General features: G+C 42.9%; 6 protein-coding genes and 1 non-coding gene across 9 annotated transcripts in view; 5 read left to right on the top strand and 2 right to left on the bottom strand.

Moving 5' to 3' along the window:
* The window catches only part of FBXO32 (F-box protein 32), a 24618-nt gene extending 4646 nt beyond the window's left edge, over positions 1 to 19972 (top strand). Inside the window, exons 3-9 of the mRNA XM_027726921.2 lie at positions 443 to 492; positions 1153 to 1245; positions 8081 to 8174; positions 9039 to 9223; positions 12707 to 12889; positions 13996 to 14139; positions 14838 to 19972. Of these exons, the coding sequence (XP_027582722.1) occupies positions 443 to 492; positions 1153 to 1245; positions 8081 to 8174; positions 9039 to 9223; positions 12707 to 12889; positions 13996 to 14139; positions 14838 to 14927 (839 nt within the window). The 3' untranslated portion in view covers positions 14928 to 19972. The remainder of the gene's footprint in view (positions 1 to 442; positions 493 to 1152; positions 1246 to 8080; positions 8175 to 9038; positions 9224 to 12706; positions 12890 to 13995; positions 14140 to 14837) is intronic.
* Positions 19973 to 32927: 12955 nt separating this feature from the next.
* NTAQ1 (N-terminal glutamine amidase 1) lies at positions 32928 to 45260 on the bottom strand. The gene is made up of 6 exons (XM_027726973.2): positions 45040 to 45260; positions 44755 to 44854; positions 44017 to 44067; positions 41884 to 42032; positions 41440 to 41564; positions 32928 to 33234 (listed from the first exon to the last, which is right to left on the bottom strand). The coding sequence occupies exons 1-6, from the start codon at positions 45111 to 45113 to the stop codon at positions 33101 to 33103; spliced, it is 633 nt and encodes a 210-aa protein (XP_027582774.1). The 5' UTR covers positions 45114 to 45260; the 3' UTR covers positions 32928 to 33100.
* A 163-nt stretch (positions 45261 to 45423) lies between these two features.
* ATAD2 (ATPase family AAA domain containing 2) lies at positions 45424 to 75767 on the top strand. The gene is made up of 28 exons (XM_027726972.2): positions 45424 to 45702; positions 48973 to 49112; positions 49632 to 49681; positions 51071 to 51224; positions 52269 to 52365; positions 53141 to 53189; positions 53524 to 53634; positions 54116 to 54197; positions 54931 to 55023; positions 55938 to 56046; positions 56264 to 56379; positions 57125 to 57299; positions 57924 to 58012; positions 58274 to 58433; positions 59849 to 59939; positions 60351 to 60665; positions 61753 to 61858; positions 63210 to 63393; positions 64903 to 65088; positions 66311 to 66446; positions 66561 to 66757; positions 68501 to 68660; positions 68878 to 69000; positions 69097 to 69237; positions 70388 to 70738; positions 71428 to 71552; positions 73274 to 73402; positions 74865 to 75767. The coding sequence occupies exons 1-28, from the start codon at positions 45505 to 45507 to the stop codon at positions 74901 to 74903; spliced, it is 3906 nt and encodes a 1301-aa protein (XP_027582773.1). The 5' UTR covers positions 45424 to 45504; the 3' UTR covers positions 74904 to 75767.
* Positions 75768 to 77552: 1785 nt separating this feature from the next.
* On the top strand, positions 77553 to 105140 carry ZHX1 (zinc fingers and homeoboxes 1). Of its 3 annotated transcripts, none has more exons than XM_027726929.2 (4): positions 77553 to 77902; positions 78002 to 78107; positions 94563 to 96910; positions 104279 to 105140. In XM_027726929.2, exons 3-4 carry the CDS (start codon positions 94790 to 94792, stop codon positions 104333 to 104335), a joined length of 2178 nt encoding a protein of 725 aa, XP_027582730.1. In that variant the 5' UTR covers positions 77553 to 77902; positions 78002 to 78107; positions 94563 to 94789; the 3' UTR covers positions 104336 to 105140. The 3 variants fall into 3 exon arrangements, 2 of the variants coding, with proteins under 2 accessions (XP_027582730.1, XP_039238081.1); XR_005563834.1 differs by having other exon boundaries at positions 77554 to 77902; positions 94563 to 97946; XM_039382147.1 differs by having other exon boundaries at positions 77554 to 77902; positions 94563 to 105140.
* A 7144-nt stretch (positions 105141 to 112284) lies between these two features.
* On the top strand, positions 112285 to 121104 carry CUNH8orf76 (chromosome unknown C8orf76 homolog). Its single transcript, XM_027727003.2, has 6 exons — positions 112285 to 112702; positions 112795 to 112893; positions 115225 to 115368; positions 116157 to 116674; positions 119573 to 119705; positions 120822 to 121104. Exons 1-6 carry the CDS (start codon positions 112595 to 112597, stop codon positions 120972 to 120974), a joined length of 1155 nt encoding a protein of 384 aa, XP_027582804.1. The 5' UTR covers positions 112285 to 112594; the 3' UTR covers positions 120975 to 121104.
* Positions 121105 to 126673: 5569 nt separating this feature from the next.
* FAM83A (family with sequence similarity 83 member A) lies at positions 126674 to 139709 on the bottom strand. Its single transcript, XM_027727000.2, has 6 exons — positions 139448 to 139709; positions 138599 to 138783; positions 137907 to 138513; positions 134842 to 135009; positions 133246 to 133370; positions 126674 to 128751 (listed from the first exon to the last, which is right to left on the bottom strand). The coding sequence occupies exons 3-6, from the start codon at positions 138480 to 138482 to the stop codon at positions 128205 to 128207; spliced, it is 1416 nt and encodes a 471-aa protein (XP_027582801.1). The 5' UTR covers positions 138483 to 138513; positions 138599 to 138783; positions 139448 to 139709; the 3' UTR covers positions 126674 to 128204.
* A 701-nt stretch (positions 139710 to 140410) lies between these two features.
* Positions 140411 to 140483, top strand: TRNAM-CAU. Its single transcript has one exon. It is a non-coding gene; the product is annotated as a tRNA-Met (tRNA).
* The last annotated feature ends 850 nt before the right edge of the window (positions 140484 to 141333 follow it).

The raw sequence follows: 141333 nt of genomic DNA, 5'->3' as shown, positions 1-141333 counted from the left end.
CTAAAAGCTCTCTCCTACATGCCTGGTGTCTCATGACATTTTTGCTCAACTTCAAATTTGACATACAATCCCAAGCCTGTAACCAAGGTAATGAATAGTTAATAAAATCAATAACAACAAAACCTGGCTGTCAGCCACACTTACTGTCTGGGACTAAAGAAGAGGAGGTGCCATGGTATATCTGTGGCTGGCAGATTAAACATTTACAGTCCTGAACTGTGTCAATGAAACAGAAGCCCTTTCCAAGGCTCAGGGCCTCTGTCTCAAATGAAGCTATATGGAAACAAAGCAGCTCAGCAAGTTGCTAGATTTGGTTTCAAGTGTGGTGGTGTAAACAAAATAACTTCATTTGTACTAAAAGATAGTGAATATTATGAGCAGAACAGAGATCCAGCCCTCTGATGTGGAAGATTAACTGAGCAAAATGTCTTTGTCCAAACAGATTTCCACCAGGAGAAGTGGATCTATGTTCACAAGGGAAGCACAAAAGAGGTGAGTACCTTCATAGGTTCTTTGTTCTCTTTTCTACTGGTTTTTACAAGCAGTGGAAGATCCTGTGCTGATATAAATCAGCAGAAGCTCTTAAGAGATAAGTGGAAGATCTGGCTTGTGGTTGGAATTTCAGTAATGATTTTAAGCCCCTATCAGGGGATCCAGGGCTTGCTGTACAAGGCTTTGTACATGTGTTTAAAATATGACTTGTTTGCTTCCCTCAGTTAAAAAACCCAGCCATTTGCAGGCCAAGCCATAATACTGTTCTTGGCTTTCACCCAGTACAGTCCTAACATGGAAAATCATTGGAATTCATCACAATGGCTCACTTGCACTCATGGAGAGAAGCAGCTGTAGGAGACTGCTCTGAACTCACACTATATATTGAACCCTAGGAATGTGTGGCTCATTCTCACCCATAAATTCATGGGTCATGAGCAGAGCTTGGGTCACTCTTGGGAAACTACCATAGTCTCCATTGAGCCTTGCTCACTCTTGATGTCAGTAAGTGCGGCTCAGTGGGAGACAGGCCTGGCTCCTCTGGCTGTCAGCTGCTCCCATGTTTGTGCAGCTCAATTTGAGTTGCCCTGGGTCGTGTCTACCTGGTTCTGTCTCGACTCAAGTCTGCCAAAACATGACCCAGGCTTTTTTCCTTCTCAGCGCCATGGTTACTGCACCTTGGGAGAAGCCTTCAACCGTCTTGACTTCTCCAGTGCTATCCTGGACTCCAGGCGATTCAACTATGTTGTGAGGGTGAGTGAAAGGCCAGGGTTTCTTTTGCTGTGAGGGTGGTGGAGGCTCTGAGCTGAGCACCAGTTGGATAATGGGAAGCACTGGCAAAGAAGAGATGTCTGAACATGCAAGTGCATGTGTTGGGCTTTGCTGCATGAAATAACTCATGGAAGTTGAATGGATAGGTGCCTAAAACCTTGTCTTTGATCTGTTAAAATGAAGATGAGGGGAAGTGGTGATAACATAGATGAGCTGTCTAGCATTCCTACTACTTTTCAATTGTAATAGTAATTCATTTCTAAAACCCAGAAAGCTTGGCTTCTGATTATGATTCTGTAGCCCCAAAAGGGCTGTCTGCAGAGGCCATAGGGCACTGGAGACTTCTTTGCACAGGAAGCTTCAGTCAGAGGGCTGTGGGGTTTTGTTTCTGTCATAGTGACACAAGAGAGACTCAGGGGAGCTGAGCATTTTGGGAATGAGGGAATGGGCTGAACATCTTGGAGGCACTGATCTAAATTTCTTTGTTAAGGATCATGGTTGCTCTTAATCCTGTGTGACTGTCAGTGGTTTCAGTGGGTGAAGCTTTTGGTTAGCCCTGACACCATTAGTTGGTAGGAAGGAGTCATCAGCCTCAGATTCCCCATGCTTGGCTTTGCATAACAGGTCAGGGCTTCTGTTTTGGCCTGGGGTGGCCAAGGAGGAGGTCATGGTTGGGGGAGCTACTGTCCCGAGGGCTGTGGGTGCTTGTATGTTTATCTGCATGTGATCTGCAAATTGATCTTGAGTTTCAGAATGTGTAGCAAGATTTGGAATTCAATAAGCTTTAAAAAAATCTGTTATTAACTTGAGGCTGTTTATAAACAGCTCCTTTTCACATCTCATGAGCAGCTGATCACTGGTGAGGCAACAGCTGTTCAGGTTTTAGGTTCTGGAGCAGGCAGCATTGGTATTGCTTTCCCTTTGAGTCAAATGTCATGAAAAGTGTCTTAGGAAGAAGTGATCTGAGCAGGTTCACCTCGGTTTGTTCACTTGTTGTCTAGGTGACGAGTCACCTGTGAAAACTTCTGTCACCCTGGGAAAGAGTACAGGCATTGGGGGTGATGACCCACCTGCTGTGCAGGAATGGCAGTCATTAGATATTCCACTGCAGGGGTGGTGGCAGGGAGTGGGGATGCTGAGGGAGGTAAAGCATGATCTAAGTCCATGTGAACTCAGGCTGCCATAGCTCTGCTGATCTTGGGACAACTTGTTTTCCTGCACCTTATGCAGAGGTGATCAACAGTGCTGAGGTACTCGGTGTTTCCTCATACTGGAGATATTTATATATATATATATAAAACTTGCTTTTGGTGCTGCAGGTATCTTTTTGGCAGACTTTGTCTTATGGCAGTGAAGAACTCCAAAGACTCTACTAAGCCTGGCCTCAGGTCATGCTGTGCCACATGACCTCTTCTGCTGCTCAGCCCAATGTGATGGGTGTCTCCTATGGGACTGCAATGGCTGAGCAGAAGTCCCATTATTTTTTGGAAGAAAAAACTCAGATTTCAGTGAGGCCAGTGTGGTTTGGTAGGGGAGCTCAGGCTGATCTTGATATGAGGATTTCATACACAGCAGATCTGGGATCCTTTTATCCAAAATAAGTGTTCTGTTATGGAAATTGACATGTCCTTGTTTCTACAAACCGCCTTTCTTCTGAGCTTTTAAGAGTAGCTTCCCCCCCCCAGTAGTTCTACAGGTACAGCACTACTGAGAAGTACGAAACTTTCTAATTGAGGCTGACTTGTGGTTTGGCGGTTTAAAGAACATATTAAACCTGGTACAATGGATCAAATATAAAACTGACTTCTTAAAATGAAAGGCTTGTATCAGCCAATTCTCCGGTAGATAGTAGCTCATAAAACGCCTTATGCCAGATTTACTCATGAAAAGCTCTGCCTAGATGTGGATCATGTTTATGGTCCTCTGCAAGTCACAGGCCTCCTAGATCACACAGATGAGCAATCTGTCACATGGAAAATGCCTTGAACGTTGGCAGGCAAAACATTTTTCCCTTCCCTCCCTCTCCTTGTTCTCTCTGGTTCCACCCATTGCTCGGTGTATCTGATTAATGTCACACTACTTAATTCATCAAGCAAATGCTTTTCAAGGAGGGAAGTTCAGAGTTAGAGGCTCAGAAAGAATATGGGGATGTCTGTAGGGAAAGAAAGGAGAGAAACAGCTGCAGGCTTCAGGTTCTGCTGGCTACACCCAAGCTTGTCCTATAGAGCTTCATCACTTGCTGATAGCAAAATGGGCTTTCAGGCTTAACATCAACTTGCCTTTCTCAAACCATTCTTTTCGGAATTTCTCTGAACTTAAGTGCTACAGTGTCTTCAGTGCTGACTTCCTTGTCACAGAAGTGTCTGCTTCAGATACAATCAAAGTGCTTGGAGTTTCTGATAGTGCACTTATAAAATGGGCACCTCCTTCGAGTGAGGTGGAGTTGTGAGCTGCAAGAAGCTTGGCAGGTATGTTTCATGGGCAAATACCATCAGCTGGAGCCAGTGAGTTCACTTAATTGAAGCAAAAGAAATTTTCCTCCAACATTAATCTTGTCTTAATTGTCTGCTGATATAGTGCTGGAAGTGCCAAGAATTGGTGCCATAACTTGGTCCTTGCTGATCTTTCAAACTTGTGCATCTGCCTACGTGTTACAGGACAATCAGTGTTCCCTTTTCAGGGCTAGTAAGGAAGTGTGTGGTTGACCCAGAGGACCCAAACTGTTGTTCGTCTTTGAAGCAGCCCTGGTTTCTCTGGTCTTACAGATTTAATGAAAAGACTGGAAGCATTCTGTAAGCATAATTAATGGGAGCAGAGACAAATTGCCTGCAGCCCAGAAGTTGTTGGTTCTCCTTCAGGAACACTCTGTTCAGATGGCAGGTTTTGCAGGCTGTTTCCTTCAGAAAGACTTCTCATGTGGTGGTTGTATAGTCTCAAGGGAAGGTGCTGCTTCTGATCATAAAAGCTTAGGTCAGGTTAAGCTGCATGGGCACAGCTCTTCTGGAATAACATGATCTAGGTTGTGCGCAGCCTTCTAGAGTAGTCTCTTAAATTTGTTTCTTAAGTTTTAATAGCAGTCAGCTCCAGGTGTTCTGGATTTATGCTGCCCTGAAAGAATATCGGCTGGATGCTATCTCATGGAGATCTGTCAGCACTTGCACTGTAAATCGTTATAACTCGCCTTGCTCTTGCTCTACCTCTCAGTTGATGGTCAATGTGACATTTCAGCTACAGAAAGTGAAGGGCTGGGAGAGTAAGGTGGGGCTGGAGAAGGAATTTTTCATTGTGATACTTTTCTCTAAGCAGTCCAGATGTGAGGAGCCACATCCCCAATCATTGGGACCTTATGGATCCCCACAGGGTGCAGTCCAGCTTCCCTATAGCTGGTTTGGGGTATTCAAAGGGGGATTTACACTTCAGTAGTTTGAGACTTATGATTTTAATCACTACAGAGCATTTCCCTTTTTGAGTCAAGGTTGCACCCTGCTCAGTGCAGCAGGACTGCTGAGAATTTTTTGGCTCTATGTGCTATAAACCTCCAGCAGTGGTTATTTGGGGTGTGAATTGCCTGCACACCCCTGTGTTGAACCAAGACAGTGGCCAAAGTGCCATCTGGCTGTAGCAGATCTAAGCAATGCTGCACACACTAGTCATGGGTGCACAGCAGTGTGCTTTCATGGCCCTGAAATGGGGACCTTTGTTCCCTGCCACATGCATGGCACTGTTCTGTTTGCTGTTTTCTTCCTTGTGCTTATGGGAGAAGGACAACATGCTCTGCTCCTGAAGCTGAGAGGCTCGTTGTACCAACTGCTCCAGACCAACTGCTGGTGGGGTTTGAGCAGGAGCCTCATCACACTCATGGGGAAGTGAGTGAGTTATTGCCCTGCTGTGGAAGATGCTGCCTCCTGCCAGCTCTTCAGGGGCTCTGGGATAGCCCACTGCATCTCTTGCCTTTTCTCTGTAGTTCTGGCACACCTCTGATGGCAAACAAAATAGGGGCAAGGGTGTTGGAAGATTTTTTTTTCTTCTTCTTTTTAAGGAAACTACCAGGTCATCTTTTTTTTCAGCTTCTGAGGAGTTGAAAGAATGAATTGGGATCTAATGCCCTGTTTTCCAGAGGTGTTGCAGACTTCCCAGCTCCAGTTAAAATCAGTTGGAATGCAATTACTTTGTGTTTTTGAAAAGCAGACCTTTTAAAATTGCTCTCAACCTTTCCCTGTGCACTCTCTCCTACCATCTGTCCTTCTCAGTTGAGCGTGGGCTGGACTTAATGCAACTGCATCATAACACATGCTTGCAGCTCTCCAGCCTTTTTACCCTACTCAGCATTAATCTGAATTCATCAGTCTGCTTTTAGTCTGTATTATGCAAGTGGCAGCACTGATTTAGTTTTTTTTATAATGCTATAGACCCCAATTTGGCAGTCCATTAACTGAGACCATACTCCAGGCCTGTACCAACACTAAAAGACCCCCAGTGCACTGGAGCATGTGTTGCACAGATGGACTGAATTGCTTACCTGTTTTTTGTATACGAGTACAGAAGAATAAAGAATGTCTTTTGCTGTGGAGGGCTAGCTAGTTGCTTCAGCCAGCGGTCCCTGGGGAGTGGAGTAGTCCTAGAAGTATTCACAACATAGTTTTCATATGGAATTTCATCCTGTGTTTATTGCTGCAGGAGAAGGGAGGTGACACATGATATCTGAGCTGGTTCACTGAACATAAATTGAACCTTGATAAACACAGACAAGGCAAATTTGAATCTGTTCCTTTGGCTAAATTAATTTTGTACCAATTTAGCACTCTTCAAGGAACTGAGATTTTTATCCTCATTCTTGAGAGGAATGGCCCTGGAGTCTAACCCTTATGGTATTACATTACATGATGCTTATCATTGCATGCATTTTGGTGTTTTTAGTAATGGGCACAATATTGCTAACACTCAGCCTGGAGAAAGCTGTCTCTCTGCCAGTTCCAGAACAGTGCAATCTGGAGACAGCAGTTGTTTGTGCACAGAAGAGCTGATCTGGGTGCATGTGTGGCTAATGTACAGATGGAGTCTGGCAAATTGATCACTATAATCAAAGGTCTGAAGGCTAAACAGTTTAGTGTAAGCAGAGTATTACAGACTATTATGGGACACTGGTGGTTTTTTTTTCCTACTTATTCATCCAGTATTTCAAAGAATGAAGACGTTTTATAAACTTTTCAAACATCTTCCAAGCTGCCTTGTTTTAATTTAAAGAGTATTTAGTTATTGTGGTCTCATTTAGCTGATATAGCAAGAAGATCCACTGATGCCTGTGCACCAAATATTACCCAACTCTCCTGCATCTCTTGTTTCCTCCAAAACAAGCAGCCTGCCCTTCACAGGAGTTAGCACAGGTCTTTTTTCATCTTGGGATTTTTTTTGATCATGTGAGGTGCAAGATATTAATAGAATGTAAACTCAAAGCCATCTGATGATGGTGTTGGCCTGGATATTAAACAGAAGAAGAGATCGGTCACTCTAGGCGACTTTACTGCTCCTAAGTGGCAGTCACATGCCAGTGCCCCAGATGAGCAGAGCAGGCGAGTGGCTGCAGTGATACCTCTCCCTGAGCTCCCCGCTTCGTGGCAAGCTGCCGGTGACTTTTTGGATACGTTCCTGTCATTCTTGCAGCAGGGCAAACAGTTCAGCTCATGACTTATCAAGTCTTGTCAAAAGCCATCTTAGTTACTTGACACAAGTAGTTGCACCTTCTCTGGACTCTCTGCGGTGCCAGCAGTGGGATACTGGAGCTGCGGATGATAAAGGATTAATAAGCCAGTCATGCGGTAATGTGTTGATTGATTTGTAGCATAAAAGGTTTTTCCTTTCCTTTCTAAATTAAAACAGAAGGCTGTGTACATCCAAAACAAATGGACTGACACGTGGACAGTCTGTGCATTTATATAATGCTGGGGGGAAGGGAGGAGGGCTTCTAAGATCCCAGGCCACATGTTTTGCAGAGCATGATCCATAGGAAACTTCCACAGCTGTTCTTGAGGCAGAGGGATGGGGAGGAGAGGGCATCCTTTCCCATGGGAATGCTTCCTTTAGCAACTGCAGCCCAAATTCAGTATTCAGCTTGTACATGAGTCAGGAGGTCAATGAGTCAATCCTAATCAAAAGTAAAAGCAAGATTTCCATTAGAGGGAGGTTAACAAGTAAATAGGACACACAGGGAAAGGTGGTTTGGTGTTGCAGCTGTAATAGCTGAATAGGGGAGGAAATGTTGGGGGAGTAGGGGCTTGTTGCAGGGAGAGTTTGGTTTTCCTACAGTACTTAACCTTTCTGTCGTGGTGACAGCATTCTGACAAAACCCATGCAACCCTGGAGTTGACGTAAATTGTGGAGTCTGATTCTCATTAATGCTCCATCAATAATATCCCCATCCAAACAGGCATTTGCTCGTGTTCCCTTATGACACTGCTTGTTTATGCCCCAGTGAAAGATGGTGACGTTGGCTGTTTGTTCCCTTGGTGTGAATAGCAGCTGTCAGTCTGACCACTGCTCTGTGGTTTCTCTGCATCTCTGAACCATGAAATCAAGTTTCCCCACCTGCCCCCCAAGATAATTAAAATGCCTCTTCTTTTCCCCCACCTCTTTTGATGTGAGTTTAATTATTTGACCTCTGCTCTCCTCCCGCTTTGTGTTACTTTGCTCTGTGGTTGTGTCTTTATATTCAAGCAGCAAACAAGTCTCTGGACTGTTTTGCTGTGTCATGTGACCAGGAGTCAAGATTAGAAAGGTATCTCTGTGCTCTAAGGCTTGCAACTTCTATTTTTATCCACAGCTGTTGGAGCTGATAGCAAAGTCTCAGCTGACGTCACTGAGTGGCATTGCCCAGAAAAACTACATGAACATTTTGGAAAAAGTGGTGCAGAAAGGTAAGAAACGGAAACAGTGAGGGAGAGTCTGATTTAATCTGATGTATTTTGTGTGAACCACATCCTTGAGAATAGTCAGGCAATGCAAGATGGGTGTAGAAGGGCACCACTGCTTATTTCTGTAGTGCAGCTCTGCTTTCTTCTCCCTCAATGAAGGACTTGAGGGGAGTGAAAAAAATGTCTGTAGGTATCTGAGAGGTGATTCCTCCTTCTCCAGCTTTCCTCGCTACCACCCCTTCTGCATCCTACTGAGTCCTATTTCTGTCTGCAGAAGAGCTGGCTGCTCCTGCCCCCGGCTGGGCATATCTGCAGTCTCTGCTGCCGCCTTGTTACCAGCTTGCTGTCTCTAGTGCTCCCACTGCTGTGGAGGAAAGGACAGCTTGAGGTGTATCCTCACCTGTTTGGGGGAATGAATTGTGGCTGAGATGTGGCACTTCCCTCATGGAATTTTAGCTCTGGCTGAGGTCTGGGAGTTGAGTGCACCCTGTTAGTACACATAATGAGAGAGAAGGTTCTGAGCTGTCTCCCGGCACATCAGCTGGGGTCGATGGGGAAGAGGTGCACATAGATAACCTCTCGCACAATGTTGGAGGGGAAGATTGGCTGTTTGCCAGTGGCTGGAAATGGGAAGTGCTGCAGAAATGGCAGATCTCATCTGCTTATCCTGGGAGGATCTCTTTCCATCTGCTGTCTAACCTGCTATGCCTGGCTAATGTTTAACTGCTTTCCTCTAAAAAGAAAAGCACAGGCTGGCTCTCTTGGCCTGTGAGGTTAAAGCAAATAACTTGGCTTGCCTGAGAAACATGTAGATTCAGGGAAGGATTTTCACAGTTCCCAATTTTAACCTTTCCTGTTCTTCCAAAGTCCTTGAGGATCAACAGAACATCAGGCTAATACGGGAATTGCTGCAGACCCTCTACACATCCCTCTGCACGTTAGTTCAACGGGTTGGCAAGTCTGTCCTGGTTGGAAACATCAACATGTGGGTACACAGGATGGAGAGCATTCTCCACTGGCAGCAGCAACTGAACAACATTCAGATCACCAGGGTAAGCACAAATCCTGAAAGCTAAAAATATTGTGGCTCCTTCATGAAACCTTCTGGTGTAGCAGTTCTTGTTTGGGTGACTGCTTCCCACTGTACTCCCAGTGCAAGCACAGAGTGGAAGGACCTTGAGTTGCCAAAATAACTAAATGCATTCCTAGCATTATTTGAGTCTCTTAATTCAAACTCAATGTACATAACCCGGGATCATGCTCGAGGTTACTGGTCACAGACTGTGGCTTGACTCTGTACTGGCCGTGAAGTGCTGTGTGAACAGAGCTGGGCAGGAAACCACCTCCCCCTCTTCTGTCTTCAGAGACAGGGCCTCAGTATGAGAAGTCAACTCAGTCTTTTTCAAATTGAGAAATTGACTTCAAAACTTGTTTATCAGATAGTTGAGGTTTTTAGATTTGTTTAATCTGTAAATTAAATGCAAATTTCTAAATAGCTGCATAACTTCATGCTTCCTGGCTGAAAATATCAATTATTCTTCCAATAGTCTGGAGCTACCTGTTCCAACTGGATGAGTCCTGCTTTCACATGTGTTTTTTCAGCAGCATCTATGGGGATGGGAAGGATGTGTTAGATAAATTCCTAACCTGGCTTTGCATGGGAATCAAATTTGAACTTGCTCCATATCACAGAAGGTTTGATCTTGGGATAGACCATCTGGTCCAACCTCCTTTCTGAGGCAGGGACACCAACAACATGTTGCCCAGGACTACATCTAGACTTTTTTTTTCCACCTCAAATGGATGCCTGGTGAGCACTGAAATGCTAAAGCTTTTCCTCAGTGCTGATACCTGTGTTGGTGTTCCCTTTTGTAGGACTCTTCTGCAGTGAACTGAACTGTGAAATTCCCATTTAGGGAGACCAAGGCATAGCCTGAGGGAATATAAAAATCACCTCTTTCCCTGGTGCCTCAACCAGAAAGGCATTCGCAAAGGAGTAAGCAAAGGGCCTGCTTTCATAATTTTACATGATTGTGTTCTCTGGGAACACCAGGAAACAATCTTCAGTCCTTCAGTTAGAGTAATGCAGGGAATAAGGTGTAGAAGGTGAACTGTGAGACGTCCCCAGGGAGTTTGAGGAGCTGCAAAAGTAGCAGTGCATTATCTGATGGTGGTCTCTGCCCCACCTCTGCTGTGTCTCCTGGAGTCCCTCTCTTGAGAAGGGCTGCAGCTCCTTTGTCTTGCAGGGGAACCACTGGCCTGTGGTGGGGTGGCCCCTAGGGCTGTGAGCTGGGGAGCCATGCAGTGCCTGGGCACTGCCAGGGGCATTTCCACCCAGGTATCTGCTGCCCTGAGGGCAGCAGAGGTCAGGACCTACCTCCTGCTGCTCAGCTCAGTAGTACAATGTGGGGTTTTCCCTCTTGGGATTCGAAACACAGACAAGCACACCAAAGAACTCTGCCTATCCAGACAAAAGTGTGTCAAAATATTGCTTGTGAAAGAAACAGCCTTTTATGCATACTTACTTATATATAGGTTTACAGACACTCTTCAAAAATAAAATAGATGTAGAGCTTGGAAAAAAAAAAATTCACGTGTCTGAAGATAACTTCAGGTCAAGCTAGAACAAAACCAGCTGCGTTCAGAGAAAGGAAGAACAAACTCAGCTCTGTGCAACCAGTTACTTACAGTGCACTGAGTGCTTGTGGTGTTTCTGGATGGGGGAAATGTCTTGCAACACCCAAGACCTAAACCATTTTAAAAAAGAAAAATTTGCAAAATATTGTGTGTGCTAGAGCTGCTTTAAAAAAAAAAAAAGACAAACCTCTGTCCAGAAAGTGACAGCATACCAGTCTGTTCTGATCTAATCTGTGTTCTTTCTCCAAAAAAAATAATGTTTGAAAAGTTCTGCAATGGAACTGTGAGAGAAAAGAAGTAGCAGATAAGTTTTTGGCCCTGACTCAGAAAACCTGTAAGGATTTTTTTGAATGACACAGGTTTCCTCAGAAAAAAGGCAGAAGCACGAGCTTTGGGGTTTTTCTGACCCAAGAGTTCCTGAGGTTATTCTTGCCTGTTGTGCCCTAATAAGCTTATATGTGGAGGGAGTGCAGGAGAATGCAAAATACAGGCTGGCAAGGAAGATTAATGGGAGGTGGACATCAAGGATCCAGCGCATTCTTCCCACCCCAAAAAATGACCCAGGCTGTCATGGGAGGAAGTGTCCTCTGGAGATGGTGAAGACAGTTCACTCCTTCTGGAAGGGTTGTTTCAGATCTGCCTTGCTGGTGGAGATGGCCAGAATTGATGTCTTGGTTGAAAAGCTGTGGTCCTTGCAGGCACTGGGCCGTGCTGTGTGGTCCAGGCAGGAGGGAGCTGCTGGTGTGCAGGCATACTTGTTGTTCCTATGGAGTCTCACATGCAGTGGGATGGCTGGAGACAGAACTGTATGATTAAAAGCAGCCTCATGCAGCGTTCTCCTGATGATGGCAGTCTGTGTGCTGCTTGTTTGAAACAGTTAATAGCTCTGCCGAAGGCGAGGTGGGTGCTGTGACTCTGCAACTTAAAATAGCAGCATTTCTGTGCAGGGTAGATGATGAACTTGGCACATCTATCTAACATTGTTTCTTCGTTGGGGCCCAATCCTAGAAGCTGCTGTTTGCCTTAATAAGGCTGGAGCTGGTTTTGAAGCAGCTGGAGCCTGTGTTATGGTCCTTGCTGATGCCTTACTCCTCTGTATGTCTTGGATTTTCGCTGAGTGCAGGACCTGCAGATCCATTTTGGTCAATTTTTCCTGGAACTGTGCCCCATGTGGGCTTGTAAAACAATCCTGTGTAGACCAAGTGAAGGTGGATGGGAGTGGCTTTTGTCTCTTAAGGCTAGGATGTGCTTTCGTGTGGCTGAACAGCATGGAAAACCAGGGCTGCAGCTGATGGGAAGGGGGCAGGTCCTTCAAGTGTTCCCAGAGGAAAAGTTAGCCTTGCCAGCAGTGACCTGGGAAGCCATGCAGGGAAAAATCCTGCTGTGGGTACTCACCAGCCACTGCTGAGGTTACAGCAGGATCCTGTGATGACACAAGCTAAAACACGTCAGAAAAGCATGAGATTGCCAGCAATGTGTGTAACTGGAGCTGGACTTGAGAAGTAATTCCCATCTCCCTCACAGTGGAGAGATCTGGATGGTCAGTAGCTGATACCATGGTGTCCTGCTGCAGTGGAAGCTGATGGTGGCGCTTCTGGGAGCAGAATTTCACGAGTATGGAGGTGGGGTGGACAAAAAGGAGTGAAGGAGGCTTGGACTGTAACTCTGCTTCTAACTATTGTAATACAATTATGTGTCCTATTCCTTAAAGATCTCAAACTGTTCTGGGGCAGAAGGTCAAATGTTTTTGTATAAAATGCCTTCTATATTCAGAAAAAGGAACTGCTGCTTTGTTCTTTGTGTGAAGAATAGTGCTTAAAAAGCAGTAACTCTACTGCAAGCTAGGATTTCTTGGTTTTTCAGCTTCCTGGGAGCTCAATTTTGTCTGTCTCTTCCAGCCTGCCTTTAAAGGAACCACTTTCACCGACCTGCCATTGTGTTTACAATTGAACATCATGCAGCGACTGAGTGATGGGAGGGACCTGGTTAGCCTTGGTCAGGTGGCTCCTGACCTGCAAGTCCTCAGTGAAGACCGGCTGCTATGGAAGAAACTCTGCCAGTACCACTTCACGGACAGACAGGTACAAGGAGGGATGCATCAGGTCCTTGTTGTACCCCACTAGCAACCAAACACACAGGGGAAGGACACTCTTACTTGACTATCTCTTGGATCTAAGGACTGTGTTGATAATACAAGCTGGTGTGGGAATGGCTGTGAAGATGATTTATATAGAGGATTTTACATGCCACAACAATGATTCCTGAAATAGGACCTTGAGGAATTAATCTTACAGGAACTTCACCTAATCCAGGTGGCAAAAACTGCAAGTCATGCAGTGGCTCCTCACCCCATGTGTGCAGGGAAAACATGCAGGCAAGCTCCAGCAATCACCCTGATGTCCCAGGGACTGACACCTCACAGAGGGTGGGTGAGGTCCATGAGCTCTTTTGCCCTTTAGAGCAAGAAATCCCCTCTGAGCTGTTTTGTGAGTGATGGAATGGTATGTGGAAAACAGCCCTACTGCTACCCACGTTGTACCTGTGTAAACATCTCTGGCCCTTTGCAGGCTGGTAATCGTGTGGGTTTGTCTAAACTTAAAAACAAACAAAAATCTCTGTTTATGGGTGAATGTCTGGGGTGTTTATGGGAGATCTCTGCACTTCAGGGGCCATGTGCCAGATTTCTTTACTGACTCGGCTTTATTTACTCACTCTGGATCTGACTTTGACTTTGGGGAAGTTATTCCTATTAACAAGCAAATCCAGCCTCTGCAACTAATGAACCCTAAAAGAAAGATGGGTATCTCCCAAGCTAATGTAATAAATCACTGACTCTTAGAGGCAATGAAGAAGCAAAATACTTCAACTTCTGAAACTGTTAAATGCAACTGTATTTGCTGTCCTGCCAGCCAAAAACAGTGGCCAAAGTAGTATGAAATAGCTCCCAGGGTTTCAGGCTTCCTACAGTAAAGTTCATGAAATGGGAACAGACCCTCATAATGGTATGTTCCCATCAGGAAGGTGCTTATAGCTGGATATTCAAAGTAAGAGCTTTCTTGGTGTTGCAAGGGAACTGTTATGGGACTGGTGAGGATGACATGTGAGGGAAAGGGGAATGTCATGAGCTGGAAAGAACAAATCATTATTTTTTTTGACCTGCTACAGTTATGATTATCTTTGCTTTAAGATTCGCAAACGGCTGATCTTGTCTGACAAAGGACAGCTGGATTGGAAAAAGATGTACTTCAAGCTTATAAGGTGTTACCCACGGAAGGAGCAGTATGGTGACACACTGCAGCTGTGCAGGCACTGCCACATCCTCTCATGGAAGGTACGAGGTGCTCGTGGGACAGACTCAACTGCGATAGGAGCCATGGGGCACCCAGTGCTTCCTCTGATTGCAGCTGATTTAGGGTCCTGCAGTTCCTTTGCCTGCATAGCCTAGTGAATTGTAACATCTTAGTCCTCCCTCAGCTATTAAGACCCTTTCTCCTTTGTGCCTCACAGGGATCCCATCTCTATCTTGAACAAGAGTAGTGTCCATTGGGGCTGGAGGGGAGGGAGTTGGGCATGCTGTGGGGCTGCCTGCAAGAAATCATTTTGGCATTGCTAGCAGCTTTCTCCACCCATTACATGGAGGTGGAGGTCTTGGCAACAGGATCAGCTGGAGTGAAAGCTGATGGCTACAAAATGGCCCAGGACAAAAATCTGCTGGCCTCTGTGGTAATATCCAAGGCATGTCTCTAGAGTTAAACTCCTGTAGCTGATGGCAAGCTCTAGCCTCTCTTCCCTCAGAAGAGAGGAAAAGAATTAATTGGATCTTTGCTGATTTCTTTTTTTTTTTTTTTTTTTTCCCCACGACTTGCCAGTAGCCCCTAAAATATGAAGCCCAGTTCTGAGCTGTCTGTTATTCTGGGCTCTGCTCTGTTTGCACATGGGATGTCTGGCAGAGGGGCAGTGCTAAGCTGGCTGATCCTTTGGCACCCTTTCTGCAGTCTCTCTAAACGGAATTGTTTTCTCCTTTCCCAGGGTACTGATCACCCCTGCACAGCCAACAACCCAGAAACCTGCTCCACCTCTCTTTCACCACAGGAGTTTATCAACTTGTTCAGGTTCTGAACTTGGGTCACTGCAGCTTATGTGATTCTTACAGGACACTTTATGCCACTGAGCTTGGACACTCCATTTGTAAATAGTGTAAATATTCGTGTTTGTTGGAAGCTCCTGAGACAAGGAACAAGAAGATCTTGGAGGTGAAAGGTGAAATTGCTCACTGACATGCAGCACTTAAGGAATACAGACTTCCATAGGACTGGTGTATAAATACGGTGTGTTGTACAGAGTCCCTTTTTTATCATCAGAGTACAATATACAGGGCAAAAAACTTCATTTTTTGTCTTTTAGAAGTTAAAAATGAATTTGCCCCACAACCATTTGAGAACTCTTGGTTTGTTTCTAATAGAGAGAAAGCAATATGAGGCTAGGACTGTTGAACTGTTCCTCCATCTGGTTTTATTTAGCATACATATTTATAAATATGACGTTTTAAAAATATTTATGAAAAATATCCCTGTGACAAGTTTAATAATACTTTTATGCTTTTAAAAGGACACATTCTGAAATACTTAGGATAGAACTCTAGCCTACTTGCAAGACAGAATCGCAACATACCACTTTCTACCTCTAACAGATTGAGTACCTTTCAAACAAAAATCCAGTGTACAATGTGAACTTTTGTATTTTGTACAATGATTTAAAGGGAAATGTTTGTGATAGTAAGCATCTTTTCTTGTACTAGTGCTTACCTCTTTACATTAGTTTTCTCGCTCTACTCAGTGCTTGAATGCCTAGATGATAGGCACCATATAAATACCTAAGACTTTACTCCCATCCTCTTTAAATTTGTTGGCTTTATGAAAGACTAAGCAAAAGGGAAAGGAGAAACCACAAGGATGACTATTATCTATAAGAGAGGAAGTTCTATTATAGGGGAAACAAAGGACTGGATTTAATCTCACAAGGTAAATTTGTATCAGCTCCACTGGGCTAATTGCACTGGTTTAAATCCCAAGTAAAGTTAGAATCTGGTTTTTTTCAAGCCTGTGTTTTCCAGCATAAACACTGCTCTGTATTCCCACTGCTGTCAAGTGAATTCAGTCATCTTGGAGCTGGTAAAATATAGGGAGAACTGGGCCATTAAATCTTGTGAAATGATGCGGTTTTTAGTCACTGGAAGACTGGCAGCAACATGTTTATTTTCAGACTATTGGAGTTTAGGGAGTGATTATTTAGTAGTCAGGACTGGGGTCAGCAAGGGATTTCCAACAGGGCGCTTGACACATCTTTGGTTACTTCTCCATGCTAGTGGTGAAGACCCAAAGACCCTAATCCCTTCTGCTTCCAGTGCTGAGCTGCTTTATGGGGTCTTCTAACCCTAAACTAGAGCTAAATTTTCAGTCCTACGGAGTAAGTGGCCACTTTGCTGTGGCTGTGATCTGGCTCACTGTCTCCTCTGCATACGATGCTTCACTTTTCCCTACAGTGGAGCTTGAAGCATCCAGCTCAGAGAGAGCAATTTGAAAACCTGCAGTGGAAAGTTTTTGCTGTTTGCCAGTAGATTTCCTGTATAGCACTTTCTCTGTGCATGATGTAAGCAGGATACCTCAGAAGGGTAAATATTTAGTGGGTTGTGTGTGACTATGTACAAAGAATTGTGAGGAAGAGGAGTACTCAGGACAATTCAGGAAGAACTACTTGAGTTAATTACTGTTAAATATTCTGTTCCTTTTTTTACATTTTTATAACTGACTTTCAACACTTTTCTGCAGCTGTTTGTATTTAAAAATTATAGTATTTGCATTTTTGCAAACTAAATCACTTTGCATACTCTTGGAAGAGACACAGAAAGGGAAAAAAAGCTGCCTCTAGATGGAGCAGTGGGGAACAGGGGAGGAAAACAAGGAAAACGCTGTCAAGAACTTCCCTTCTCCTGCCACCTAACAGCAAATCCAAGTTTTTGCTCTTCCAGAGAGCTCTGTGAGCCTGTGCCACCCTTAGCCATGGCCCAGAGCTCAGCAGTCTCCAGAGATAAGGAGAAAACATGTGCAGGATAGGGAGCTTTATCTTAGTGTTGATGCCCCCTCCATCAGTTTGACTGCTGGTAGAAAGTATAAGCCTGCTGATCATACTCATGTCAACTGAAAGTGATTTAAAAGCTGTTACCTTGGAAAAATAAACTTGTGCTTGTCTGGGGGGATGTTTGTGAGTGAAGGAGGCCAATTTCTGTTTTCATTACTGCATTGATGGCGGGTAGACAAGGCTGAAATCTGGCTTGCTGAGTGAGGACACTAAGAAAAGAAACTTGCAAGTGGAGTGAAGCATTGCCACTGAATTGAGTTTGAAGGGTCCTGTAGCTCCTTTTTCCAGCAGTGAGAGGATCTGTCCCTCTTGGCATCTTCTGTTTCCAGCTCTGACTTGGGGTTGGGTTGTTTCATAGTTTTGTGTCTGCCACCCATCGTGAGCCAACCTGTTGTGATGGGGAGGCAGGAGTATTTTGGTATGAAATGCTGGGGGGTTATGCCCAGTCTGCACCTGTGCTTAGCAGATGACACCCACTGTGAGATGGTGACACTGAGTGAATGTTAAGCTCATGTTTGAGTCTGGCCTAGTGCATTCCCTGTACAGCAAGACAGAAAATCTCAGCGTTGAGCTGCGATTGGGGAATGTCTCAGGTGTAGCCATCGTCTCTATCAACTCTTCACTTGCCTTGAGCAAAGAGTTTATTCTGTCTTCTGCCCAGAGAGTGTGGGTCGTGCTGACATGTGCAACTGAGGCTCCTATTTATAAAACTTACTTCAATTAGTGTGTTTTTTACTTGTTAACACTGGAAGGGTCAGAGTGCTGAAGATGATTTGTTAATACATAGACACTTGTGTGTTGCTTGTGTGAGGTCTTAAGATATTGCTGTCAGTGTCCAAACCAGCAGAACACCAAGCAACTACTGTACTGGAGAACAAAACAGGCTAAACAAAAAGAAACAGAATAAGCCTTATTCAGTTACTGCTTCAGTCATTACCCTTCTGCTGCAGTAACTGTCAAAGAAGACCTTGGTCTCTTTGGGAGACTCATTGTTTCTCAAGTGGCTGGTACAGGGAGATGTTGTGGTGAATTCAGTCCTCTTAGTTTGTATTTAAAACAAAATGCTGTTGCATCCAAATACCTTACTATAACCATTTATAAACAAAGCAATCAATATTTTAGCAGTGCAAAGGCATCTGCTTGGCTGAGGATGGCAGAGTAACAAAACTGACAGTGATAACAGGGGCTTCCAGGCAGAATGGTTTTAAGGCTGCTCTCATGCAAAAAGGACCTCTTTATTTTAAGACAATTGTGGCAAGACTGTTGTTGAAGGGAAAACAGACTTTTTCTTGTATTTTGGAAATAATAGAATGTTCTTTACAAATGACATTTCACCTTCCAGTTAGTTGATGCATTCCCATTAGACATGCATCAGTTCTTATACTAGAAAAGGAGAGTTTTTCCTCTCTTTGGGGTTTTCTCTTGCCAGCATATCCAGAGAAATCTTATTGTCCTCAGAGGATGTGTTAACTAGTACAACAGCATAGAACATGGTGCTGTGAAGAGAAAAAAATAGATCCATGCAAGGGAGGAGGCTTAGGAAGAGAGAGATCCCAGGGATCTGTTTCAGCTTTCTAGAGGAGGCAGGTGTTTGGAGTTTGTTTTGGTGTGATGGCTATTTCAAGAGGCACAATTTCAGCTGTACATACCTTAAGCCATTTATACTAACTATGGTATGCTAAAGTTTGATCATAAAACGTGTGTACCTCCTCTTATGTTTTTTGGGTTCTTTTTTTTTTTTAACTGTGGGAGTTTCTAGATCCTTTTATTATGTAAAGTGATTAGGAAAATATGTATTGCTCTGGAGAGATTGCTTTGTATGTAAACATTTAATTGCACCCTGCCACTTTCTGTATATGGGAATATATTTTTTATTATATTTCTTTGCCCCTGGGTTTTAAACTCTTTGTATTCCCATATCTGTTTGACTTCAGTTACTCTTGTGAATCTGTCACCTTCTAGAACATATGCAGGTACTAAACCAGCTTTTCTTGCCCAGAAAATTCCTTGGCCTTCAGTAGCTCAAATTTCATTTAGAGCAGGAACATTTCAAATTCTGTTGTGTAGCAAACAAATCAGGTATGCTGTTTCACACTGATCTCCTGGTCAGTACAGCAAACCAGCATTGTCCTCCTTTGTTTTTACAAACCTGTTGCACGGCTTCCCTGTAGATCAGCACCTTGCCAAAAAGACATAGCTTTAAATTAAAATGCCCCTCTTTCTAGCTGGCCTGTTTGCACAAGCCCTGTGGAGCTGATGGCTGATCAGGTTGGTATAGACTGCCTTGTACAAGGTTTGGGACTCTGGTGTTCTGCTTGTACTGCTTTTCTCAGCTCACTGGTTATAATGATGCTGGTTAAAGGCTCCGAAGCCATGGTCAGCCATTCACACAGCTGTCAGCACGTGGCTGCTGGGCTCTGTGAGTGTCTTACCAGCACCTAATTTCTATTCTGTATCTTCCTCCAGTGATTTCACTGATGACAAATTGGCTTTGCAGGATCTGGCCCTAGGGAGAACAAATCCATCTTGTCCTTGACACATGCAGTCTCTATTACATAAATAGCCTGAACCCCCTCTATTGACCAAGTGCTACTGCTTCTCCTCCCGGGAGGGCAACTGAGGGTAGAACTTGCATTTGTTTAGCCATCATGTGCTGCACAGAATGCTAACAGCTCTGCTACCAAGAGAGCATTTTAATTCAAAATAGTAAATACGCTCATCTTTAGGAACTAATCTACAGTAATTATAAATATGTACTTATATATGGAAGAGAGCGTGTGTTGTTGTTTTTTTTTCTTAAAGTTGTAACTAGAGATGATATGAAGTGAAAGGCATCCCTTATATAAGACTTCTGTTTAATATTATTGTGTGGTTAAATCCTTCCATTATAAATTTGCACACTTTTTTCCTCTTCCCTTGCATGTTCAACTCTGATTTTTACAGCTGTTCTGTGCAGACAGTAATGTATTTTTGTAAAACATTTTTGACACTGAATTGCAATAAATGTTCAAACAATGTGAACCACAGAATTTGTTGTCTCATTGCTTCCAAGTTGGTGACCTTATCAGCCTTGAGCTTTTGGTGACTGTAAGCAAAGACTTCTGCAGGAACATCCAGAACTTGGCTTGTTGTCGCAGCAGATAGAGCTGTTGCTTCATCATGCCTCAAAGGGAAATGAACCTTCGAGTCTTAACAAAAACTATGCTCACATGGAGCTTGTCCTTGTGAGTCTGTACTCGCCCAAAGCACAGGAGTGATTGCTGGTCCAGAAGAGATTGCCAGTGCTCACACCAATCTGAGACCTTCAGCTCCAACTTCTGGCTTACAAAATGTTTTTTTATGGACATGTTATTCAAGTAACTTTGTTTTTTATTTTCCTTTAATCTTTTTTTTTTTTCCAGGTACAATTGCATCTCGTTAGTGTCAGGACTGCAAACAGTCTGACCCAGGCTCTTGCTCAGAAGGAATGTGAGTAGGAGCCCACTGAAGCAACTGCTAGTAAATTGTGGAAAAGCAGTTGAAAAGGCAAATGATGCATGTCTCTATTTGAAACAGGAGAATTTATGATGGTAAAACAGGATTACTTGCCTTGTGAAAGCTATGCCAGCTATGAAAATAAGTACAAAATGCAGATGTTTTGTTTTCAATCTCATTTGCACTGTCAAGTAAGGTATGCTTGAGTGCTTCCCTAAGTCTTTCTGCAGTTATGCTGTGACTCGGGTCTACAGTTGCCCTCCCCAGTCAAAAGTCTCTGGAAACATGGGATGGCACAGTTGACAAGATCACCAGAGCCTTTTAAACAAGGGGACAAGAAAGCTGTTGTCAAGATACTCAAACTTTCTTGAAAATATTGAATTCTACTTATTTTAATAGACTAAATGTACAAAGACTAAATCCTTTATGGGGAATATGGGATCTTAGGAATATGTTGGGTCACAGAGGTCTGGTTATAATTCTTCCCATTTTCATATTAGTGCTGCTAACACCTCCACCCTTTTAAGAATACTAAGGGATAGATGGAGAGGCAGCCTGAAGCATGGATGAGGTCCTGCCCTGATCAATGGTAACAAGTCACCCTGTATAATTCCTTGGAGTGCCCTCACTTTCTGGCTTAGAGCCTAACAAAGAAGTACAGTTTGGGCAAAAAGCATTTTGAAAACTACACAATGAATATTAAAATTATGACTTTGCTTTGCCCTACCTTTCCCTCATCTTCATTTCTGTTTCTGTGCTTTACAAGGTGGGTGGAGTGAACCCCAGTGAACCATGTAGGGGGTTGATTTATTTATTTTTGACAAAACCAGAGCTGCTTCTGTGATCCAAATTGCAGACATTGGAGAGAGCTGTTTTCTAAAAGGCTCTATAAATAACTCATGTGGGTTCAAAGGCCTTCCCTAAGCTGGAAGGACACCAGTTCACCCCTCACCATGCTTGATGTGTAGTATACTGCACTTTTAGTTGAAAACAAACTAATGTCTTTTTAATATGTTTTCCTTGGATAGTTTCAGTCGTGGTCAGAACAGGCCTTGAATGCAGAAGGCAGCATCCACAGGTTTGTGACCAAGGTGGCAGGTCCATCCCAGCCCCCCACAGAGGTGCTGCTGCTTCCATGCAACAGCTGGAAGTGGGTGGCAGGACGGAAAGACACCCACTCCAAGCTTCAGGGGATAAATAAACAAACCCACAGGGTTTGCGTTCATAGACAGAGAAACGCAGTCAGCACAGGAAATGTGAGTTCTTCCTCGTTACAGCACACCAGGAATTTGGACTTATTTTAACAGGGCTTTTGAGGATTGGGTTAAGCTAATTCTTACCAGCATTTATTTTTGTTCTTGAAGTGCATAAAAAATTATGTCTCTGTGGGTAATCTCTGATGTGAATGGTGTGTGTGGCAAACTGTCAGTCGAGGAGGTGCCTCACTCCCTGTCTGTGCCCTGCACCAGACCAGGGTGGGCTGCAGTTTTGTTTTCTGCTTGCTTTGCCTCCACAGGCAAAACTCACACTTTTGTGAGGCGTTTAGCTCATGTTCCAAATCAGAAATCTCTTTCTCTCCTTCCTCCCACTTGCTGTGGCAGCCCAGCTGGCGAGAAGTGTCAGAGGAGGATACACACCCACAGGGGGCAATTGCCTGGCTTAACCTGGGGCCAGCCTCCAGCCCAACCATGACCCAGCCTAAGCTGATGGGAGCCCCTTTGGGTCTGGTTATGACTGTACAAGCATTTAAATGCTGTGCTAGGCTGGGACCCAACATGCTGTGGCCTTGCCTTCCCAGCATGAGGTGCTTCTTGGTATCACAGCCATGGCTTTTTCCTTTGGGGCACATTTTGTCCATGGGTCTCCCACCAGTATCTGACCATGGTTTTCAACATGGGTTCTCTCCTAAGTGACTTTCTCTCAATCTTTTTATAGCTCTCTCACTGAAGTGGAATTTATTCTTTCTTTTTTTAATATAGCAGGAGGTGTAAATCCAGATAAATATAACTCCTGAGGGGGGATCAACCTGTCCATGCCGTGGCTCAGCAGTGCCTGTGTTGCTGCTGGTGTATATAAAGCAACCAGCAGCCTTTTTAAACTTCTGAAATTGAAGTAATTTTTATTTTTTTACTTATAGAAAATTAAATGGTTCTCATTTAAAAGAGCTGGCTCCTGGTGGTAGGTAGAAACCTACAATCTTACTCTTACCACACACTTTTATATTTAAAGCCTCTATTTTTAACCCAATGGTGGGATTCAGGGTTAATGCTTGTTAGATCTGTGTCTAGACAGTTGTGAAAAACAGGAAATGAATTACATTATAGTAGGAAAGGAGAATTTAACCTTTTCTCTCCTCGCTAACACATGTGACTGGGGAAAATATGTTACAGCAGAGTATTTTGGAAAGTTTAAGGAAGTAGAAAAATGAGAAGGAAAAAAAAAAGCTGTGTTTCCACAAGGCCTCATGGGGATTATTTCACAGAAAATAATGCGCCAGACTCTGCCCTCATCTACACTTGGGCAGTAATTTGTTTCCTCTGGTCCCTGTGGAAAAATTGCATTTTATTATTCCCTTCTTATGCTAAGCATTCAGAAGGAGGAAAAGCCAAGTGAGCCAGTTTCACACACATGCATGAGCATGTGAGGCAGCTGCCAGAGAGCAGCCACCACACACCACCCGTCCTGGGCACAGGGAGCCAGGCTGAGAGCTTTATAACACCTCTGGTCATAACAGCACCTTGCACCCATTCTCCTCAGGCTGCCTAAGGCCTCAAGGCTCTTTAAAAATATTTACAAAGTTATTTATACTTTATTTGAACTATGGACTGCAAAAATGCAAAATTCCCTTGCTTGGCCCTTGAGGAAAGTAAGAGCCTGAAGGCTCATTGGCCCCAGGCACCAGCATAGTGATACTGCTCTGGCCGCTGACCTCCAGGGTAAGACCCCAGCTTTAAAGGGCTGTTGCAATGAACCCAGAGTGTGAATTAAGCCTGAACCGGTGTGGACAGCTGGCCTGCTCATAAAGAGCTGGAAAGCAGAGGTCTGGGTGCTCTTTACCCACTTATCCTCCATTCCCTGCAAAATGGCTGTTGTTTGGACTGCAAGCATCTTCCATACTGCTTCTGAGCTCTTTCCTCAGCCCCCAGTGTGCCCCCAGTAGTGTATTTTCAAGGCATTCTCAATAGTCCCCAGGCCCCAGGAGGTGGCAGAGGCACCAGGCAAGTGCCTGCTCCACTGCAAAATCACTGTCCTCCCCCGGATCCTGCATCTCCCTCTGTCTGTGCCCACTTTTCCCCAGGGATGCTGCAGGCCCTCGCACCCAATCCCACTCCCATCTGCCACAGACAGCGCTTGCCCAGTCGGCTGCCACCACAGGGGCAGCCATGATAGCACATTTCTTGTGCCCGACTTGCCTCCCTTGTCTGCAACTCTTTGCTGGAGCCAAATGTTTACGCTCACCACACACGCTGTCAACTGGCCAGAAACATTAATATCCCCATGGCAGAGCAACAAAGCCTTCCCAAGGATCCTTCGCGCCGCTCAGCCTGGGCTTTCCCACCCCTGCCCTCCTGGGACCCCCACTGGCTTCAGAGGCTGCTGGGAGCATGGAGAAAAGGGATTAGGTCCTCCTGAGGACTGTTTATTTGCTTAGTTTTATCATGATTTCTTTTAATTTTGAAGGCGCATGAATATGAAGTGTACAAATCACTGGGATAACACTGCAGCTAATTTTATGGCGTCTTTAGCACCATCCAAAATGAAAAAAAAACCCAACCAAGAAAGAGCCCTCCCCACAATTGTGCAATCTAAATAAAGCTTTTTAAGCAATACAATATTTGCTTGTATAGTTGTCAATGTTTCCACTGCCAGTTTGTCTTCCTAACAGGAACCAAGCTTTGGCACAGCTTATATCAGAGAAAAATAACATCTCTAAGTGTTTCCAGAGGTATATGCGATGAGGGGGAATTTTGGGAGTTAAAATCACTAGAAGTGTGGTAAAATGTTGGACTAAGAGCCCCAGAAATGAAAGAGCCTTGATTTCTCCAGATTTACTTGCCTGTGCTTGTGCCAGGGTGGGAGGGAGCATAGCAGGACCTCTCACAGCATTTGCACCTGAGCAGGTGCCAGCAGCCAAGGTGTGGGTCCTCCTCAGGAAGAGCCAACTAATAACAGGATATAATTTAATGTTCCCATTGCTAACGCCAAAGTGAGCTTAGCAAGCATGGGAACTGATACCCACTGCAAAACGTGCTGCTGTGGAAGGAGCCGTCTATATCCATACACATGGAGAGGCCCACGGACACACGCGTGCCGAGAAACAGACACCCCATAAAAGCTGCCTTTCAGAAGTCTTGCTCTGGAGTGTAAGGAAGGTCGATAACTTTCTTGTCAGCAGCAGGTCTGCTTGAAGGAGAGGCTTTAGGACATGGCTCATCTGGTGGTAGGGAGGGAATGTTTCTGCATTAATCACTAATCTCTTTTCTGTTTTTTCATTAATATCTTCTGCCTGATGCCAGTAGAACCTGCTTGACAGTCTAACACAGCCAGGAATGGTATTTGATTTACAGAAGATGTGGAAAGCAGACTGGAATAGGATTCAGATATTCCAAGGATCCTCATCTTGGTCTCTCTCCATGACCACACATATCACCCACACATATCACTGGAAACTGATGGAGGAACCCCAAAGCTCCTCTTGCTGGCCAGGATGGGTTCCTGTAGTACCTTCTCAGGTGTCTCAGGGAGCCACTTTTACCTCCATCCCATCTTCAGGTTACTAGATGAACTGCATCAGCTGAAATCTTGCATCCCACTTAATATTTAATCACCCTTTGCCCTCATTTTCTTAAGGAGTCAGTGAAACCCTAGCCAGGCTGTGTGCCCCAGCACAGCGGTATTTTGTTACAGAAAGCTCAAAACAAAGCTTCCAATTGCTAATCCAGCCACACCAATGGCTGTGCCACTGGAGCTCAATAGATCATTCTCCCAATGGCATTAAGCAGCAGTTACAGTGTTATTTGGGAGCAGGTTCTCCTTCTCTATGTGGGCTGTGCAGAGGACCTTACAGTGAGATACAGAGATGCCAGCTAAGAGAAGACCAGGTGTCGGTGAAGATGGTAAGGCCCTTTTTGGACCCCACATGTGTGCTTTTGTCACTTGTTGGGCCTCAGATGTCCTCAGTGCTGGGCAATCTCCACGTGTGGTTTTTTGCCATGGACTCCACCTGCTAAACCAGGGCCTTTGCTTATTAAATGACCACAAATAATCCCCATTTCTGAGGATTTCTGTAAGCCCAGCAAGCATCCCTGCTGGGTTGGATGGGGCTCTTAGCAACCTGGTCTAGTGGATGGTGTCCCTGCCCATGGCAGAGGAGCTAGAACATACATGATCCTTATTTAAGGTCCATTCCAACCCAAGCCATTCTGTAATTCCATGATCCTATGATCCTGAGTGGGGTGGCAATGTCCTGCCACCTCCACCATCTGCATTGCCCCTGCAGAGAGCCAGCGGTGGGGATACCATGGTCCCTGGCAAGAGCTGGGGACCTGTACCCATGCAGCCACGGCTGGGCTGAGCCATTCCTCAGCTGTGCCTTTCCACAGCAGTTCGAACAGCAAGGCCAGAGAGAACACTGGCAGAAAGGTTCCCTTCAGGCTCTGCATCCTGGGGAGGGCAACTGCTTTGCCCCTGCTCACACAGCCCTTGGCCTCAGCTTGGAGGAAACTGGGGCTTTGCCTCTGCACAGATCCGACCTCCGTGCACAGTGTGAGCATAGAGAGGCAGGTGAGCAGAGGCTGCTGGGACTGTGCTGGGAACAAAGCCCCTAAACTGGCCTTTCAGATATCAAAAATACCCAACCTGGTTTTTTATTTCATAATTATCAAATAAATGAGAATGACAATTAAGTTAACAACCCACCTAGCAAAGCATCTCTGACAAATGTCACAGAATCACAGAATATGCTGAGTTGGAAGGGACCCACAAGGATCATCAAGTCCAACTCAGTCCTGCACAAATATGGCAGGTAGGGCACTGCAAATCCCCTCTGAGTCCCTTCAAAGCAGGGGGAGCACCTTGCCAGTGACCCCAGCCAGGAGCAAGGCTGGATGCCACAGCACCGGCTAGTTTGCATCTCAGGGCTCAGCTGTTTGAGCTCCTCTTACTTTGTAGCAACTCTTTGGAGGATGCATTTGAAAACAACTCCTGGCCAGACACATACCTTAGCACATTAAAAGGTATTTTTAGTATCTCTGGCAAAGCAGATCAAACTCTGCTTTTGCTGTACTTAGACAACTCCATGGACTTTGCTGGCAGCCCTGCATATTCATACCGAGGTAGCAGCTGGTAGAGGTTATACTTGACTAAATAGTTGCATTTACTTCATGCAAGACAAAAACACAAGTGCAGATAAACACTGGTGGGATTCTTGAGTTACAGTGGGCTGTATTTTCTTCCTAGGAGAGTGACTCTGCCTGATAACTGTTTGAATTGCCAAAGAAAGAACATCACGTAGCAAGAAAAAATTACTCTGAATGTTGCCTCCTCGATTTGTGATGACTTTGTTTTTGTACTGGTATAAATATAACTGTGACCATTTCATACAGCAAAGTGCTCTGTGATGAGTACAGTATAAATAGTCAAACTGATTACACTCGCTATAAACAAGGACTGGCAACTCTTGCTTCACTCCAGCAGTTAGAAACGGTGGAGGCGGCAGGAGCTTTACAGCTAAAGGGTTAAAAGCCACAGCAGAACATTTTCTCGGGATGGCTCCAAGCTGGTGCTCTGCCATTTCAGCAGCCAAGCTGAGACGGGGGGAAGCACGCCACCACAATTGCATACTAAAAAGAAGGGAAGGCTGAGATAACTACCATCTTCTTACTGTGTAGGCTGTTTGAGAAAAAAAAAACATATAATGATTCCTGCCTTATTGCAGTGTTTGGGTTCCAGATATAGCCTTGCATGGGAAGGCCAGTATGACGCTGAACCAGGCCAAATGAGCATTTCCTGCTTTTAAGTAATATAATGTCAGGAATCCAGCTCATTGGAAACACCCTGCTCATCTCCCTCTGTGCCAGCCAGACATTTGTCACGAGTTTCAGGTGAATAATGCTGCTTCACTTGGACTTTGTCAGTGACAGTTCACAGCTCAGGCCCTTAATGCTTGTTTTTATTACTATAAAATGAAGCTTGGTACACCTCATGCCAAGGAAGTGGCTTAACTTGCTCAGAAACTCAGGGACTTGCCAGAGGCCTTAGATAACTAAGTAAGATTTGTTTTAACTGCCCTCAGTATCCAAGGTATTTCCTACTGTAAGTATAAGGAAACACTGAGGATACTTAAGCAACCATATTTGTTTATCTTAGGTCAAACTGAAGAGATTTTCCAGAACCCCTACTGCAGCTGCACTTAACTTATTGAAAGACTGCATATGTACAGAGTGCTTTACTTCTGACTCCGGGATCACAAATGAAAACCTTCCCAGAGACCGGAGCTCCATAGGGAAGTGGGCACAAACCTGGGCAGAAGTTTCCAGACAGTCCCTCTTTGGGTACACTTCATTAACCTTGGCCTCAACTGGGTCAACTCCTGCATGAGGAAGAGAGAGAAGGGAGAAGAAAATCCTGCCAGAAGGGAGAAGAAAATCACCAGCATTCCCTCCCTCAAATCTCTGAGTAGGTAATTACCTGAATGTGTGTTTTACGGCCAGACAGGTTTCGCCTTCAGAGGAGGTGAGATTCTCCAAGCCTGTGAATCCAAGGTGTCATATGAGGGCAGCCCCACCAGACCTGGAGCCATCTGCTCCGCCAGGTGATGCGTGAACTGATGCTCTGCAGGTCCTCCCCTCCAGCAGCGTGGCTCGCGCCAGGCACAGGGCACAGCCACCCCCTGGGTCATCGACAGTGTCTCGGTAATGGTTCTGCAAGGCACTTGGTGGGAGGTAACTGTGACTACTGTACAGACACAGTGGGACTTTCACACCTCATTCCCATTCCCTGGTACAGCTTTCTCAGGTCATTCAGTCTACAACCCTTGTTTCCTGAAAAGATGGGTGAAAAAAAACATGAAAAATGAGAAAACTTGGACCAAACGCGTTCTAACAAAAAACGTCAAACAACCAGACCCTAGAGATAGCCATTTTACTGTAGATGCTTGGAGATCAATGGTGTTTCAGAGCACACATGAGGCTCTAGCTGGACAATGAGGGTATGAGGAGGCCATATAGGTCAAAATGTCCCGATCAGGGACACCCTGGTGTCCCTTTGCCTCCTCAACAGTCCAGATCAGTTTGCAGCATCCCAGGTACCCACGTTTAGCCTCCAAAGTCCATAAATTGATAGCAAAGCAATTGGTCAGACATTCTAAGGTGTCATACACCCATTTTGGTAGGGATTGTGAATGTCCCCCAAAAACTGGCAGGTGGTTTGGAAGCTGGCATATAGCCCTTGATGTGCAGGAAGGATTTGCACTGACCTTACAGGTTCAGGCAGGCAAGGGCAACAGGTAACCCTTCATCCACAACATTGTGAGATACAAATCACCTCTGCAGTGCTGTCAGAATTATTTTTTTTAACTGTAACAGCTACTGGCAAGGCTGAGTGTGCAGGAGATCACCTCTATCCCGACCTGCCCATCCACTGAATGCTGACTGCTCTCTCTGCTGGCCAACTGAGAAATGGGATTTTCTCAAGATAGACCTGGTCACATACAAGTTTGCAAAAATGCATTGACCAAGCAAATGCATGCCAGGAAAAAGCAGCCTTTCTTTTTCTAAAGTCTCAAACAGGTAAATAAAAGAGGTTAGTTACCAAATAAACTATATTCTTAAGTAAAAAGCAGCAGCAAAGAAGAGGAAGAAGACAGGAGAGATGTGGGTGTTCCATCTCATGCTGCAGTTTACTGCTGCAATAGCCTGGTGGAGACCTGTGAGATAGGATGTGCCCCCCATTATAAGGCTAGCAGGGTCTTGCCCTATGATGTCTAGAAGTACAGGTGTTGAAGAATTTCCAGCAGCCAGATGAGATGCATGGATGAACTGAATCCAGAAACTGGGAGACCATGGGATTGAGAGTAACTGACCTAAAGGCAGAAGGTTTCTCCTTGCTTTGTTCAGTGCCTGACTCAAGAGTCACCTAGTCCAGAAAGCCACCACTTAAGGGCTCTCAGCACATAAATACTGTAATAACTGGACAACAGAAAGACATCACTGTGGAAAAGGATGAAGTAAAGAAGGCTGAAAGGGAATGGAAAAGCTGCACTAAGAAATCATTGTACTGAAAGTGCATAAGCAGCATATCTTTGTCTTGGACACATTGGGACAACATCTGGACACAGGAAAGATTAAAAACCTCGAGGGCTATGGACAGCACGGGCTGCAGGTGTGCACATGCTGACCCTACTGTGCCAGTGCACCCCAACCAATCAGCCTTGCAGGAATGTCAAAGCTTTCATATTATTTCATATCTCATAGTGGCATAAGCCCAACCCCCCTGCATCAAGAAGTGAGGCTCTCCTCAAGCACCACATCACCGGGGTGGCTGCACCAGCCAGCCTGGAGCTGTACCCGAGGACCACCAAGTCATGCCCTCTTGTACAGTGCACCCCACACATATACATACACCTGTGGTATAAAGTTGCTTGAATCTCAGGTGTTTAAATACATCAGTGATCACAGAGCTGATAATTAGTGATGTCTGGCAGTGAAGTTGACTCCTTGCCATAAGCTTCACAGTGGCAGTTCTTTGTCCTCCTGCAGGCACATGGCAAAGTGACTCTTAGAAAACTTTTCTTTCTGCAACTCACTGTGGTGCTCAGTGGGAAAAACCTCACACCTCAATATGAGGTGACAGCAGAGAGGTTAAACACAGGAGGTTCCACAAAATAGTCAGGACTGAGGTTACTTGGAAAGAGAAGGGATAAAAGAGGGAGGTGAATTCACTTAGTCCCTCTGATGGGGGGACACCAGAATTAATCAGCATTAGAAAAGGGCTGGTTTCTGCTAGTTACAGTTAAGCAAGTAGCTCCTCTTTGTATTTGGGGCCCTAAATGAGCACTTGATGTATTCCTGAATTCTGTCCTTCTGATAGCACACCTCCTGAAATGCTGATGAAATGCTCCCAGGCTTGAAGGGCTACAGAGGCAGCACCACAATATCACCATTCTCAGCACTGAAAGAAATCATTCTCTGGCTTCTACCGATTCCTCTGGAATAAAAACTTTTTACAAGAGCTACCAAAATGTTGTTAATTATAGAAAAGCTATCATCACACATACACAGCCTGCTACACGTAAAATTAAGCACCTGTTCAGAATGATTAGAGAGAAGAACAGACTCTTCACATTGATTCTTTTTTCTTAACTTGCATATTCTGAATAACGGTTGTGGCTCTTCTCCTTCTTATCAGCCTCGATGCCGAAACTAGATTAAACCAGGCAGACTCTTGTGTCTGACCCCCACTAAAGGGAGTGTGTCGTGGATTTCAGGCACCGGAAACCAGCTGAGGTTAAATCAAATGACACACTCAAGTAGGGAGGGATGAGAACCTAACATTCTGTAACAAAGCGTCTGTTGAGCAATGCACAGGAACTCTGTGTGTATGAGAATCAATCACTGGAAGGGTAAGAAGTGCTTGACATAACCTGTTCACCTCAACCATGGAATTTTACATTCTCACTTTTGCCATGTCTAACCCGGGCACTGCGTTGGCATCTGCAAAGACCTGAGCAGGCAAACTGCTGCTGCTCTGCACAGTCACAGCCACTATTAACATCACTCAAAAATGGCAAGTAACAACATCTTCATTCACTCTGAGATGTCTGCCACATCAGTGTCATGCAGAAAGAGCTGCCATTTCATCCAAACATGGCTAAATCAGACCTTTTACTCAGGTGTATCTGGTTAAATCCAGAGCTGTCCCCTCTCAGGAGGGTTCTGTGCAACAGTTTGTCAGGAATTCTGAGATTCATCATAGTCTCTTCTATTGAAGCTGGTTCAGAGTGACAAAAACTGCAGATCAACTCTCTCACTCCATAGGTGAGTGCCCCAACAACCAGCCTCCTATCCATAGTCTGTGCTGGCACCCAAGGAATCTGTGTGGCAGCAGCCTGTCTGCATAGTCAACCAGCTGTGCTGCATCTGGCAATAGAAAGTTTAAGTTCCTTATTATTAAGTTAAGCAGACCTTATGACACAGAAAGAGATGTGTGGATGAAGTGAATCAACTCCCCAGCTGTTCAGTCAGCTGTGTCCACTGTTAACATACTGAGTAAATTCTCTGGATCTGATGGGACATACAGTAATAGAGTATGTATATAACAATACACCTATGTAACAGTAATATACGTATAAGTTTCTTTGTAGTTTTTATATTTTTCTGTACTTACAAATAAAACAATCCCTTAATACTTAAAACCTTTACTGTGCTTTTCCTCACCAGGACTGAAGTCCATCACAAATGTTTATTGTAGTCTCAACCCCAGTAGGTTTCCAAGGCCTGACTGGATATAAGTCCTGAGCAGCCTGCTCTGACCTGATTTCAACAGGAGATTGTACTAGACTGCCTGACCCTTCTAACCTGAATTATTCCACCAGTCTGTGATTCTATGATGTGCTACTGGGCAAAGTAGAACAGGTCCAAAGCTGAGAATTAAATACCCCATCTTAGCCTGTTTCTGTAATTCCATGTTTAGGCCACTCTTCTACGAGGTGGGAGACTGCTTCAAACCCCTGATCAGCATGATGGCTTTCCTGGGATGCCCTGCAGGGATGCAGCTTGGTATCATCTCTAAGAATACTCAGCAGCAAGTGACCCTGATGGAGGAGGCTTTCTCATTCCCTTCCCCCCAGCCATATGGCCCTGCTGATTTCCTTACCCCAGCAGGAGCAGCTGTCTGACCTCGTGGCAGGCCAGCTCAAGGAGCTAAGGCGCAGGAAAAAACCCAACAAACTTTCCTGCTTTCTGTCAGTTGAGCTTCCTACCCTGGATTACCATGGGGCCAGACTAACACCAAGCACAAGATGGGAGCAGGTGAAAACGCACAGCCAGCCTGAGAAGCAAAAATAGCAACTGCATCTTCCAGTAATGTCAGCACTGGAACATTTAACTGAAATGGCAGGATTTAATCCTGCCCTCGTACAGCACAGAAACCTGGATACTCACCTGGTTTTACATAGTGCATGGGAGTTCACGACTGTGCTACTACATCAATGTTCCCTTTAGGCTTCTGCTAAATAAGGACTAATCAGTAAAGCCAGTGAGTAAACTGAGATGCACCGTCTGCTTACATAAATGACAGAAATCATAACACGAAGAAAACACATTTTATCACACTTCTAAAATGGGACAACGTGCAGCAATTTGAGCTACAGTGTTCAGTATTTTATGCACATGTTTTTCCAAAAGCTTTTCTTACAGCTCTTCTCAATTTGGGCACACTAGCTGGAAAAGCAATATGCTTATGGTGGGATGTCTGCCTTTGATTTGACATTAAAAACCAAGTTCATTCTTACATAATCAAAATAAAAGTTTTTATTCGGTTCATGATATTTCTGACTGGGTATTCTATTTTTCCAAGTACTTATTCCATGTACAGAAATGTAAACCATAAACACCATGTAAGAGCAGCAAAACAAAACACATCCACGCAAAACAGAAGCAGGGAGAACTTCCTTGTTCACTTCACTGTTCTTCCAAGGAGTAGCTGTAATCAGTCTGTCTGCCAAATCGATGCACAAAGTCCGGAAGGGGGAACACTGAGCCCCATCCCACATTGGGATTCATACTGATGAAATCATCCAAGTTCATTTTGGAGTCTAAAAAAGGACCAGAAAAGGGAAATATTTAAGTTCCTGGTGCAGGTTCTGTAGCACAGGTATACATCTATCAAGAAAATGCCCCAAACCCTCTTTGATAGTTCAGTCCACTCTGGAAGGATATTCTGCAAATTGTATGATGTTACAAAACCTTCTATTTCCAGTCTCTGAAATGTTGCTTTTGCCCTGATTCCTCTTTCTGCCCATGGCAATAATCACATTACCAGATCAGTAAGCATCCTCATTAGATGGATGGTCATTAGAATGGTCATTAGAAACCAGTATATGTAGGAAAGGGTAAGATTTTTCCCTACATTAGCAGCCTAGAAGGGTCAAGTAGTGTCACAAAACTGGAGTGCAAATAACCACCAACACAGGGAACTGCAATGCAACAGGTGCTCATAGTCTTCCTGCATTCACTCAAAATCAGGGGAGATACTATTCCCTCTTCTAAATTCTGAACTAAAGTCAACGGAGTCAAGTTTTGCACTGACCACAGAGGAACTGGATCACAACACCAGTCAGAACTTGAATTTGCTTATTGTCTCTTAGAATTGACAAGCCCCTTCTCAAACCTACAATTTGTTACTCCCAGATTACAGTATTTGCTTTCCCTTCAGCCCTAAACTTTGTCCTTGCTGTACACCAGCCCACTGCAGGGCCAGAGTATGCAGAGGGGAGGAAATGTCTGATCTAACATAGCCCATGGCCTAGAGGGATGCTCAGGCAAAGAAAGGCACAAACCTAGGCTGGGGGCAAATACTTAAATTTATTTTTTGTGAATCCTGAACGAAAAAAGAAGTCAGAGAGGGAAAAGTTTAACTGCTATGATTTCAAGAAAAAAATAACCATGACTGCTCTTTGACAAGACTTTAATCTGCTTTGTCCCCTGCAGGAGAGGTAGAAACCATTCTGTCCCATTCGTGGAACCCAGAGAGCACATTGTAAAGTGCTGGTGTGAAGTTTTGGGTTTAGGTGCCTTATACATCCTTTTTCTAAAGGTGGCCTGGTATAAGCTTTGCTGACTCAGAACCAGGCTGGTCAGAGGTTCAGCTCTAACTACAAACATCTGAGGGCTTGTTGTTTTATGCTTTCACTGATGATGTGTGCAAATAATCTTTTTAAATGCCCATTAAAAGAAAACTGGAAGAGAATGAGTTTAAGGAACAGAGTGGTAAAGCCACTGTTACAGCTTTACAGATTTACTGTTAACAGCTTTTCCACTGCATTAAGTATTTATTTTAACATGGATGTGTGCATTTAAGGATTAAGAACCAAACAAGAGGAGGCTCTAATGAATAGATTATAAAATCCAAAGGACGGAATTTGCTTCAGCTGCAAAAAGCTTGTGTAATTAGGCTTACCATTATGGACAGCATAAAGAAGGAAGGGAAGATGATGTTCAGGAATCCCAGACCTGGGAATCCCACAGGAGCCCCAGCCATAATCCAGCCTCTGTTTGTACCACATCTACACTACAGCACAGCTTTGTGATTTGCCTAATCTCAACTCTCACCCCTTCTGAGGTCTGGCCCCTAAATCTTTTATTGTTAACCTGTTTGAACTTTGTATATGGAAAATCCTTATGTCCAGCCAAACGTTGTCCTACTGCTGAAATAAGTCTGGCAGAACATGGACAATTTCTGCCTGTGTGGGAATTTAAAATAGCACAAGCTTAGCAATTTGCTGTCACAGCTCAAGCACAATTAGCAGTGGATAACAGCTCTTGCTTGCCGTTAGACTGGTAAGTCTGTTTTCCAGTTCCAAACTTGACTTTTCCTCACAGATGTTTTTAAGCTAATGTAATTCTTCATATACTTTAAATAAATGAATAATTCTCTGCTTTATGTGCACTGAGCATAGTAGAATAATTTCATAGAACTGTTCTGTGAATGGTAAAGCAGTCCAAAGGGGATTGTTCCAGTAGTTACAAACACAGCTGCTGTTAGCAACTTGGAAGTTGCTGTCACAATGCCTGTAAGAAGTGAAATATCCTCTTAAATTCAGAAGGATTCTGGCAGAGCATAACACAGTCCATCAGAGAAGTTTAATGAAAGGAAATATTGTTTTACCAAAGTAAACAAATCCATTCCCGTGAAGCACAATGGCCTAAGAACCAGTCGGTAGATGGCACTGGAGCAGCACGGGAAATATCCATAGAGAAAAACTCAGTGAGACCTCTCCCGTTTTATTCGTGTAATAACAGTCCCTCTATGCCGCTCCTTTCTCATGGGCTCTATCTGAAGGCCGTGCATGTTGTGTTAGACCTTACAGGTTCAGAAAACAGCTCGGCAAAAATGCACAAAAACACCACAAAGTCCTCTTCCCCAAGTAGATGAAGAGTGATGAACATCAGAATTTACAAAAGAGACATCTGGATGCTACGGCTGACAAACCAAGAGGATTTCTCCACAAAAGCAAGGAGCACATATTATACAACATTTTTGCAAGATCAAGAGCAGCGCAATTATTTTTTTTAACATTTATATTACAGTTGCAGTCCTCCTCAGGCGCTGTAGCTATTACACTAGCTTGCATTTGTGCATGCTCAGAGCTCATCTTTCTCTTTGACCAAACACATTTAGTTACACACACACTCCATCAAAGAGACCTATCTGGTGAATTCTGGGATTCCTAAATAATTTTATTTTTGTTTAAATCAAGTCTGACACTTTTACCCGGAGCAAGGACGAAATAAAAGGCCATGCACTATCTTACGGCATTGTTAGCCATGATACTTGTGGCTTCTGCCAACAGTAGTTAGAAAGCAACGTTTCAGCCAAGCCTCAGCTTGGCTCACAGACCTTGGACTAACTCAGCGTAACGACAGCTGCCGAAGGGCTGCTGGAAGTGAGGAAGTCTGGAACAAAGCCTCCAAGATCAGTTCTGCTCATGCCTAACCTTGGGGGCACCTAAAATAGAAAGTTGGGCTCTTCACAGACTTGTGTAGGTGTCTACAGTTCTCTGCAGATCCCCTTCCCTTGTCTGAGCAGGGAGATAAGTCAGACAGACTCTTCCCACACTCAGCTGGAGGGTGTTGTCCCCACAGCTGAGATATATCTGACTGTGCAAACCATCCTGGTTGATCTCAGTGTAAAACACAGCTCATCACTTTAAATTATCTTTCACACTAATTTCAATAAGTCACTCTGGGAAATTAAATACTTCTATCCTTAGATGTATCTTAATTGTCTCTATCCAACTTGATTCATTACTTCCACAAAAGCTTAGGAAGTAAGGACCTAATTTAACAGATTGGAGTTTTATTCTCAAATGAGAGGAGCAGAAGGTTCCCATTAAGCGCAGAGGAGCTACTTTTACCAGTATCAGTGCTTTCCTTCTCACTTTCACTAGGATCCTATCACCACCTCTCAAAGAGGAGATACAGAAAGCAACTGCAGACATCTGCCTGGTCTCTTGTCTAGCAGCTTTCCTGTTACACAGATGTGTAATACACAGTGCTGCCAGAATTTCTCAGCTGTCCTACTCATGCTCTTCAAAACAAAAAAAAAACCCAACCCAAGTAAAACCCTATAATTATTGACTACCAGGGATTTTAATAATAATAAAAAGAACAAAAAGTCTTTATAAATCAATCCTGTGAGTGTGCTACCAAACACCTTGGGAGAACTGAAATTCAAACCAATGCTTTTCAGTGTTAGAGCTGCTGCTAACAGTTGTCTGTAAGCTGCACGACCATCTGTTCTGAGTAATTTTGAAATGTGCTGTGCAGGCTGTATTTTACACAGGCTTGCAGTAAGGAGGGCTGATCTCATCACGACTCATAAACTAAGCAGAATCAGACCTCATTAATTTGTGGAAGGAAGACTTAAAAGAAAACCGGAGGCTGGGCTCACCAGCCCTGGAATACTGAATCTGTGCACCAAATCGTGTTTTCTTAATTTTCAGTATTTGAACAAAATACTCTGTTTTCTTTCAACAGGAGGTCACTGGCAACCAGGTGGAACCAGGGGAATCTGCTGCAGCTCAGGTATGTTTATTGCAGCAGAGCTGCTTTGAGGACAGGGCAGGGTGAGAAAGCACCAAGCACCCAGTTAGGTTAGCCAGTTTCTCCTGGCACACATGGCAGGAGAGCAGAACAGAGGCTAGAGCAATGCCATAATAAAGAGAAGCCTAACTCTGGGAAATGGCTAGAGCAGAGCCAGTTCCAAAAGGCTAATGCTTAGCATGTGAGTTCTGAGGAGATACTGAAGAGCTTGAGGGAGTTGGAGGGAGGGTTTCTTCTGTTGTTTAATTGGTTGCACTGCGGTTGTTTGTGTTTTAAGAAACGTTTTTAAAAAAAAATTTCGCAACCTCATGAGCAGAACAAATACAGTTTTAAGATTTATTCCCTTTGAGTTAGTAGTAGGGAAAAAATGATTAATTGGTCACTGACAGAGATTCCTCAATTCAACTACAAAGGTTTTGGTAGCAGGAGGGGCAGCAGGGGTAGCTTCTCTGAGAAGTTGCCAGAAGCTTGCCCCATGTGCTACAGAGCCAGTGCCAGCCAGCTCCAGGATGGACCCACTGCTGCCCAACGCTGAGGGAGTAACGCCTCTGGGATAATTTAAGATAGAAAAAAAAAAAGCTCTTCCACAGATGTAATTGCGGTCAGAGAAGACCAGAGCGAGAATCTGTGAGAGAAACAACTCTGCAGACACCAAGTTCATTGAAGAAGGAGGGGGAGGTGGTCCTCCAGGCACTGGAGCAGAGATTCCCCTGCAGCCCGTGGTGAAGACCATGGTAAAGTAGCTGTGCCCCTGCAGTCCCTGGAAGAGCCTCATGCTGGAGCAGGTGGATGCCTGAAAGAAGGCTGTGACCCAGTGGGAAGCCCGTGCTGGAGCAAACTCCTGGCAGGGACCTGCAGACCCATGGAGAGAGGAGTCCATGCTGGAGCAGGTTTGCTGGCAGGACTTGTGACCCCACGGTGGCCCCACACTGGAATGGCCTGTTCCTGAAGAACCTGCAGAAAGGAACCCCCACAGGAGCAGTTTGTGACGAACTGCAGCCCGTGGGATGGACTCACATTGGAGAAGGTCGTGGAGGACTGTCTCCTGAGAGAGAGGCTACACACTGGAGCAGGGAAGGACTCCTCTTCCTGAAGAAGTGGCAGAAACAACATGTGATGAACTGACTGTAACCTCCATTTCCCATCTCCCTGCACTGAGGGGGGAGGGAGAAGGTAGAAAACTGGGAATAAGATTAACCCCAGGAAGGAGGGAGCGGTGGGGGGGAAAGGTGTTTTTAGGATCTGTTTTACTTCTCATTATTGTGTTCTGATTTTGATTGGTAATAAATTCTACTAATTTTTCCAAGTTCAGTCTGTTTTGCCTGTGACAGTATCAGCGAGTGACTGAGTGATCTCTCCCCATCCTTATCTCAACTCATGAGCCTTTCACTATATTTTCTCTCCCTTGTCCAGCTGACGAGGAGAGTGATTGAGAAGCTTTGGTGAGTACCTGGCAACCAGCCAGGGTCAAATGCCACAAATCACAAAGAAGACATTAGGAAACAGAAGTAATTTAAAAAGCTTACAACTTTGCAAGAGTTTAGGAATTTGGCTACTTTAAATGAAAGCAAAAAAAAACCAAACCAAAACAAACCACACTGATATAAATGTGCCTCAGAAATAAATTGGTATTTAAACAATATTGGGTCAATTCTGTCAGCCATTAAACTGCAGTCACCTCTAACATGAAATATGTAAGCAATTTAATCTTATGCAAACACAAAGCAACATGGAAAGCAGAGTACTCTATCTAAGTGAAACGGCAGGGAGAAAACAGTTATCTGCAATGGAATTTGGCATGGACATGAATATTAATACCCCAGGCTCTTCTATGATAACAAAAGGTCTACCACCCACTTCTCCACCAAGTTAAAAATAAGGCACTTTTATGCCTGATAAAACTGTGCTGAGACATTACAGTTAAACCCAGACTCCTCGCAGACTTACAGCACTGTGCACATTGAAGCACACATCATAATAAGGTATCCCCAGTGAATACAAAGGGAAGACAAAAAATAAAGCTGGAGGAACTGGTACTAAGTGAAAGACAACTTGAACTAGACATTCTAGACATGAGACAATCTATCCCTGTTCTGACTCAGGCCTTGAAATTCCCTAGCGAATGACCTTCCACCTTCAGGGGTGCAGGGTAACAGGTTTCTTTCAGCCACCTGACCAGGAGACCAGAGCCTATGAGCACAGAGCTGGAACACTGTGTACATTTGGAGCTCCTCAGTACAAAAAAACCCAAAACATGGACATATTGGAGTGAGCCCAAAAGAAGAACATCAAGTTTTTTGGGGCAGGACAACATTATATTCAAGGAGAGGTTGAGAGAACTGGGTCTGTTCAGTCTTAAAAAGAGAAGACAAAGGGGAAACGCTACTGCTGCCTACATCTACCTGATCAGAGGACACAAAGAAGATGGAGCCAGAGCTTTCCTGGAGGAGCCTGGCAAGAGGATAAGAAGTTAAAAAAGCAAGTTGGAACATGGGAAATTCAGATTACGTACTAGGAATTTTTATTTATTTTTTATTTACCACGACAGTCATCAAATATTGGAACAGACTGTCCAGAAGGGTGATGGAATCGCCATTCCTGAAGGTGTTCAAGACTACACTGGACAGAGCCCTGACGAATCTGTTTTAATTAGGTGTTGGACTGGATGACCTATGGATGTTTCCTTCAGCATGGTAAGATATAGAGCACAGAACTCACACATAAGAGAAAGGAAGAGCTATGTATCTTTCACTATCTACCAGCATCACAATCTGGAGGTTGGCTGAGACCTGTGGCTGCTGCTCCTCAGTGAGATAAAGCTCAGCCAAACAAGAGAGGAAAGGGGAAGAGTTACAGGGTTTGTAGCTATGGAGTCATTCACTCAAGCTACAGGTACATGTACACATCTGCAACTGTTTGAGTCATTCTGTAACTTACTATCCACAAGTAAATGGTTTTTACTTTCGATTTCAGTAGAACCTTTTCACTTTCTTGGCCTGTCTTCACCTATATTTCTCACACTTTCATTATCTCTCACTTATCACAACAACGTTTCCACAGGCAAAAAGTTCTCAGCCCCTAGGAGGCTTCAGCTAACAGTGAACCATCCACTGTAGTTCAGGCATTCTACACTCCCTACACTACCTTTGCATAAAACTCTACTGCAGATAACAACCAAGACCTAGAATTTAAGGCATTTCATAACCTGGATTGTCAAGAAAACACGTGAAGTTTCATAATGAAGACTGTGTTCCTGCTCACTCACAATTCATTTCTACTCTCGTGTGAAACATCAAGCTTTCCTAGAAGCCAAAGCAAAGACTGGGAGTTAACTTCTCAGCAACTGAAAACTACAATACACTCGGACCTAAACACAAAACATGTTTTTTGACCCTGCCTTCTCTAACAGAAACACATAGCAGTACTGCATTATTAAAAAAGCAACAAAACCAAACGTGCAGAGGAGTAACATCAAAACTCTTTCAAAACAAAACTTCGCCATGCTTTCCTTGGAAGAAAATGAGAGAACAAACACACGGCAAATGTTAGTCAGCTTGCCAAACACATGATTAGAATAAGCTGAAGTGCTGTGTGATAAGAATGGTTTAAGCAGCTCTATAGAATAGATGGCAATAGATCTTTACCTCTCTCTCTGCCTGGCCCAGAGGCTATTAGCTAGACTACCACCCAAAAGAGGCTTAGGGAAAAACTTGCCAACTTGCCAGTGTGCCTTAAAGCAATCCTCAGGTCCATTCACCTGGAACAGAAATCTCAAACATCTCATCCAGGCAAAGCCATCATGCTGAGCAGAGCCTGAAAACTTCTTCCTGCCAGCATAGTCTGCTCTGCCAGAATGCTGCAGTGTGGTATAATCAGTGTGTTAAAAATTCGCTGTGTGACCCCTAAGCAAGTTATTTGGCCTCTTTGATTTAGTCTCCTGCTGTAATGAGAGAACAGTATTACTTACCTCTCACTCTCTGCTCAGCTTATGAAGATTACTAATTAATGTTTGATAATGGTAAATGCCAGAAGGCATGTTAGACTACATGTCCAGAAAAGGGAGAGTCAAATGCTTTTAAGCCCTAATTTTTTCCAGCTAGCTGGACAAATGTTATAGAAGTATATTTATTTCTGGTGTGCACCCTGGACTATGTTATTGACACTGTAAGCAGAAATAAGGAGTCCTGGGAGCTTACCTGCAGTTTCAATGCAAGGGTATGGAGGGGGAGGTTTCTGCCATTTCCCATTTGCATCCTTCATATGAGATCTGTCTGAAGCAAATGTCTTCAAGTACAAATCTGCTCGAACCATTCTGATTTTTCTAAATAAAAATGCAAAATTATATCAAAAGATGCGTGTATACGATAATGCTTTAGTCACTCAGAACAAGAGTGCTTTCCTCTCATTAAGGAGCATTAATTTCATTAAATACACAAATCAGTAATATTGTGCTAAGCAGTTAACAAGAAACTACAGTAGGAAAAAGGGCTTTTGATGACTAAGGTAAAGAGCTTTAGAAAAATAACACAGTGCCTTTATTTTACTGGAGTAAGCAAAAAACCCTCTGTCACTACACATACCCAAAGAGAACTTCGAGTTCACAAAATACCATTCATAGTCTTTATATTTTATGTCATCACCTGTGAAATTCTGGACGAAGGCTGTCATCCAGCCTAAAGGCCTCCATGCTGTACACATCAAAGGGACACGGAAACGGCAACACTGTGTCAAGATCATAAATGAAGTTCTGCTCCCCGCTGGGAGCATGAAGTAGAATAACATGGTAGTCCTAGGAAGAAGGGTAATTGCCATTAGTCAAACAGCAATTAATGAGAAACTGGCAAAAGGAGTGAAAAAAAAAATGTTCCCTAAAAGCAGAAGTTCAGATTCATTTTTTAAAGCCTGCTTTCTGTCCTTGAATATTAAGCCTGTAACATTTCTGGCACCAAGAGAGAGCTTTCCTAACACCTTCTTGCCCATCATGCTTTTCCAGACACCTTGGTATTTGCCCCATTCCTTTGCAGTCTCCTTTGATTTAAGACAGCTAAACTACAGAGTACACTACTCCTGAGACAGCAAATCTCTTTCGTGTTCCATACCAAAACACAGAAGTTGAATGCAATAAGGATTTTTGTCTTAGACCCAGTCCTAAACAAAAGCTCACAGTAAGATATGATGATAGCTTAACATTAAAATTTTCTAGTGATCTCTTCTAATAAGAGATTTTGTACCTGTTGCAGTAACATGGTCTGTGAATTTGAGTGCCGACTGTTCAGTGCCAGAAGCACCTGAAAAACCAGCAAATAGCTCAGATCAAGAGGACCACAGGATTAAGACAAATTCCTGTAGCAGCTCTTGAAGCAGGGAAAAAACACAGGGGTACTATAGCACACTTTTTCAAGGCAACTATTTTGTCTTGACACTTGGGTTATGAGGTGCAGTTTTATTCCTTAACTTGTAAGAAACACAGGTGTGGTGGAGGTTTGGGGACACTGCAGTTACTTATGTCAGAAGTCAGGTATGTTCACTGATGTTTTCCAAAATTAAACTGAAGGCAGCTGTTAACAGCTTACTGAAGTTTACATTGAATCCACTCACAACAAGGGTTTAGAGCACTGTCTTTTGACGCTTTCAATATTAAAACCACAAAAGGATTTGAATGAAAAGGCTTTGGGAAAGATATTTCACCAAACCAAAATTTACAACTGTATCCAACAGTATTTAGAATAATCTCTTAAAATGTATAAGAAAAAGTACCTACAAGCTTTACATATTCTACAATCCACAGAAACAAAGTTAAAACAGCTTTCAATCCATGAAGTTTTATGAGGAATCCACATTCTGCCATGGCCTTTCCTGACTCTCCTATTCCATTTTAGGTCATCTCTGTAACACTTGGATCGCTTTTTAAACTAAACCTTTTTTTGTGCTGCAAAGAGACCAACATTTTGGGAGAGAACAAATGATTCAGAAATCAGAGAACTTCAGAAGTTTGCAGATTATTTCATAGAATTTCAGAAACAGAAATTGCCATAAGAAATAGTTTTTTCTGTGCCAGATAACTGAAAGGACTCTGTAATGATACCAAGGAATTCTGTAGCAGCAATTACTGAATTACATTAATTGATCAAATGACACTCCAAAGCCACCATTTATGGGTTAGTTTAATTGCTGACACTGAATACATAGATTGCTTATATTTTTCTGTCATCTAGCAAGCCTACATAAATATTTTCATCCATCTACTTCTTACAAGTACAGTCATCTATTTATAATTCTACAAAGCTGGCAGTCTTGATACCCAGATAATAATTTTCACTAATCTGTATTCTTAGCAATAGTAAGGTTTGTCACCTGTAGATTTTACTGACTGTCTTGCTGTTAATTTATGATGGCTGGTACAAAGGAGTGCCAGATTTAAGCTATCTATAAATCTTTTGTAAAAGAATAATAAAAATTAATACAAAACTATACAATGCTGGAGGTTGGAAGGGACTTCAGGAGGTCATCTGGTCCAAACTGTTGCTCCAGCAGGCACACCTAGAGGCAGCTGCCCAGGACTGCATCCGGACAGCTTCGAAATATCTCCAAGGATGGAGACTCCCCAACCTCCCTGGGCAACCTGCTCCAGTGCTCCATCACCCTCACAGCAAAAAAGTGTTCCTTTATGTTCAGACGGAACAATTTCTCACAAGATGCCCGTGTCTGATCCTGCAGCTATCAACTACAGAGGCATGCACTCAAAATTACTGAGAGAGAAATGAATGCCTTACCCAGACAACAGGCTCATCTCCATGTCCAGATTTCTGCTTCCAGAGGGGAATCTGAAAGTTACAGGTGAATCTGAAGTAAATAAAATCTTTCAGACTAATACAGATTAATTTCAGGTAAATTAGTTAGTTCTTTGCTAACCTATCAACTTCCTCATTTTACATCTGTGCTGCAGTCAGATTTTCTCTAGTTTCTCTCTCAGGAGCATGAAGTTGGAGATACTGTTCTGGGCCCCATTACAATAGGCTGTCCAGAGAAGTGGTGGAATCACCATTGTGATTCCAAGTGTCCAAAAGACATGTGGAGGGAGCTCTTGTGGATATGGTTTCATGGTGAATGCAGTGGTGCTGGGTTAACAGTTGGACTTGATCTTAGAGGTCTTCTCCAACCTTATGGTTATTAATGGCTCTGTGATTCTACAAAGATAACCATTCTCCTAAACTGACAGATTACAGGGAAGAATTACCCCACAGCTCACAGGGACACCACGCCTCTTTCCCGCTGTCCTTAATGCAGTGCATAATTAAAATATCTCACGTGGTGCGGTTGGCACACCTCTGAGCGAAAGTGAGCTATAACATGGGTTTGGACTGTGTTTCACTTAGAGGTTGGGCTAAAGGCTCACTCACCTACACTGGGCTGTGGCTGAAATCGCTGGGGCCACGTCTCACCTACTCTGGGGCTGCACTCTGAAGGCCCGAGCCTCTCCATAGCTGACTGATCACATCCCACTGACTCACCATCCTCCTGTCATTGGATATGAAAACAGCATAAAACTCTTCTAAAGGGTACCGATCCTGACTCCTGATGTAGTCACAAAGCTTCCAAACATTTTCTTCGCTGCAAAACACACAAAAAATTTTTTTTTCTTCCAACTTTATTTCTGGTGTAAAGAAGCGAGCTGAGAGCATAGCTGAGAGCTATGAGACCAGCCGGCAGCCGCGCCACTCCCGCCGGCGGCTCCAGCCGCCCCAGCGCCTCCCCAGGGTGCGGGAGGCACCCGTCCCCGTCCCCGTCCCCCTTACCAGTAGCAGCTGGTGTAGGTGCAGGCGGGGCGGGCCGGCACCGCCGCCTCGTAGGCGGCCGCGGGCCGCGCCATGGCCCGTGCGAGCAGGAAGCGTTGGGCCCGGTGGGGGCAGCCTCTACGCCGCCCCTGAGGGACCCGCCGCCATCGCGGCGCGGCTCAGGCGCTCCCCGGGACCGGCGGCGGCCGCGGGGACCCCTCAGGCGGGGCGGGACGAGGCGGAGCCGCCGCGCGAGCCCCGCCCCGCGCTCGGCGGGCGCAGCGATACGAGTTTTTGGGCGCCAAACGCGCGAGCAGGAGCCGCTGTGCGCCGCGTGTCCTTCCGCCGCGCGCGCCGGCAGTACCGGCCGGAGGGAGAGCGGAGCGGGAAGGAGGGATCGGGAGGGCTCTGGGGGAGCGCAGCGCAGCGGCTGGGCCGGGCCGAGTCTGGTCCGTCCTGTCCCGTGTCCGTCCTCCCCCCACCACCATGGTGGTCCTGCGGAGCAGCGTCGCCCGCCCGGCCCGCGTGGCCTCTCGCGACAGCCGCTGCCGCCGGCCCCCCTTCGACCTGCTGGACTCCAGCTCCGACTTCATCTCCCTGGAGGGCCCCGCGCTCAGCAGCCGCGGCGTCTGGACGCGCTCCGGGTCCGCCAAGGCCGCGGGATCCAGGAGAGCCGCGGAGGCCGTGAGTGCCGGGGCGGGGCAGCCAGGGCCGGGCAGCGCTGGACTGTGGGCCTGGGGGGGCGGCCGGGAGGTGTTGGGAGGAGCTGGGAAAGCGGCGGGGAGCAGGGTCCCGCGGAGGGACAAAAGGAGAAAAAGGAGTGTTTGGACTAAGTGCCCGCGGCCGGGTGCGTGTGGAGGAGCAGCCGGGCCGCTCCTGTTCCGGCCGCCCTGCGGCTGGGGGGGACTCGGCACCGGCCTTGGCAGCGGCCTGAGAGCCGGTCCCTGAGAACACAAACCTGTGCTCTGCCTCTCTGCTGCGACTTTAATAACTGAATCATCTCATTTTGAGATGTTCAGAAGTTGACTGTTTTTAACATAGCCTTCAAAAGCTAAAACTCTTCTCCGCTCTTTCCAAGTCAGGCTCTTCTCTGCAGGCTGTCCTGCATTTCTGTGACAAATAAAAGCAGATCAGATGCAACTTGGAAGTGATCTGCTCTTGAGGGGAGCCCTGCTTTGGAGTGATGCTTCTTGCGGACTCTGTTTCCTTCCAGCAAAAGTCTTTCAGGAGTTTCAGTTGTATGGATTAATTTTAATTTTTTTTTTATTTTTTTCCCATTATTTTCAAGATTACTGAACTAAGAAGGAAAAAATCCTTGGGGTGGTGGGGTTTTTTTCTCCCTTTGCAAAGAGTCATGCAATTTGCTTAAATATCACTGCTTTGTTTTTGCAGTCTCCACTGGAAGTGGTTGTCAGGGGCTGCCTTCAGCTGCCCTTTGCACTGAGGGGAAGGTTATGCAGCGTTAAGCAGATAGCACAGCTGGCAGGTGTTCTCAGTGTGGAGAACAGGAATGAGGAAGCTAAATGTAAACTTATCCCTGAAACCAAAGCAGAATCATTGTTATGAAAAAAGGTGTAAGGTTGTTCATTGGTTTGGTGGGTTTTTTTCCTTTTTTCCCTTTTTGTAGACCTTTTCCACGCTTTGAGGTATTGAGTCATTACCTCATTTATAGGATGCTGTGCTCTGCTGGAGGTTTTAATTGTAGAGATAATGTAGAAGTGCCCCAGCTGACAGAGGTCGTGATGCTGGTGCTGGCTGCATGTTCAAGCCCTAATGCCTATTTCCTGTCTCATTGACATGTGAGGACTTGCTGGTGGCAGCTTTTGCAGTTTTTTTTCTGCAGTCATCATGTGGTTTATCTTTAGTTATACACCTCATTGCATCCATAGACAGTAAGGAGCATACAGGAGAAAGTGTAAGGTAAACCAACATCTGCTGTGTTCATCTTCCAAGTTTCCAATCTCATTAAGTTTCATGAGTGAGTTTCCCAGTGAGATCCAAAGTGGCTGCTGCCCCTTTGGAAACTGTGTATCTCCAGGTCTATAACGCTGGTGTAATTCCCCAAGCTGACCAAGCTTCTTGTCAGGTGACCTGTATTTGAGGGCACTGTGCTCCGGGAGTTCCCTTTTTGTCTGGGCATCCTGGCCTGTATAGAAAATGGTGTGGCCAGCAGGACCAGGGCAGTTATTGTCCCCCTTTAATCAGCACTGGTGAGGCCTCACCTCACATACTGTGTCCAGTTCTGGCCCTTCACAACAAGAAAGGCAATTGAGGTGCTGGAATGCGTCCAGGGAAGGGCAACGGAGCTGGTGAAGGGCCTAGAAAGTAAGTCATATAAGGAGCACCTGAGGGGGCTGGGGTTGTTTAGCCTGGAGAAAAGGAGGCTCCAGGGAGACCTTATCACCTGAAAGGAGGTTGAAGAAGGTTGGCCTCTTCTCCCAGGCAACTAGCAACAGGACAAGAGGATACAGCCTCCAGATACAGCAGGGGAGGTTCCAGCTGGACATCAGGAAGAAATTTTTCATGGAAGGGGTGGTACTGTGAGGACTGCTGGTCTTACTGCTAAAGGCTGAGTCATAGTACCTCTGCCTTTTCCTCATCCTTTGTCATATGTTTGCCTGTGCATCAAGTGAAGGATGGAGATTCTCCTTAACCTTTCTTTTGTTGCTGATGTATTTGTAAAAATGTTTTGTGTTGTCTGTTAAAGCAGTAACCAGAATAAATTCTACTTGGGCTTTGGCCCATGTAATTTTCTCCCTGCATAACCTCCTGACATCTTGTAATCCCCCTATAGTCCTTCCTCACTCTTCTGTCCTCTCCATCAACAAGTAATGGAATTACCTCTTGGTAATATTAGTGTGAAGAACTAGAAGAATCTGGTCAGTTTTCTTCCCTTTTCAGCGTGAGATTTAGTTTGGCGTATTTGTAACGAAACTTTGGGTTGTAAACAGAACAAGCCCCCTCTGTGGTCATCAGAGCTTTCCTCACATAGTAAAAGTCAATAGTATCATCTTCCTTGCAGAAACACCAATGCAAACAAGACCAACAACCATGAAGAAGCATATATTCAGTTCCCTTTGCTTTTCTGTGGATAAATGTCATCCTTCTGAAGCAATTCTTTTTATGTCCCTCTGAATGCCATTATAAATGGAACAGAGACAGGAAAAAAACTCTCCCAGGACAAGCCATTTTTCTGTTGCATTAAAGATAGAGAAATTTGGCAGAAAACTAACCCCTTGCATTCCAGCTGGTCCTCAGAGATCAGAGGGGCTGGGTGCAGCTGGGCCTAATTTCTGACTGTAGCCAATTCGGCACTATCAGCCTGGCCAAGTTCGGTAAGAACTTACGCGATCCAGGTTCGTGAATAGCGCAGTTCACTGAAGCAACAGGAAAGCAGATTCTGAATTGCTGGTGGTAAATGCAACAACTACAGAGCGTTTATATGTGCTGCTACAGAAGGAGTAGTGACAGATCTATTAGCAATGTATTTGTCTATCTAAATGAGTATTCCCGGGTCTGCTCCAAAACAGTTGGGAGGCAGAAAGGTCACCTAAAGGCATCCCTTCAGGGAAGAGGAGAAACACAGTCCATCAGCCGATCCAACACAAGCAGAGAGGCTTCTTCACTCTCTATTGCTTTGGGGGTTTTTTGGATCCAAACCCCTCCTTCTTTTACGGTATAATTTTTGGCCCTTCCTAAAGGGGTGGAAAAATTGCATGTTACAGGTGAGCTTTTGTTTACTGTGGTCACTGTACCAAATTTGAAATCAAAGATTTTGGGATTTTTTTCTTTGAAATCTGGTGGGCGTTTTTCTTCCTGAGAGCTACTTCTTGGTGGAGAAGTGGTTCGAGGCTTACCTACAGTCATCACATCACTCTTGAGTCAGGAGTGTAACAGACTAAGCTTGCCCAATATGTGTGGTTCAGATAAACACATTCTTCCTTCTTTTCCTAGGATTTTTCCTCTGGCAATGTTGAATGTTTCAATGGACACTGTTTAAGATCAATGAGAAAAAATATGCCGCCCTGTTCAGACTCCAGCTTTGACAAAAGTATGGAAATATTAAGTGAAAATGTCAACCGACACTTCTCCAGGTATTGTATTTCTGGGTGTTTAATCTCTGTTCAATTTATACAGTGAAAAGGAAAAGTGAAAGCATGCACAGTGAGTCTTCTCAAGGTAAATCTACAGCTAAAAATCTGCAGGGGAATATGAGTATGTTAGTGCCAGTGTCTTAGAACTGGAATCACTCTTCTTAGTTAAAGTTTTCAGCTTGTATAAAAAGCATTGTATCTCAATGTCCTTTGAGGTTTCTCCTCCCCTTTGGTTACTGAGATATTACTTGCCCTATTGAGACATCCAGACAAGCAAGTTAGGAAATGTCTGTCCTTAGAGAACTGTGTGCATATGCTACGCAGCAGACTCGGGATCTGAATCCTCCCTGGGGTCCACAGGCTTTTCTTTGCATGACGTGTAGCACCAGATTATAAACCTGGAGAAGTTCCCCAGTGTTGAGGGGAGGCTGTACAATGCAATGCAATATAATACTGCCATACAATACTTGTAATACAACAATTCTGTTCTCCTTTTCTCTGCCCTCTTTCTTAATGTAGGCAGCTGGCAAAGCCGAAATCAGGCGCAAAAAAAGAAGACTATAAAGAAGGTAAGTAGTGATAACTCCTTAGGATTCCTTTTTAGTCTGTTTTCTGAGAAGGATTACATTTGGTCACTGTCCATTTAACTTGGCCCCAAAAACTTCTGAACTCATCAGCCAAAATCAACTGAAGCTATGAGAATAGATATCTCAAAGATAACAATTTCCACTGAGTTCTATCAAAAGAGGTAGGTACAAATAGGAGGAGATGTTATTAATTCCTTTCAGGCTTGGGGAGAATGCAATGTGAATTCCTGAATTCTTAGGCATTAAAGAATCTGTTCCTTGGGTCAGTTTTGTTTTGTGACATGGGTTTTCTGGAGTCTGTAGAACACAGGTTAAGTGTAAATCGGTCTTGTAAGTAGGAAAGAGTTGCAGTATTGTAATACAGGTGAGTTAGAAGTAATTCTGTCATAAGATGTACAAACCCACGGGTGTGGGGAAGGTGTCCCTGAAGCTGAGCACTTTATCTTGGAGCTGAATTGCCCTGCTGAGTACACAAGTGGACTTAGTGCCATGAGGCCACTTGGTGGCAGCTGGAAAAATCCTTTAGGTCTTGACAGCATCCTGCCAACTACAGGCTGAACACGGGAAGGGACCCAAAATGCACTTAGTGTGTAGTAACTCAAGTTCTACTTGTGCAATATAAAATATTATTTACTGAGCTCAAAGTTAGTTTTGTAGTTGGTGATGATGAGATCAAACCCACCTGTGTTTAAACTAACATGGTGATACATCTATCACTCTCTCATTGACCTCTTAACTGTTTTAATGATAGTGCAATGATGTTTTAATGATAAGCAAACCTGTGGCAAAGGATGCTGTCTGGTAAATACTGGGCAGGTCTCTTTTAAAGCAAGCAAGCATTTTGAGTTCTTTTGTATCTGGGAGTTTATCTTGAGGCATTTCTCATCTTCTATGCCTTTTGTGTCACAACACAGAAAATGGAAGAGATGCATGCTTAAATAGTGTACTAAAAACATGCCTCTTTAGAGACTTCCACATAAGCAATTTTTAGAAAAAACTATCAGATACAATTTTACATGAATGGAGTGAAAACACTTTAGAGGTAGGTATTCGTTGGTTTCACTTTTCCAGAGAGAAGTAACTGGAATAAATTTGCCTTCTGCATGGAACAAAAGCTAGGTGTTTGTTTTCATCATATTAGCTTCCCAGTCTATGAAAAAGCTGCTACACAAATCACACTTTTAAAGAAGTAGTTTAAGCATAAGGACTTCTAAGTTGAATGCTGTGATCACAACAGTAACTTTTAATTCAGTATGTAAAGGCAAAAATCAGTTAAAGGCAGGGGTTTTTACATTTTGCTAGAGCAAGAGTAAAATAAAGGGACTGACATATTTTCCTTCCTAGAAAATTTTATGTATTATTGCATTTTAGTGACCAGAACACTGAAGACCAGAGCTGATGCAAAAGCTGCAGAACACGTCCACGAAGAAAATGGGGATTTGGAGGTCCGCCGGAGCTGCAGACTCCAGCAAAGCCGTTACACCTCTACAAATCAGTCTGTTTTGTTTGACAAACTTGTAACAAAGTAAGTAGTTTTTTCTCATCATCTTGCAAAGCTACTACAGCGAGCCTATATTAGCAACTCCTTGTCCTGTGGCAAAATACTAGCTAGGGACTTCCTCTTTTTAACAAGAGAAAAAGGTATTGTTGATCCTGGCAGCAAGAGCTAAATGCATTCAGTGATTAGACTGAGACTTCCCTGCATACCACTATGTATATGTTACATCCTAGTGATTAGATTTTAGGAAGAAATTGTTTACAGGGAGGGTGGTGAGGCACTGGAACAAGTTGCCGAGAGAAGTTATGGATGCCCCATCCCTGCAAGTGTTCAAGGCCAGATTGTATGGGGCTTTGAGCAACCTGGTCTGGTATGTATTGGTTGGGTGGGTTTATGTGTTTTCCTGTGAACCAAAACAATTAGCTTCTGTTGTGACTTACTGTAGATTTAGCTTAAGATGCTAAGGAAGTTTGGATACAGGCAAAGTGAAGCAATCCTGGTGTTTCTGCCTATCTGTCTGTGGTGTAATTCTCTCTGTGAAGCCCAAACTGACATTGTTTTCCTTGTAAGGTTTGTGAAGTATAACAGCAGTAGTGTGTTTTCTCTAGCATATACAGTTATGTAAAATCAATGCAAAACTTAAATTGCAATTTAGAGATGAGCATGCAACCTGTTGTTGAAGAAGGCTGTGAACCACAAGTGACTTAACATTATCATGCAGAGCAACTTAAATGCTATGAAATCTGCCGTAATATCTGCGATCTTACTATCTGCAGAATTCCTTTTTTCCCTACTGAAACAGTTGGGGGTTTTTTTCTGTGTTCAGCAAGAGGGGAAAATAAAACCAAGCAGTGTATGTTTGCAAATCCTCAAACATTTGTTCTTAATTCTTTAAAAAAGTAAACATTTGACCTAATTTTTAAGTATTGTTGAAAAACTTGTCTAAGGGTCAGTGACTCTTGCTTTGTGCATACTATATTAAAATGTCATGATGATTGTGTGCTGTTTTAAATGTTTTTTTTTTTTTGTACTTGCCTATTTTTGCTCTTATATGACAACTTTGTATCTTAGTACTGCAGAAGCAGTCTTGCAAAAAATGGATGACATGGAGAAGATGCGTAAACGGCGAAGGATGGGAGACCTGGAGGTGTTCCACGATACAGAAGAAGTACATACTAATTTATTTTGCTGTTTTTGTATAAGTAGGGTATTTCACATAGGGAAATTATTTAGTTGTAGTTTTACTTTAGCAGAAAAAACCTTCATCCAAAGCATAGTGTTGTCTAAAATAACATTTGGGTTTGCTCTGTAATGATACAATTTAACATCTTACTGTTACGGTCATGCCACAACTATGCTGTAAGGGTGGAAGAAATAACTTCGGAAGACAAGAAATAGCAGTGAAAGATTGCAACAGATGTCTTATGCTACACTTTCTGAATTGTCTTATGATTTTTGAATGGACACTGTTTACAAACAGCTGTTTCAGGGCTTGGATTTTCACTTCAAATCTTACTAAAACCTGAATTCACTGATACCTGCTTTACCTGTGTGTTGTTGTGCCAGTCTTGCCTGTGAGCTCAACTAGTCCTCTATCCTGAGAAGAACTACTGTTAAAAAGATAACCATCATATTTCCTCTGTCTTAATTTTGCTTTATTAAATTAAGTTAGTCCAGTGTTCTTTTGAATGGCAGTCACTTTGTTCTTAAGCATCTTCATAGTCTGCTTTCATAAGTTTTTGTTTGCATCTGAATTCCTATTTTAGAGCAGAAATCCTTGTTATTCATCCTGGATGCCAGAATGATGTTCCACTTCTCTCCTGCCATACAATAATTAAGTCTTTTGTGTATATGGAGTGCCTTGATAATGATACTATACAGGCACCAAATATGCCCAAAGGTTTTCTGCATATTTGTGACTGGTCTTTGTTTCTTTTAATTAGGAAAGCCTCGATATGGAAAGGACTGATGAAGAAATAGCTGATAATCAAGGTAGCATTGTAGGCTAGTTCTGTTTTAAAATTTTCCTGACTATGCTCTAGCCAAAAGCCTTGTCTTAAACAATTGAGGTTGGGCAAACTACTGGGTAATTTTCATCTATTAAAAAAATCTGTGCTGCTATTGACATTACAAGCCATGGTCACAGACTCTAGGACTGTAGTGTTGTGAGCTCTGAACAGGTATTCCGAGGAAAAAAAAAATCAGTGTTTTTCCAAAACACGAGATAAAAGGTTGTGGACACATGGGAATATATGTTGCCTAGTGCACTTTGAATTTAATACCATTCTCAACAATACTTACGCTCTCATGTTTTGTTGATGTACAGTTGGTTCATCAGAAGAAAGTGAAGCAAAAGAAGATGATGGTGGAGACACTCGGAAGCGTTACTCCTTTCGGCAGAGGAAAACTGTTGAGCGGTATCAAGCACCATTGCAAAGTAGGTTATAGGCACAGCTTCTCTTAAGAACTAAGGTCTTGCATGGAAGTGGGAGCGTTGTGGGTTTTTTTAAGAAGGAAAATGCACATGCACACACTCAGCACTATTTAAATGTCTTTCCTTACCTGCAAGTGAATTTTATTAAATGCATGTATCCTCTGCACATTCTATTTCTTTGCCATTTGGCATCCTTATTACTGTTTTTCAGTAAAAATATTATCTATGTATCCTTGAAAGAATAGTAATTGAACAGACTTGATGATCTTACTGTTGTGGGTTTTCAGTTCTCCTTAATATCAGGTGTGCGTTTTTTCACTTTTATTGTGCATTGATTAAAAAAAAAAATCCCCATCCCTTCACCCTTGAAACTTCTTCTGAACTTAGAGATGGGTGATACACATCCCCTTCTCTGCCTCTTTCACTATGCTGCTTTCTCTTAAACTTGTTTGTAACATTATTCTAAATTCTTTTCTTTCAATAGAACCAGGACAACGTAAGATGTATTTTTCGGACCGGGCTTCACCTGTCAGACAGAGAGATACATGCAAAGGAACTAACTTAAGGTGTGTGTATGGTTAGTGGTAGCTCTTCTTTCTCAATAGTGCTGTCAGTCACATGACTGAATAAAGCTTTCAAGGGTTTTTGGACTGGTGGTAATTAGAGATTAACAGTATGGTTATTGCTGTGGTAGTCTGAGGGTATAAAGAAAACAAATATTGAGGGGAGCCCATCCTTTTTATTAACCATTAGATTTTATTTGAAAATGCAGCTTTTTCTGGTCACTTAAAAGGCGATGATGAAGGTTGTGGCTGAGATTGTGTAACTGAAATTTGTTTGTTCTGGAATTGAAGCCAAAATCTCCCTCTAAAAATCATAGACTATTTAATCTTGAAGGATACAAATTATTTTTTTAAAACCAAAGACAATTTTGTTGGAGAGGGAGACTGTTTTAATGATGTGATGATTTCTTTTTTTTTAATCACCTGAATACAGATTCTAGTTTCTCTTTGGAATGAGTTAAAAAGGTTGATGTTTCACAGGGTGGATACATAATGTTAAGTGCAACTCTATAATCTGTGTGAGAGGGAGTAAATGGACAAAAGGAGTAACTTGGTTAAGAAATTTCTTTGCTAAGAAAATCAAATTTTGCTGTCACAAGGAAAATCACGTAATGTACTTTGAAATCAGATTCATAAGGAGTACAATGATCTGGAAACTTTATAGATCTCACTTTAAATTTTGATATTACTTACTCTGTATTTTGATTTTTTCACATCTTTGTTTGAATGTTTGCAGACGGAGACACACAGTCCCCAGCAGTGATTCCTCTTCCTCGTCTGATGATGAAGAGGATTTTGAGAGGCAGCGGAAGAACAGAAATTTAAGAAGGTTAATGAAACTGGATAATAGGGGAGGGAGGAGTCTACTTGGGAGGACTTTACATCTGCCTAACTGTGAAGCGTGGCCATCTTCATCTTGCATGCTTTGTAATTTCTGGCAGTCCTGTCTGTTGGTGCTGCCAACTGTAACTGGACTCTCTGCAGCTGGATTTACACAATTGATTTTGATAAGCAATTTGATTTCTAGGTGAGAATGGATGTAGGAACACTTTGATGTAAGTTCCTAGTGTAAAATTCTACTGCTCCTGTGCTTTACAGTAGTTGATTCAGAAAGAAAACCATCATAACAGAGAATGCTATAAATAGAGAAAATGATGGAGGTTTTGTTACTTAACAAATGCTCTAGAAAAACTATTTTAGTAACACTCTAACAAATGAGTTTTCAGCCTGACATCTTTCAGATGTGTGTCTTCTGGCACACACATTCCATAGGCCTTGGGAAGGACCAGCAGTGCCAGGCAGCCTTTGTAATGTTAATCCCCACTGAAACGAGTATTGTCTTGGGCTGTAACTAATAAGGTATAGAAGCTAAAAGAATTTGAAAGGTAATAGTGTGCTTGGGGGAGGTGGTTTCTTCCATCACACAAAGCAGTGTCAGTCCATGGTCTACATGTAACAGAGTAACTTGTTCTAAGCTTGTACTCCTATATGTGTTTTGTTGATTGGCATGGATATTTGTAAGTGCTAAGAGCTATTAAAATAATTAACTGAGTTTAATGTCTGGAGTGACCATTTTTATTTATTTACTCATGGCCATTAAATGTAAAACAGATCAAACAAATATTTAACTATTCAGGAAGTTTATGCTCATTTATAAGACTGTCTGCATTCACTTACTATCATTAGAAAATCAAAAATCTGCATCATAACTTAGAAAGCAACTTTCTCTTAAATTCAAATCAGGTCTCTTCCTGGCAACTTTCGAAAAGGTGATTTAAAGGGAGCTCATAAGGATCGCATGAAAATTGGAGCAAGTCTGGCTGATGTTGATCCAGTGAAAATAGATTGTTCAGTAAGTATTTTTACTTCATTGTGAGATGTTTTCAGTATTTATGAAAGCTTTCAGTAATGGGCTGTCTACACCTACCCTGGCTTACAGTTTTCTTTCAAGAGATTTGAAAACTTGCACAAACGTTTCCTTTGTGCTGACATCTGATTCCTGGTGGAACCTTACAGAAGTTGCAGCTTTCTTTAACATATAAAATGTGTTCTGCTGATTTCATCTTTAGGTACGATTTGATGGCGTGGGTGGTCTTTCTGACCACATTTCAGCTTTAAAAGAGATGGTCGTTTTTCCATTGCTTTATCCAGAAGTCTTTGAGAGGTTCAAAATTCAACCTCCAAGGTAACAGATGCTGTTTAAAACTGTAACTGTATTATAAGTTTTCAGGAAAATATTCAACTGAGGTATTATTATGTTTCTATGCTTCAAAATTTTAAGCAGTGTTGGTGGGTTTTTTTAGCAGTAGTAAAAAGTAATTTTTAAAAAATGGATAGAATCCAGTGTACATGTAGGTTCAGAGATTTACTGTGTGGCAAGACTATGCTTTAAAAGTGTGTTGCCTTTAAAAGGGGGAGTTGGAGTGTTTTTCTTTTGAGTTCTATGTGCAAGTGGACTTGATCAGTTTGTAAGCAGGAGGGAATTATCTATTGGTAGTGAACTGCAGTTTGTTTTGTGGAAGTCCAGTTGTCTCTCCCCCAACTATGGTTTTTTTCAAGAGTTCCAGTATCAGTTTTACAACTGATTGAACTTGCAACTAGAACTTTGCAGTGTTTGTTGTGCTTGAGCTAAAATAAGAATCTGACTGCTTCTTACAGAGCTATATTAGTTCTGTGTTACAAAATGAAATTATAGAGATTTAATTGTTAGCTTTATATGTTCTTGGTCAGCAAAACTCAGTCATGGTATATTGAAATAGGACTTTGGATCCTTTCCTTTCAGTAACTTTAAAAATATTACAAACAATTGAAAGAAAATTTTATTTAGGCAAGAATAGTTCTGTTTTAGGGATGGAGGTTGTAACAGGTACTTTTCTATGATGTTTTTTTCTTACACCAATTTTTTTTTTTTACTTTTTTTTAAATTCCAGAGGCTGTCTATTCTATGGTCCACCAGGGACTGGAAAGACGCTGGTTGCTCGTGCACTTGCAAATGAATGCAGCCAAGGTGACAGGAGAGTAGCCTTTTTTATGAGAAAAGGTGCTGACTGCCTGAGTAAATGGGTCGGGGAATCTGAACGACAGCTTCGTTTGTTATTTGATCAGGTAAGGTTCAAAGTGCCTTGTGTTCTCTCTGAGCTGTAACTAATTTTCCGTGGTCAAGAAGAACTCATTCTTTTTCATATTTTGTCAGCTCCTTCCACTGAAATGGGATTGTTAGTGTTTCCTTTGTCAGTGGGGTTTTTAGGGGCTTGAAGTTTTGAGATGTAGCGTGAAAGATTAGTAAAGCGATCAAGAAAACCTTCCAAAGCAACACACACCTGTCACTCCTTGCCTTACAAAAAAAAACCAAAAAAGGCTTCAAGATACAAGAGATGGTGGCTTTCAATCAGAGGGAAACAGAGGCAGGCTGAAAGCATGATCATTTAAATTGGTAAAACAGGTTGCTTCCAGAACATGTAATTAAGTCCCAGCTCTGTTGTTGGTAGTTGCCAAATAGCTGTAAAAACTGCTGGTGTGATTTGTTTCCTGTTGCCCAGTCTCAGTGAGCTGCCATAGGCTGCTGCCTTCTTTTACTCCTGCCACTTTACCACATTAGCTCAATTAGTTGAGATCCCTGATGCTGCTCTGAAAAATCTAGTTCCAGTGACTTTACAACCATAATGTTGTTCCTGCATTTCTCCTTCAAATAGTTTTCCTGGTGTCAGTATTCCTATGCTTCCATTGTAGGCCTACCAGATGCGACCTTCAATTATTTTCTTTGATGAGATCGATGGCCTTGCTCCTGTACGGTCCAGTAAACAAGACCAAGTTCATAGGTAGGGCATGTTTTGTATCTACATAGAAGGCTGCTTGATCTTTGTGAAAAGAAGACCACAACCTATTTAACTTGATGTGGCACATTCATTTATCCTGAAAACTAGTAATTCAGTACTACTGAATTTCAGATTATTTTTAAACACTAATTGAAAACCATTTGCTAAGCTTGATAGCAACACACAAGGTCTATGTTACCTTATCTATGTGGAACTCAAGATGATTTACTAAACTGCTGAATGAAAATTGTACTTTTCTGTTAGCTCGGTTGTATCGACACTTCTGGCACTTATGGATGGCTTAGAGAGCAGAGGAGAAGTTGTGGTAATTGGGGCCACCAACAGACTGGATTCTATAGATCCTGCTTTACGACGACCAGGACGCTTTGATCGAGAGTTCCTCTTCAGCTTGCCAAACAAAGAGGTCAGAACTTCAACTCCACCTTAATGCCAGTGGGGCAGAGTCCATCTTAGAAACCAACCCCTGTAACAGGGCAGCATTGTGGAGCAGCGAAAGTCTCTGTCAGTGTTGTACAACTTGGACAAACGAGGGCTGTCTGGAGAGACTGTGTTGTACCATGGAGGGCAGACCTGGTACTGAATATGTATCAGTAAGAGGATTGCAACAGGCCGTTAGTGCTCTAGTTTTGGTTTCTCTGTGACCAGCAAAGTCTATGGCGTTCTGCTAGTCACTGAAATGTTTAAGAATGAATGTGCAAATAAGTTATAAAGTACTGCTATAGCTTTGTGAAAGTGAAAGAAATGCTGTACAGGCAAGAATTCCTTTTTGGTTAACAAAAACTTTGATCAAGGCTGGTGCTAGAGTGAACGAAGTATGTTGGGATGTGACATTTCTACTGGTACTTAGTAATACTGGGACTTAGACAAAAATGTGAAGTCACTGCACAGGGGAAGGGCTGGAGAAGCTTCTAGTTCAGTGGCAATAGCTAAGCAATTAAAAAAAATAGGTATTTAGCAACCAAAAAATATTGGAGGGAGGCATTGGGCAAAACAGGAATACTCTGTTTTCTTTCTGGCTACAGCTGATATTTCTTTTCCTTAGCACTTTTTGGAAAGAGGATAAAAGCCATATTGGACTGAAGGCTAGTAAAAGTGCACTAAACAGTGCAGTTAACACAAACATTTGTCTCCAGTTTTTATCTGCTCTCAGGAGCAGGAGAGAAGGTGCCATAAAATAGATCTAATACACAATTCCTACTATGAAAGAATTCTAGAAATCTGCCATAATTGGTCTGTGTACTAGAAAATACTTAAATAATTCAGTGAAAGTCTTGCTAAGATCAGAGATGGGGATAGGCAACGTTTGACATTATCTGGATGAGTGACAATCATTTGAGTCATAATTATTGTTCTTCTTGGTAGTAACTGTAGCAATTGGAAATGGAGTGCTAGGACTGTTTTCCTTGGATGAGCTGGCAGAAGAGCAAATTTGATGAACTAATGAGACTGTCACTGTAAAATTTTGCTGAATTTGAGAGAATTTTCTTTGAAAAATCTGTTTCCAGATAAGTTTGGGGTTTTTTACTACAATTTTTTCCTCAGAATTATTAGGTCTCACACTTGTGAAAACTCATTTTTTATGGAAGATGTAAATGCCTTTTATTTCACTGCAGCCCCCAGCAAGAGTTTAATGTAACAGGATGAGAATACTGAAATTTCCTTGTTGAAAAAGAGAGCACATTAACTGACCTTAAGTATTTTAAAGTTTAGCAGATAAGAAAAGTATTTGTATTAGTGTGAGGGGTTTGGGGGTTTTGCGTTGTGGTTGTTTTAAGAGAAAACTTAGGGCAAACTAAAATTCAACTGTTTTGTTTTCAGGCAAGAAAAGAGATTTTCAAAATTCACACACGAGACTGGACCCTGAAGCCATTGGACAAGTTTCTTGAAGAGCTGGCTGAGAAATGTGTTGGTAAGTTTGAAAATAGCATGGGTTACTGCACACAACTTGAGTCGTAGGGAACCAGAGCTTGTCCCAGGCAGTGCTCGAGCTCCTGTGCCTTGCAGAGCGAGGCAGTGGGGCAGCTGGCATGCCTTGGAAGCAAACAAAGTTTTCTTTTTTTTTCAGAACACTGATAGGGTTTGGGACATCTTTTCCAGGAGCAAAGTTTTGAGTAGGAGGCTGCTGCTGAAGTGCAGGATATCGGGCTGTGAGCCACATAAAAAAACTTCTCTGTGATGCAGTAATTCTTTAAATTATTGCTTATCCTTTTAATTTTTGGCTGCGTGCAAAGTCTTCCAGTGTTGCACTTTAGCAATCTTGGCCTTGACTTCGGTGTTGCCTGAGACTGACACAACATGTGCTTCATGTTTTGTTTATTAGGCTACTGTGGTGCTGACATTAAAGCCTTGTGTGCTGAAGCTGCTCTCTGTGCTTTGCGCCGCCGGTATCCTCAGATATACGAAAGGAGCGAGAAACTGCAGTTAGACGTCACTTCGATTAAAATAACAGCAAAGGATTTTGTCATGGCCATGCAGAAAACTGTTCCAGCTTCACAGAGGGCTGTGGCTTCACCTGGACGAGCGCTATCACCTATTTTAAAACCGCTGTTGGAAAATACATTGGAAAGAATTTTACGAGGCTTGCAGAGAGTATTTCCCCATGCAGAACTTGCACTAAAGAAGGACCAACAGCAAGGTATAACAACAACATCCATTTGTTTAAAATTCTGCCAATGCAAAAACTTGTGATCTGTTCAATAACATACACAAACCTCTCAATCATAATGACAGTTTAATTTTATATCTGTACAGCATGGGATGGGAGCTGTGAGTGACTCGCAGTATACAGTAGAGAACTGTGTTCTCTGCTGGAGCACCCTGTTTCTGAGAGTAGCTAACATCACATAATTTGTAGAGATGGATCAAAAGTTTAATATATGAGCACCTCTTTCCAAATAAATGCTTACATGCAGGGAGAAGTATTGTTACATAAATGCTTCTGCTTCCTGTCTTAAGAATGTCAGAACCATGGTACAAGTTGTTTAAGCTAAATACAGTTTTAACTATCATGACTTTTAGCTATCATGACTTTTAGCCATTTAGTTTATCAGTTGGTGAGAACAAATCAATATTGATAAACTCTCCTGATTAATGGAGATCTGGGAATAGTTAGTTACCATGCTAATCCCTGGAGAATATCCTCCCAGTAGAGTTGGTAGATTGTTTGCATTGGTAAAACAGGGGCAGAAACCCACCAACACAATAAAAGCATTGGGGCTGGGGGATGGGTAATTGCATCCCCTCTCTTGTCTGCCTCCCATTATCTCCTCCTTTGGTGATCTTTGGGGAGCCTTATTTAGAAGATAGGTGGGTCTTTTGTATTCTGACTGACTAGTCACGGACAAATGGAAACCTGGGGCCGTCAGGTTCACTTCATTTCTCCACATCTAGTGGGGGAACCTGTTCCAAAAAGAAGTGACCTCTGTGTTTTTCAGGTGTCTATGAACTACAGTAGTTGTTCCTAATCATCTTTATTCTAAGGAAAAAAGCCTCTCAAGTTTTTGTCAGAAGAGAGATAATACCTTATGCAAATCATGGGATGTAGGACAGCTTTAGGTCTGTGGTAGAATGAACTTTTCAGAAAACAGCATTCAGTGTGTACTCTAAAATGATGGAATACAAGAGAATGGTTTCCTGCACTGATTTCAAAGGTGTATTAATGCAAGAGTGAGATTTGGACTATTTAGGAAAATTAACAAAGATCTCATGTCTTCCTGTTTTAGGAAATGATGTGATTGACACTGATGAGGAATCACCATCAATTTTTGAAGAGAGGCCAACTCATAAAGTGCCTGATCGTGAAAAGGCAGAATTCCTCACTTTTAGCAGGTCCGTGTTTGTCCCCTTTATGTTTATATTTTTAAGATGGTCAGGTCTGTAAACTGTTTTGTTGTGAGGGGTGCTGGGTGAAGAAGTGATGAGTTCGGAGGGGGTGATCAATATTTGCAAGAAGTAAGTGCAGAGATCCAACTAGGTGCTAATGTTCTGAGTGCACTGCCCTGACTCATCACACTGAATGGTCCAGTCCTATTTTCCTAAATCAAAGTGATCCACAGATTATTAGAACATGTTGATTTAATCCATGGTATTCCTTGAAAGACTTGAGACCCAAAAAAATGCGCTGTCTGCCCTTTTAGCTTAAAAAAAACCCTGTGGATTTATGTAGCTATCTTTTGCCCTTCTGCCTTCCAAGACTGTTAAACCAGTAGCAGATTATGTAGCAGAAAAAAAAATATAAATAAGAAATAGTTTGTTAAAACACTGTGAAAGACACTGAAACAATGTCTGCATTTTGTACCTTTACCCTACTGAATTTATTAATCTTTTGATGTTTTCATTTTGGAAGTCAGTCATGTGAGCCAACAGTTGAAGCAGTAGATTATTGTTGTCACTGTTGGGTCAGTTATTCTGCCCCCTTTCTATAGCTGTGCTGTCCAGAAGACGTGACCTGCTGAGCCTGGTTAGGTCTCTAGGACCTTTGACTTCAGCAAGTAAAGGTACAGCAGTACTGTGGTGGAAGAAACCATAACCCTCTTCACAAGTGTGTTTCATGCTAGTAAAGTTGAGATTATTAGGGAATTAATAGACAATTCAAAGATGAAAACATTAGAATGAAGGAATAAAATAAAGGTACTGCTGTATTTTAACCAATTCAATTGTGTGCTTCTTCAAATACAGCTAACATGTTTCAGTGCCCACATTAATTTTTTTCTTAGAAATGCTGTTCTGTTCTGTGCTTCCCACCATCTCCAGGAGGTACGGCCAAATTTTAGCTACACTTCACAGGTGCAAAGTTATTTAAAGTCAAGACACACTGAAAATGGTTGTGTAAGGGCAGTGAAGAGATCCAGACTGCTTTATGCTGAGAGAGTTGTATTTCTGCTCCATATCAGGTTAATGACCAATTGTTATGTGTGTATTTGGCTAGACAGTCCCTCTGTGATATTTAAGAGCTGTTACTTAACCCAGCCAAAGGAGTAACAGACATGCTGGGGACTGGCAGGATTTCTCAGTGGAGGTTTGGTACCAGTTTGTGAGAAAATAGGCTTTGATAGTCTTCCTGATCACAGACCAGCTTATTATTTGGCGGAACATGAAGCGTATTTACAATTAAAAAAGTTAACATCTGTGCGCCTATTAATCACCCGTCTTTAAACGTGTTTTCTTCTTGCTGTTGTAGAAATCCTCGTTGCCAGCCAACATCTTTCAGACCACGGTTCTTATTAGTTGAAGATCCAGGGTGTGGGCAAGCTTTTCATTTGGCACCTGCAGTGATACATGCCCTGGAAAAGTTTCCTGTTTATACACTAGACCTGCCTGCTTTGTTTGTTAGCACCACATCCCCGGAAGAAACATGTGCACAGGTATCTGTTTTTCTCTTTATTCTTGTAGGATTCATGAACTGTATAAAAACCAGTGAAATAAGCAAAATTCATTGTTAATTGGAGGTGGCCTGACTTGAATGTACTGTTATGTTTACTTCTGTCTGGAAATCCACTTTTCTTCTAGATGAAATGATACCATATAAAGATACTATATACAACCATGTTTTCCATTTGAAATGAAACAGGGAGGATGTTGCTAGCAGCTCAGAAAGAAGGGAGGTGCTGCTAATAAAGCCCTCTCTGTGGCAAGAAATCCTGTTGATCTCGGTGGGATCCAGAAAGTTTTTATTGCTTCTTAAGGCTCTGTGCTCCCAGTAGATGGCACTGCATCAACCTGATGGCATCATGCACTTTCTGAAGCCTTATCTTTTATTATATTTGTAGGGCAGTCAGGGTTTTGGGGAAAAGAAGTGTTTATTTTTTTACATATACAACTTCTACTGCTGCAATACATGCAGTAAAGGCGTTGAAATTCATGTACACTGGTGTGCTTTCCTTAACTAGGAAAATTAAACATAAGCAGATTAGTCCTGTTTTCCTCTTTTCAGTTTTAGGTAGGAAATCCGTTTTGTATTAAAATATTTTGAGCTCTAGTAGCAGCACTTGGGAGCTGTATGAGTCAGGACAGACACATTCCATGACTGGATACTCATTTGTCACATAGGAGGAACAATGCCTTTTTTGCTGTGGGATCTTTGGACATGTAACTACCCTCTCTAGTCACTGCCTGGACATACCACATGTGCTTCCCACCTTGCAATAGGAACTCCCTGAATATTTTTAATCTGACAGGGTCCATGGAGAAATTTGTTATGTGAAAGGACTGTTGGCACTTCCCTCATGGAATAGATGGATGTTGTCTTTTGTGTACTGAGGTGCCATCTGAAAGCAGTGGCTTGTCCTCTTCCAAAGCACATCATCTCATCTGGTGGATCCTTTGGTAATGAGAAGTTGAGTGATTTAGCTCTTCAGGCAGGCTAAAGACTGGTCACCTCTTAGAAAATGTGCTTGAAAATATGAATTGTAACCAGGTGTATTGTACCGTGCCAGCCCTTGTCTTCTCACATAGGTCTTTGTTTGTTCAGTCTGTGCTCCTGTGTCTTGGGTATGTGCCTGCTCTGAACTGAAAATGCTGTGGTCACAAGTGTGGCCATTTCTCCAGGCTAATGCATCTTGCTGAAGGGTTAGTCCTGTTTTTTCAGGTACACCACCACATTGGCTGAGTTCTGAGGCTCTTTAGGAGTTATCTTACACCTAAGTAGTTTTGAAATCAGGTAGAGATTTGGGTTGGTTTCTGTCTGCATAGCAATGTCTATATTTTTGTCAAAGTGAAAATTTTACCTTATTATGAAGGAGTTGTTCATTTACTGTTTTGTCTTGATGTTTTGATGTCATGTACTCCTCTTACATAAGACAGTTTGACTGGTAGCTATGTAGTAGCCTATTTTACATGATGTAGTTTTCTCAACCAAGCTTTCATTTCACCAGCTAATGCAAGAAGCTCAAAGAACAGCACCAAGTATTATGTATGTCCCACAAATCCCTTTATGGTGGGAGACTGTTGGACCTACAGTGAGAGCTGTTTTTACGACACTACTGCAGAACGTTCCAACGTTTGCTCCGGTTTTGCTCCTTGCAACATCTGATGTGCAACACGAAGATCTCCCAGAAGAGGTATTTCTGTCGATACTGTTCTTCCTTTTTCACTCTTCCTTTTTTGGTTGTTAATTTATAACTCCTGGAAGCCTGGAGTACTGTGCCTGTCTCTTATTACTTAGGCACCCAAACCCAGTCTCTTGAAATCTGCTTAGACAAAACAGTGGTGAAAGCATTTGTCTGAAATGTTTTCTGAGTAAAGAGATTGACTTTGGCCCAACTCTTTCACCCTTCTCACACATTCATGCTTATTAGACAGATGTACAAATTTGCTTAAGCATTCATTTCAGTGATTCAATATAGTTAGGTGTGTAGTTGGTGAAGAATATAAGGTGCTTGAGATATAGCTAGGAAAAAGATTGTGTTTCTGAAAATGTTTTTACTGAAAAAGTACAGTAGTCACACTGTTACTGACGGAATATCATTTCAAATTTAAATAACTTCATAAAAATTTTGATTTCTTTATAGGCTAGAAAGCTAGGATCCAAATTCCATCTCAGTAGCTTGGAAATCAAGTTTTAGTTATATTCCTTAACAAAAATCAGTAAGAGTACATGCTGAGCTTCCTAGACATCTCTGGTGGTACAACTGCCCCCCCCCCCCAAGCTGTACTGTGATCTCAGAACAGACACCTGAGAGTGTGCATTAAAGGAAGGTGTTCAAAATGTGGATATGCTGCTCTGATCATTTTGTCTTGGTAGCACTAGTTTTTATACTGTTAATAAATGCCTTCTAAATTAAGGAATAAAATTCCTTCCATACCTTCTGGTAATAGAGATGGGAAAATGGAGAGTACAACTTGGAAGTATGCAACTTTGGACACCTCACTTTAATTAATTAAAAATAAAATTTATAAAGCCATCTTACCAAAAAGCTGGCACTGGTAAGCTGAACCTTGCCTGTTCCCTCTATTGTTGCCATATTCAAGCTAAAGGACAGCAAGGCAGGTAAATACAAAATAAGCAGCCTTGGAGGTGGTGAATGTGACCCCTGTCTTAGTGGTTTATCATACCTTTTTTTTCATGGTGCCGTAACTGTAGAAGGTGTTTCTCAGAGCAGGTGTTTTAATTTGCTATGTTACGAAAATCTAGCCTTTTAAGGCCAAGAAGATAACTTTTCATAGCTTATTTACCCAGATGAACATTCAGTTAAATTTAGAAAGGTACTCATCTTTTTGAAATAGAATATAAAGAATTTGTGTGGCCTTATATCTGAAATGCCTTTTCTTCTCATGCTTTAGATAAAAGTATTGTTTAATAATGACTGTGAAGAAGTTTTCAAAATCCAGTGGCCTACCTGTGCTGAAAGGAGAAGTTTTTTTGAAGACTTAGTTATGAAGCAAGCTGCTAAACCTCCTGCATCAAAAAACAATGCAGGTGAGGATATTCTAAGTATAAAATTTTGCTAACTGTAAGTTAACAGTGTTTTGCTTTTTCATGGATTTGTATTTGAATACCACCAATTGACTAAATTTTTCTGATTAATTGAAGCTCGGCGGCCACTGGAAGTCCTGCCTGTAGCACCACCACCTAAGCCTCGACAGCTGACAGAGGAAGAAATGAGACAGCTGGAGGAGCAGGAAGAGGATACATTGCGTGAACTTAGGATTTACTTAAGGGACGTGACTCACAGACTGGTCATTGATAGACGTTTCAGAGCATTTACAAAGCCTGTTGACCCAGAGGAGGTAAATTATTGTTGATCTGCAATACCATGATAGCTGTGTGTGTTCACAGTTTCTCTGTGCGTATGTTCCTTGGTGTTTGTGTGCTCTTTCTAGGAAGATTTATCTTTGTTTTTAGGACTGTAATATTCTGAATTTCCAGGAAACTGGAAGTGAATTTTGCTTTTACTTTTGTTGACTCCGTGGGGCTCTCCGAGGTCTTTGAGTGTTCACTGAAGTCCCTGTGTTCCTTCTAAAACCTCTTTAAAACTTAAGAGTATTTCCCTTAGAAGGGACCAACAAGGATCATCTAGTCCAAGTGCCATTTACACCAAATGCCAATACAGTTTGCTCATGAAAAGGCTTTGATATGTAGGTGTGTTACAGCACTGAAAAGTAGAAATCTTTCTTTTTCTCTGTAACTATAAACAGTACCTCTAGGGCTGTTTTAATAAAGCCTAAAGCTCTTTAGTTATCTGTCAGTAGTTTCTGCAAGAACAGGAGTAGAAGCAGCAGTTTGCCAAATAAATTTTCAGATTCTATTCTCAGGGAGCTTTCCTTGGTATAAGATCAACCATATGGACTTGTAGGTTTTTCAATTCCTCTGTAAGACCCCAAGTCTCAAGCAACAAGCTCACTAAAGGGGTTTTACTTTAAAAATATACAAGGCTTCAACAATATCTGCCCTCCAAATATATTAGAAGAGCGCTTGGTTCTTTTAACACCTCAGAGAGAATGCATAGAAGAAAAACTGTACACGTTTTCTCAGAGGGTACTTTTACTGGTACAGTTCAGAAAATAAGGGAACTTGGCAAAAGTTGACAGGGTAACATACAACCAAAATAAAGCATTCTACGAAGCGTTGACTTAGCACATGGTAACACATAAAACTTAGCAAATCCAGCCCATCTGGTCCTAAGTTGCCCAAAATATTAAAAAAGAAGAGTAGGTGAAGAAAAAGTAGAGAAAGAGAGGAATATAGCTACCATCTCTAGATCCAGCTAAATGAGTCTAGAAAATGGTGGGTTCACCATTCACAAAAAGGTGTGCCCTTTCCTCCCCCCGCCCCACACACACTTGAGTCAGTCCAAGCCACTAATGAATATAATAATCCAGTTTCTCACATCCTCCCATATACTTTTATTGAATAAGTGTAAGCTGGGGCACCTACTTCAAAGTCAGCTGTAGTTTTGAGATAGCTTTGTGTTTCAGCAAAGTCCATTCCCCTAAGCATCCACTGACTTGTCATTTCCTTTCCTTGTAGCTTCTGAGATGTGAATAATCTAAACAAACATAGATGTCCTCATGTAAACTACCCTTTAGGCTTCTTTTGTGGTCTGAATAAAGAAATTGGCACCTCTGGGTCCAGTTATCTCATTCTAAAGTAGGTGCCCAGACAGGTGCTTGAAAGGTGAAATTCCTGCAGTCTTTTTCTTGCTGCTAACAAAGACTCTCAGGTGACTTTACTGAGAGGTTTCTTTGTTGTTATTTTCTGAAAGGAAGTGAAATGAATACCGTTCTAGGTGCCAGTTCCCTTCTCTGCCTCACACATGCTTCTGACCTCCCTGCCTTTTTTTTCCCTGTCTTCTAGTCTGTCTCATCAAAGCCAGGTGAAATAGCCCTTCTGTTTTCAAGAAACTAACTGGGTAATTTCTGCATCTCTGGATGTGTTGGGGTTTTTAAGAAGTCCTTTATTTGACTTTATGAAAATAATTACTCTTCATGGCTACTGCATTAAATCTACAAGCACCTATGTTTCCTCTGTAGGTACCTGATTACAATGCTGTCATTAAACAGCCCATGGACCTCTCGACAGTTCTCTCCAAGATTGACATGCACCAGTACCCAACTGCAAGAGATTTTCTAAAAGACATTGATCTAATCTGTAGCAATGCTTTAGAGTACAATCCAGTTAAAGATCCTGGAGGTGAGGATGTGGTTTTATCCCTAATTTGTAAAAATTTTAAATGTGTAAGTTGATAAACGTCATCTGTGGACAGTAGATGTGGAATTAGATAATTTTAAACATCCTCAAAGAGAATTTCTTGCTAGGTTGTGAATGCTGTAGCATTAAATAAACTATTTGGGAAATTGTGATAGACATGTTGATCAGTAACTGCTGCTTTTTGACTGAAAAATTTCAGATCGTCTCCTTAGGCACAGAGCTTGTGCCTTGAGAGATACTGCATATTCTATAGTGAGGGAAGAAATGGATGAAGATTTTGAACAACGCTGCCAAGAAATTAAAGAATCTCGAAAGAAAAGAGGTATGTTTTGTGACACTGAGGATTTCAAGACTTGCCTCAGTATTTGTAACCAGCCACACAAGACACAATTCTTTGCTCTCTCTTATTTATTGCAAGGTTCAGACTGTGCTTCCTCTTACTTCTGTGTAATGCCAAAGGAGGACTCTGTTCCTGCGTGTAAGAAAACAGACCCAAAGTGTAATGAAAAATCAAAGACGCCAGCAGTGCCTGTGGATGCCAGTACCCCCTGCTCTAAAGGCAAGATGCGTTTTATTCAGACTTTCTTGGAGAAGGTGCTGAAGGGACTGCTACATTCTCTGTTCTTGTGACCTGACGTGTTCCTGTGGTGCTTGATTCTTCATGCCAGAGGCATTAAATTTATTAATATGTTTCAAAACATGGGATAAATCCAGAGTTCATTCCTTCAGTGTGGTTATGAGATTCAAGTGGCTGGTTGACATTGTAAGGCACTGGATCAACTGACATTGAATGGCTCTTACATTGCTACCTCTTGAAGTCAAAAATGTTGTACGTGGCAGTTTCTGAATACTTAACTAGTTTTTAGTTACATGCAACAGTGTTTTCCCCTTCCCTGCCCTCTTACCGTGATTTTCAATTGAAGGGGGAAGGGTTAAAAAACAGGGGATCAATAATCAATTATTTCGTCACTTTCCCCATGAAAAGGACATGAAAAAACAAAGGCCCTAGGGTGTCTTTCAGTTAAAACACATGACATGGTGTGACGTTTCCTGGTCTTCCTGGCATGTCAGGGAATTTTGCCTCTGACTGGACCCGTAGGCTTTGTGTGGTACTCCATGAGTACAAAGAATGATGGGTTTTTTTGGAAGACAAAAAGCCAAGTTTGTTTCGAACAAGGTTAACTGAATCAGAAAGCCCATGAGACATAAATCTTTGTGGACAATTTTTTTTTCCAGCACATATTCCTTTAAAAGTGTCTTTTCAATTCTTCCCAACATATGTATAGCTTTTGAAGTTTACAGATTTTGAGATTTTGAAGAAGGACTCCTCTCCAAATGCTTTTCTGTTGTTCACCTGTATTAGATCACATACTAAGTCACCCAATAACCTTACTTTGCAGTAATACTTCCTAACTAAAGTAAGAATTTTCTGCTCATAACAGCTTTTCTGCTCATAACAGCTTGAAGCTGATAGTTTTGTGCATGAAATTCTGTAACTGACTTTTTTTTTTTTTTTTTTTACATCTAGTAGCAAATTGACCCCATTAAATTGCAACTTTTTCTCCAGACATTTGTAGGGAGACAGACAATGGTACTTGAGCTCCTTTGGTCATTTTCCTTGTAAGTCAAGTAAGATGAGGATGCTGGATTTTGAAGGAAGAACTGTTATGGTAATGTTTTGAATGACTTTTTCTTGTGTTTCTTTGTAGATAAGTCAAGAAGAAAACGCAAAAACAACAGAAAGTCGAGTATTGCAGCAAAGAGGAATGTTCAGTTCAATAAAGAGAATAAAATTCCTGAAGACCAAACTGAAGTAGAGAGTAGTGAAGAGTCTAACACGGATTGCACTGAATTTGCATCCTCCCAGGATGCTCCTATTGAAGAATATGAAAATGTACTTCAAGAACGACAGAAAAACAGGACAGAAAATGAAAGAGAGAGAGTTCTCCTTGTGACTAAATGTCCTTCTGGAAAGAAGAGAGAACATTCAGACTTAAGAGAGCAGAGTGAAATGCCAGATTGCCAAAAAGCCGGAACTTCTGAAGATGGAGGTTCAAATGGTAAGTGAAAGGTCAAACAGGTCATTTGCCTCCTTTTTCTTCCTGAGGAGGGTTATAACAACTACTAGGTTTTAGCCTTCTTGAATTCTGTTCTATCTGCTGCATCCCTCTCAAATCAGGACACAGTGTTCTTGCATAATGGTGCTGCCCTTTGAGTTATGCCAGCCAAACTTGTGTTTTTCTGCAGCTGCTGGATTTCTGATTCTGCAGTTTTGTTTTTTAAATGGTATCTAATTGAAAAACAATCGTTGGCTTTCTTTTACTGCATGAGAATCTTCCCAGCAACAAGCAGTGTAAGTTAAAAGCTGTACTTCAAGCAGTAAGGACCCAGTCCTGTGTGAAATAGAAGAGATGAACTACTGTTTGCGGTGTAAGATGTGTTTCCTAACCTAAATTACTTTGGAGTTTTACTGTGCAATCCTGTACTGGCAGTGTGACTGGGTTTTTTCCTGGTTTTACCTGCCTTTTTGTCTAGTGCTTTTTTTTTGTGTGTGCAAGTTTCTAGTTTTTACGGAGCAGTGACTTTTACTAGAAAGAATGTAAAAGTCAAGCATTTATCAGTGAAAAACGGTAACAGTTCTGTCTCTGTTATTGCAGAGAAGTACTCTTTTCCAGGTAAAGGATACTTCATTCATACTGTATATTACAAATAAAGAGAAATCCCGCTTAAGGAATCTGTGTCGTTCCAGATTCCTGGGTACAGCGCGTGACTCGTGCGAGATGTTCTCAGGTGGAAGAAAAACAGCTGGCTTGTGTCAGGAAAGCCGTGAAAATTGGCACACAGAGCGTGTTTGTGGATTACTGTGAGCTCAAAGTAAGTCTAGATTTCAATTTTATTAATACTGAAGTAGAACATTTTCTTGCTACATTTAGAATTGGAAATGAAATCAGTTGTTAACCAATGCAAATTCAAACAATTTATGGGAGGGATATATGGTTTGTGAAATAATTCAACCTGTAATAGACTATGACCATTATTTCCACAGCTGGTTAGACTGCTGTTGTTGCTTTTGGTGAACTAAATTTCAGGAGACTGGGTTCTCTCCCTAGTTTTAGTGTAACAGATCTTGTTAAATTTTAAAAAATCCTACTGACACACACTGCTAGTACTGTTGGTTATTAATGTCTTGGCAATTTTTATGATGGATTGGGCATTGTTTTGGTTTGCTGTTTGCACGTTTTCATTTATTAGGAATTGGAAAAGGACCTTGATTTTTAGCAGTGATGACTTTTAACCTGAACTTAACCTGAGGTTTGAGTTGACCCAAAGCTCATCCTGGATAAAATATTAATACCTGCTTTTTCTCAAATGCTTTCAAAATCCAACATTAGAATTTTGTGTTCATACAGGTACAGTGTCACAAGGCTTTTCCAGTCCCCTGTAGGAGAGAAGGTGCTATCCTAGGATACAGCTGGGGAAAGGGTCAAAAATGGACCTAGCTGCATGGGGTTAAGCAAAGTTCATTTGTGTGAATTGGAGAGGGTAGAAGAAGGACCTGGCCTTCTTCAGGAGATGTTGCAGTGAGGGAGATTTGTGAAATTGATAGGTTGAGGTCCTGGAGGTTGGTCAAATCAGGGCAGGCTGCTGTTTACATACAATGATGAGAAATGGAATGAAAAGAGGGAAACTAACTTCTTAAGGCTGGCTTCCTAAGCAAGCAAATTTCATGAAATTTTGTTCATAGAATCATAGAATATCCTGAGTTGGAAGTGACCCACAAGGATCATCGAGTCCAACTCCTGACCCTGCACAGCACACCCCAAGAATCACACCATGTGACTGAGAGCGTCATCCAAACATTTCTTGAACTCTGTGTCAGGCTTGGGGTCATTGCTACTTCCCGGGGGAGCCTGTTCCAGTGCCCAACCACTCTCTGAATAACTTTTTCCTAATATACAACCTAAACCTCCCCAGACACCGCTTCATGCCATTCCGTTGGGTCCTGTCACTGGTCATCAGAGAGCAGAGATTGGTACCTGCCCCTCTGCTTCCCATCGTGAGGAAGCTCTTGTTCCTATCTGCCTGTGTGTGTAGAGAATCCACATAGGTTTCTCTAGAGCCAGGGTGCTAATAGCACGTGCTAAGTTGTTGCCGGCTGGATAAGTTGTATGGTACAGCCCTTACAGATGTTCCAGCTGTGAGGACAGAGCTACAGTCACGAAATATGTCTTTTAGAAAACTTGTTTTCTTAACATGGGGGTCATTGAAACTTGCTACTTGTGCCAGAGACCTTCTTTGGAACTCACCTGCAGTCAGTAAGCTGGGTGAACCTCCAATCTATAGCTGCTCGGTTTTGTTTGGGGTGATTTTTTTTGTTTGGGGTTTTGGTTGTTTTGGGTTTTTTTATAGTTTATTTGCTTGGTAATAGGCCTAGAACTTGATGAACACACGGAAGAGCATGCAGTCACCTATATGGCAGCAGTTAGAAATAGTTTCATGTGGGATGTTGGCCATGCACCTGTGCCACGTCCTACCTTTTCTGTTTGCAGCTTATCTTGTGCTATTCTTAACTCATATCCGTTTTTTTTCTTCAGCAAGTGTTGCATTCTATCGCCATGCTAACTGAGAACGTCAGTATATTTCGCATGGAAAAACTATACGCTGTTCTTAGCCAGTGCATTTACCAACATCGGGAAGATGGCGACAAAAAGGAATTAGTGAAGGTAATTTCTTTTGTCTTAGAGCACTTTCTGCCATTATTACGTGTGTGTGTGTGTTACACATGTGTATGTGTGCCCTGTGAACATCACACTTATTATAGCATTACTCTTTACTGCTTAGTTGCCTCTGTTACAAGACTTGTTCATTTCAGGCTGGAAAACATTTATCCATTGTTGCATTTTGCTTCAGTGTTGGCAGTTCCAGCAGGAAAAGTCTTTAAGATGCTGGGTCCCCTCAGAGAGCTGTCTCAAAATAGTTGACCTGTCTGTCACTAGTTCTGCTCCAGCACCTTTTCGGGGGTGGGGGGCTGGGAAAAGAGGGTGCTTTTCTCAGTCTGTCGCTTCCTCGTTCTCCCCTTGCGGAGAACATGGTCACACTTGGTAACACTTGTATAGCATTCATTCCATTATTGAAAAGAAATTAATTATGAAACATAAGAAGAATTAGAGACTTTAGTCTCTAGTCTCACCAGACTTTCTTTTTAACTAGTATAGCTCAAGCATCTTTAATTTCATATGTGGGGAGCTTCCTGCCTATGATGGTTTAACAATGCTGTTGAGTCAAATTCTCTAATCTTGCCCTCTAAGAGAGGATTTCCGACTTGTCAGAACTTTGTCAGAAATATTTCACAGGAACCCATGGTCCCAGTCAGGCATTCCCGGTATTGACTTGATTTAGACAGGTTGGATATTCAGTCTTCAGCTTCAAGGTCCTGGAATCCATTTATGTTTCAGGTGGTTGTGCCTAAAAATAGAAGAAATTCTTCATGTCTCTCAGTCTTCCTTAAAAAAACCGGGAAGCCTCTTCTCTTTGGCCCGGGTCACCTTGATCCCTTCTTCCACGCCCAATAGTTAGAACAGACACTCCACTCTGATTGTGCAACAGTGAGGATTATTTGGATCCAGGGATGCCATTCCTGATAAAGGCACCCATTTCTTCTAGAATAATGATATGTTTTAGCATGAGAAGGGATTTGTTTGTTACGTTTGGGGCTTGTGTACTTTTGTGATGGGATTCGATTTCTTTGTTTGTTTTCAACTTTTAAGTTGAGCTTTAATGAAAAAAAAATCTCCTATTCAGAATAACAGCACAAGTCAGTCCAGGAGCAAGTTCTGCTGTATGAAGAGAGAGACTTTAACAAGTATTTATTGAGAAAAGAACAGTTACGGCTTTTAGTTGTGGCTCTTCGGGAACTGTCTCTTTTCTAATTGTTAAAAGCACCATTGATAGAGATCCATAGCCTCTTGGTACAGATCCCTGCAGTTTTTCTAGCCTACACTATTTTGGGTGCATAAGGATGTGTTTGAAGCCAGTGGGTATAGAACGATGTGATGGCAGAAGCAGCTAAATTATTATTAACTACTGTATGTATATACAGATTCTTCCTTCTTTTGATGAAGAGGTAAACAGGGTTCTTAAGCTTGTATTCACACTGACTCCTGATTTGTCTTTTCTTCTTCTTAGGCAATGAAGAAAGAAATTACAGCCTTCAGTGATCCGTGATCCGTGATTTCAGATACCTGACTTCACATAGTCTGTAATGTTTCCTTTTGGTTGCATGCTCTTTTCTTTGCATAACTCAATAAATACTAGTTCTGCACATATATTTATACATATATGAAACAAATATATGTTAAAATTTATTAAGAAAGCTCAAATAAAGTAATTTAATGACTTTTATTTGATATTTCCCTCCTATCTGTGTATATTTTTATGTGACGTATGCTGTGATTGCCTTTAGAACACAGATCTGAATAAATAATTTCAGTACCTGTCTTTAAAAGAAAAACTAACTTGAAACAAAGCAAGATTTACTACTGTAACTTTCTAAGGTAAAGTTTAGTTGTGTTTGTAACAATGGTAATCTTAATGCTGGAGAAAAGCATTTAATATCATTTGTTAGTTAATCAGGTGGCCTGTAGTTGAATTAAGTTGTAAATAGTTTTCTAGTTACCTTGGGAAATTGAAATCTGTTTATTACAAAAAAGTGAATATATTGTTTGCAATAAATATATTGAAGTAAAAGCAAAGCAATATCCTGATTTGAAAATGTATTCCTTCTCAAACCAGCAGAGAAAATTTATCTGTTAATTTGATAGTTATTTTAAAAAATGAGACCAAGTTTCACTGTATCACAACTTCTACAAAAATTCATTCTCATAAAATATGTGGCACAATCCTTTGTTGTTCACACACAGCGTGTGGTGATACTGAACACCGAAATGTGCAATCCCTCTGTTTGGTTTCTTACCTATGTCAATAGTGTTCTTTTTTTGTGTCCTTCTAGTGTGTTTCTTCAAACATTTGTTCGTTATGCACATTTTCTTTTCTCTGTTTGGGTATTAATAAAAAATTAATCTCTTTTTAGTGGTGTGTTGTCTGCTCTGTTTTAATCACAGGGTAATTTTGATCATCAATAACCTTGCACTTACAAACCAGCACAGATATTAAGGTTTTAAAAGAAGAGGTCCATGTGAGCAGCTTCCTCTCCACTCCTGGTGTATGGGTTTTAAAACAAAGGCAAGCCCAGGAGAAAAAGAAAATTTACATTGAAAATTTTAATGTAATATATTACACTGGAAATATAAAAAATGAATTAATGTTACTTTTCCTTAACTTGATCTCTATCTTGGCTGCTGTCACTGCTTTCCAGTGTGACTGGGGGCGGTTTGCTGACTGCATTCCCAAGAGAACTGTTTGGAAAACTGAACAGGAGTGACAGTGTTGCAATGAGGAAGCAGAAACATTCCTGGGATTGAAACTTTTGCTCTTCCAAGCTTTGATCAAATGCTTTCCTGTCACTAGTCTCGCCAGGATACTGTACCTAGGCAGATCTTTAAAAAATGTTTCCAATTGTAGATCTTCGTTTTCCATGACGAGCTATGAACGGTTAAAGGCTCCCACAAGCCACATCTTTATTTTTCTCTTTCTCAGGGAAACGGCCACATTTTAGTGTCTGACCCAAAACACAGCACATAGCGATGAAAGAAATAGTATATGGAAACGTTTTTGAAAAGGGTGCAGCGAGAGTAAAAACCAAATATTGACTAAAATATTTTATATATACTAAAGTGAGAGAGATATCCTTTCCTAAAGTTCTGTAACTAAACAAAAAACCAAACAAACAAAGAATGGGGCGGACTCTCTTTCCTCAGAGCCGCTTCTCTCCTTTGGGGCTCTGACCCTGCGGCCGTGTCCTCCCTCGGCGGCACCTCAGGGCTTGGAGTCGCTGAAGAGCCTTCCCGAGGCTGGAGGCGCCGCTGCCCTGACAGCCCGTCCCGGGCGCGGCGGGAGGGCCGAGCGCGGAGCCGAACTTTGCCGACGGAGGAGCGGCTACGGCGGCACCGCCGCCGTCCGGGAACTCCGGCCCTGCCGCCCCCGCTCCTCCCCGCCCGGCCCAGGAGCCGCCGGCGCCCCCAGGGCCGCGGCGCTGCGGGGCCGGGGCAGCCCCCCGCGCCCGGTGTCCGCCGCCCGACGGGCGGGGCGGCGGGAGCGGCTCCGCCCCCGCTCGCTGCCAGGGCGGCTGAGGCTGCGGCCGCGCTCCTCGCGTTCGCCGCGCTCCCGCCCCGGGGCAGCGCCGCGCCGGGAGGATGCGAGTGGGCGCCGCGGGGCGAGGCGAGGGCGCGGGCGGCCGCGGCGTTGGGAGCTCCTGGCCCATCCGCCGCCCCCCCGCCCCGAAAGAAGTGCAGTAGTTTGTGGAGCGCAAGATGGCGGCGCGGCTGTGAGCGCAGGCGGCGGGCGGGCGGCGGCGCGGGCTGAGGGGGCGAGGCGGAGCGGCGCCGGCAGGTAGGGGCTCGCTGGGGGGGCTTTCGGCGCCGGGAGGCGGGAGGTCGATCCCCGCTCCCCGGGGAGGCGGTGCTCTGCGCCCGCCCCCGCTTCCCCCGGGAGCGGCCCAGGCGCTCCCCCGGCGGCGACGGGACAGCGCCGCCGCCCCGGGGCGAGGGCGGCTCCAGCGGGCGGGGGCGGGCGGGCCGGGCCCGGCAGGGACGGCGCCCGCGGCGTGGGCGCGGTGGGGCGGCCGCGCCCCGCCCGCCTCCCCATTGTCTGGCGGCGGCGCTGCCCCCGCGGCCGGGGGTCATCGCCCGTCGGGGGCGGTGGGCTCCGGGCAGGCAGGGGGAGCCAGGGCATCCCTTGGCAGCGGGCTGTGCCTGTACCCCCGGCCCGGCGCGCAGGGGGGTTAAACCCCTTCGAGCCCGAGCTCCTCTCCGCGTTCTTCCCTCCTCCGCCCTGTGCCGGGAGCCTGTGCGGGGTTTTGCTTGTCACGGAGTGGGGGAAGATCCGTCTGACTCGTCAGTCAGAAAAGAGAGTCAAAGAAGTTCAGTAATACCGCTGCGCCCGGAGGAGCCGGCGGGTTCCCGCCCGGTGTCAGCGCTGGGACGGACAGACTGACGGACTGACAGACAGACTGACGGCAGCCAACAAGCCATGAAGTTCTGGCTCCGTAGTTGTCTCGCATCCCGTGGCGTTGCGGTGCGGGGGCGAGCGTGGGGAAGCAGCACAGTGTATGTGCAGGCAAAGTTGGGGAAGATGTCTGGTTTGCTCCTCCGGGGGTGTCTGGGTTTTTAGGGGTGCGTTCTCACGCTCGGCTCTCCCCATACCAGGATGTGCAGCACTGGAGATCAACACCGACTTCAATAAACCATGTAATGGAGGCAGTTCTGGATCTCTGAAAGGGCTCAGAGTATCTGCAATAGTGAACGTCATCTGGTAGGTACTTGTGCTTTATAAGCACAGAATTACAGAATATTCTTGAGTTGGAAGGGACCCACAATTTCTGAGCTGCTTGGGCAGGTTAAATAATGGAAGGGTGGAGAAGTTTACTGTGCACAGAGTGTCAGGTAAAATAGTGAAGGCTGAGGTGGCTGGGTTTGCGAGCTGGAATAGATGCTCCTTTTTAAAATAGAGATGTACAGAGAGCATATTGTGCGTGTCAAACTGCGTAGAAGCATATCAATAAAAAGTGAATTTTGTTACAAAACTTGTTACATGAAAACAAATATTCGCTCAAACGTGAGAGAGGAATTTTAAAAGCTGTGCTGATGGTTTTCACCAGTGGTCAGTTTGTTTTTTTTCAGAAGGCTTTCAGGGCAAAAAAGAGTTTGTGAGTACTTACAGAAACCCTGTTTAAAACGACCTACGTGATGCAGGCTAGAGAACTGCCCTGAATTATGACCTCTTTGAGAGAGAATGCATCATTTAGAAAACCCTTTTGTTGCTGTCTTTAAACATTGCCAGGAAGGCAGTGTATCTTGTGTTGTTAAATGAATTGCTCTGAGCCGATTAGAAGTAGGTGCCATTTTGTATAACTGAAATTACTTGCTTTTAAATTCAGGCTAGTGGTTTTTGTATCTTTGCTAGACTGAGAAGCCCTCTGCTATCACATCTGGATCATGCGTGTGTGTACTGTGATTGTCCCCAAACTTGACTTTGTAAAACATAGCACTTCGAGGTAGATCTTTCTTTTGTGAGGCTTACTTTTCTACTTTCTGTGTGTTTCTTATAATAATCTTTTCTGGATTATTTCTTCTCCTGCAATACCCTTGATGACCTGTGAGTGCTTTAGCAGTGTCCTGGTGTCTAGCCTTAATTGCTGTCATTTATAACTGTAGTTTATTACTGGTATAGACAATATTTATCACAAAGTTTGTCAGAATACTTATTGTTAGAGACCGTGAATTGAACAGTTCTGCCTTTTGTAGATTCTCAGTACTGAAGAATTTCTATCAAATAATGGACTTTGTAATAACGTTTGGATCCCTTTTGTTCCTAGTGTACCAAAAAGACTTTCTTGTGTCTCCTGCTTCACTGAGTAGTCTATAGCGTTTTAGTTAAGCTTATTGCTATCCCTGAGGTGTCCCCCTAGTTTTCCCTCCGTTTGTTTATATGTAGTCTGAGGGAAAGGTTTAAGTTTTTGGTTAACTCTCATCTACTTATAATTAGTGACCCATTTGTTTGTATGTGACTTTCAAAGAGTCTTACTTGATAAAAAGTCATATGTCTTTGAAGTCAGATTCTTTCCTCAAATCTGAGTACAGGATTTTTTGCAGCTTTATGAAGCTGGAACTTTAAAAGAACCAAGTACATATGAACTGGATTTTATTCTGTTTGCACATAATAAATATAACCAAGGCACGATCACTTGTAGATAAGTTCTGGCTCATCTTTATTTTGATGATCAGTTTCTCTTTACTTGTCAAGCTGAGGTCTAGTCAAGGTTTCACGGTACCAAATTCAGTATTTTTATGTTTTCTGATTTTTATAAATCCCGAGCCTGCTGTAAAATTTACAGAATGATTGTACATTTACAGAATGAACAGTATCTGTTAAATTAAAGTCCTGTGTGATAACAGTTTTGGGGTCATGGTGTGAGGGAATGTTATGCCCATTTTTAGCTGAGTGCACGGACGTGCTGTTCTATTCTGTATATTAACGGTCAATATTCTCTCTCCTTGTGCTTCAGATGTGGGGTCATTGATCCATAAATGTCCAAGATGTTTTGCCTCTGAGTTGTCAGGGACTTGTAAACAAGTGATGCAATTTTCAGTATAGTACCATTTTCCCTTTTGTTTTCTTGCTATTTCCTAAATAGACAGCAATACTGATCTTAGTGTTCTACTGGTATAGCTCCCCACTACCTGTCAGTAGCATGACCTTTGGTGAATATATAAGAATACAATTTTGTTGTTATTAAGTTTCTCATATTGTCAACATCATTAGTCTTATTAGTTCAAATTTATTGTCCTTATTCCAATTCATCTTCTTTTTCTCTCTTTTTTTTTTTTTTTTTTTTTTTTTTTTTTTTTTTTTTTTTTTTTTTTTTTTTTTTTTTTTAATTTTCATGGCTAGTTCATGATCTTTCCAAGTAGTCAAACCATTTTGCTGCATAAAATAGTTCTATGGCATTTCAAAGTTCTATGCCTTGCACCACTTTCACTGATGGTGCATTTCCAGTTCTGTGGTCTTTCTGTCAAGGAACTGGAATGAAGTTCAGAAGGTGCACTCAAGTCTTTTTCATATACTTCAAAGTTCAGTGAAGTGGTACATATTTCTTAGAACAGTGTCTCTACTACCAGTGGATTCTTTCTAACTAGCTTCAGGGATCAGCTCAAATTGAGCAAAAATCTGCTGTTGTCACTTGTTAAAAGATGTGTATCACTCTTTTATCCTCAAGTGCTTTGAGATCGTAGTAAATGTTACAGTTCAGTAGAATTCTCTGAAAAGGAGTATGATCTAAAAGGGGCAAAAATTTGGATGTAGTGTATGTTTATTAAACCATTAAAATTATAAAAAGACACATTATCATGCTAAAGCACAGAAGCTGGGAAAATTACTGACAACTAAAAGAAGAATGGATGTTACATGGTTAAACAATCTTGGGGAAAAATTGTAAGGAACTTTGAATATGCTACTTTTTGCACTCCCTAAGTGATGAAGTAGCAAGAACTTAATATTGCAAACATCCTTTAGCAGCATGACCTCTGCTTGTGCCTGACAAGTCTAAAGGAGCTCAATATATTCTACTTTGAAAGAACAGGTTTCACATCATGTTTGGAGCCATTTAAGAAAGTGATTTTGGTATTTTAAGTTCATTCTGTGCAGCTTGGCTTTCTCCCAGTGGTGTTTTGCAGTGCAGTCCTCACCTTCCTTGCTTATTGGTCTCACTAGGAGCTGAAGGAATTTTACATGCTTCCAGGGACCCACAGTTTGAAGTTGTTGCTCAAGCAAGACCTAAAGGCTGGCAGTTTTGTTTGAAGAGTGGGCAGACAGAGCTGTGCAATGAGGCGTGTGTAACACCAGCCCTCGCTGCTTGGCAAAGCCAGCGTCGTTCTGTGAGTGCCAAACTCACTCCACCAGGCAGGAGGACAGATAAGAGCTTTTGAACTTTCTGATGGAGATGGTGAAAGTTCCACGTGTTCAGCACTCTGAATCTTCAAAGCATCTTTGAAACAACTGTATTGGATGGAAAATAGCTGTTAACTGAATTAATTCTGTGAATTGGGTAATTGTTTTATATAGATTTTAAGGCTTGAGTCACTGGTTATAGGTTAGGATGTGATTATCTTAACATTGTCTTAGCTTAGAAAGTTGCTAAGAACTTCATAGATGGAAATGCATGTTTGTATAGTCCAGGGCAGTCTTGGTAGATGTTTCTAAGCTTGCCTTTCCTAAGAAATGAGACACACTAATGTAAACAAAACATGGTACTAATGTGGTTACTTTCCTCCCTGTATGATAATGGAAAGACATGCTTTGTATGCCAAAATGCTGTTGATTTTAAAACTCTCCTGCTGGCTCTGTGCATGGGTGTAAGGTTCTTGTTAATCAGTCAGTTGAGATCTAGGAACGTTCTGTGTCTGAAAAAGAGTAAAAGGGACACAATGGGAAAGGAGTCGGGAAAGAACAGTTATTACTGCTTGGGCTGTAGAAGACTGGTCGTAATACCTTATTTACAGCTGTGTGCTTCTTCAGAAAGTCCGGATTTCTCGTTAATATTTAGAATACCTTCAAAGTAGAAAAATTCTGACTTCTTATACATGGGTCAGATGCCTTCAGCAAAATCAGGGGAGCTGAGGGCTCTCTGCAAATCTGAGCTGTATCAGGAGGAGTTGGGCGCTTGGCAGCAGTTGCCAAATGAGTTAGATGGAGCAAGCATGAAGGCTCAGGGGTTCCCGTTTCTCAGGAGGATTCTCCACAAGGTGAAACACATTTGTAGCTTCATTGGAATTTTTGGAGCGTTCAGCACTGCACAATGTTCAGCCTTGTTTGCAGTGTTGAATACTTAATGGCTCTCTGTTCTCCAAACTTCTCGGTGGGGATCTGTCTGACGAAAGGTTTACCATACCTGGAGTGTCACAAGTTCATGTTTTTTGTGCATGGATCAGTGTGAGGAATTGATGCCTTTACAAGATCCCTGCTGGCATTGTAGGTATCTGTTTAAATATGATGCAAACACACACAACTTTACTCCTTGTACCTTGTGAGTGTTTTTCAAATTTGACTTCTTAATGCATTTTACTTAAATTTGCTGGAGTTTGTTGGTGAGTAGAGAACTAATTTTTTGTATTTCATTAAAAGAAATAATTTAGCATGGAAGAAGACTGTTTTTGGTGAGGTAATTACAACTTTGGGTGCTTTATCTTACAGTCCAAAACCATTCATTTTAACTCTGATTCTTGATAAGTAGCCTTTTTTTTTTTTTTTTTTTTTTTTTTTTTTTTTTTTTTTTTTTTTTTTTTTTTTTAGTTCTCTACTTCTTGGGTTCCTTTAGGGGAAGTATAAGGCTTTGTTAATATCAGCTATTTGTTTCTTTTGGGGAAAGGAGGGAAGAGGTGGGAGAAAAGAGTAATATTGAAGTAAAGTAAGTTTACTCTTTCCACACTTAGTAAAGAAATAATCACATGAGCACATCCTTAGCAAGATATATCAGTCATTGTGTATAATGTCCAGAGAGGGAGAATTTTTACATTACTGAATACACTGAAATTTTAGTTCAGAATCCATTGCTTTGAAAGCTTTCTAGTATATTAATACTTTCATGGATGATGACAGTGTGAACACCATGCTCTGATGTCACACACGCTTACTGACAGAGTGGGAAATACTTCTACAGCAGTTTAAGTCAGATGCATATAGGCACAAGCTAGTTCTGAGGGCAGAATTTGCAGCTCTGTGCTCCTTTATATGAGTGAATATCCTGTTTCCAGATGTAATGCTGAATTACAGGTAGTAATTACTATCTGTGAATTACTGAGCAGGAGCCCTCTTCCTCACCAGGCTGCGTTTAAGCCCTGTTGCTGCACAGAGCTGGCAAGAGAGAGAGGCTGAGGGTGAGAGCTGGCTGGAGGGTTGGGACTGGAGACTGCTTTGCACCAGAGCAGCTTCTTCAGCACTACTTTGTGCGGAAAGATTCAGTCATTTCCACCCAAAGCAGTGAAATAAAAAGCTCAGTCAGCCATTTCATCTTGAGATACCCCGCCCTCCAAAACAAATATTAAAAAGAAAATGTAGGTTTTGGCCCATGCATACCCTAGTAATTTCCAGTGATTAAGTTGATGCTTGTAATTGGGGTCTAGACAGGCCATGTTATGCAAAATACCTTTTTTAATTTCTGTAGAGACAGTTACAAGATTTATGTAGTCCCTTTGCTATTTTATTTAACCCAAAAACTGCTTGAAAGGGGAAGTGTTTGTTTGCCTTCATCCTAGATTCAATTTTAATATCTAATGTTTAAATGAAGGGGGAGTTGATCTTTATTCTTCGTGATTCGTGCTGCCTCAAAGCACAGTGGTTTCTAGTTGTGTGCTGCCTTTCCCACTGGGGGATGCAAACAAAAGAACAATAATTTCAGACTCCTCCTTCAGTTTCCAAGAGAACCTTAGCTGCTCAGGGATAGCTTTGAATTTTAAAAGCATTTTTCTTCCAAATTATGTATTGATTGCACACAAAATAGCAGTGCTCTAATATGCAATTTAAAACAAATGCATGATGGTGCTCATTTGCTTTTAATGCTGCTTTTTCCAGCAGAAAAACAAAAAGTGGATTCTGTTCCCATAAACCAGTCTTGCAAAATCCTTACAAACATTTATTAGTCTAGACACTAAATATTCTCACCCGGCCTCAGCTCGACGATGACAAAAAAAAAAGAAAAAAAGCAAGCTAATATTGTACTTGGCTGTCAAAAAAGGAAAAGAAGGAAAAAAAGAAAAAGCTTGCCCCAGGCTAGTGAACCAGTAACATTTTGCTGGGGCTGCCTATGACAACAGATGCATCTTACTCCCATAGGGTTTCCAGGCCTGTCTATTCTCTCTGCTTAACTTGGACACTCTTATAAACATTCTCTTTGGGTACCACGCCCCAGTCGTATCCTGGGCTCTTCTGATTTGTTTGATTTAATAATCATACTAAACATGTTCATTTTACCTCTCCTTACCAGTATTTGTATTCCCCTATCTCCCCCAGATAACATTTAACTAATGCATTAATTCAAAACCAATCCTGATGTATAGGAAATGGAATAATTAAAATAGGTGATTTGATCACAGCTCAAATCTGCACGTAGAGAACCTCGATGTAAATGATTTCTGCTTGCCTTGATTTGGATTTGTGCTTTTGATAACTTAAATAAATGGTGAGGGATTCTCATTGTCTGATATTGTGGTAGTTTGCAGAGTTTTGTTTTGTAAAGGGATACATTATATCGGGGAGTGTTTACCTGATCAGTCCTTTATCTCAACATACACTCGAAGTATTCATTTTGGCTTTTGTCATTTTCTTAGAAAACGGTGATTTATACATATCCTGTTTTTCAGTTAGTGATTAGTTCCTGTTATTCCCAATTTATGTCAAACTACATTTGATTGGAAATTAAAATTTAATTTAAAATTCACCCAAACAGCATAACATGTCTGTATTATTAAACGATTGTAAATATAGCCTATCTAAGAACACATTTATTCAAACGTGACTTTTTTTTCTAAACCTACTGTTTTGTGAAACAAAATATGATACTTTTTTATACTTACTAGATTAAATTTATTATTTCTGTGATGATGTGTCCATGTCTGTTAAGATTTTAGCCCTCAAGCTTGAATTGGAGGTCTTACCCAGAAAAAAACCTGTCCTGCTTTTTAAACTTCGAGAGAGGACACTTCTGTCATTCAGAGGGTAATTTCTACCTTCACTGTCTACCAAGTGAATGTCTGTATAAAAGTTAGTCATTAACTGTCATTAATTCAGTGTTTTCACTAAGAATTTCCAACTTCACTAAAAGTGGTGATATGAACTAAAACTGTGGTAATACTGATTTTTTTTTTAAGTGCTTTTATTCTCTTAATAAAAACTTAGCTGTTAAAATTATTCTCTTAATAAAAACTTAGACCTTCAGGCAGTCATTGGTGCTCTTAATAAGTATGTCTGGTTTAATGTTGGTAAATTAAATAGGTGTTTCTCATATGAGAGAATGTGTTCTTGAAACATGAATATAAATTAACAAAGTGTTTCTGAGTAAAACTTTTGATTTTCCTACTTGAAATAATTTTGTGGCTTAAACATCATACTGATTCTTTTCCTTCCTTCCCCCAGCCCTGATGCTGTTTTGTGCTGTGTAATGTTTTTTAAGCTTTTCTATTGCCTCTTAAATGTGTTTTTATCAACCCATACAGTATTTCTTAATAAAATTTTACTGCTCATTGTCACTTAAATCAGTGAGATATTTATGCAGCTTTAAGCTACCTACATTTTTTAAAACAGAACTAATCCATTTTTGATGGTGTTTAAATCTAATGCAAAAAAAGAAAAAAGCAGCTCCACAGCTATTAATTTTAAGCGCAGTGTTTTAGTTAACTCCGTATATTCCACTTAAATCCTGTTCTGCTAATTTTCCACCATTATACTTTGTACTTGAGAGACAAAAAGTGAAAGTGGGTAGTCTGTTTTTGGAAATCCACTTCCCTGCCAGGACTGAACATCGGAGGTTTGTGTTTCTCCTACAAGAGAGACTCACATGACAGGCAGCTCCAGCGGAACAGGGCAAAAGGTGCAGCCTCTGACTTTCCTCATCCGGTGGCTCCCAGAATGGGAATCATCCTCTCGAGCAGGCTCTGAGCAGTGACGAGAAGGGTCACGGGTCTGGTGCAGAGGGAGTCACAGAGGTGAGGTTTACAAGCAAGGTTTGGAGCATCAGCCTGGAAAACAGTGGAACAGGGAACCAGCCTGGTGAAAGACTTGTTGATTTGCGCTGAGTTAGTCTGGTGCTGCAGTGAAGGCCTTCCTTTAGGTGAGCCAGGAGCAAGTGGGACTGTGGGCTCCTGGTCCGAGAGAGCCTGTGGGGTGGAATATGTGAAACACGGTAACTTCAAAACTCCTGCTCCCTGTGCCATGAGCTGAGATACTTGTTCTGTTCTGCTGACTCTTCAAGACCCTTCCTTACCTCATAGTAACTTGAGTACATGGTCATCTCTCTGACTTCCACAGTGAACAGGGTGTTTGAAAGGCTCTGTCTTTTACCTTTTTTGTCACTGGGCTGATGGGCGGTAAACAATGCTTATCCCCTCTGTGAATGCATGATGGAGGGGCTGGGTAGAGGGTGAGGGAGTAGGTCTTGTCACACACGGAGTAAGACATTATCTCCCACACTAATCAGCGGGAGCATCCAAGAAGTACAGTACAGTACTCAGCAGGGGAGTGGAGTCAGGTCACCGTTGCAAATAAAAATGCTTTGCTTTTCGCAAAGGTTAACTTGGTACACAATAGCATTTTACTAGATAGTTGAGACTGCAGAGAGTGTTTATGCAGGCAGCGTGGCCTATCCTCCTTCCTCTTTGTTAGAGGCTGAAACGTCCCAAAACCCTGAAGAGAAACATTAGAGTAGAAGGGACTTTTGAAGATCATCTAGTTCAGCCTCCTGCTCAAAGCAGAGTTGTCCGTGACAGTAGGTGGAGTTGTTCAGGGTCTTACCAAGTTTTGAATGCTTTCAAGGATGGAAATTCCTTAAAAGTTCCCAACAGATCTTTACAACCTCTCTAGACAATTAGTTACAATTCCTTGCCGGTGCTGTTTCTCCACCATCACCACGCCCCTAAAGTTGTCTGCTGCAGACCAAGAGTATGTTGGTGCTGCAGGGAGAGGCAAGCCTGAGTTAGCTTGACGGTCACCCTGGTGCTAGCCCAATTTGGTGCTGCACTAGGAATACTTGCACTTAGTGGCAGTGACCAAGTACCCTAAATAGAGAGGGGAACTTATATGCAGTATTTGAGTTGTGAATGTGCTGTTCTGTGACCAACGTTGGTTGTTTCAAGGTCAGAGGATAACATCCTGGAGAAATGCTGTAAGATCACCTCTTCTTGCAAGCATGAACACGAAATTCTTCTGCATTTCTCCAGTATAAAGGAGTCTGTCAGTAGGGACTAGATCAATTCTTTGTTTTGTCTGTCCTTAACTTGTGTGATTCAGCTTACAGCTTTAAAGCTGTTATATGGTACTGGAAATATTCTGGAACCACATTAAAAAAACCTCCTAAAATACCAGCTCCGAAATCGCATTTTTTGCTTCATGAGTGGAGATGCAAATCATGTGCCAAAGAACATAAAGGACTTTTTACGCAGTCCACACTCAACCTTCTCACAGAGTGGTAGCAGACCTGCGAGGCTGGAGAGGCTTTAAGAAGGGCATGGAGTGGGAAGCAGGTGAGTCCAAGGCACACAGGGAAGGTTCTTCTGCACATGTGAGCAAAAACCTGTAGTGGACCCAGTAGTAGAGGAGACTCTAAAGAGCAGTTGAAGCCTTGGTAATATGCCTTATAGCCTTCACCTTGACATGGGGTTACCTAAGTCAGTGTAATAGAACTGTGATCTTTTTTGCTTTTCAAGTGACATTCCTAAGTCCTTGCTTTTCCTCATTCATAAAACACTGGTTCATGCAAAGACTGAGTTTATACATTTATTTCAAATATTTTGGGATCTTTTAGAAGTTACCTAAACTATGGCCTGTATCCTCATATATGCAAGTCTGTGTGTATATGTGGAGCACCAACGTGTATTAGTGTCACCTGGTGAGGCCACTGTAAGTCCTTGTTTTCAGTTTCTTGTGATGGTTGAAATGGGAATTTCTCACACATTGTTTCTGTCTTGAGGCTGCTTTTGTTTTCTGTTCATTGAGTTTCAGGGGAACATTCAGCTGGTTCAAGAGCAAAATTAACAGAGAGAGGAGGGAAGCAAGGAGAGGAAGAGAAGCAATCTCCATGTAAATGCCGTATTATCTTTCTTTTTCTGAGCAGCTCTGTGCCTCAGGGATTTGACATAGGAACTTGAAATTTGGCAAGGATCTAGCCTTGAGGTCTGAGAAATGCATTCCACTGTTAAAAAAAAAAAAAGGCAGAATTATGAGACATAATATATCACTACCTTTTTGTATCCAAGGTAGAATTTGCAGGATGGTTTATTACCTGCTCTTGATCATGCTTTTATGCCTGTCATGCACAACTGCAGACTGCTTTAAACCACCTATATTAGATGGATTCTCCTTCCCTGTCTGTCTGGGTTCTTGTATTGCCATGCATCAGTGTAATCCTTAACCTGCAGCTGCTCCTTGGGCTTCTGCAAAGGCTACTGGCCGAGCAGAAGGTATAAAGGTGCTGGGAGCTGGTCAGCCCTGAGACCTAGTCCTACTTTTTAAGGGTAGAGCGCTTCTAATACTCTTAATTACTGTTGAGAAATACATTTTGAACAGTGACAACCAAATATTAATGAAAGCAGAGAGCAGCCGATGTGAAGTGTGGTTTCCAATGTGACAGGGGCGCGTACGGATAGTGGGAATCAGTGAAGGAGGGGGAGAGGAGAGCGAGACAATCTGTGCTGAGCTGTGTCACCTTCAGAAGCGCGGGGGTTCCTGTGCAGCACCGGGGATGATGAGGGAATGAGTCGGGCTCGGTAGCGAGGACACCATCTGTGGGACTGCAGCTTCAGGCTCTGAAGAAGCTGAAAGGTGTCTGGGGATACGAACTCCAGGAAGTTAAAGGAAGGTCTTGTACTTGCAGTACTAGACAAGGGCCTGGGAAAATGAATGCCTCTAGAAATTTTTCTTCTGGGAAAAAAAAAAAAGGCAGAATCATGTCGAAAGAACATTTTGTGAAATCATATGTGTGCCAGATTGTTTCGTTTTAAAGAAGGAAATCCCATGAGAATAAAATCTTTTGTTTTGATGTTTTAAGGAGAAACTTTTTTTTATAAACAATTTTTAAAATGAATAATTTCTTACTGGTCTGATTTTTTTTAAAGCCAGTATGAAACATTTTGGGGGCTTGAATTAAATGTTTAAAATTAAAACTTCTCTTCATGTCAGTAATTTATTTCTTTGTCCTTTCTTTTTGCTATGTAAAAGCAATCAAAACAGATCTGTAAATACGTAAAAACATATCCCTGACTCTGCTGCCATTTTATTGGGTATGATAAGTATTTACACAAGTCTGATACTCGCTTTCAAGAATAATCACGTAGAGGTGTCTGATGTTAAAAGTACTGAGTGCTCACAATTTGAATTGGGCACTGTAGAGCCAAGAAAATAAAAAAATCTGCCTATGTGAGGTTTAGCTGCTAAGGTGACTGTATCTCACAGAAGATACATGCTTACAAGACTGAGGAGCAGAGACATGCACCATATATGTTAAAGTCTTCATCAGTGCACCCATGACTGTTAAGTGGGACATTTGATCATGATATACATGATGAGATATAAAATCTGGTAATGGCCTTCTGTATCAAAAGCAGTGGCGGAAGTTACTGTGCTCACTGTAAAGGTAGCTGGAGTGTATTTTGGAAGAGAAAGATAATCTAGGTCATTTAGTGGTCACTTCTGGCATGAAATTCTGAAATTTACTTTGATGGAACCTGCTTGTTACCCATTAAACCAGTGTTGAGAGGAAGTAGCTGAGAAAGCCTAGTCACATGTCCTGTGGCAGGCTCCCTTCAGCCTCTGCTGAGCTTTGTGTCCATCATGGGGCTGGCTTTGGCACACACTGAAGCTCTGCCTGGGCAGCACAGTTGCTTTTGGTACTCACCTCCCTCATTACCAATTGTATTGGGGCAAAGCCCCCAAGTATGCCCTTATCTTTGTAGCACATGTGAAGTCCTGCTGAAATCAGTGTGACAAGTTTTGCTCCGGTGTTGAATTAGTACCAGACCGTATTTTAAAATGGGAATCAAATGAGAATATTGCAGGATTTATATAGAGATGTGTCTTTGTTTCGTAGTCATGAGCAGTAACCCTCTGAACTTGGCAGATAATGAACAACTGAAGAAAATGGCACTGTATAACAAAGTTCTTCACCCTTCTCGCTGAGAGGCAGCACAAATCAGAGCATATTAGCCTATTTGAGCTCTTTGCAGAATAGTTTCTGACATAGATACATGTACTCTGAATAAATGGTAGTAGAAGGAGGCTAAACAAAGGATCAACAACTGCACATTGTCGTGGGTTATAAGGAGAAGGCAACATTTTCTGTGTTGAGAGAGGTCATAGGCAATTTGTAATCTAGTTGGATTTAAAAGTTAGAAGCAGTTTCTATTGCTTCATCTTCTCCTGAGCCACTCTGTGTATGTTCTTAAAATCACTTACATGGGCTTGGATTTTTTGTTGGCATGCTCTTCCTGCATGCTGGATGGAAGTGTTGTACAGCAGGCAGGTAGCAATGCCTTTTCGTAAACCATACACCCTGAACACGCAGCGTTTTCTGTAAACTCATTTATTTTCTTGCTGCATCAGCTGCTGCTGTTTGCGGGAAGGAAGGAAGAAGTGAGTAAAAAAATTGTGCTGGAAACAGGTGCCTTACGTGTCTTCCACTGTCAACTCTGTCTTTTTGTTCTCAAACTATAATCAAATGGGTAGAAGGTTTCTGCCCCCATTTAGAAAATATTTATGTAAGTCTCCATCTAAAACTGCTATAGAGACAACTTTAAATGCTGAATTCCACTCTGGAATTATTCTGTCTTCATATAATTATTTATTAATCGGGATTGCTAACTATTTCTGAGGAACCGTGTCCTGACCAATTTCCTGCTGAAAGATAAAATATCAGATCCTGGACCTATACCTGCACTTACTGTTTTTATATTCCTAGAAAAATGTCTGTTTTGTGGGCTGATTTGCTAGGAATATCAACTCTGTGAAAATCTGAGGTGAAATTAAAGAAGGAGATTGCAGTGACAAGCATCTTGAGAAATTAAGAGTGTAAATAATTTAAGTTTTTCTTCACATTCTTTTATTAAAAAAATTCTGCTTTTGACATAAAGCAAACACCTTGCTTAATATTTTATTACAAACCAAATTGCACAATATAATGTTAATATTAACAGCGAGGGATAAAAATACAGTCCAGATCAAAATAGAAAATCTTTAACAATATTAAATCACATCTTGGACCCTAATATATGTAAGGGACAAGAGAACACAATCTCTGAACTATTAGTGATGATCTTCAGGAATTCATGGAAAAGAGGAGGAGGTCTTAACAGACTCAAGACAGGCAAGCATAGTATCATAGTACCTACTCTTAAACAAGGGAGACACTTGAGTAGAGGAGGAGAGCATATAGTGCATCACCGATTGGTTAACGGGGTCTTCATTCCCAGGCCAACACAGGAAGAATTTATTAAAAAACAGTCTGTAAGAACCTAAAGAATTGTAACAAGGTTCTTACAAAGGTGGATTTGTCAAAACCCCATTATGTCAAGCCAATCTGATTTAATTTTTTTTTTGGAGTCATTTGCCTACTGGAATGGAATGTTGCAAACCTTACTGAAATCAAGATACATGGCAAGGTCCCAAGTGACATTCCTGTAAGCAGTACAGGAGGGGTGTTTTAGAGGAACTACACGTTCCAAGGGTGATGCATAATTGGTTTGATAAACTACTCAAGTGTGAGTTTTCGTAATCCCCTGCTTAACTGAGAGAACATGTCAGGCAAGGTGCTACAGGTGGAATAATCACATAAGCACCAGGGAGAAGGGAATGGAGGTTTCTGTAAAGTCTGTAGAGGAAGGAAGGCTGGGAAGGGTTGCAAGCATCTCACTTTGTTGAGATTTTAGTGAATGCTGTTGTACCACTTCATAGCCATGAATTAAACAGGGTTTTGACATCACAACATCCTTTAAAAAAACCCCCTCATCTTACATAGCGTAATCAGAAGAGCACAGATGCAGCTTTCTTTTTCTGAGACCCGCTTGCATCAAAGAAACGTGTTGCTCTGTTGGTAAACAGTAGAGGGATAGGATAATTTGCCTATGAACTGTGAGCAAAACTGAGCCACAACAGAAATGTGATACAGAGATTTAGCTGAAAGGCTGCAGGTGATGTAATTGCACGTGGACCTGTAGGCTTACAGCCACTGTGAATGCCATTGGGTACAGGAGGGGACTGGAGAAAAACATTTATTGATTTTTTTGGACAGGTTTCCCATTTTATTCCTTATCTCCAGCCTTATCTTGAGCGTGGCTCAACGCTGCACATCAGGTCAAATGTTGCTTTCACTTGCACTCAGGGCCATCCCAGAGCAGGACCCTTGGCAAGCCCCTGAGCTCACTCAGGCTGCCCCGTGTGTAGATCCTACATGCTGTCCTGGGAGGAGGCACTGCAGAGTACCACAGTCCCCTCTTAAAATGCAACTTCAGTCAGCAAAACTAGCTGTGCAGTCACTTTTGAAAATGGGCATTTCTGGCATTTCTGAAATTTCACTCAAGATCACAGAACGATTAGGTAATACCACCCAGCTCTTCCCCCAGAGCATTGCTCAACATGGTCTTGGCAGTTGTCTTTCTTTTGTCAAGAGCCCTCCAGCCCCACAGAGAAGCAGCACGGTTAATAATGCTCTACCTCTCATCCCTCAAGACACTGAGACAAATGGATCCATTTAGCTTTGCTTCATGGTTCTCTCACTGCTGAGAGAAATGAGATCGCCTGCAATATGTATTTTGTATATATATTAAATAGCTTTTGCACTTCTGTGCTCAGTTTTACAGACTGCCACTATTAACTTGTGGAAGAAGGGTATCTTTCTACTGGAATGATGATTACCCAAGATTTATTGAGCGTTGTCAGTGTCCTTAATGCCGTTTAACCATATCTTTGGCATAAAAAAGTGTATCATGTGAGGCTGTGGATGTAGTCACAGAAGTAGTGCAGAGGGTGACAGAAACATTTGGGAAAGATATTTCTGAAGAAGTGAGATGAGACATCCAGTTTCAAAAACAGAGCTTATGAGCAGCTCTGGTGGCGTGTATGGATGATAACTTTTGTCTTTTGCCTGAAATAAAATGTGAAGCTAAGAATTATTGATCTTCCTTCCTATTCTGCCTTCCCATAATCAAAAAAGAATCATCATACAGTGAAAAATAATATTTCTTTTCCCCTTCCCATTTCTTGTAACTGCCTTTCTTCCTTTTACACTGTTCTTTTTCCTTTAAGACTTTGTTTTGCAAAGATGGCCCTCATTTTTTAACCTGTTACATGCTGTTCCCTTTCAAAACTTTCTGAAACAGCTACTTGGGGATGCATTCCTCTTGGACTTGAGGATACCCCCACTTAGGGAAGTAGAAGATGTTCCACTGTCTCAAAGTTCTTGTGCCTATGGGATTTTTGGTATGAGAAATCAGTATCAGATTTTAATTCAAGAAGAAAACTATTACAGAGTTTATAACCCTCTGCAGAAGTTTGTGCATAATTTCCAGCAGACTAGTTGTGGTCTCTGTGGGATAAAATTCACTCCAGTCTATGCTAATTTAAGAATATATTCTTTGAATTTCTGTAAGCCTCAGCTTTATTTGGTGGTACTTCAGTTTTTCTTAGAAATGCACAAAGAATTCCAAGCAGAGAATATGTAATTTTGTTTGGCTTCTGCTTGGTGTATCAGTCTTTAATGCTCTTTCTCTCTGGTACGTTCACACAATCAGTCATCTCTCCGTTAATGCATAGAGGCATGGAAACAGATTTTAGCTAAGTGCCATGTGCTAGCAATCAACGTTTATTGGATTGGGATTGGTCTTCAATTGGAGAATGATATTTGGGAGGCTAGGAAGAAAGGATAGTTGTCTGTCAGAGTGCCTTAAAAAGATAGTTTTGCCTGTTTTCAGATGTGGGAGAAAGGCCCTGCACATGGTCATGCTTGCATGTATAATGCAGTAATAAAACACTCTAAACCTGCCTTTTCTGGGACCCCTCAGAGCCTCTGACATGAAGGACATGACAGAGTTGGTAGTGGAGATGTCATAGTGGGCTCAAGTTTAATGATAGGAAGAACTTCAGCTCACAGAGCTGTGGAGAGAGGTTGTAATAGGTTAGGCAAAGCATCCAAAGGCAAGAGTGACCCCAGCACTGTGCCAAGAAAAAGGCTTCTGAAGAAAGGGAAACAGTCAGGAAGTTACCTGTTTTTTATACCATTGTGTTGTTTATGTTCTTTCACTGTGTTTACATGAACTGAAACAAATTTCAGCCTGTAATAAGCTGATTGGATTTTGCCTTTCTTAGCTTCGATTATCTCTTCTTGGAATGGGTCTGCTGGTTTCAGGGGATAACAATGGAACCTCAAAGGACTGAATAAGGTTAAGCCATAATATGTAGCAGAATAGAAGTTACTCTTTAAATTGAACTAATTTCACTGTCTCTTCTTTGCTACAGGTGGTGGATGTGGACTTTAAAACAGCGTGTCTCAACATCTCATCCTCAACTATCTATTTTAAATCTGATTGCACTACAAAGGAAAAGCTGCTAACAGGATAAATGTTGAGACTTTACAAGAACTGACTTAAAGTACCGAAAGCCATTATTACTATTATTATCAATCAAGAAGAGCTTGAAGCTGAGTCTGTATCTAACCAGTTGGTCTCATTTTCACAGTAACAGTCATGGCAAGTAAACGAAAATCAACAACACCGTGCATGGTCTTAGCCAATGAGCAGGACCCGGATCTGGAAATGGTATCGGACCTGGAGGAAGGACAACCTGTGCTCACGCCAGCAGAAAACCCTACAGCAGAGAGTGTAACAAGTGATGAGGATGTTCATGAGTATGTGGATTCAGACAATCAGAAAAATACAAATAAAGTAGAAGGTGGTTATGAGTGTAAATACTGTACTTTTCAGACTCCAGATCTCAATATGTTTACTTTTCATGTGGATTCAGAACATCCCAACGTAGTGTTAAATTCATCCTATGTTTGTTTAGAATGTAATTTCCTTACCAAAAGATATGATGCCCTCTCAGAACATAATGTGAAGCACCACCCTGGAGAGGAGAATTTTAAATTGACCATGGTAAAACGTAATAATCAGACAATCTTTGAACAAACAGTAAATGATCTCACTTTTGATGGAAGTTTTGTTAGAGAAGAAAATGCTGGACAGGCCGACTCTTCTGAGGTCCCGTCATCAGGGATCTCAATTAGCAAAACTCCTATCATGAAAATGATGAAAAACAAAACCGAGACTAAACGTATCGCTGTTTTCCACAATGTAGTTGATGACATTCCTGGTGAAGAAAAGGGAAGTGAAAATGAGCCAAACTCTGAAGAAGTAGTAGAAAACCCCCCACCGGCAGTTTCTGAGTCAAAACCAAGCCATTCAGTTGTTTGCAGTGCAGCAGATGTGGCCGGTGCAGTGGTGACCCCGGCACCAGTGCTTCAGCCTGGGGTGGCACAGGTTATCACAGCTGTTACAGCTCCACAGAACTCAAACCTGATTCCGAAAGTCCTAATACCTGTAAATAGCATTCCAGCCTATAATACTGCTTTGGATAACAATCCTCTTTTGCTTAACACCTACAACAAATTCCCATATCCAACCATGTCGGAAATCACTGTTCTTTCCACTCAAGCCAAGTACACAGAGGAACAGATTAAAATATGGTTTTCTGCCCAGCGTCTGAAGCACGGTGTGAGCTGGACGCCAGAGGAAGTGGAGGAAGCAAGGAGGAAACAATTTAATGGCACAGTACATACTGTGCCACAGACAATTACCGTTATTCCAGCACACATTTCTGCAGCTAGCAATGGTTTACCTTCCATTTTACAGACATGCCAAATAGTTGGTCAGCCAGGACTTGTTCTCACTCAAGTTGCAGGTGCAAATACGTTACCAGTAACAGCCCCAATAGCTTTGACTGTAGCGGGAGTCCCAAACCAAACACAGCTACAGAAGAGTCAGATTCACAGTGCTCAGCCTATTGCAGAAACCAAACAAGTAGCTGCTGTTCCAGCCCCTCAGCCCATCAAAAATGAATCCACAGTGATGAATCCTGACTCCTTTGGCATCCGAGCAAAAAAAACTAAGGAACAACTGGCAGAATTGAAAGTCAGCTACCTTAAAAATCAGTTTCCTCAAGACTCAGAGATTGTTAGACTTATGAAAATAACAGGCTTGACTAAAGGAGAGATCAAAAAGTGGTTCAGTGATACACGCTACAATCAGAGAAACTCAAAGAATAATCATGGGATTCACCTCAACAGCGATTCATGTGCCACCATTGTTATTGATTCAAGCGATGAAATGAATGAGTCCCCAACAGGAGTCACTCCACAGAGCAAGTCATCGTGGAGTGCTTTTCCTGATTTCACCCCACAGAAATTCAAAGAGAAGACTGCTGAACAACTGCAAGTCCTCCAAGCAAGTTTTCTGAATAACCCTGTCCTCACTGATGAAGAGATGAATAGGTTAAGAGCCCAAACCAAACTGACTAGGAGAGAGATTGATGCCTGGTTTACAGAAAAGAGGAAATCAAATGTCTTGAAGGAAGAGGGAGCTGACTTGAATGAAAGCAATGCTGGCAGCTCAAAAGAAGAGGCTGGAGAAACATCTGTGGGAGATGGAGCAGCAGGAACAAAATCAGGGTGTTCCACTTCGAGCAAAGTAGGCAAAAAATCACCAGAGCAGTTGCACATGCTCAAAAGTTCCTTTGTCCGTACTCAGTGGCCATCTCCACAAGAATACAACAAGCTGGCAGAAGAAACTGGGCTTCCAAGATCGGAAATTGTGAGTTGGTTTGGAGATACTCGCTATGCCTGGAAAAATGGTGGATTGAAATGGTATTACTATTACCAGAGCGCCAGTGCAAACAGTCTGAACGGCCAAGGTTTTTCCAGGAGGAGAGGGAGAGGAAGACCAAAAGGGAGGGGGAGAGGGAGGCCTCGGGGGAGGCCTCGGGGAAGCAAGAGGTTAAATTGCTGGGACAGAGGTGTGTCTGTCATAAAATTTAAAACTGGAACAGCAATCCTGAAGGACTACTATATGAAGCACAAATTCCTTAATGAGCAAGACCTCGATGAACTGGTAGCCAAATCTCACATGGGATATGAGCAGGTCAGAGAGTGGTTTGCAGAGAGGCAAAGAAGATTAGATCTTGGAATAGAGCTGTTTGATGAGAACGAGGAGGAAGACGAAATGCTGGACGATCAGGAAGACGAGGAAGAAACGGACGATAGTGATACTTGGGAACCCCCCAGACATGTTAAACGTAAACTTTCAAAAACAGACTGATGTACAATTTGGGATTTGGGGGCCAAAAACCTATGAATTAGGTTTGATGTTACAGTGAAGAGCCAAATGATTTTTCATGGCCTTCAGTTTAGCAAGCAGCTGCTTAGCATCTTTCTTCCACCTACAAGAACATGGGCAAGATGCTACCTGTGGAGGCAACAACTGCTTGCTTCGTTGCTACAAGAGATGAACATCCTCAGGCCCAGCCTAGGACAGGGGGTTATAAATCAGATCAAGTTCAGCTCCTTTTCCACATCACTGATGGGAAGGTTCATGTTCATCATACATGTGACTGCTTCTCAGTATTTAATTGCCTTATGTTGTTTGATTCCAAAAAAACACAGACACCTTTTTTTGTTGATGTAGGAGAACATTTTGCCTGCTCATGAAGGAGGAAAACACAAAAACCTTAGATGTCTTTTTGGAAACATCACTTCATCTTAAAGGTTTCAAGGCCTGGGTTTATTTCTTAAGGAAAGAGTTCGAAACGAGAAGGGGAAAAGTGTGACAAAAGGAATCAATGAACCTAGGGGTGAGGATTGATTGCTTTAAGAAAATAAGGTGACATCAGCACCTTTTGCTTATCTTCAGAGTGTTTGGGGTTTACAGAACTTGGACTGAAATGTTCCTTATTGATAATTAGGAGCTAACTGAATGAGTCTGATTGATGCTAGAAGATGCTTTTTGTTACAGTTAATCAGTGTATCCTACATCAGTTTAATTTAAATGCCTGACAGACTTGATGCAGTTGATAGTAACACTCATTTTTAGCTTGTGCATTCTTTCCTTCATTGGAAATGGTAAGAGAAGTATGTATATTTCTAGCTAAAAAGAATAATTTCTTGAAATCTTACACTGAGTTTTAAGGTAAACATGAGCTGGAAACTGCCTAGAAGTCATTCACAGTTGCTTAGGGGTTTGTAAAAGTACACAGATACAGAGATGAAAGGCATCTTTTGGTGTTAGTAAGAAAGGTTTTCAAGTAAGTTGTGGCAATGACATGGTGTTTAATTCTCAAACAAAATGAAGTTATATGGCTGTTAGATGCTTAGGAATTATAAACACACTAGTGTTGAATTGTTCTTCAGCGATAGCCGAGTTGAGTGATTTGTGTGCGGGTTTAACTGTACTTTATCCTAATTGTTGAACTCTCCACTGTGCTCATTGCTCTTAGCACTGCTGGGTGAACGCACTTATTTTTAGAGGTGGTTTGAGCTACCTGAACTAGACTCCAGTAGTAGTTTAATCTGATACAAAACATCTACATCTTGAATAAGTGTATTTAAAATAGAAAAAAAAAACATTTGGTCTCAAGACAGTTGCATCATAGTACGTTTGAATTATCAACTTAAAAGCAGTGGGCCAAATTCACACAAGTTAGTTTAGGCAGATGTTTGGCATCCTAGAGAAGGGGTACTCTGAGGAAGAGTAGTTTGTGTTCTTGCTACTGCGAGCCTGCAGTTTTAGGGATAAGTTACTTTATATTTAGATGTCAAAAGATGATGATGAATTGGTGCTGCTGCCACCGGCATTGTCTGCTTTTTACATTGGCACTAATGGAAAGGATACTAGCAGTCTCCTTTTGCACATCTGTCAGCATCTTCTCTGTAGGCTTCTGCATCTGGTGACTGAGAACAGATTAGTGTAGAGAAAATGTGTCCTAATGTTTCCCCATCTCCAAGAACCTATTCTAGAATTATTCTTTCTCCCATACTGTGAAAAGACCAAGAAAACCCTTTTAGTCATGATTTTCTGAAGCAGAGGAGTCCGTGTTACATCTGGTTTTCATACTTGATTGTGAGTGAAGCCCAAGTCAAAGCAAGAAAGGGAATGATGTCTGACAAAAAATATTGTTAACCTCCCAGGCTCACCTTCCTCTCTGAACACTTGTAGCTGCCCTTCTTACAGATTGAACAAGCTCTCTGAGCTGCAGGAGGATGTTCTGTATGAAGATCATTTGCTGGAGTGAGCTCTTCTGACTGCTTCAGATTACTGGAGAGAAAAAGGCAATAGCTTATGGTGTCCGTCATGAGTGTGATGATGAAAACTATTCCCTGGCTTCCAAGACTCAAGTTGGTGAGGCACAAAGCAGTCAGTGATGCTAAAGAGGACTAGCCAAGAATCCCCTCCATTGGGGTGGGGGAGGAGCAAACTCATGCTGTCATCATATTTCGTGGAGCGTTTATGACTCTGGATGGGAGGTGGTGCAAGAGAGATCAGGATCTGGCCTTTTCAGCATTGACTGCTGCATGTGGTTGGGAGGGATTCTTGTTTGGCGGGTAGTGGTATGGATGAGGCTGTTGTTGATGCCAGCAGATATAAGACTCACACTGGCTTAAAGTTCTACTGGGAATACAGGGTCAAGAATCTGTGCTTGCTGAGTAGGAAAGGAAAAAACTGGAATTAAAATAGATGCTATTTTTAAGTTTCCAAAAACATTAAAACAAATCCTTGGGAATATGCCTCTAGCAAGCAAAATCTGCAGTTGCCTTAATCCTTAAGGTTGACCCAGAATTAATTTTCTTTCAAAAAAACTCCACCAAACCCCCAAACAACAACCAAGCAATGCGTCCAAATAAATATCTCCATTTTTGTTAGCAGGGACTGCATTTAGGTTAGCTGGGAATCTTACCTTCTTTAAAAATGGGACAAAATAGAGATCCGAGTAATTACATGATTAAACTGGGATATTTTCTATTTTGGCACTGTTCTGTGAAATAATTGTCAGCTACAATGGTAGGCCTTAGCACATCTGGTCTCAAAAACACAGGAAGAGGAAATACATTGTTTATCAGACTAAATATAGTTGGATTGGAGGTCTTCTTTCAGTAAAGTGGTCAGAGGCGGTGGCTGATGTACACTGGGCCAAATTTTCAGTTGTTGTAAATATTAGAGTTCCGTGTATTCCACTGGTTATAGTAGTATTTACAGCCCGGTGACAAAACTGTCTCTTTGCAGAACATAAAATTTAAATTAATCCATGTGCTGTGGATCAGCTAATGAGAGATGCAGAGTCCCCATGTTTCCTTTGTGCTGCCTGCACATTTTAAGCCTTTTAGTTGTGCTAAGGATGAGGAGAATCTGGGTGGGTTCAGCCTGAAAACAGAAGTCATATGCATTCATTATTGCTGACAGTCTGACTGTTATTTGTTTGAACAAGCAGAGTCCGTTAATTACCAGTTTATTTCGTGTTTACAGCATGTCTGTATTTTCACTGCATGCTGGGAGAGAGGGAAACTCCTTCTGGAGGCCTCCCAGGTCAGACCTGACAGGAGAAGCATTGGAAAGAGCTGTCAGCATGCTGGTCAGTTGTATCTTGATTTGTGGTAGGAACTCAAGGCTACTGGTAGCAGTGGTTTAGCCGAGATTCGTCTCAGCCAACCTCAGGCTGCTGTGCTCCTTACCTGGGGGCCCAGGGCACACTATACAGTCACCTGAGATAAACAGAAATTGCCTGGTGGGTGGAAAGGATATGGCACCTTCTCATTCTATTAGTTACATGCAGGAAACTTCCTGAACTTAGCACATCAGCAAGTGACTTAATTTATTATGAATCTGAGCACTGCTGTGCTCATAAGTAGTACACCCCTGCAAGCCCAGCTTCCTCTTGTAGCTTATGCACACCTATAAGGTGTTTTGGAAGCCACTTGGACTGAACTATATTGACAGTGGGAAGGGAGGAGGCAAGAAAATACATCTGTCCAGGGACGACTGCCCATGTGGCTTTTGTTGATTTTCTTGGCTGGTAAAGGACTGTGTCTAGATGAACTGTGGTATGTTTTCTGTATTTCTGTGGAGCTTCACCTCTTAGGTTTGAGCTCATTATGAGCCAGGCTTCAGTGATTGTCATTGACAATGAGATGAAGAAACTCTGATCTTGCTTAGATCTTACGTCTGGGTGGCTGGTTTCTCAGTATTTGTTGGGACCACTCTTTCAGAATTCAGTTGTGAGCATCAGTTCCTGTAGAGCTAAGCTAGTGCTTTCCTCTTCATGTGCTGTTTCTGCCAGGAGTACCTGCTCTGATGATGCTACTTGTGCTGTCTCTGGAATTGAGCTAAAGAGAGAATACAGATAATCCTGAGCCAGAATGGAGAGGGAAAAGAGCTAAAAGAAAGAAAGCAGTGTCACAACTGGGTGAGACATCCCAGTACTGTCCTCCTTCCTGGCATGTTTTGGGCTTGCTTCTGAGTGCAGTGAAAGAGCACGGTTCCATCGTAAACAGCGCTGTCTTCCCAGTGTCAGCCTCTCAATGACCCCAGAATTAGTGTTGTAAAAATAAAGTCAGACCTATTCCTCCCTGAAGGTTTGAATGATCTAACAGTGCTGGCTTGTAAGAAGTGTTCTGACAGAAAGAGTAAATTATTTCAATCACTAATTTTTAGCACACAGAATTATCTGCTTTGCTTGAAAGTAAAGGAGAGGAAAAGGTATCTAGTACCTAATGATTAGAATTTAGTGTATTATCTCTAATATGCTATAGTAAATTAGGCCATTCCCTTTTTTAACCTTTTCCAGAACAATTTTGAAAGTGTTTTTTTCATTACATTATATGTAATATGGTGTCTGAGTATAACTTTGATTATTGGGAAGGAAACTCATGCAATGTCCACACATTACGTGAAATAATTTCCTGATGCATGATTTGCTGACTTTGGACAAAAGCTGATTTTTTTTTTTGTTCACCAACGAAGTCTGGAGGCAGGAAAATGCACTCCCTTCTCCTCCACAGAGCCGAGAAAGCATTTCTGGATCCCATACAAAGTGATTCATGGCCTTATGCAGTCCCCGTAGGCCAGAAAGCCCAAAGATGCAGACACTCTCCTCCTCCGTTTTCCTCTGAAATGAGAGCACAGCAGTAACTGACAACTAGTCAGTCTCTGGCTGCTGAGTAACGAGGCTGTATTTAAGGTGGGGAGCATTTTCCCTTTTGCACTTAATGGAGTACTGTGTATTCAGGCTGGATATCAGTATTTGCTTCTGTAAATATGATAGTACCAATTTGCATCCTCCACCTGAGTCCCATATCTGTCTATATTCATATCTCCCAAGGAGAGAAGATAATCTTTAAGCTTCTGTAGTGTTAAATATCCCTGCCCTAACCTGAAGGCACTAAAATAGAGTGCAATGGACTACAGCTACTTTCTTTGATTTAATTTATTTTTTTCTTTGAAAATATTTTTGCTTGCATTCAGTAGTAATGGAAAGATAGTATCAATGACCGGAGAGCAGTAAAACTGTTGGGAGTTGCTTATAATGCCTGGAATGACTGTGTAAGTTAGAGATAGAAAGAGCTAGTAGAGGGCTCAGTTCCCTACACTGAACAGTGCTGGGTTACACCTGTATTCTCCATTAAGCTTGTGATATCCTAGGATAAGTAGATTTACCCAGCAGCATGACACAAACTTACAGGTGAAGTTACTTGAGGTTTGGTGATGTATTCCATAGGAAAATATTTTGAAATGGAACTTGCCACAGAAAGTGAAAAATCCCCTCAGTAGCTACTTACACACAATAGATCAAATTTCTGCATTGTTTCCCCACTTCTAAAAAGGGAGATTTTGAAGCACAGGTGGGTTATAGCCAGTATTTGTAAGTTTAATGGTTGGAGCTCTTGGGGGAGTTTTCTCTTTCTGTGAAGAACATCTGCACTTTTTCAGTGGACAGTCATTGCAAAACTGAGTCATACTACATTGTAAAACATAGAGTGATAACTGAGGATCCCATAGCACTTTTCTTGAATTTAGGAGGGATTCTGATTGCATGTTGATGTTTGCATTGGGGCAAATACAGCCAAGGAATGCAAACCTGCTCATCCTGGTGCCTGGCATCGGTCGATGCCAAGCCTGCTCCCTGGCTCCCCTGACTTACACGTGGCTTGCGGGCAGCCACTGACACTACAGACACCTGTCATGAGGTGAGATGGATCTTCTTTCTGGATTGCAGCACTGAGCTTTGTGTTGTGGTTGGCAATGGTACTTACCTCTGCTTCCAACCTGATGCTTGTTGGGAAGTGAGGCCTTTTTTTTTTTCCTTTTTCTTTTTTTCTTTTTATTCTAGAGCAGGTAGGCACTACAGTGATGGGTAATGTAACTGATCCTTGGTTATAATACTGTGGCATAAAAATGCTTTGGGTTTTCTCAAGTATTTTAGAGATGAGGTTACCATGTGAACATTGGACTGTGCATAACTTAGAATGTGTTAGGACACATAATATTTGTGTCCCAGTTGATGAAAGTATTTCCTTATGCTTATTCAATACTAGATACCTATCAGGAAACTCTCCATAAAGAGTCTGCTAGAACAACAGAAGATTCAAGTCTTCATCTATGCTACAAAACAATGAACCACAACAGCTCTGCTATGATTTTGGAATGGTGCCCCCACCCTCCAAGTTTCAGCTTACAAAAGTATTTCCAACCCTGCATAGTTGGCTATCTGCATGTGTGCTTACAGTCTGTACAGAAATGCACTAAAATGAGTTGCCCTACCTGGGAAGGCTTTATATTGTATAGAAAATGTGGCACTAGGTACTGCTCTTCATGTGCACAGGAGAGTTAACAGGTGTCAGTCTCGTTTACAGAAATGATGGCGCTTTGCAATTTTCTATAATATATTGCAATATATTTAAATGTCCTGTTTGACATGTGAAATGAAATTAAGTTAATGCATTGTTATGTATTTGAAGTATGAGGAAGATGATTCACTAACGACCAGCAAGGTTTTTAGAAAGGTGTCCAGTATGTAGCTGTCTGTGTGATCTGTCTGGTGTATGTGATGTTAAAGGAAGCAACAATACTGTCACTGTTTAGAATGAAGAGTTTCTTTTGAGTGATGCAATAGCTTACAGTGTCTTTCCTTTGTAGCTGCCCAATGTGGTGAAGGGGAAGCAATTCTTGAAAAATTTCAAGATAACTGGTTAACTGTGAATGGGCCTAATCTTTCGTGAAACCAAGAAAATTTTTGGACACACACAGGACTTGAATACTCAAAAGGATTGGAACTTAGTGTTGTGCCAAAGTTAAACTACTGCAATTGGCAGTTCTGCACTGTAAATAGAAGACTGATTAAAAGACAGCTTGTAAAAAAAAAAAATCAAATTTTAATACAGTACGTTTTTATTCTGATACATGATGGAAACATTCTGTTTTAGACCTTTTTTGAAGAGGCTTCAGTGACCACTAGATTTTGTCCTCTTATATTTTGTTTGGCCTAATACTATATGTTCTAGTAAGATGGGCTTTATTGCCTGTGTTCTTTGATATGTGATTAAGCTTATAGCTTTGAGTGACCAAACATTTTACAGAGTAAAAGTTCTTAGAAACAGTATAATGTAACTGATATTTCTGTGTCTTATTTATCAGGCTCTGCACAAACTTGGAAGGTTGTGCTGGACTTGTACAACTCATATATGGGAACGCAGCATACTTCTGGATATCAAAAACCTAAGCCTTTGTGGCCGAATGGATCTTGTCTTTGGATTTATTTTTGTTATTTTTTTGAGGCAAAGAAACGAATGGATGCTGCTGTAAAATATTTGTAATATTGCCATTATTGCTTTCTGTAGCAATTATTGCTTTTGCTTCAACAGATAAAGAAAATAAATCAGAGATAGAAAAATCCTAAAAGACGCTAGTAGAAGAAAGGATCATGTGAGAACTTCCGAAAATAAACTTTGTACCAAAAATTTGAAAACAGAAATAATGGAATAAATATCTCCTTACTGAGTGTGTGTGGTTTTAAGAGGTGGTGTGAAAACCAGGAATCATGATTGTCTGTATGAACATGTCACAGACCAAATCTTCTCGAATATCTTTTTTCTTGTTATACAAAAACTGAATTTCACCAATTCCTCAGATGCATTGAATTTAGAGAACTGGCTTGGCTGAACAGCCAGTGTGAGGTCAGCTTCATGTGTGAGTCAGTACAGCTGCTCATTGCTGAAGTGTTCTGCCATGTCAGCAGCCCAGGGACGTTCATGGGATTTTTCTCATTAAGGCAGATTGTCTTTATTATGGCATTTTAAATATTTGGGGTGGGAAGAGTTGGGGTGAGTAGGAACCCCCTCCTCACTGAAGTCCCTGTCGGTTGGACATGATGCTTTGTGGCTACTCTGACATGTGCCTTGTCCTCAGAGAAGGAGGGTCTGAGGTAAGAGCTGCTGTCGAACTCTGCATTTCTGCCATTGCCGTCGCTCACAGCTCCCTGCCAGAGGCAGTGCTGTGTGTTCTGCACTGGGTGACTCATCACACCCATCTCCTTCAAGTGCTATGCTGCAGCTGGAGGGGCTCAAGATCTAGTTTTTCCAGCAGGACCTGGCATTGTGCCTACAGACCTATCCCCCCCAAAGATGTTTAAAGCCATAGAGTGGTTCCTGTGCTGTAGCTCACGTTAGTGTGAAACATTACATCCCGAGCTGAAACGGTGACCTACACACACTGCTTTGAGCACAAGTAGTCAGTACAGCTTTGTGCTTGGCCACATAGTTTTACTCAGTTTGGTAAAAACAAAAGAAAGCTTATTCAAGAATCCATCAACTAATGAGGGAGTTATGAGAAGCTCCAGGTTATGTATGCAGTCACCGTTTTGTAAAAGTTACCTTTTCATTTATAGTGTTACCAGCCATTCCAGAATATTGCAGTTCAGTAGATACTTTCACAAGAGACCAGCTGGCCCTGTGGGTTGTTTCCCCTCTCTCAGCCTCCTCTTCCCAGCCTCTTTCATCTTGCATTTGTTTTCATAACAATACTGTCAACTACTATTTTTACGAATTTAAAATACCGAGCTGCTTTGTTCACTGCTTTGTTTTCCTTTGAATGCCAAAAAGTCCCCTCTATAAATTGTTCCCTGTGGGCTTGGCGTTGCTTTGAAATATTGCTGGTGGTGGTCTTCAGTCTCACATGGTGGTTTCTAACATTTTGGTGGTTAAATGACTTGTTGCACTTAAAATACTGTAAAATGAAACATTTCAATATATGTTTCTACTGCTATAATGCTGAACTATAATCATTATGACTAATTCCTCTCCCATGTGCGTTTCTTCACAGGCTCAGTGCTGAGCTGATCTTCATTATCTTAAAATATTTGGTAGAAGAAAGGACGGAACAAGGGAATGAAAGTGTATGTCACACCTAGTTGATTTGTGCCTTTGGGTGAAAATAAGGGTCAGTGTTGGCAGTAATTCTGCTCTTAGTGATTTTCAGTTTTCCTAAATGAAAGCCAAAGAGTGGAAAAAACATAATTTCAGTGAAGCCTGTCTTAAGGGGCTAACATGGAAGAGGGCCAACAAATAGCCTCTAATAGTGATGTGTTTTGAACCGAAGGAGATGGTACAAATAGTATTGCAATTGTAACTGCTCTCAATTCTGAAGTTTGTTTCCAGCAGCTGGCCAGAGGTTCCAGATGAAATCCAGCTGCATGGATTTCTGTGCAGGCATCACACCCGGCACCCCCAAAGTGCAGAAATGGAGGCCCACAGAAGCCCTGTGATGGAAGTGGCTCTTTTCTTAGTGACACCACAGAGTTAAAAACTGCATCATCGATGTATGTTTTATGGTTTTCTTTGCTCTAAATTCATTTCAAGTGCAATAATTGGGGGAAGGGAGCAGTTGTGGGCAAAGTCCATTCTGGATTTCTGCATTTTGTTTGCATGTGTTCGTTGAGCTGTGCTTTCCCTCTGCTGCACCTCACATTTTCTGCAGGCACTGATACTTCTATAAGGCAAATGTGAAGCTGTAGAAGCTGAATTTAATAGCAGTTTCTTTCCACTAGTCCTCTCCAGAGTGCAAAAGCTGCATGGGAAATGAGGCAGTGGAGAATGAACAGTATGGTGGTTTCCCTTGTGGAGGCAGCCTCCCTATGGAAAAGGAGAGTGGAACAGAAAAAGCCCGTGAATTGTGAGGGTCACTGAAGGCCAGTCCTGAAGCTCTGGGTCTATTTCTTCAGTATAGCATATTTTTTTCTAGTTCTTTTGAATAGTTTCTCTTTGTTGCTGCAACACAGCAATATTGTAGGAAGTCAGCTCAGTTTATTTGATGTTGTTACAATAGAAGTCTTAAATGGTGTCCTAGGATTTACCACCAGTGGTACTTAGTTCTGCCCAGTCTTGAAAACCACAGGAGTAAAGTTTTAACCTAGAGAGGTAATGAATCCACTGTGGTCTCTGTGGCCTGGTTTCATCACAAGTAGCAATTAAGCAACCAGCATAATGGTGGCCAGGGCAAGTTAATGAGTTTTCAGAAAAACTGATAAAACTGAAAAAAGGGCACAGAAGAAGGCATACAAACTTCACCATGCCCAACAGAGAGTCATAGAATCACAGAATCATAGAATATGCTGACTTGGAAGGAACCCTGATACGGTTTGAAGCTGGCTCCCTGCCAAGTCTCCAAACCTTACCACAAGAAGTCCCCCCCCCACCCCAAACCTCAGGGAGAAGAGGGAGAAAAACAACTAAGAAAACCCGAAACGAGAGAGAGACAGCTAAAGTGATATATATAAATATATTTACACTTATGTTACAGGTATATACAATTGAAATATATATACAATTTCACAAGGGAACGGGAAGGGGGAAGGGAAAAGGAACAAAACCAAAATAATATATATATATATCCCAATTAGCAGCCCAATATCTATCCACTAAAAGAGTTAGCAAAGAAATAGCTCACTACTCTCCTTGGGACAACGGAGAGTCGCTCCGGAATGATCGCCGGCAACCTCCGTCTCCCAAGGTCGGCAAGGCCTTACCAGGCCTCGCTCCCTAACACGACAGACTCAACAGCAGGGAACCTACACCTCCAAGCCGCCGGAAGGAAAGAGGGCGAAGGCCTCTCCTCCTTTCTTCTTATAGCCTGGCTTACATAAAAATCGTAGGGAATACTGGGTAAATCTGGACCCTTCCTTGGTTACAAACTGGTCACCAAGGAAGGCCTAGCCCAAACCACCACAGACCCACACAGATCATTGAGTCCAAATCCTAGCCTTGCACAGGACATCCCCAAGAGTCACACCATGTGCCTGAGAGCATTGTCCAAATGCTTCTTGAACTCTGTCAGGCTTGGTGCTGTGACCACTTCCGTGGGGAGCCTGTTCCAGTGCCCAACCACCCTCTGGGTGAATCACCTTTTCTAATATCCAACCTAAACCTCTCCTGACATAACTTCAAGCCATTCCTATGGGTCTTACCACTGGTCTTTTGTTTTTTTCTCCAGTTAGATCAGTAGATTGGAGATACCAGCCTTTGCCATGACTTTGGCATCCACCTTGTATCCACAGACCGTCAAGGTACAAGCTTAGTGCTTGTACAACATGGCTGAGTGAAGCAGTTCAGACAAGACACATGGTCATGTCAGTACTGGAAATGTGTAGGCTTGCACAGGAAGATCCCTGCTCTAGGATTCGTTCTAGCATTTGATCACCACATTCTTTCTGTCTTTCCAGAAAACTTTTTTCCACTTTTCATCAGCTTTCTGGTCAAACTCCAGGCATGCTCATTCTGTTCACCATTTATTTCACTAGACAGAAAATAGTTGCAAAGCCTGTTAATAGCTAAACACATCTGTGTGCTGAGCATCCTTTTGGCAATAACAACTTTATTGGGTTTTGTTAGGCCCGAGGGGGAAGGATTATGGCCTAGTTAATATAGCTTGCCAAGGATTTGAAAGGTTGTACTGCCTTAAGGTAGAGAAGGCAAATGAACCATCTTTTGGGAGATTCGTCTTCTCTTGTCTGTCCTAAGGATCTCTAAAAAGCTTTTGGCTTCTTTTAACAACAGTTTGTACTCTTTGGTTTCCATGATGCACAGCCCCTCACCTCCCCACTCAATTTTTGTTGTGTCTTACTAGAACTCACTACCATCATAGTAAGATGTGCTAGAGTTCATGGGAGCTTTAACTGCAGTTTTGTTTGTAGTTTTTAATAGTGATAATCTCTGTTTGCCCCCAGCCATGAAATGTTGTTATTTGTATTACTCTCCCAGTTAGTCGTGGACAATAACCCCTTATGTGTGACATCATGCAAAGAAGATGAAGCTATAAAGAACTTGCCATCTAAATAAAAGGCATGACACAGTGAGACAAGGACACAGTGAGACAATGTCAGCAAATAAAGAGCTACTCCTCTTCTCTTTTCATGAGTGTGTTTAGGGAAAAGCCTGTGTTGTGACTATTGAAAACTAATCTTCCCTCAAGGTAGGAATATTTCACAATGTCTGGAAGAATCCACTTAAGGATTCAGGAGCCGCCCCATCCTTTGAGGAATGCTGCCTGTTGGTCTTACTGCCCTCCTCACTACAGGCAGCGCTCTTGCTTTGAGAAGGGAACTAGTCTCTCTTTTGCTTTCTTCCAAAGGCAGCTCCTTTCTAGCATATTTTAATAAAGCTATAAACCATACGAGAGCTGCATTATTCCCTAGCCAGTGTGTGTAGGTAGTGCCTACCAAGACAGGGCCCTAGTTGCTGAATGAGGTTTCTTTTTTCTACCATGTGTGCTTGATGGTCTCTGAAACGTGTGTGATGTGTGTTCTCCTGGCACAGGAGTGGCTGGGCTGTGGTGAGGACCCATGGAGGCTATCACAGTACAAATAATATCATCAGTAATTAAAGAAGCACTGGAGGACAATTCTTCTGAATTAATGTTTCCTCACAGTAGACTGGGAAGCAGGGTGAAGAGGGGCTTTACGCAAACTCCGTCTTCCATGCTCTGTTATCTTTCCCTGGCCAGAAGACTTGGGCAATAGGACAGCGTGACAAATTCCTGCCTATCACTGGAGTTGTCTCCACCGCCTGGGCTGTCTCTGGGCTCACCCTGACTGCAAGATGAAGCACGGTCGCCTGCCCCTGTTCACCGAGGCTGAAGCTGGGTCACAGCCCCTCGCTGCTGCCATCACGAGGCACGCTTGTGTGAACAGCCACAACAGATAGCTTTGCTGATGCAGGAACTTGCTGGAGACCACAACTTACTGGAACCCATTTGTTTTACTGGTCCAGCGTTCGTGTGCCGAGCTGGTGGTTTAGCCTGGGGTTGGAGTAAGACCTTGGCTGTCTTTTTAGGAAGAGATTCATCTACAGCTTCTTTTTATTCCTGAAGCTGCCTACACAGAACAGCTGCAGCAGCACAGACTGTTGTAGGGCTCGTGTATCTGAGCCCCCTCAAAGCTGCCTCTCCCAGGGATGATGTTTTCTCCTGCATGAAGCCAAGGCTAACAGCACCATGGCAAATCATGCCATGCAAACTCAGGCAAACGGCTTTACTTAAGTACAGTGAGAATTTGTATTTGGCAGCTACACTGATGACTTGGGTCTTAGGGGAGAAACTGAGCAAATCTCCAGTGCTGACAAGGCAGAGGAATGTCCTAAAGTTGCATTTTTTTATTTCTGTAACTAATACATGAGGAGCTTTTTAAATGTCTTGAGGGGAGGCGGGGGCAGGGGAGAGCCAGGCAAGGGAGAAAAGGAGAGGCAATATTATGCCTGTGACTTATGACAGTCAGCTGCTAGGCCCCCTGTGTGGCACTCAGGAATCATGGCTCTCCTATCACTGACTTACCAGACAAAGGCATTCTCTGCATTGCAACACAGAGCCTTTGCAGACCACGTTTTATCCTCAGAAGAAATGATGGCTGAAACCCCCAGCCCTGGAGGACTCTGCAATCCAAGCTGGCAGCCAACTAGCTGCTGTGGGATTTGCCCCTGGGAGTGCCTTGCTCTTTGTGTTTTACTTTGAGCTGGGGCCACATTTCACTTTGATTACTCATGTTTCTTTTTTAGTTTTTCTTTTTGATTTATTCTTGTTTGTCTTTCTGGATTTTTGTGCCTTGTTCATTATACTGGTGTGTTGCAGCGTGACCTGCAGTCCTGGGGTAGTGGGAAAGGAATGTGTGTATCCAGTGTATGTGAGACCTACAGGCGCTGTAACTGTTCAGACACTTGTGCAAACCTCCACAGTCTGACTCCTGTGTGCTCTGCCAGTCCTTGCCTGTGGGCAGCAGGAAGCCAGCTGGTTTTGGTGTGCACATACAAGCAGCTCTGTCCTCAACTACCTTGATACTTGTAGCAGAAAGACTGAAGCATGTCAAGTAAACTTCTTATTCTTTCCAGACTTGCTGAACAGTTTCCTGTGTCCCTGAGAGCTTGTTTGCTAAACAGTAAGTTTAAAAGCAAAAGAAACTTCAACCTGCATTTATTTTTCTGAGCAAATCCACCTGCCAAAGTTGAGTTTCTACCCTGGTATTTACGTCAGGTCATGCTATATTCAGTCATAGCTATGCTGGTATGCAAGGGTATTTCAAGCACATAGAAAGAAAGAAAAAAAACCCTAACAACCCCAGAACACGTTTTACATGTCTACTAGAAGGAAACCTTTACAATTATCCATACAAGCAGTGCTTTGGCCTCAAAAGCTGTTCTAGTACAGAGAAGTTCATTAGTCCACTTTGCAGGTTAAGGAAGAACTTTTCAGCTGACCACCTCCAAACCTGTGTGGTGATTAGATGAGATAAAATGGACCTTCCTGGATGGATGGACAGGCAAGGTAGAGAGAGGAAACAGCATTGTACTACACTTAAAACAGCACTGTGTGCATGGCAGCACCATGAGGCAGGGCAGACAGCTGGGACAGGTACAGCCTCACCTGGGCACCCTCAATGAGCAGCCCTGTGCCTGAGTCTTGACATCCTGAAGGTCTAGGATCAGTCTTCCCTTGGTCATGTCCCCATCTCCCATAGCACAGGGTAGGGGCCTCTGGGAAAGCCTGTTGTGGAAAGCCTAAGATTTCACAAAATCACCAAACTGTTAGGGTTGGAAGGAGCCTCTGGAGATCTAGTCCAGCTCTGAAGGACAGTCACCTAGAGCAGGTTCACACAAGTTTCCCCTTCTGCTTTGGGGCAGAACTGAAACCAAGTGGAGAAGTTATCAAAACACACTCCCCCTCACCCCTGCACTGGCACGGGGGCTGAGATACTCACGGAGCAACTCTACAGTCACGCAGTTAATTTATTGAAGCACACGGGGCTCCGGTTCAGCTATTTATAACGTGATCTTACAGCTCTCCCCTCACAGTGCTCGCTGGCCGATCTCTATTTATTACACGACCTCACAGCCCTCCCCTCACAGTGCCCGCTGGCCGATCTCCTCCCCCTGACCCGGCGCGGGGCCGGCGGAGGGCGCGCTGGGAGCGGCAGCGATGGAGCTGGGCCCGCAGTTCGAGGATTCCCTGTTCTCCCCGAGCCGGGAGCGGCTCTCGGGCGGCGGGGCCGTGGCTCCCAGCGGCGCCAGGCACTGCGAGCCCCAGGTGAGGGGCCGGGGCGGCGGGAGCAGCGCGGGCGGGCGGGGCGGGCGCGGCGCAGCCCGTGACGGGCCCGCGTGTGCTCTGTGTGCCCGCAGTGGTTTCTCAGCGAGGACGGCGGGGACGGGGATGGCGCCGACGGGGTCACGGGCAGCAAGTTCCGGGCGGACTGGGCGTACCGGCGGCGGGACTTTGAGGTATTCCCAGGGCGGGGGCCGGGGGGATGTTGTGGGGACATATCCCGGGGCGGTCCTGCAGCCCCTGGCGCGCTGAGCCGGTGTGAATGTGCGGGATGTATCGCGGCCCGCGGCTCCGGGGGCTGTGCCGTGGTTAGTCCGGCTCGGTGGCTCCTGGGTCGTGGTGAAAGGACGGCAGCCCCCGGTCGGATTCCATCCATCCTGGAGCCAGCACGAGCAAACCATGCAGGAATCTACGCTGCCCCGGAACTGATCCCAGCCCGGCGTGCGCGTCTGAGCAGCTCAGCGTGAGCGGAGAGGGTGTTTGCGGCCGTGGGAGTCGTGGTCAGACAGAGCTTGGCGTGTGGGTTTCTCAGCTCCTGGGGATGATACCATGTCCCACACAGGCTGTCGGATCGCTGTCAGGTAGTAGTAGTGTCGGCCCCATCATTGATCGTCCCGGCTCTCTGCTGCCTCCGCCCGCTCCGGATGGCTGCTTGTGCCTTTGCCGTGCACTGATGGTGCCCGCTGCTGTTCCTGCCTGCTGTAGTCCTAGACCTCTCCTCACTGGGTACTTCGTGCCGCATTCCTCATCATCCATGCTTCCCCGCCGTTTGCAGTCCTATTTGCAGGATCCGGTCTCTGGTTACCTTGTTTCCTTGTTGAAATTAGCGGCTCCTGCCCGTGTTTCAGCTGTAATAGCTTCCTGTTTCAGCCTACGGTTTGCATTTCAGGCTCCCTGATTTCAAAGCCTCAGCTGACTTCTGACTCTACTCCTTTTGCCTTGCCCATTGGATTTTTGGATCTTTTAGTACCTCAGTTGGCACTGACCACGCTGACCATAATGTTATTCCAGCAATACTGCAGTCTATTGTATACCTGAGAGATGTTTTCCACTCTCAGCTGAGATGCCCTGAAGGGATTGATAGAAGTGTGCTGAGGGGAGAGATGCCTCAGGTTGCAGTTGGACGTGCCTAGTGACCCTCAGGAAGAGCAGATTTCTTCTTGTGTGCTGTGTTTCCCTCTCAGGAAAGAATGACACCTCTTCAAATCTGCTAAATGGAACAGACTCTTTTTTGTTGCAGTAATCCATGTTAAAAATGCCTTTGGTCTTACTGCTAACCTAGATCACTGTGGCAGAACAAGAACCAGAACTCGACTGCACATAAAATTAAAGATTTGAAAGCACTGGCCTTAGAAAGGGGGCTGGAAATATATAAATGGGGGCAGTAATCTCTTCACTTTTGTGAATACTTTTTTACTTCAGGCTAGGCTACTTGGTAGGAAATGCCAAGGACAGCAGTGATCTAAGCTGTGCCCATCTTTAGGACTGTAGAATTTGTTTGGGATTCATAATGCCTGATCCTTGCCAGGTTATATCCCTTTGTCAGGTAACAAGGCAAACAGGGTTGTCCTCAGCCCTCTGATCTATTTTCACCAGTGGCTGCTGCACACACTGGGCAAAGAGCTCCCTCTTTTGCTTGAGAGAGAATGTGAGCTTAACACCAGGGAAGAAAAATGTTTCAGCCATTTTGCTAGGAAGTATTTAGGGTATGTCTCCTGAAAGCTTTTTCTGTTGGAGCCATTAAAGTTTGCAGGAAATAATTAAATATTCATTTTGAGAGATAGGAGAATGAGCACTGCTCTTTAATCTTCTCATCTGAGCATTTACACAACGGGGGAGGAATCAAGATTCTAGAGTTAGCATCACTGAATACTTAATTTAATGTATTTAAATGTTAATTGGAGTGCCAGTGAGTGCCCTGAGCATTAAGCTACAGCAGTATTACTCATTCTTGTCTTTTTCCTTAGCCCAATTAATATTTATTTCATGCATGTGAGAACCACCCTACAGGAATGATGGAGATTCAACTTCCTTGCTGTATTCTCTGACTTACTGATTGTGTGAGGTGAGGTCCTTGCAGGTTCAAACCTTCCCATGGAGAATGTCGGATTTGAAACAAGATCCCCCAGATTTAGGATGAGTGCTCAGATCATTGTGTTGGTAGCTGGTAGAAAGATGCCTCGTGTCACATATTACCCAGGTCAGTAAATGATCCCTTCTGGATCAAGGCTGGTGGGAGAGAGGTTGACAGATGTATGGTGAATCCTGCTGCAGCCTAAACATGAGTTAGAATTGAGGCTACTCCTCACCATCTAGACTTGGCTGTGTAGTACTGGGACCTCGTCTGCTGCTGGCACAGGTGGTAGCTGAGTCTGGAGAAATGAAAATGTAGACTTCAAGTCTTGAATTCCCTTTGTGACTGTAGTTGTAAACATACTGTCAGGCTTGCTTTTAAATGAAAATCTCTCACTGTTTTGTTTGGCTTTTCTTCTTGTCGACAATCCCAGAAAGCCCTGTGTGAATACTCAAACTGCCTACAGCTCTTACCTCCCGGCAACATTGCAATGAGACGAGATGTCCAAGAAGGCCAGGCTCGGTGTTTATCTCACTTAGGAAGGCACAAGGAGGCTCTGGGTATTGCAGAAAAAATGGTAAATAATGCAGTCTTTCTTTTAGGCTTTGAACTTAAAAACATTGCCAGTAGTTCTTTTATACAGACCATTTTCTGGAAAAATAATTTTCATTTGTATAATCCTTTAGGATGTTCAATGCTCAGAGTATTTGGTAAACAGAGGGTAACTGTCATTGCAGATATAATCACTCTTTAGAAATCAGAACACCCTGTACCACAATGAGCTCCCTGTGCAGGGAAGCTGGTAGTCCTGGAAGGGACTAAATATCATGCTCTGCCAGGCAGAATTAATGCAATGTAATAGGAATTATAAGAAAGGGGATAAATGAGTGCTTAAATCTTTCCACTATAAAAGTGACAGTTCAAAACTCTCTTTTATTTCCATATGCTTGCTGCCAAACTGCCACCAAGAAGAGTATCTAGGCACAAATCGAGTTTTTCCCATAAAGGAAAAAATCTAGAGGCTCTGAAGTCTGGTGGAATCTTACTGATGCCGTTTATATTATATAAAAGGTATTTATACTGCAAAGAAAGGCAGCTGTATAACACTGAAGGCAAATAAACAAATGACAGCATTTGGGACCTTCTTGCCTTCAGACTGGGACAAAGCAGTCTGAAGGAGGGAATGCTGTCAGATCCGTCATGCAAGATCTGTATCCCATTGTATCATTTAAAATTAAGAGCACCATTTGTACAATTTAAAAATTACCTTATGGTGTTTGTATGTCTTTAGGGAGACATTTTCTTAGACTCTGAAGGATGATTCTGTTCTACTCCTGTTTTTCATCTGTTATCTTTTGTTTCTAGAGAAACAGCGCTACCAACACAGATCACTTAACGACAGTTCTCAACCTGCAGTTTTCCATTTACCAGGGCGTGGAAAATGTAGAAAAAAAGATCTTGTGTCTGCAGCAACTGATCTGCTTACATCCTTTCAACCCCTGGTTCTGGAAATTTCTTGCTGAAGCTTATATGGGCCTTTTACAGAATTTGTCTCCATTAGTCGTTCCAGGAACAAATCTAAATCGTTCTGAAGAGGTTAGTGTAAGTGACAGTCGTTTCAAAACACCGACTGGAAGAGAGATTAATTTGCAGCCTCACCGATCAGATGGCCAGAAAGAAGGCCCTTGGTCCAGCCTTGCTGCAGAAACAAAGGGGGAGAATGCAGTGACTTGTAGCAGCAGCCAAGTGGTGAAAGAATTCCTCTGCACTTTGGGAGAACTGGAAAGGATGGACGAAGGGAAATGCGCAGACTCCAAGTCCTGGAAGCAGAACGTGTCGAAGAAAGTTGGGATAAAGGCATGTGCCTCGTTTATTAGAGCAAGGTAACCATACGTATTCTTAGAATAATGTTAACTTCTCCCAGTCGAGAACAACGTAAAGCATATTTTTCCCAGCCTTATTATTTTCAGTTTACATTATCAGTTTAAATGTTTGTTTCAGAGTTGGCAACACTAACTTAGAAGCACCCTGCTATTGCTGCAGATCTAAAAAGCAAAGCCTACTAGCGTGGTAGCTGTGAAGAGTCTAAATCTGAGTGGAAAGAATAAACCGGTGTCATGCACAGTTGAGAAATAAAGCAGTTTTTAATGAGCTTATAATGTGAATCTTTTCAAGTAATTATGTACAAAGGGATGTGTTCTTCAACAAATGCTCCTGTTAGATCATGGCTGATCCCTGGTCTGATATTAAAGATGCAGCAGCAGAAGTGCCCCAAAGGGAAGGCATAGCCAGTCCTTCTGCGAGTGCCACCTGTCTTATTTGCTTGAAGCCTCATGCTTGAGTGAAAATGTATTTCATAATAATACCCCAATCTGCATAATGGATGAGGTTGAAAAATGAACTCTCTGACAACTGATTGACAGGGCTGCATTAAAATGCTCTTTCCTTTTCTTTCCCCTCATCCTAAAACTCTTGCACACAGCAAAAATCCCCAAAACATAATCTTTCAAAGAGATAATTAAGAACTGGTTTTGTTAAAATAATCTTGGATGTTTTGTTCCCGCTCTTGCCTCTCAGTAATGTATTAGTCACTGAATGTATTTAAAGGCATCTTAGGAACTTCCACAAATGTTTACAGAGAACACTTTATAACTACCCTGTTAGGGCAAGATTTAGGAAATATAAAAAATACGTGCTTTTAACTGTACTCAGACTAAGAGATGGAGACTTTAATTGCTACTTGGAAGAAGTTAACTGATTTAGTACTGATATTGAATATTAAAGCTACGTTCATATTAATAATTTGTGTTGCTTGTTTCAATGTGTATGGTTCAGGATTGAGCCAGTTATAAATGGTGGGATTTCCTTGCTTGGCTGCACAGTATCACAGAGTATTACTGTATTTGCAGATACACTTGTTCAGGGTAAGCTTCCTCCCTGCCCAGGGCTTAAGCATTACATAGGCTGTCTAACATTTTCAGGTCTGCTGGATTTTAAGTGGGATGTAAATGTTGCATAAATATATGTGCAGGATAAATTGCACCTGGGAAAGGGATGTTAGTATTGCTTTTTGTAGAAAATAAGGTTCTGTTTTAAAGCATCGTGAATAGTTGACTCTCCTAGTTTTGAAAAAGAATTGGAGAAATTGTTTTATTTAATTTTTAATGATATTTCATTCTTTTTTACATTGTTTCGATGCAAATTTTGAAACATAAAATTTTATAAATTAAAAATACTTTCCATTTTCACTTTGAATTTCCCAGTCAAAACTTTACTGAATTTACAGATGGTTCATTGGTTCAGATTTGTAAATTTTGATGCTTATAATGCTCAAATGAAAGTTTTCGTCTAAGATCTTGAGTCTTCTCCATAAAAAATGCACACCATTATTATAACACCAGCTTCATTTAAATTCAGTAAATGTGTTAAAAAATTTGTTGTTGTTCTTTATGCATAAAGCTTGAATTAAACACGGTTTCAGCAATAACACAGCTAAGTTCCAATGATCCCTTGGTTGAATATTGTAGAATCATAGAATACCAAGTTGGAAGGGACCTCAAGGATCATCTAGTCCAACATTTCTTGGCAAAAACGATCTAGGCAAGATGGCCCAGCACCCTGTCTGGCTGAATCTTAAAAGTGTCCAACACTGGAGAATCCACAACATTCCTGAGGAGATTATTCAATGACTGATTGTTCTCATTGTAAAAAAAATTTCCTCTCATATCCAGTTGGAATCTCTCTGGAATTAACATATACCTATTACCTTTAATTTTTTCCGTGTGGCTCCTTATAAAAAGGAAGTCTCCATTTTCTTTGTAGCCACCCTTTAAATACTGAAACACGGTGATAAGGTCTCCCCTAAGACTGCTTTTCTCAGTTCTGAACAAACCCAGTTCTCCCAGCCATTCCTTGAATGGCAGGCTTCCCAGTCCTTTGATCACCTTTGTGGCCTTTCTCTGGACCATAATAAATTCTCTAAAACTAATATTTATCCCTACAATAATGCCCATTGTGAATTTCAGAGAGTTCACAGGAAATGCAATATCTCTGAATGTTCCTAGAAGTGTAAAATAAGCACAGTACCTGTTAATCCACCTGACAGGCAAATGTGAGACAAACGTACAGATACCTGAGTATTTCCTCTGATGACATGTTTTACACAGTCCTTGTGTGAGGAGGGCTCTGCGAACTGCCACTGCTCTCTCTGGTTGAGCAGTTGATGATGGGACTCCGTGACATGAAGCTGTGTTGTGAGCACAATGTCTACCCTTCACTGAATGGTGGTGGTGACTTCTGGGGCACTGCTTGAACATAAACTGTGGCAAAAGCTTTTAGAAAATATTCCAGGTTTGGCCTGTGTGGGGAGGATGTTTGATATTTGTCTAAAACCCTCAAATTTCTAGCTTTTCAGGTTACAAAGATAATCACTGCATAGGAAAAAAAACGTGCTGCTGTCTTGTTAGGCTGCGGTAAGGACGTTATGATCACAGGTCTGAGCCTCATTTTGGAATGGTGTGACGAATATATGGGGAGAAAAATGTTTGTGCAGAGCAACCAGAGATACTTGGCATGTTGTTTTTCAAAAATAGTTCTCAGCAGGTCTGTCATAGCACAGATACACCGTACCTGTGGTGGGTTAATACAGGTGTATTTACTTCTTTGCAGTCGGCAAAAGTCAGGAATGGCTGTTTTAAAGTACTACGTTTTGGTTGGTTTTAGGTCTGCCAACTTACTCTTTTGCCAGCCGTGCCAATTTTTAACTGCTTTTCTTTTTCCAGGCTTCTATTTCAGCTTACCCAGTTGCAACAGTCATCCTTTGTGCTAGAGACTAACAGAAAAGGTCAAAAAGAAATTGATGACAAAGTGGCACAACTTGGTTTTGATGAAAACTCCTTGCTGTTGATGACCAAGGTAAGGGGATGTTTTGCTGTGTGCAAGTTCTCAGCTCTGTGTAGACTGGTTGTCCTGTAAGCATGACACTCCCCTGTGCTATTGAACTGTGCCAGGACAGAAAGGAAATTAGCTGGGGTAGGCTGCTGGCAGTGTGTTACCTGGATCTGATAGGGATGCCTACAGAGCTCTGGCCTGCGTCATGGGTGTCTCTCTGATCTGCTGAGATTCTCCTTTCAGGAATGTTCAGGGTTGTTAAGTTTCTCACTGGACCTGTATTTGCAGGTGTGTCATTGCTGTGCATTTCCTGGGATGCACATTTTATCTCAGGAATTTTAGATGCCCCAAAGTGAATCACAAGTCTGAAATGGAAGTGGAGATTACTTTGATGGCCACTGCAATATTAAACACTTCCAGAAAATGTATTAAGTATTTTCAGAAAAAGCCAGAGATAATATTTTACATTTCTTTGTTCTGTTTGAGGTACTGGTTTCTAGTTTAAAGAAATATAAAGGAAGAGAGTAATATTGCATGATTTTATTCATAGAGATTAAACATTTTTAGTGCTGTTTATGGAGCTTCTGACTTCTATCTTAAGGAATAAAAGGGAGCCAGTGAGGTTCTAACTTTGCTCTCAGCATTACAGCTTTAGTTAGTGACAGCCGAGCCACTGCCGGGCTGGCAGTCAGTCTGTGGGATTGCATCCATGAGAGGGCAGTAGCATGCAGGCTATCTCAGGGTTGGAAAAGGCGAAGGAAAGAAACTTCCCTTTGCTCGGACACGCCCCAGGAGGAGTTCAGTGTTGATGCTGATGCGAGATGAGCACTGAATGCAGAGTTGGCACTGAGATTTCCGCTGCTGTTCAGAGTGAACGCCCCCCCACACACCCCGTGCAAGTGTAGCCAGAAGCCTGGAGGGGTTGTGCAGCTGTGAGGCTTGGGCTCAGCTCTCCCTGTCCACTGCAGAATTCCACGGGCAGGCAACTTGAGCATGACCTGGGAGCTTCTCCAGGATGGTGTGTGGTTCACGTGACAAGGGCTTTGCTCATAAAGATCTGTTATTAATGCCATGTTTGCTGGGTTTTTTTCTGCAAGTTGTTTTATTGTTTCTAATCTTCTTTTTTTACTCTTTTTGCAGGTTATGGGGCAGGATCTTATACCAGAAAAACTAAAAGAGGAGTTTCAGGGTGAGGTAAAATGCATAGGCCCTTCAGCATTGTCATCATTGGTAAATGTGTCAGTCATGGAATTTGAAGTCAAATGGTTCGGTAATCTCCAAGATGATTTATGACACTTTGACAGTCAATTCTATTCAGGTATAATGTCCCACCTTTAGTAACTTAAAGGTTTTGTTGTATTTATTCTTGTATCTCCAAATGATTATGGCATGATACATGCAATAAAGTTCATATTGCATTTTTAAGAATTCTTTTTGTGTGTCTTTTAAGAATGGATATATATCTCTGCATTTAAACTCTTAACCTTGCATCATTTTCTGTGTTAACTGATTGTTTGTATTTCAAATTATGAGGAATCCAGTATAAAATCAAGCTTTCAATTCAGCTTTCAGAGGTAGCTTTCCATCATAAACCTCACCAGTTTGTGTTTGAAACACCTGTGATTTTTTTGAGGCCTGCAATGCCAGTGGGATGGAAGGCTTCCTTTATGATGTGCAGTTTGAAATTTCTTGGTATCAAATTCAATGTTGTTGCATTTAGAACCAAGAAATTAGCCATTTTCTTAGGTAATTTAAGTAATAGTAATTTTCTGTTCAGAGATGGATAGCTAGAAATCTTAAATATATTGATGCTGAGAATTTGTCGATAGTTCCATATATTTTAGGAAGAAAATCTAAGTAGTAATATTTCACTTAGAAGATTTTTTTTTCTTCAAAGCTAAGTATTTTTTGCAGGTGTAGAACAAGCTATAGTCTTGTCTTCAGAGTGCTTCGATGACGGAGGAGAAAAACTGTCAAGGTTGTTTATATGTGTACTGAAGAGTGTTTAGTCAGATCACATCCTTTGTAAAAGCCTTGCAAGGAAGATCTTTGCTGTGAAAACTGGCAGTGTTGTTTCTGCCTCATATGGCTCCTTCTGTTGTGCATTCAGTTGATAGTGACACCACTTTGCTTTCTGAAGCACCGATACTGCGTGCTTTGGGTTTCTACAGAAAAGGGATAAGATTCTCCTGTAGTTTGTTCCACTGGAAATAGTTTACATTCCAGACATATATGATGTGCTCTTCCCCCATCTTCTCTTAAACCGTGAGACTTAGATTCTTTGTACCTTTTTATAAAAGTGTTCTATAATGGATGTAGCTTAAAACTAGGAATCTTCTAGACATATTTTGCTGTCACTTTTATTCATGTTTTCCTGTGTTTTCTTTCTGAAGTAGTAAAGAGAGATGAAAATTTAAATAGCTCACAATTGAATGGTAATTCACCATGCGTGAATTGTTTCTGCGACTTCTAGGTGAATTTTCAATCTTGAACATACTGGTTAGGGAACCTGTCACTAAGGGTTTGGGTTGGAAGAAACATTAAAGATCATCTCATTCCAAGCCCCTGCCATGGGCAGGGACACCTTCCACTAGACCAGGTTGCTCAAAGCCCCATCCAACCTGGCCTTGAACACTTCCAGGGATGGGGCATCCACAGCTTCTCTGGGCAGCCTGTTCCAGTGCTTCATCACCCTCACAGTAAAGAATTTCTTCTGTATAACTAATCTAAATCTGCCCTCTTTCAGTTTGACGCCATCCCTTCTTGTCTTGTCACCACATATTCTTGTAAAAAGTCCCTCTCCAGCTCTCATAGCCCTCTCTTGTACTGGAAGGCTGCAGTAAGGTCTCCCTGGAGCCATCTCTTCTTCAGGCTGCAGAGCACAACTCTCTCAGCCTTTCCTGAGCAGAGGTGCTCCATCTCCCTGATCGTCCTGGTGGCCTTCTCTGGACTTGCTCCAACAGGTCCATGTCCTTTCTGTGCTGGGGGCCCCAGAGCCCCATGCAGTGCTCCAGGTGGGGTCTCACCAAGCAGAGTAGAGGGGTAGAATCACCTCCCTCGCCCTGCTGCCCACACAGCTTTTGATGCAGCCCAGAACACCTTTGGCTTTCTGGGCTGCAAGCTCACGTTGCTGGCTCATGTCCAGCCTCTCATCCACCAGCACCCCCAAGTCCTCAGCAGGGCTGCTCTCCATCTGTTTCAGCCCCCAGCCTGGATTGGTACCAGGGGTTTCCCTGACCCAGGTGCAGCACCTTGCACTTGGTCTTGTTAAACCTCACAAGATTCCACAGGCCCACTTCTCCAGCTTTTCCAAGTCCCTCTGGATAGCATCCCATCCTTCAGGTGTGTCAACTGCACCACTCAGCCTGGTGTCATCTGCAAACCTGCTGAGGGTGCACTCAATCCCTTTGTCTATGTCACTGATGAAGAGATTGAACCCTTGGTGTGGTGTGGCCCTCTGCTAAGTTGACTGAAACCTCTCCAGAAAAATGGAATATCACCTTCAGCCACGTCAAATTATCTTTGATAGTTTGGTGAGTTAAGGTGATTAAACCACATCCTGGTCAGCTCATTACGAAAGATGATGACTTGGCAAGTACACCTGGTGAGCATTAGTGCACTCATAATGTACTACAGAGTATTTGGTTTAGTCATGCGTGCGCTTTGCTCGGTGGAGGTTTTTGTGTGTGTTTGTGCAGCGCTATGGTCGGGTGGCAGTAAAGGCCACCTGAAGGGCTGGGAATGCTTTTAAGACTAATTGGTGGTGTAAGTTTTCAGTAGGGACTGTCCATAACATGCTGTAAATTAATTACAATGTTGGCATCAACAGTAGAATATTGCGACAAAGACAGCAAATACAGAAGGCTTAATGCTAAATATGTCAGCAAAAAAATGAAACAGGGACATCTCCCAGTTTCTTCTTAAACTTAAGGTCATGAGTAGCCACATGAAAAGGCTGTAATTTTTTCTGCCTCAGCTCAGTAGGTTCAGTAGTTAGGACACCAGAACACAGCTTTTGTGGAATCAGGTCTGTATAGATATTTAATGGGAACTTGCCACATGATTTGGCTCCACAAATAGCATTGGAACTGTTTTAACAGCAAATTAAATACTTGCCAAATGTCATTTTGTGATGGAGGTGTCCAAAATACATGGCATATTTGGAAACAGATACAGAAGATTTGGAAACTTTTTGGTGTATGTGCAGGTTGTTTGACTTGAGGTTGTCTCTAAGGCTGGGAACACAGTGGTTAACTCCCCAATGGCTAAAGGAGTGAAAGGCAAGTGGCATTTCTTCAGAGCAGGCAGTATTTTCTCATAACAATAAAGCAAAAATGTTGGGTTTAAGTACTGCAAAGAAAACAAGATGAATGTTGTTCTGAATGTGTCACATAGTTACTGTCCCAAATAACCAGTGGTTATTGCACTGAGGCTATAAAATATTCCTTTGTCCCACTTGTGCCTGGCTGTCTCTCATCTCAGCTACTTCGGTTCGTCCTTTTTTGGCCTGCTTCTCACTTTTTTGGCCTGCTTCTCACTTTTTTGGCATGCCTCTTCTAACTCAGTTTTCTGTTTCTGATCATGTCTCAAGGGGGGCTTTGTGTTTCCATCTTGCACTGAATGTCTCATTGTTGCTTCTACGTTCTGCATAATTTTACATCTGCCTGTAATAGATTTCTTCATGTTTTGGCTCTTATGATATTATTGTTGGTATTTGTACATGCAGCAGTACTCCATGCTGAGTTAAATAGCAAATTTTAGTGTTGCACATTGCAAGTGAGAATCCTTTAACAGTTACTGAGGTTTGATTTTGTTATTTCCGTAATTGCTTGTGGCACAGGTGCTTTGGGAAGGACCCTCCCACCCCGGTTCTGATGCTCCTGAAATGATTGCTGCCTACAAATACACTCTTAATTATGTGTCTTACTATTGAGTGCTTGCTGCTGGCTTGGAAGCGAGAGAACATGTCAGTGCTGTAACTTGTAATGTGTACACAGTTTTCTTCATCACAGAATCATCAAATGGTTTGGGTTGGAAGGGACCTTCAAAGGGGATCTAGTTCCAACCCTCCCACCAGGGGGGTTGGCAGGGAACCTTCCACTAGACCATGGGGCTCAAAGCCCATCCTGATGCTCTACCACTCCCTCCATCCCCAGTACCACAGGAAAGCAGAAAATAAGATGGAAAAAAAAGGACCTGTGGTTCATGATAAAGGCAGTTTAGTAGAGAAGAAGCAAAGTCTGCACAAGGAAACAGAGGAAAACGAAACTATATTTATTTTCTACTTTCCAACAGAAGTCAATGACATTGTAAAAATGAGGATGTGAAAAGTCTTTAGACTTGCTTGTAAGGAATCAAGAGTTGTAACATGGGGTCCTGCTTGTGCTCCCAGCTGAGAGCCACCTTTATTGCTGGCAGTAGCAGAGGGGTTTTAGGTGGTGCCAACTTCTCCTGCCCTCTTTCTGGTATACACACTCAAAAGCTAGATGAACAATGCAAGCAAATCCATTTTGGTAACAATTTGGCAACCCAGGTGGGACTCTGTGAGTTTCCAAGCTAGTGAGCGTGGTGATGGGATATGACACAGCCGGTACTGGGTGTGTTCACCCCATTTTCCTTGCAAGATCCACATTCCCAGGGAAGGTACTAAATCTGGGGACAGCATCAGTCGTTGGGGGGTTAAATAGGTAAGGTAAAATGGGGTTTACTGGTGACAGAAATTCTGGGAAACTGGAAGAAAATTGATGGTACTTCAGGACTCCATCAAGCTTTGTGTAGTTTTGTGTCAGGGTGAGTGCCTGGAACTCGGGAGAGGACATCCTCCAAGTGCTGGCCCCAGGGGGGTTCATTTGATATGAGAAAGCTGACCTTCCTGTCTCATCTGTGATACAATTGGCTTTCTGGGCTGCAAGTGCACATTTGCAGCTCATGTCTACTGTATCACCCACCAGTATCCCCATGTTCTTCTCTGGGTTGCTCTCAATCCATTCATCCCCACTCTGTACAGGTGCTGAGGATTGCCCCAGCCCAGGTGCAGGAGCTTGCACTTGGCCTTGTTGAACTTCATGGGGTTCACATGGGCCTCCAGCCTGCCCAGTTCCCTGTGGACAGCATCCCATCCCTCTAGTGAATCACCTGCACCACTCAGCTTGGTGTCATCCCTGAACTTGCAGAGGGTGCAGTGTGTGGTAGGAGTGTTTATCTGAGCACATCCCTTGCCGCAGATGGGTGCAGTAGGGAGGGAGGGAGGTGGATAGGTAGGTCAGCATTCTGTCATGGCCTTCGTGATGGTTTCTGCAGCTGCCTGTAATCATGTTGCCCTTCATCACTAAGTGATCGTGCTTGTGGGGGCCTGTTTTTAGCATAAGTCATTGCTGAAATTGTAAAGTCTTCCATCAAAACTGAAATTTCATCCATTTGATGTTCAAGTTCAGATGTTGCCTGAACCAACACAAGATGTTTCACTGATCCCACCAAAATTAACTCTTAACTCACAGTGGCCCTTCTGGATTATTAGCTTGACCCTTATCTACTTTTCATTAGCTGTGTTCTCCAAAGCTTCTGCAGGCAAACTATCTTGCCCAAAGAGATGAGAAGAGCTCCTTCATGGATTTCATGGGTCATGGCCTGAGAAAATGAAGGTTTCAGAAGTAGTAGTCTATAAACTTCTTCCCACACACCCCCTCTGTACCACCCCCAGCTGGGCCACAGGAGGCTCAGTGAACTGAACTACATTTAGAAGAAAAATCCTAATTAGACTGGTGGGACACCTTAATTCTGTTCCTGTTGATTTCAGAAGAAATAAAATGTGTTTCCTCTTCACCTGGGCTCTGACTGTATGGGACTCCTTCAGCTTTTGGAAGAGAAGAGAGTAAGGTGCACAAGTCAAGAGAATATGAAGAAACAAAATGATTCTCAGAGGGATTTTAATGAAAGTCTTCTCTTTTATTTGAATGGTTGTTATATTCAGATAATTACGTAGAATTGTCATAACAATGAAAATCAAATTTCCCTTCTTCCCAAGGAATCAAAAAAATGTTGCTATGTACAGAATTTACAATTATATGCAATAGTTTATTGTTACTTTGGACTCCAACATTTGCTATCACTGGTTAAAACACCCACACTGAAGCTAGAGCAGGATGTGTCCATCCTGTACCTTTCATAATGTTCTTTAAACTGAGTACTCTTCCAAGGATGAGTTACTTTCCTCACTCGAGATCTTGTTGCTGCATACACTTTTCATCATCCACAGCCTACATAATTAAATTGCATTCCTTTCTGAGCAGGTGAGAAGTCGGGGAAAACAGGCCAGATGTGCAAGTGTGTTTAGGTTTCTGTTTTCTGTTGGAGTCAGATTAAAGATGATACAAAGAAGGTGTGAAAAAAATAATCTACTGATAACAGATGTTAGGCATCTTGGCAACTTTGGTTTAAACTTTGTTTCATAAATTTTCTTTTCCTTACAGAAGCTTCGTTTGTTTTCATGGATTATTTGGCAGAAAGTTTTTATGGTTTGGTTCAAGCTGCTGAACCTCTGTAACCCTTTGTAGCTGTAGTCCATGGGCACTACAGACACCGAGTTTCTCTTTAAAAATAAGAAAACCTTGAAGAACTCAGAAATAAAGCATCATTATATCTAACATCATGATCAGTCAAATGACCATGGAGAGGATTTCTAAGATCCACATGCTGCTAAATGAATTTGAACTCAATCCTGGGGTGTTACTAGTAGGACTTTACTTCTTTAACTCAGCTTCATTTTCCAGTCTGAATCTACACAGCTGCTCCACAATATGGAAAGTTGCTCTGAGCTGATAGGATTGGAGGTTTGTAACCCAGGGTGCTGGAACACACCTGTGTTGCTAATGAGTGGAAGTGAGCATGTGGTGGGTATGAGGTGTCTTCCATAAGCGGAACTGTCAGGCTTGGTCCATGTCATGGGTAGCAGGCCCCTTCCCAGAATCCTTGGGAACAGACGTCCTTGCTCACACAGAGAGAGCTCTGAGACCGTGCTGGGGCAGGCCCTCCCTGCCAGCCCAAAGGGAGTCCTCCTAAATCAAAATTAAGATGTGATGACAGCATGAAGGCAGCCTGCTGCTGCTGGCATCGCCTCTGTTTGGCACTGAAATAGCAGCCTTCAGTCTCCTTATGCGAGTGCATAAAATGCTTAGTAATAGACTGTGCCTTACCCCCTTTCAGTTGCCTGGACATAAGGAGAACAGTTACTGTACTCCTGCTACACAAATATGCCGCCAAGGGCAGGTGATAGGCAGCAGCAGTGTTGCACTGTGAGCAGCATTATTTAGATGTGTTTTTCCTGGGATCATGATGCACCTGAGGTTCACACATTAGCAGGCTTGGCTTTTTAATTAGGGAAACGAAGCATCCATAAGCAACAAAACAAGAGGCTTGAAATCATCCTCATTTTGTATTATGCAGAATTTCTATATTCATCAGTACACAAGCGATTGCTAAACAGGTCCTCACTACGTTTACTCGCATTTCCAAACAAGGTGGTTATTATGCAAACAGGTTAGCTTTGTGGAGGCATCTCCAGGATGAGCTTAACCCTGTCCTGTTCGGTTCCTCTTGCCTAAGTCTTATAGGTCTGTAAACATTCATGTTGTTATACGGAACTGGGGAGTTTTCGGCCATGTAGTGCGGCTGGTAGTAGTTAGCCTGGATGGCCTTCTGTGGAGGGGGGGGCGTGAAGGAGACGTAGCTGTGGAAGGAATTAACTCGATGGAGAGGTGACTGGGGGGCGAAGTTGCTGTTGAATATGAGAGTTCGTGGGGTTTGCTTGGTCTGGTGGGTGCTGCCAGCTGAGAGGCTGCTGAATGCATCGGAAAGAGTGTTGGCGCTTCCCTCGTCACTGTAGGGGAGGCTGCGCGGAGCGGCCCAGCTCCGGCTGAACAGGAAGGGCAGGGAGCGCGGGGGGGACTTCGGGCCCCTCACCGGCTTGGACAGCGCATAGAGGTGCCGGAACTCCTCATCAAACAGCTCCACAACTTGACCTGTGAACTTGGAGAGGAGGTTGCGGTGAACCTGCCCACACAACCACGTGAAGCTGGAAGAAGAGACAAGGTGAGGGTTAGTGTTAATGCCGGCCATGAGGAGCTGGAGATCCCCACAGGGGTGATGTGAAAAGCAAATGTGTTTTACTGCTGAAGCTTCTTGTCTAAACACAGGATGAAGATGGTGTCGCAGTTGAATTTCAGGTCAGTTCACATCAGTGCTCTTTGACTTGGATCAATCTTTGTTATTGCAGCTGCCTCTAAAATCTTCAAGAAACCTTGTAAAGTTACGCAACCTCCTAAAGGGAGTGGCAATCCAGATCCACTGCAGGGCTAAATGTCAGCTACAATACCCAAGGTTTGAGTGTCTGTTCCATGGAAAGGAGTTTAGACCTGTCTTTGGAATCTCTCTTCCACACACAGTGTTTAAATTCAGGTCTTACCAGGTTTTATCTGCACACACGTAAATTGTACCTTGTACCCTGCAGAATGCTCTGCCAATTGGTAACTCTTACCCATTCAAAACTGGCATCAAAAAGACTAGTGAAAAATAACCATCCTTAGTTTTCATTTTGCCATAATCTTTCTGCATTGGTCAAGAGAAACACATAAAAACCCAGCCTCCCTGTCACTCACACCCACAAAACAAACTGCCACACCTGACAAATGCTTATTTTCTTCACTACAGAGAAAATTAAATTATAACTATTTCCTACGGCCTTTCCAAAAAAAATATAGTACTTTGCTATAAAGCAAGGGAGAAACACCACAATAGTTTTCATTCTGGTAGTCCAGAAACACACCCTAGGATAACCCATAGCTTTTAAATGATTTTTCTTTTATGTGCTTCCCTAATGCAGTCAGCAAACATAAATTTGTGCTTTTACAGAACCACAAGCTAGCTTGATTGTGCTGTGCAGGCTGCCATGTCTGAGCAGCAGCAGCACCAATAAAATGAGCACAGTTGAGAGAATAAAATGTAATTACTCCCTGAGCTGACCAGGGCTTGAGCTGTGCAGCAGAGGATACGGAGCAGCACTGGATTTGAACCTGAGGTTATTCTGTGTTGGCAAAGCTCTGCCATGGTTAATCCTGCGTGACTTTATTAGCTACACTGGCTTTGCACAAGGATCGCTGAGAGCCAGATTTGGCTGTAGGTGTGTGCATTTAAAATCTTGTTCTTGTCATGTTTTGACAAAACTTCTTTGAATCTCAGTGGGACTGACAGCCTGAGCTGATGCTAAGGGAGTAAGACAGACGATTCACATATGCCTGTCCAGAGCATTCCTAAAGAGGGTTGGGTTTGGGGCATACAGTGGTTTTATACTGTTGCTTCAGGAGCAAGGAGAGGAGTGAAGAAATCGATAGTTCAATGCCACTGGACAACCCTACAATATATACTGTTTGTTTTATGATTGGACAAGAAAACACACAGTAAGCTACTAGAATACAAGTACTTCTCATCCAGTTTGTTCAAATCATTCCAAATATGGACAAAACCTTGGGAGCCAAGGTAAAGAGCACAGGAAGCTAACTCCCTGCTGTGTGTGTAACATCTGCTGAGCCAGCTCGACATTGCCTTTATTCACTAAGCAGTGCTGTCTAAACCTTTGCATGTCCTTCATCTTACTGTTAAGGAGACAGTAAGTCAGGAGTAAATACAAAACCACACACTGTCTAGGATATCTACACTGAAGGTTACAAACTCATGAAAGGGCTGAGGTGTAAAGTGGCAGGTTTATGTGCTAGAGATACATCTAGTGTATAAAAGAAAATGTAGACAAAAATAAACATCAACTGCATTTGTAAACAGCTTTTAAAAGCCAAAAAAATTCAGAGGAAAAAACTGTTCTGCCCAGTATTGATAATTTACTCCCACGTGTAACTTCCCAGAGTACATGACAGACAGATACTAGTTTGTGGTTCATTGATCTTATCTGTAACCCTTGTAAACGGAAAGTTGGATCCAAAGATTCTCCCAGAACTGATGACAAATAGGTCAGCTGCAAAGTTACAAGGTGAGACCTATGTGATTTTAGACAAATGTTTGTAGTCACAGCAATGTACATGCTGTGCACTTTGCTGAAGAACACAGCTGAACTTGACATAGAGACTTAACAGATTTTCATTGGCTTAATTCTAAGAGAAAATTAATTGTTTAGGTATTAGGCCCTGTTTACCTCCTTAGTTTACAATTCCAAGTGCTCTTCTGAGAAAGACTCAGAGAAGTCTTTGTCACTATCTGCCCAGAAGGATCATTCTTTTACCAGGCTTCTTTGAATGAGGCCCATCAGGAAGAAGAGAAAGCAAGAAGAAGTAATGCCTAGATTGGGGCCAATCACAAATTCAGTCATTAATAGATGCTTCTCAGCCATCTTGCAAGGCTTTGTCCCAAAACCTATGTCCTGTTCCAGATCCCCTCATATATGATTGTCTGAATCATAACCCATCTCTCCTTTCAATATTGGACTTGTTTTATTATAAGCGTCCCCTCTGCAATACTGCAGCTGCAGCTCATTAGGGATGCTCTCATCCTTGTGTTTGCAGCACTGCAGCAATGTGCAGCAAAAAGAAATACTGCATCCTAACCCCACACCATAGACACTGGCAACAAAAACTGAAAATAAAACTGTAACTTAAAACACTTACTCATCCCTATACTTGTGCTGACATGTGTGTGGAAGAGCCTTCAGAAGTTTCTCGGCTCTAGTCTGCCCTGTGCAGCAGGACCACACTTATTCACACTGACCAAAGCAATGGTTTTTTAGCGTGGTTTTAAAAACCACGCCAGAGCAGCAGATGCCACAGACTCAGTGGTGGTTCCTTTGCCTCTAACTAGTAGTCAGCTTCAGTCCTCTTCATTGTCTATTAGGCAAATATATTTTGTCCCCAAACATTTTGGGAAACAGTGACCCAGGGTCCCTTTTTAGAGCAGTATGTCCTGAAGGGCCTGTTCCCCCGCCATTAAAATGTCATGCAGTGCACAGTGAAATTTGCTGTTGTATTTTAAGATCTCTTGTATTAGTTTTAAGATCTCTTCCAATCTGATTTCCAATAAATGCGTTGCAGAAGAGTCTGAGTTCTGTTTTACTCTACATCATTTTTGTTTATACCTGAAGAGGTTGGTGGATAAGATTCAGGCGTAACAGAAATCTTTCAGATCAATAAAGCAAGAGCTAACAAGAAGTGCCATACACTGATAGCCAGCTATAACCCATATGAATCTGCAAACTGCTGGTGCTGAGCATGCTGAAGTTAAATAGCGTACAGATTTGTTCCTCACCAGCCTCTCTGTTTGCTGCTGGACAGGGGATTATGTAATTGAGGTCTGTAGATATTGCAACAGCAGTAGAGAAAGACAGAAGTGACTGCACAGGACTTCGAGGGGTTTTAATTTTTTTTTTTCAAGATTGAAGGAGAAGCCAAAAGAAAGCTTCTTGGCTAATGATAATAGAACTTGCCCTGTCCTTCTTCTACACATCCTTCACTTCTACTCTATGTAAATCTGCTGTTGCATTTCTACACATCTCTGGTGAGGGATTAAAAAACACGTGAAGGAACAAGAAAACCAAAGAGTGGTCAATAAAAAAACCCTAAGTGTCCACTCATTTTTGTCTGATGGGTCATTTGGAAATGGAATGCGGACACCTGAGCTCCTGCAGCCTATCCCCACATAGTCACCTAAATTTACCTTTGTTACTATAGTTATGTACTCTTCCTGGTGGTGCAGTTTTATCAGACCAGGGGCACTTAAGCTTCCAAATCGTAAACTGGGATTAAGAAACACAATCACATCCTTTTAATTAAATAATCACCTCTTGTATTTTTGTATCTGGATTTCTAGGATACCCTTAGTCATTTGTGAAGCTTATCTATGTAGCCATGATGCTTAGGAACTTCATTTATTTGATACAAGCTCAGGGTCTCCTGAAATTCCCTGACTGGAGGATCTTGGATCTTAACTGAAAACCCAGGTGGTGAGATGCTATATCCTCTACCTGAAATAATTACAGCAGCACAAAAAAAAAAAAAGGGGAAAAATGAAGGTACAGCAGTCACATAGATATATACTGCCTACCTACTAATGAAACACGAGGAAAAACAGTAAGTCTCTGAAGAATTTATGTTTTAGCTTTAATCACTAAACTTGTCACATGGAGAATAAATCCTCAGATAAGCTGAGTGACATATGATACATTAAAGGATCCCGAGGGAGATGGAGATGTATCCTGAGAACCCAAACAATGAGGAAAGTGTAATATTAAGCTGTACACATTTCTGGTTCTGCTCCAGGGCTGAACCAGCAAAGATGCTTACATTAGTTTCTGAACATTTGAATTAAAAACCATGCTCCATAAAGAACTAATACCAGCTTTAAAGCAAGTTAAATGGATTTTTGAAAAATGACACAGATTTGAAAACATCAGGGTTTCTTTGTTACACAAAATCTTCTTACCTGTACAAAAATTTTCATGGCACTTATTTGTGAAGTAACATTAAAAATCATAAAAGAGTACCTAGACATGAACTGCAATGGCTTATCTCACCTGTAAGATCCAGAGAGCACATATCTCCAGTCAGATATAAGAAATTTTTCTTTTATTTGTCCAGAAAATTTCCTGCCTGATTTGGCACAGTAAACCTCTCCAGTAACACTGCGGACTGAAATATTCTGTAAATAAAAATAAAATTGAGTGAATTACATTTTTTAACAATCAAAAATCAGAAGTGAAGGGCCCTTTCCCCCCACCTGTAGTTCTTCACTTCCCCAGTGTTGGATTTCTTCATGGACTCTCCAATGTGATATTTGAAGTTTTGTGCCTAGAGGAAACCTAGCCAAGGTCTCTCAACTTGCCACAGGGTTCACTTGTTTCACTGGGGACATAAACCTGCATGGAAGCTCATCCAGATGGAGCTGTGCTGTGTGACTGATACTCCAACCAAAATGAGTGCAGGATGTACCCACAGCTGAGAGCAGCTTGTTGCCCCCACTGACACCCAGCCCCAATCTGCTCTAGCTGTGAGCTCTCTTGTTTTACACTGGCCATGGCAGAACACAGCAGGGAAAAACCTCTGCTCCTCCAACCCATCTGGGCCTGCATGGACATATGTGCTGCTCTTCTGGAGCAGCTCAGACAGTTGCTGTCCTTCAGGATCAGATGTAAGTACACGTGTCAGCTTGGCCCATGTGATGCTCTGCACTGTCCTTGTACCTGGGGAAACACATTTCAGACTTGCCAGGCACCTGGGCATGACTCTGCCACACACACACTTTGCAGAATCAAGATCTTAGTAAAGGAGTGGCACCAAGGGTTTGACTTGCTTGTTTTGAAAGCCTGTGTGCTGTAGCTGCATATTCACAATAAAGAGTACAGGCTTGTTCTTCCTTATGAGTGGGGGTTTACAAACATGCAAAAACTGTTATTAATTTAAATTTTTTATATATTTGGGATGAAATCCAGCTGTTGAAAAACAGGTGTCTGGTGCACGTGAGATGCCCTCAGGCCTCCTGCATGCCCCACAGCTGCTGTTCCAGAGGTCTGTTGCCTCTGTGGTATCACCCATCCCCATGGAGATGCCACAGATGCCCTACAGCATCTCAAGCAACCACTGAAATGATCCCTAGGAGAGGTTTTTTTAAAGCCAGTTCCCTCTGACAGAGATGAAGACAAAATAAGCTAAGAGCCAGCTAAATTTGAGGCATTATTTATCTTTAAAACAGAGATTTAACACGTTTTATCAGGCACTACCCAGTGCCACCAAGGTATTGCCACGCAAAAGAGTTTCATACACCTCCTTCCCATGGCTGCCAGACCACAGCTGCTGCAGAGCTATTAAACAGAAGCAGTTGCAATGCTTATGTTAGACAACTACTAGGAGAGTTAAGCTCTGTTTTAAGACTTCAGGGCCCTGATTAGTTTCATCTAGGGACCTGATGGAAATGCCTTACCTTCCTATAATATCCATGGGAAAATGTAGGCATCTTCAGAGAGGAATTAGGTGTACTAATACTACCTCAGGTGATCTCTTGCTCCCTTTTAATTACAAGGTGGGTTGACCCTAGCATAACCATGCTTCTAGCTCAGAGTGCCTGAAGTTAGGCAGATGAATCTGAGCCTAAGAGCTTCACAGAGCCACAGTACCTTGAAGAGATCCTCAGTAATTTGCAACTTGTCACACATCTCTGAGAAGAGATTTACACTGCCATGATCGAGCAACAGGTAGACAAACACCATGCGCTTGTTAGCTGCCTCCAGGAGGTCACAAAGGATCTCAGTGTCTGTGAACACATCCATCACGATAGCCAGCACCTTGGGGAAAAAAAGCAGAGGCATTAGCAGAGTCAATTTACATAACTTTCAGGTTGCTCATGAGGCCACTGACATGCAGTTTATTTGTTTAAAAACAAATTCCAACAAACACAAATATTCAGAGATATGTGGATATTTGCTCTGGTTTTCTCCCTAAGTGCCTGAATCAGTAAATTGATGAGACACGTTGCTTCGTTGTTTTATTGCTCACATAAAACCAGTATTACACACAACATATAACCCAAGATGACGCACGAGTTTGTAGGTGAGATTTCAGCACTAGGAAATATATTGAAATGCTAATCAGAGAATAATAAAGACATAGCTAAAATAAGAGACCGTAGCCCTTGCCAAACAACTGCCTGGCTGTCGTAAGGCACATGTGTTCAGCAAGAATCACTGGATGATGCTTTCTCTGTTGTGACTTACACCTGGAACAGTCTTGGGTTCAAATCCTCACTCCATTGGTGATGTGGAGCAATGGATTGGATTCCAACAGCTCCATCTGTTGCTTTTTTTAAATACTGATTTATAAACTAACTGTTTCAATTTACCGACAGATCCATGCTTCCCAAATCACAACTGGCAGAACAGTGTATAAAAGTCTCAGTACTGGGCATAAACACAGCTATTTAAATGCACAGCCTGCAGCCAGTGTGGATCAAGGGAACTGCAAATGTGACATAAAACCAGTTCCATACTCCAGTCCCTATGCTCAGTGTTGGACACAGCCTCATGAAGGTGCTGGTCTTGACTGATATCTGCTATTGGCCATGGAAAGGGTCACTCCCCAGGGCAATTCAGCCCAGCTAATACATGACTTATGTTTAGCAAGTGTCTGTTTCTCCACTGATCAGAGAGGGAAGCCTTGATAACTGTGCTCACAGGATATCATCTTCAGTCAAAACAAATTTTACAGTATCTCTGTAGATCTGTCTTACCAATTGCTGCCAACTTGCACTGAGTCTTACTCCAAAGCCCATGCCCACACCTAAAAACAAGCTTATTCCCTTTGCCACCATGAGGAAATCCTACAAGACTAAGCACATCCTGTGCAGCCAGCATGCTCTTCAGGCAAGCCAAACTACTTGTGGGGCAGTGAGGATCTCACACCCTCCTCCTGCTGCCAAAACATGGTGCTTCAGAAAGGGCCTTGCCACTGTGAGGTAAGTGGCACAATTATGTCCAATATCTCACATCCACACTTACTGTTACCACCCCTGGTCTTTTGAAACAGCACAGTGCTGATCCAGCCTCACCGTAGCTCCAGACAAATCTCTCTAGTACTCCTTTTTCAACAGCTGTTCCCAATTTATATTTCTGCACCTGACTTCCCTTTCTTACTTGCAGTACTTCTCGCTTCTTTTGCCCGAATTTCATTATATGATTTCCACCAGTTCTACAAATGTGTTAAGATTACAGTACCACTTACCAATCCTTTGCAGTCTGATATGACCCACAAACACAGTCTTTATCCTGTTGTTCAAGTTGTTAATGCATATATCAAATACTAGGCTATCCAGGATGGACCCTTACCAGATGATAAGTAATAAATACTGCCATTGGAAAACTGTGCTGAAAGAGCAGCTGACAAATTTATACTGTTAGTAAGTGTTGCTTCAGCACCCTCTTGTAATGTAAATTAGATGATAAAGAAGGTCATGCGAACCATGGATTTATTTTACATTTCCCACTTTTTCCCCTACAAATCTTCTTCTCTTGGGACAGAAAATTTTTCTGGGTTGATATTTTACCTGACGCTTATTTTATCATTCCAGAGACATTTCTTCTGTTTCTGCACCTTTCTGATGCTGCCAACTTAAAATGACTGATCTATAATTCCCCTGATGTGGTAAGCACTTGTAGACTTTGACAGAGCAGTTGCCAGCAGACATACTTCTCCCCTGCCATTACACTTCATGTTATCAGGCCCAGAACGCCCTTGCAGGGGAATAACAAAGCGGAAGAAACCTGTCTCCCGCAGGCTTAGAAGTCTGTGGGACTTCTGTAGGGCAGCAGCACTACAGCCTGGTCTGGTTCCTGACCGTTCACCTGTGAAACTGCTGTTGCTGTCTCAAATTTATACAAGGGGAAAACTCCTGGATGATAACAAACACAGACTTGAAATATCAAATGTTTTTTCCAGGAAAACAAGAAAGCTGCCAGAACACACATGTCAGAGGCTTTCTGTTCCCCTCTAGTTGCTCAGCTTCTGGTATCCCAGAGCGTGGGGAGCCTGGCTTGTAGCTGGCACCTCTCTGTGGCCCTTGTCATCTGTGTGTAGTCAGGGGTATCATCTGCACCTTTCCCGTGTGCCAAGTCACGATGAAGAGCCTCCACATGGAGCCCACATGACACTTTTAGTGATGCTGGCAACATACTAGGGATGAAAGATCTCTTTTCTGAATAATTTCCTTCCTCTGGGGATGGCTACTGGCATACCAGACACACCTGCCTTTCTCCAGCCTCCCCTTCACCCATATCTCCCATGAATCCCCTTGAACAACTCCTAATGGCTGAGAGCTCGCTTAGGTTCAATTCTTATTAATGGTGCAGTAGTCTGAACAAAGCAAATCATCCTGCTGGGGGTGCACAAGGAGAGACAGAGCCCAGCTGCTCTTTCTACAGCACATTCGATCCACTAGGTTAATGGGAGGTTAGAAGAGGGAGTGCTTTTTTTTAAGTCACCAACATAAGAAGGTGTTGGTGTGAGTACTAAAAAAAGAAAAATAAAAGGCACTGCCTGTGTTGAACAACAGGCTCTTTACAGCCACTTTCTAGAGCAAAGCTACACTGCAACACACAAGGCTGCCTTGGATCAAACAGCATGTTTACTTCATCTTTTAAGAGCAAGAAGACAACCAAGTGCAGAGGGAACAGCAATTCTCTCCCCATACCTGAGTGGTCTTGTTGATGTACCGGCGTATGATGTCTCTAATGTTGCTGTTCTTCTCTGTTTGGAAATACACAGTGGCAGTGGATTTCTCCTTCATATAGGGCTTCTCTGCTGTAATCCATGTGTGCAGCAGAGCCGGCTCACTGCAGTCAGAAATGGTGGGGAAGTAGGTCCCTGAAGGGAGTGACCCGGCATCGTTCTGCTTTGGCACAGCTGCCCCATCGGCAGCTGAGGACTCCTGTGCATAATAGGACTCCCTGGCATTATCCTTGATGTACTGAGCTTCCACGGAGGAGAGGAAATCCACCTCACCCTCTCTGCTTAAAGTTTCGAGGTAAGAGTCTGTCCCACCATCCAGGAAGGCGTCGGTGGCCAACCGTATGCTTTCGTTGTGGCTGAAATCCACTTTGGTTACCTTTGGGGACTGGCTCTTGATGTCCTCCAGCCTTTTCCTTATCTTGCCCATGTGTCTGGAGTGGTTGGCCATGGCTCGTCGCAGCAGCCGATCTGCCGGGTAGGCACCATGCATATGTGTGGGACAGGCAGTGCAATCATCCTTGTTTGGGGACTGCATCATGGCATGAAATTGCCTTGGCTGAATGAATTAACTGTGAATAAAAATAAAGAGATCTTATTACTGCAGGCAAATTCACACTCCCTGAACTTGTCGGTACAATTATCTTCAAAACAAACCTGAAGTTTGCTTCTCAGGTGGTGGTGTACTCCGGCAACAATCTGTTTCCAGATGGGACACAAATGCAAAGCTGATTAGATTGCTTATCTGAGAGGCACCCACCTCAGCCCCAGGGCATACGAAGGATTCGAGTCCAATTTACCACGGCCGTCCGATTCGATTGTATTTCCCTTCCCGTCGCATCCTGTGAAATATGAGTGAGGAAAGCACTCAAGCAAAAGCAGGTAGGCTCCCAAGCATCATTGCACAATCTTCAAAACAGCTTGAGGCTTCTCTATCTTCCCATAGTATTTGTTATGGAGAAAAAACAGTTCTGATGTTGAACTGGAACAGAGACAACAGCCATGTCCACGGCTTCAGAACAGCAAAAAGGGTCATGGGCTCTGGTTCTACACCTACATGCTGCCAGGCAGGCTTAAAAACAGATGTGAACTTCGTCACTGTGCCCCGTCTGTAGTATGTTGCTATTACCATATACGATTCACTCATCTATTTCTTTAAAGCTTTGTGACTACGCCATCCTATTAAAAGCAAAACACCCCTTCCCAAACATCCTGAGTATTATGTGGAGGGAGGGTTGTGAGCTGGCCTCAAAGCATCAGAAATACAAACACTCATCACTTGATTGTGCACATTTAGGGCTGTTTGGTTGGTTTCTTTTTTTTTTTTTTTTTTTTTTTTCCAGGCTGCAGCTTCTGGAGTCACGTTGTCCCCGTGGCAGCTCACTGCTGTGTCATTAGCAGGTTTGGAGCAGGGTAACAGGCCAGAGCCTCGGGGGAGCCGGGTTGGCTGGTCTGACCGAGGAGAGGTGGGGTGGGAAGGCACCTGCCCGAGGTCTCCGCACATACCTGTGTGCGTGCCTGGATGCAGAGGCACGTGTGACACAGTTTTCTCTGGGTTGGGTTGGCCCTCGCCCTGCGCTCTGTGTCCACGCACCCATGTGCCACAGCTCCAGAGGGGAGCGCAGTACCGTGCGGATGTGCCAGTCTGGGCTCTTGGATGCGGGCACGTCTGAGCAGGGAGAGGGTCCTGCCGCCCTGGCCTCAGGGGTGCGCAGGGTGGCAGAGGCACAGTTTTTCAGCGCAGCTTCCCAGATTCTGGATCCGTGTCTATGTCAGATGCCTTATTGCGTGAAAAAAAGGAGTAATTACACGTAAGGATGAGACAAACAAATATATACGAAAAAAGGGTATTAAATGGTTCGGATTTCAATCCCCGAGCCACGGAGGGCGGGACACATCCACGTGGGGCCGAGGAGAGGCGGGGCCGTCCTGAGCTCTGGGGTGATTTTGAAAACTACCCCGTCCTTCCCCCCGCCTCCAACATCCGCCTGCAGCTGCCAGACGCGGCCGAAGCTCGCTAATTATCTCCTGACCTGTTCTGCGCAATTATGCCGAAAATGATGCCACCTAATTACCCTGACACGCCAGGACTGTGCCCTGCCAACGCCGATCGGAGCCAGGGATGTTACTGCCCGCCTCGGCCAGGGTCCCTCACTGTCACCCCGGTGTTCCTCACGGTCACCCGGTGTCCCACGCTGTCACCCCGGTCCCCACATGGCCACGGTGGAGCTCCACCATGGGACTCACACTGTCACCCCAGCGAATCCCCGCTGTCACCCCGCGGTCCCACATGGTCACTCCGGTGCTCCGTACGGCCACTACAGGATCCCGCCCGGGTGGGAGCAATGTGGGAGAAGGAAGGGGCGGGCCGGGCTGTGCCGTGTCCTCCCGCGGCCCCGATAGGGAACGAGGTCACCGGTGCGGGGCCGAGCAGGCTCGAGAGCCGGCCCGGAGCCCTTTCGTGCAGCCGCCTCGTTAGCGCAGTAGGTAGCGCGTCAGTCTCATAATCTGAAGGTCGTGAGTTCGATCCTCACACGGGGCAAAGGCGGGCAGCTGTTTTGCTCCGGCCGCCTTCCCACGCTTTTAGCGGCGACAGACCCGCCCGACACTGCTCGGACCCCTCGGCGTGTCGTGACCGTCGTGATTTACGGAGTTGTAGTTCTAGTTCCGTGTGTTCGGCTGGCGGGTTTATGGGAGTAACTTCCGCGTTTGTTCTACCTTTTGTCAGAGGGTTTCCAGCTACTGAGTCGTCTGCGAGCCCGTACAGGGATTTGGGGATGGGGCAGTGGGTCCTGCGGGGGACTGTGCGCACACCCGGGGGCAGCCCCGGCTGCGGGCACCGGGGCGGCCGGAGGGAAACATCCCGGTTTATGCACATTTACAGCTTTGACTGTTTTACAAACCATATGTGTGAACACATATGGCCCAAGGTGCCGGCCAAGAACTCGGGAGGTTTATTTTTTTCCCTTTAAATATAGAAATAATCGCATGTAAACTCCAAGACAATCATCAGAAAAGGATAATTTTTCTTATGTACCCCCTCTGCCTCCTAGAGATGATCCTCGCCTGTTGCATTTTTCTCCTTTGAAAAGGAACAATGCCTCTTCCCCGCAGGGCTGCGATGAGATTTCCATGGATCCTGGTCACTGCTAACGTGACTGTTTCTAGTTCCAGACTCAGAGGATGCTAAGGCAAGGATAACCAAGTACCTCTGTGCATTTAACTCTTCATGTAATTTAAAGAGAATCAGGAAGACTGTTCCCAGCCCCATTTGACAAGGATCTGCTGGTATCACACATATCATCACAAGTCTGCCCTCTGCCCGGTGCTTCAGCCCCCACAGGGCACCATGGGCAGTCCTGCTCTGACACTGCTGCCCCAAAGAGCATCAG

This window comes from Pipra filicauda, unplaced genomic scaffold (genome assembly GCF_003945595.2).
Source record: "Pipra filicauda isolate LSUMZ 115617 unplaced genomic scaffold, ASM394559v2 scaffold25_size4600443_pilon, whole genome shotgun sequence".
Classification (NCBI taxonomy): Eukaryota; Metazoa; Chordata; class Aves; order Passeriformes; family Pipridae; genus Pipra; species Pipra filicauda.
Note: the sequence above shows the minus strand (reverse complement) of the source record. Positions and strands in the feature narration are given on the sequence as shown.

What these genes read in the sequence shown, in the direction of transcription:
- NTAQ1 (XM_027726973.2), bottom strand. Translation starts at nt 45,113, where the DNA reads ATGGCGCGGCCCGCGGCCGCCTACGAGGCGGCGGTGCCGGCCCGCCCC. An exon ending in ACCTACACCAGCTGCTACTG is followed by an intron (nt 44,855 to 45,039) that starts GTAAGGGGGACG and finishes TGTGTTTTGCAG; the next exon opens with CGAAGAAAATGTTTGGAAGC. An exon ending in TATCCAATGACAGGAGGATG is followed by an intron (nt 44,068 to 44,754) that starts GTGAGTCAGTGG and finishes TGTAACTTTCAG; the next exon opens with ATTCCCCTCTGGAAGCAGAA.
- ATAD2 (XM_027726972.2), top strand. Translation starts at nt 45,505, where the DNA reads ATGGTGGTCCTGCGGAGCAGCGTCGCCCGCCCGGCCCGCGTGGCCTCT. An exon ending in TGAAGATGGAGGTTCAAATG is followed by an intron (nt 70,739 to 71,427) that starts GTAAGTGAAAGG and finishes GTGTCGTTCCAG; the next exon opens with ATTCCTGGGTACAGCGCGTG. An exon ending in TGGATTACTGTGAGCTCAAA is followed by an intron (nt 71,553 to 73,273) that starts GTAAGTCTAGAT and finishes TTTTTTCTTCAG; the next exon opens with CAAGTGTTGCATTCTATCGC.
- ZHX1 (XM_039382147.1), top strand. Translation starts at nt 94,790, where the DNA reads ATGGCAAGTAAACGAAAATCAACAACACCGTGCATGGTCTTAGCCAAT.
- CUNH8orf76 (XM_027727003.2), top strand. Translation starts at nt 112,595, where the DNA reads ATGGAGCTGGGCCCGCAGTTCGAGGATTCCCTGTTCTCCCCGAGCCGG. An exon ending in CCAGGCACTGCGAGCCCCAG is followed by an intron (nt 112,703 to 112,794) that starts GTGAGGGGCCGG and finishes GTGTGCCCGCAG; the next exon opens with TGGTTTCTCAGCGAGGACGG. An exon ending in CCTTGCTGTTGATGACCAAG is followed by an intron (nt 119,706 to 120,821) that starts GTAAGGGGATGT and finishes CTCTTTTTGCAG; the next exon opens with GTTATGGGGCAGGATCTTAT.
- FAM83A (XM_027727000.2), bottom strand. Translation starts at nt 138,482, where the DNA reads ATGATGCAGTCCCCAAACAAGGATGATTGCACTGCCTGTCCCACACAT. An exon ending in ACATCAACAAGACCACTCAG is followed by an intron (nt 135,010 to 137,906) that starts GTATGGGGAGAG and finishes TTTTTCCCCAAG; the next exon opens with GTGCTGGCTATCGTGATGGA. An exon ending in GTGCTCTCTGGATCTTACAG is followed by an intron (nt 128,752 to 133,245) that starts GTGAGATAAGCC and finishes CTCTTCTTCCAG; the next exon opens with CTTCACGTGGTTGTGTGGGC.